At 37.6% G+C, this 118,622-nt stretch overlaps 21 protein-coding genes and 3 non-coding genes across 29 annotated transcripts; 15 read left to right on the forward strand and 9 right to left on the reverse strand.

The window, feature by feature from the left end:
- The first annotated feature begins 1,652 nt into the window (after positions 1-1,652).
- LOC140763622 (EPIDERMAL PATTERNING FACTOR-like protein 2) lies at positions 1,653-2,867 on the forward strand. The gene is made up of 3 exons (XM_073101899.1): positions 1,653-2,181; positions 2,258-2,292; positions 2,369-2,867. The coding sequence occupies exons 1-3, from the start codon at positions 2,097-2,099 to the stop codon at positions 2,603-2,605; spliced, it is 357 nt and encodes a 118-aa protein (XP_072958000.1). The 5' UTR covers positions 1,653-2,096; the 3' UTR covers positions 2,606-2,867.
- A 2,217-nt stretch (positions 2,868-5,084) lies between these two features.
- On the forward strand, positions 5,085-11,020 carry LOC140763056 (ergosterol biosynthetic protein 28). Of its 3 annotated transcripts, none has more exons than XM_073101087.1 (4): positions 5,085-5,231; positions 7,253-7,515; positions 9,176-9,382; positions 10,616-11,020. In XM_073101087.1, the coding sequence occupies exons 2-4, from the start codon at positions 7,401-7,403 to the stop codon at positions 10,684-10,686; spliced, it is 393 nt and encodes a 130-aa protein (XP_072957188.1). In that variant the 5' UTR covers positions 5,085-5,231; positions 7,253-7,400; the 3' UTR covers positions 10,687-11,020. The 3 variants fall into 3 exon arrangements, with proteins under 3 accessions (XP_072957188.1, XP_072957190.1, XP_072957189.1); XM_073101089.1 differs by lacking the exon at positions 5,085-5,231 and adding an exon at positions 6,157-6,252; XM_073101088.1 differs by lacking the exon at positions 5,085-5,231 and adding an exon at positions 7,027-7,151.
- A 640-nt stretch (positions 11,021-11,660) lies between these two features.
- On the forward strand, positions 11,661-14,496 carry LOC140763971 (cytochrome c oxidase subunit 6a, mitochondrial). Its single transcript, XM_073102370.1, has 4 exons — positions 11,661-11,840; positions 11,944-12,050; positions 12,153-12,195; positions 14,227-14,496. The coding sequence occupies exons 1-4, from the start codon at positions 11,738-11,740 to the stop codon at positions 14,265-14,267; spliced, it is 294 nt and encodes a 97-aa protein (XP_072958471.1). The 5' UTR covers positions 11,661-11,737; the 3' UTR covers positions 14,268-14,496.
- Positions 14,497-15,638: 1,142 nt separating this feature from the next.
- Positions 15,639-16,349, forward strand: LOC140762147 (agamous-like MADS-box protein AGL29). Its single transcript, XM_073099773.1, has one exon. The coding sequence runs from the start codon at positions 15,639-15,641 to the stop codon at positions 16,347-16,349; it is 711 nt and encodes a 236-aa protein (XP_072955874.1).
- Positions 16,350-17,864: 1,515 nt separating this feature from the next.
- LOC140763670 (uncharacterized) lies at positions 17,865-19,745 on the reverse strand. The gene is made up of 2 exons (XM_073101957.1): positions 18,944-19,745; positions 17,865-18,856 (listed from the first exon to the last, which is right to left on the reverse strand). Exons 1-2 carry the CDS (start codon positions 19,576-19,578, stop codon positions 18,193-18,195), a joined length of 1,299 nt encoding a protein of 432 aa, XP_072958058.1. The 5' UTR covers positions 19,579-19,745; the 3' UTR covers positions 17,865-18,192.
- Positions 19,746-26,343: 6,598 nt separating this feature from the next.
- LOC140762148 (agamous-like MADS-box protein AGL29) lies at positions 26,344-27,047 on the reverse strand. Its single transcript, XM_073099774.1, has one exon. It carries the CDS (start codon positions 26,947-26,949, stop codon positions 26,344-26,346), a length of 606 nt encoding a protein of 201 aa, XP_072955875.1. The 5' UTR covers positions 26,950-27,047.
- Positions 27,048-30,493: 3,446 nt separating this feature from the next.
- On the forward strand, positions 30,494-33,432 carry LOC140763124 (uncharacterized). Its single transcript, XM_073101186.1, has 3 exons — positions 30,494-30,750; positions 30,859-33,029; positions 33,128-33,432. Exons 1-3 carry the CDS (start codon positions 30,621-30,623, stop codon positions 33,200-33,202), a joined length of 2,376 nt encoding a protein of 791 aa, XP_072957287.1. The 5' UTR covers positions 30,494-30,620; the 3' UTR covers positions 33,203-33,432.
- A 1,943-nt stretch (positions 33,433-35,375) lies between these two features.
- LOC140764078 (small ribosomal subunit protein uS14z/uS14y/uS14x-like) lies at positions 35,376-38,199 on the forward strand. The gene is made up of 3 exons (XM_073102542.1): positions 35,376-35,553; positions 36,892-36,991; positions 37,990-38,199. Exons 1-3 carry the CDS (start codon positions 35,492-35,494, stop codon positions 37,996-37,998), a joined length of 171 nt encoding a protein of 56 aa, XP_072958643.1. The 5' UTR covers positions 35,376-35,491; the 3' UTR covers positions 37,999-38,199.
- Positions 38,200-40,174: 1,975 nt separating this feature from the next.
- Positions 40,175-44,598, forward strand: LOC140764047 (pyruvate kinase isozyme A, chloroplastic-like). The gene is made up of 7 exons (XM_073102498.1): positions 40,175-40,788; positions 41,018-41,105; positions 41,191-41,381; positions 42,060-42,178; positions 42,383-42,626; positions 43,442-43,676; positions 44,064-44,598. Exons 1-7 carry the CDS (start codon positions 40,333-40,335, stop codon positions 44,396-44,398), a joined length of 1,668 nt encoding a protein of 555 aa, XP_072958599.1. The 5' UTR covers positions 40,175-40,332; the 3' UTR covers positions 44,399-44,598.
- A 121-nt stretch (positions 44,599-44,719) lies between these two features.
- On the reverse strand, positions 44,720-48,072 carry LOC140762151 (amino acid permease 6-like). Its single transcript, XM_073099775.1, has 7 exons — positions 47,967-48,072; positions 47,655-47,888; positions 47,464-47,557; positions 47,169-47,383; positions 46,928-47,070; positions 45,644-45,871; positions 44,720-45,434 (listed from the first exon to the last, which is right to left on the reverse strand). The coding sequence occupies exons 1-7, from the start codon at positions 48,070-48,072 to the stop codon at positions 45,015-45,017; spliced, it is 1,440 nt and encodes a 479-aa protein (XP_072955876.1). The 3' UTR covers positions 44,720-45,014.
- Positions 48,073-49,122: 1,050 nt separating this feature from the next.
- Positions 49,123-49,196, forward strand: TRNAT-AGU (transfer RNA threonine (anticodon AGU)). The gene has a single exon. It is a non-coding gene; the product is annotated as a tRNA-Thr (tRNA).
- A 365-nt stretch (positions 49,197-49,561) lies between these two features.
- On the reverse strand, positions 49,562-51,940 carry LOC140763184 (tubulin alpha-1 chain-like). Of its 2 annotated transcripts, XM_073101265.1 has the most exons (5): positions 51,717-51,940; positions 51,018-51,252; positions 50,552-50,922; positions 50,004-50,462; positions 49,562-49,918 (listed from the first exon to the last, which is right to left on the reverse strand). In XM_073101265.1, exons 1-5 carry the CDS (start codon positions 51,807-51,809, stop codon positions 49,763-49,765), a joined length of 1,314 nt encoding a protein of 437 aa, XP_072957366.1. In that variant the 5' UTR covers positions 51,810-51,940; the 3' UTR covers positions 49,562-49,762. The 2 variants fall into 2 exon arrangements, with proteins under 2 accessions (XP_072957366.1, XP_072957365.1); XM_073101264.1 differs by having other exon boundaries at positions 49,562-50,462; positions 51,717-51,936.
- Positions 51,941-53,550: 1,610 nt separating this feature from the next.
- On the reverse strand, positions 53,551-57,203 carry LOC140762054 (receptor-like protein kinase 7). The gene is made up of 2 exons (XM_073099656.1): positions 54,451-57,203; positions 53,551-54,342 (listed from the first exon to the last, which is right to left on the reverse strand). The coding sequence occupies exons 1-2, from the start codon at positions 57,044-57,046 to the stop codon at positions 53,966-53,968; spliced, it is 2,973 nt and encodes a 990-aa protein (XP_072955757.1). The 5' UTR covers positions 57,047-57,203; the 3' UTR covers positions 53,551-53,965.
- A 6,751-nt stretch (positions 57,204-63,954) lies between these two features.
- LOC140762056 (malate dehydrogenase, glyoxysomal-like) lies at positions 63,955-67,387 on the forward strand. Its single transcript, XM_073099658.1, has 9 exons — positions 63,955-64,126; positions 64,369-64,584; positions 65,192-65,506; positions 65,707-65,796; positions 65,909-65,992; positions 66,548-66,583; positions 66,681-66,770; positions 66,862-66,956; positions 67,151-67,387. The coding sequence occupies exons 1-9, from the start codon at positions 64,055-64,057 to the stop codon at positions 67,221-67,223; spliced, it is 1,071 nt and encodes a 356-aa protein (XP_072955759.1). The 5' UTR covers positions 63,955-64,054; the 3' UTR covers positions 67,224-67,387.
- A 1,751-nt stretch (positions 67,388-69,138) lies between these two features.
- On the reverse strand, positions 69,139-73,522 carry LOC140762055 (uncharacterized). The gene is made up of 2 exons (XM_073099657.1): positions 70,891-73,522; positions 69,139-70,104 (listed from the first exon to the last, which is right to left on the reverse strand). Exons 1-2 carry the CDS (start codon positions 73,388-73,390, stop codon positions 69,647-69,649), a joined length of 2,958 nt encoding a protein of 985 aa, XP_072955758.1. The 5' UTR covers positions 73,391-73,522; the 3' UTR covers positions 69,139-69,646.
- Positions 73,523-74,349: 827 nt separating this feature from the next.
- On the reverse strand, positions 74,350-77,777 carry LOC140763437 (uncharacterized). The gene is made up of 6 exons (XM_073101630.1): positions 77,712-77,777; positions 76,892-76,963; positions 76,667-76,801; positions 75,918-75,987; positions 75,187-75,288; positions 74,350-75,097 (listed from the first exon to the last, which is right to left on the reverse strand). Coding segments are annotated over exons 2-6 (504 nt in total). The 5' UTR covers positions 76,894-76,963; positions 77,712-77,777; the 3' UTR covers positions 74,350-74,902.
- A 3,628-nt stretch (positions 77,778-81,405) lies between these two features.
- On the forward strand, positions 81,406-88,839 carry LOC140762817 (cyclin-T1-3-like). Its single transcript, XM_073100772.1, has 7 exons — positions 81,406-81,592; positions 83,569-83,839; positions 84,106-84,187; positions 85,155-85,289; positions 86,466-86,641; positions 86,722-86,873; positions 87,705-88,839. The coding sequence occupies exons 2-7, from the start codon at positions 83,604-83,606 to the stop codon at positions 88,721-88,723; spliced, it is 1,800 nt and encodes a 599-aa protein (XP_072956873.1). The 5' UTR covers positions 81,406-81,592; positions 83,569-83,603; the 3' UTR covers positions 88,724-88,839.
- A 769-nt stretch (positions 88,840-89,608) lies between these two features.
- LOC140763073 (ADP-ribosylation factor-like protein 2) lies at positions 89,609-94,292 on the forward strand. Its single transcript, XM_073101111.1, has 5 exons — positions 89,609-89,892; positions 89,974-90,084; positions 90,184-90,346; positions 92,555-92,635; positions 93,937-94,292. Exons 1-5 carry the CDS (start codon positions 89,663-89,665, stop codon positions 94,072-94,074), a joined length of 723 nt encoding a protein of 240 aa, XP_072957212.1. The 5' UTR covers positions 89,609-89,662; the 3' UTR covers positions 94,075-94,292.
- Positions 94,293-94,475: 183 nt separating this feature from the next.
- Positions 94,476-95,303, reverse strand: LOC140763074 (glycine-rich RNA-binding protein GRP2A-like). The gene is made up of 2 exons (XM_073101112.1): positions 95,100-95,303; positions 94,476-94,996 (listed from the first exon to the last, which is right to left on the reverse strand). The coding sequence occupies exons 1-2, from the start codon at positions 95,211-95,213 to the stop codon at positions 94,658-94,660; spliced, it is 453 nt and encodes a 150-aa protein (XP_072957213.1). The 5' UTR covers positions 95,214-95,303; the 3' UTR covers positions 94,476-94,657.
- Positions 95,304-97,364: 2,061 nt separating this feature from the next.
- On the reverse strand, positions 97,365-97,436 carry TRNAQ-CUG (transfer RNA glutamine (anticodon CUG)). Its single transcript has one exon. It is a non-coding gene; the product is annotated as a tRNA-Gln (tRNA).
- Positions 97,437-97,515: 79 nt separating this feature from the next.
- On the forward strand, positions 97,516-106,137 carry LOC140763850 (uncharacterized). Of its 3 annotated transcripts, none has more exons than XM_073102218.1 (17): positions 97,516-97,832; positions 97,907-98,068; positions 98,741-98,920; positions 99,088-99,145; positions 99,582-99,632; positions 99,840-99,922; positions 100,694-100,781; positions 101,937-101,981; positions 102,054-102,128; positions 102,253-102,321; positions 103,382-103,497; positions 104,316-104,428; positions 104,650-104,729; positions 104,974-105,094; positions 105,229-105,295; positions 105,431-105,601; positions 105,777-106,137. In XM_073102218.1, exons 1-16 carry the CDS (start codon positions 97,558-97,560, stop codon positions 105,561-105,563), a joined length of 1,716 nt encoding a protein of 571 aa, XP_072958319.1. In that variant the 5' UTR covers positions 97,516-97,557; the 3' UTR covers positions 105,564-105,601; positions 105,777-106,137. The 3 variants fall into 3 exon arrangements, with proteins under 3 accessions (XP_072958319.1, XP_072958320.1, XP_072958318.1); XM_073102219.1 differs by having other exon boundaries at positions 105,431-105,573; XM_073102217.1 differs by having other exon boundaries at positions 105,431-106,137.
- Positions 106,138-106,411: 274 nt separating this feature from the next.
- On the forward strand, positions 106,412-106,484 carry TRNAR-CCU (transfer RNA arginine (anticodon CCU)). Its single transcript has one exon. It is a non-coding gene; the product is annotated as a tRNA-Arg (tRNA).
- A 122-nt stretch (positions 106,485-106,606) lies between these two features.
- Positions 106,607-107,920, forward strand: LOC140763175 (uncharacterized). The gene has a single exon (XM_073101252.1). It carries the CDS (start codon positions 106,890-106,892, stop codon positions 107,649-107,651), a length of 762 nt encoding a protein of 253 aa, XP_072957353.1. The 5' UTR covers positions 106,607-106,889; the 3' UTR covers positions 107,652-107,920.
- Positions 107,921-108,189: 269 nt separating this feature from the next.
- Positions 108,190-113,754, forward strand: LOC140763475 (S-adenosyl-L-methionine-dependent tRNA 4-demethylwyosine synthase). Its single transcript, XM_073101678.1, has 8 exons — positions 108,190-109,181; positions 110,078-110,193; positions 110,795-110,970; positions 111,443-111,633; positions 111,728-111,814; positions 112,540-112,697; positions 112,781-112,991; positions 113,078-113,754. Exons 1-8 carry the CDS (start codon positions 108,303-108,305, stop codon positions 113,225-113,227), a joined length of 1,968 nt encoding a protein of 655 aa, XP_072957779.1. The 5' UTR covers positions 108,190-108,302; the 3' UTR covers positions 113,228-113,754.
- Positions 113,755-118,622: the final 4,868 nt, after the last annotated feature.

Here is a 118,622-nt window from a genome sequence, read left to right on the forward strand (position 1 = left end):
CTATCAAATAAATTTTTTCGTAATAACTATTTAGGGTTAAAGTCGATCATCGATCCTATAATTCTCTTTTGGTATTAAATTTGGAGTGATCTATTTCGGTAAAATAAAATTTTAGATGAGTTCTAAGTTACACAGAAACACTAATGGGCTCATAACACAAGTGGCTCAATTGCTTTGAGTCATATTTGTTGGTAACATGTAAGTTTTTGACTAAATTAGCCTCCCTCTAAATTTTATATCATGAATAAGATCCCATCTTAAATTTAATATTGTAAAGAAACTTATTTTATCATGTCAGTTAGATGCTGAACTAATTACTGTATATTTTAGAAAATGAATAGCTGGCTAGTGCTGCTTCTGTTATAACTACTTAAGAAAGAGTCGAACAGTTCAATGTTTTATTGAAGAAAAATATAATTCTATTTTTCCTACCTAAAATGTTGAATAATTTTAATGATTTATTGTTAAAAACATTGAATTGTTAAATGTATATAAGCATAACTTTATAATGAATAGTCCGTTTTAGGCATATGATAAGTTATTGCGAAGATGAAAATAAATATAATGATTTTGACCTGACTTAGTTAGACCTCATATGAGAAAAATATAGACAAAATTGTACAAGAATTTATGAGTTAGAATCACACCGGAAAAGAGTAGTATTTGTGGATGATTACACTAAGCAAGCATTCATTTATCATAGGCTTGCTTTTATATCAATATATTGTTTGGTAAAACCTTACATGGTGACTATCATGGTTAGGCAAAAAATTAAGGTTACTAAGCTTTCATTGTCATTTAATTAGGAGTGTAACTGAGCCTAGTTTTGATTAAGTTTGAATTGAAATTAATTTTGAGCCTGTATTTATGATTAAGTTTGAATTAAAATTATTTAAATTTGAGTTAATTTTATACTAATTTTGAGTTTAGTTGAGCTGAAGCCGAAACGCCTCTATCAATAAACTATTTCAACTCAAATTTTGAGATTGATCAAGCTTTAAATAAAATATAATTTAAAATTATAAGCTAACATAATTGAGCTTTATTAAGCTTATTTAATTGAGCCAACTCACGATTAAGCTTAGTTTAAAAAACAATTTCAAGCCTATTTTAAAAATCAAGCCTGACTCAACTTATTTTTAAACCTACTTATTATTTTGACAGCCCTACATTTAATAATTATTTAATAATTTAATAATTTAATTTTTGTAGTCCAGCGATCATTAGTTTTCCCTACAAAGACAACGGGTTAAGATAATTTTTCATCAAAACTACTAAACTTTTGTCTAATCTTTCTTGCCGTTAGGTTTCTTTCTTTTTAGATGATTTATAATGTCCAATATAAAAGGTGAAAATTTTGAGACGAGAGAAGCGAGACTATAGAATTATCGCAAAAGGAGTATTTTGAATTGAATTAAGTAACAATATATATATATATATATTTCTCACTATTATAATACATCATCTGCAGAGTGTAGTCGTGCGTTCAAATATTTATTCTTTCTCCCTCCCTCCCACACCGTGAGCAAGTAGAAGAAAGTGACAGGAGAAGAGTTTGCGTGTTAGAAACACAATCCCCATCACAAAGCATATGCCAATCCCTTTACAAAGGAGAGAGTAACAATCTCTAGTACCATATAGCAGCTGGTAAAGTGAAAGCACTTCGCTCTTAATCTCGTGTCCATTTCTGGGAAGAATCCCAACACCTGACCCTCTCCCTCCTTTGCTGTGGGTTTTTAGCCCTTTCCCTCTCCCTCTCCCTTTCCCTCTCCCTCTCTGTCTCCGTTCTTTGGAGCTCATCACTAGAGTTTCCTCTGTTTTGTAACTTTGCGTCTCTTTCTTGTCCTTTTGGTGCTTCCTCTGCCTCGCTTTGCACTCATCTTTATATAGTTATCAATGCGTACAACACCCATTTGAACTCCTATGCCGCTGAGTCAAGCTCTCATTTCATTTCCTCTTCTCTCTATCTCTCTCCGGAGTAAGTAGTAGCTACCAAACCATAGCAACTTGGGAAACAGAGCAGTCATCGATTTAATTCCTCCTCATCGTTTCCTTTCCCTTTCTCCATTCATTCATTCATTCAACCACTTCATCAAATGGGTCATCTTTTAAGAATCCATCTTCTTCAGCTGTCCCTACTTCTCCTCATGAGCTCCAAACAGCAGAACTGCTCGGCTGAAGGTAACATTTTCATTACATGCAGTTTACTATTTTTCTTTTCCTGAAGTTTACAAGGTTGGTATTTGTTTGAGTGCAGGTAGATCATTGTATAAACTCCTAGAGATTAGCAAGGTTAGATTCTTACACTTGTGAACCGTCTTCCTTGATATGTTTAAGCTTTTCTTACACTGTGCTGAGCTTAATGCAGGGGAGAGAAGAGAAGATTGGAGCCATGAGAGCAATAATTGGATCAAGGCCACCCATATGCGAGAGGAGATGCATCTCTTGTGGCCACTGTGAGCTAGTTCAGGTGCCAGTAGTCCCACAGGAGAAGAAGAGAGCTGGGCATTTCGTGACAACCATCACCTCCTTGTTCAATGACCACTCCAACTACAAGCCGTTAAGCTGGAAATGCAAGTGTGGAGACATCATCTTCAACCCATGACAAAGAGAATAAAATGCCCATTTGAGAACTGTGGATAGATAGTTCGAGGAAGCGAGATTCTTTTTAAATCTCTTCCCTGTTACTTCTGTTTGGATGTGGTAGAAACCACTTGAGTTCTAGTAAAGATTGCTATCCTTGTATATACTATTATCTTCTTGGAAAATCTAGTTAATTGTGTCATAAATAATCTATAGGAGATGGCAAAGTTGGCCTATTAGTTTGGAATTCGGCACAATGGCATCCCATCTCCATGAAAAGTCATGTCGACATAAAGCATGTATATATCCCATCAAATGAATGGTATGATCAATACCTTGCATTACAAGCAAATGCTAAAGAATTTTTTCACAGAAGGGATATGATATGACTTCAACCCATACGTAGCACTCGGAAATGGGGTCGTCCCAGAAAAGAAAAGTTGGTGCTTTCTTTTCTGAGTCTATTCGTCTGCATCTCTTCAAAAAGTATGTGCATTGATGAGCCAATTCATCCATGTCATTGAAAGAAAAGATATCAATCATCATAGGCTCTGTTCCACCGTACAGATGGACACCCACCCTATCCACCTTGAATTATAGTTTTTGCAGCTGAGGAGGGTTTGATCTCAGTTTCACTGGCAGTGAGATCTTTGGACAGGCTGTTCAAATAATGAAAGCAGCTCTAGTTCAGGATTGTGTTTGATGGATCGAAGAGCTGGATATATATACAGAGTTGGAGTATATAGGCTTAAATCTATTTCACTTTTACCTCTTTCAACTTTGCCGTAAAGCTACTTTACTCTCCTCTGTACTTATGATTAATATTAAACTAATAAGTTCTCACTTAAATGAGTTAAAATCTATCTCAAATCAAGCATATAAAAAGAAAAAAAAAAGGAGGGGTATTATTGTTTAAACAAAAACCCTTCTTCCCAAATATATTATTGTCTAATAAAAATAATGGGGGTGTTTCAGTAATTAGCTTCATATTAATTATAAGCATGATGCAAAATAAATTGATTATTGAAGTATAACCCAAGTCATTTCTCTTATTTATATTTGTTTAATTATTGAATATCTCTCACCCATTTGATGGTATTAATAAAAATAACCATCTTACCCATAATTTTCTCTCTTTATTTTTTTTAAATAAACACATAATTAATTAAGATGGTCTATATGTAAAAAAAAAAAAGCTAAATAAATAAAAGAATTTATGTAAAAATGGACAATATTTAAGTGGTCTAAGCCTAGATGCAATTATTTCTTCAGTATAATTGTCTACTTACTTAGGCTACTCTCAAAGGAAAAGGACTCTGGATAAACATTTTAGCATCATTATATAAATTGATAATTCCGAGGTGAGGAAAAAAAAATATAGGTGTTGATGAGATGTCATATTATTCCGATTATAGAATATTTTATGTTTGTTTACGAAATAACTATAAGCTTATTTTAGTATTACGAGATCTATATTATTATAGTAATTAAATAATAATTAATTTTAATACTAGTTTATTAATACATATTTTTCTCTTCTCTTAGCTTCCATCTATATTTATTAATAACATCTAATTATTCTTTTATTCTTAAAAAATATCACTTTAATCAACTAATGTTTAATTATTTTCTCACTCCCTTCTTTTCCTCTCTCTCCTCTCATTGATTCACTTTAATCAACCAATTACACATTAGTTTACCAACAGAGAAAATCTTAGAAATAATGAGATAGTGCTCAATTATATGCTTCAGGGAAGTTGGTTTTGCATCTTCTAAACATTCTAAGTTTTGATAATTATAGGTATAAAAAAGAATGAATATCAACTAATTTGAAATTATAAGTATATTTTTCTAAATGAGAACAAAACTTAGTATTCGATTTAACGATTTATATAGAAAATTTCATACCCCTGCAACACTTAGCAATTTACTCTATGATTTTTAATTTTTCACATAAATTGATGAGCCGAAAAGCAACTTATACTTAAAAATTACTATCATATTTAATGATTTTATTGACGTAATAAAACTCACATAATCTCGTATTTAAGTCTTAAGGTGAAAAAAGTTTGACATATATAAAATGGTTTAAGTAAAACTACTAAACATAAGTTATTAAGTTATTGGAGTTGATGAATTATATAAAAAATTCAAAAATAGGTAAGAAATGCTGTCTTAGGATTTTTTTTTTATATATAAATCTTTTTCCAATTTATGGATTTATTTTTAGAAGATGTTGAATATCTTATATGTAACTTCTCCTATAAAACTTATCAATTTTATTATAATTTTTAAAATTCTAAATAACTCATTAATATTAGAAGTTATTAGAAGTCGCTGTTTGAATCAGTAATTTTTAAGTTTGAAGAAAAATTGTACACCTAATATAAAATAGAAGTAGAGAAGTGAATGGTGTGATCAAAAGAACGGTAATGAGCCACGTGTATAATTCTTGAATAGCCACGTTGACATCCTGGCCAGCAACAGGACGAGGACATTTCCAAGGACTAAAAGCACTATATATACATTGAATACTGGTAGGTTGTCAACGGAGGACTCGCTGCAGGAGTCTTGACGTTGGTCGACTAGACGCCCATCAACTGTTCGACGAATTGTCTCACAAAAGAACACGACAACGAGGGCATCAGGTAGGTGGTTAATGTTGGTTGGCTCTCTCCCTCTCGCCTCTGTCTGGTTCGGTTTCTTTAACATCCGGGCCTCTCGCGTCGCAGTCTTCTCCAAAACCCAGAGTCCGTTCACTTTGTCCGTCTCTACTAATTGCTCTTATAGTTTGCTATGAAGCTTTCTTCTTTCGCATTCTCGAGTTGGTTCCAGCAAAACCTATGAGATTTTCCACATGTTTCGGCAAGTAATGTTAGGGATTTAAATGTTTAAAATTAGATCTCTAGAAAACATAAGATCTGCTAGAAATGATGCGTCGATGGAAGTTTTTTACTGGAAGAATGGATAGCTTTTAGATGCTAATGGGCGGCAGAAGCCATAGCAACTCATTTACAGATCGGAAATTTGGATGAAGCGAGTTTTACTAGATCTAAGTAAGAAGGGTGTTAGAAGAAGGATATTGTTGAGTTTTATGGAAGAAGTTGGTCAGGGGTAGTGCATTTAGGCTTTGAAATGGAAGTTTACCTGCTTGTATAAAATCGTTAGCTCGAGTTGGGGTCTCACAGAGAAGCGGTAAAAGTATGTTCATAATTTTATGAAGCTTAGCTAGATAGCAAAAGATATTTTATTTATTACAAGCTTGTAAATGTCTAATATGGGGCTTGAATACAAGACTAGAATGAAACTTCTTAGAGAGTTAGGACACAACTGTGACTCCTCAAATAATTTATTTAAGGATTTGAAATGACCTTATGCAGTATGGCTGACCTACAATAATTTTGTTTTATGGTGATGTCAATGACCAAACATTTGATATCCATATGACAGATAGTTACAATATGGATAGCTTTTTATAAGGAACAAAGTTATTATTATTGATTTTTTTTTTTGGTATATTCATTTGGAATTCTTCACTAACAAATTAGAAGGATCTTCTTAGGATTCTAATAGGCATGTTCTGGTGTGATAAGAATGAGAAAGGGAAAGATAACGCAAGCAGGATCCTCGCACGAGCTCAGATGTTGTGTTACTTGAGCATCTACAATGGTAATATGCTAGAGATTTTAATGTTCCATCACAACCCTTGATCTTGGGGTAAACATGTTATATGTCATAACAAGTAGATGTCAAACTATAACCTTCAAAGGCTGTGAAGTTAATTTAGCATCAAGACTCGGACAACTGTATTGCTTGCTCCTTTCTCGGTCATGTAGGTCTCGAATATTCTAGTGAAAATTTCTTATAGTTGAATTAAGAATCACGCTATTTCTTATATCTGAAGAAAGTGGTGGCTAGGATATGAAAGTGTTGGAGGTTCTACGGCTATAATCTACTCTTAGAAAGATAAAGCAATCTAACAGTTACGATAAAAGATAAGAATAAAAATAATAACTTGGCTAAACTCATATTCATTCCATTTAATGATTATTATCAACACATGTCTATTTTTAAATCCTTAACAGATAAAATCCACATACAGATTATTCGATTTATTTAAAATTCAAATAATAAGATAAACCTAAGTCGTGAATACTAAAGTTGTAGATCTGAATGTTGGTAATCTTATCCTGATTTGATATTATTCTGATGTTTATAGAATATTCTGCGAATCTAACTAAACCAAATAAGTAAATAAAATAATTAGACTCAATATTCTCATGATGTATTCGATTTGACCTGTATTGCATTAATATTTTGTTCATTTTCATTTAAGTTTTTTTTTTGGTTCATCAATTTATTTTTAGAAGTTGTTGAACCAAAAAAAATGACTTATATAACTTCTCCCATAATACATAATACTTATCAAGTTTCTTACAATTTTTAAATTCCATATTAAGTCATTGATATCAGAAGTCGCCAATTCGAGTCATAGATTTGTAGGTCACCTGGTCTCATAAAAAAATAGAGAAGTGGACTACTATTCTTATGGCGGGATCAAAAGAAGGGTAATGAGCCACACATATAATTCTTACATAGTCACGTGGACATCCTGGATGATGACATTTCCAAGGACCAATAACACTAAAAATGCGTTGAATACTGGCAGGTTGACAGGGGACCCACTGCAGACACTTGGCTAAGATAAAGGCGAGAGGGAGAAGAATTAAGTGCAAGTGGCCAAATAGATAGATCCAGGCCTATCGACTAGACGCTCATCAACTGTTCGACGAATTGTCTCGCAGAAGAACACGGCAATGAGGGCACTAGGTTGGTGGTTGCTGTTGGTTGGCTCTCTCCGTCTCGCCTCTGTCTGGTTCGGTTTTTTTAATATCTGGGCTCTTCGCGTCGCAGTCTTCTCCAAAACCCAGAGTCCGTTCACTTTCTCCGTCTTTAATAATTGCTCTTATACTTTGCTAGGAAGTTTTCTTCTGTCGCATTCTTGGGTTGATTGCAATCAAATCTATGAGATTTTCCAGATGTCGACATAGCAACGTCTTGATAAATCTGATCTTTTCTGTAAGTAATGTTGGGAGTTAAATGTTAAAACTGATTCTCTAGAAAGCATAAGATTTGCTAGAAATGACGCGTTGATGGAAGTTTTTTTGTGGAGAATTTGGTCTTTTAGATTGTGCATTATAGTTATTTTGTGTAATATGCTAATGGGCGTCAGAAGCCATAACTCATTTACAGATCAGAGGTTTGGAGAAGCGAATTTTCCTAGATCTAACTAAGAAGGGTGTGAGAAGAAGGATATTGTTGAGTTTTATGGAAGAAGTTGATCAAAGTGTAGCGCATTTAGGCTTTGAAATGGAAGTTTACATGCTTATATAAAATCGTTACAATGAGTTCATGATACTCTCGCGTTGGGGTCTCATAGAAAAGCGGTAAAAGTTTGTTCATAATTTTATGAAGCTTAGCTAGCAAAAGATCTTTTATTTATTACAAGCTTCTAAATGTCTAATATGGGGCTTGAATCCCATTTCAGCTTGAATACAAGACTAGAATGGAACTTCTTAGAGGAGTTAGAATAGAACTGTGACTCCTGCAATAATTTACCTAAGGATTTGAAAAATCCGGATAAAAAAGTTTCCGGGAAGATTGAAATGACCTTATGCATTATGGCTTACCCGCAATAAATTTGTTTTATGGTGATGTCAATGACCAAACATTTGATATCCATATGACAGATAGTTACAATATGGATACCTTTTATAAGGAACAAAAGTTATTATTGAATTTCTTTTTGAATTTTCATTTGGAATTCTTCACTAACAAATTAGAAGGATCTTCTTAGGATTCCAATAGGCATGTTCTGGTGTGATTAGAATGAGAAAGGGAAGATAACGCAAGCAGGATCCTCACACGAGCTCAGAGGTTGTGTTACTTGAGCATCTACAATAATAATATGCTAGAGATTTTAATGTTCCATCACAACCCTTGATGCTTGGGGTAAACATGTTATATGTCATAACAAGTAGATGTCAAATTATAACCTTCAAAGGCTGTGAAGTTAATTTAGCACCAAGACTCGGTCAACCGTATTGCTTGCTTCCTTCTCAATTCTCATTGATGTAGGTCTGAAGTTCAACTTGTGTGTTTTGTATCTGATATTCCTCAAGTATAAATGGTTATAACCCTCATGTTCTTTCGAATATTCTAGTGAGAATTTCTTCTAGTTGCATTAAGAATCACGCTACTTCTCATACCTTGAAATCTTCAATCAACCTGAACCTTCACATTTAAGCATATCTTTAATCACAAATTGTCCCTCTGCACTTCCTTGTTCCTATTGGTGGTGAGACCTTGTCTAGGGATTCCCTGTGACACATGCATAGTTGTGAGGTTTTTGTATTATTGGGATATGGAAGATTGGAATATACATGTTATTATTTTAACATATTAGTCATAAAACTCTAGCAAATCTTTGGAAGCCTATTACTATTTTAGGTTGGATAGCTGCTAATTGTCATGTCCTTCTTGTGTTCCCGACATATGTTCTAACTTTCTGCGTCTTGTTTGCTACTTGTAGTGACCGATGTTCATGGGCGGACCTTTGGAGTATGGACCCTCCTAACTTGTACTCTATGTTTCTTCTGCGCATTCAACCTCGAGAATAAACCTTTATATATAGTTACTTTTCTGTCATTCGTCTATGCCTTTGGTCACTTTCTTACTGAGTATTTGATATACCATACGATGGCTGCATCAAATCTGACAACCGTCAGCATCTTTGCAGGTACTTCACTTGCTTTTTATGCCTTTTTGTTTCACTTCTCTTTGTAAAAATTTATATTCATTTAAAGGAAAACTTATGTTCTACAATATAATAAAATTTTAAGATATTACTGTAAAAGATATATTCCACAAATTGATTTATATGTTTTGAGTTATCTATGTGTTTTGGCTTGTTGTATGGTTGCTTGGCTAAAATATAACTCAACAAAACAGTACATATAAGTTTGTTCAGCTTGGGTAGCATAAAAGGTTCCACTTCTGATGAGGAACAATTCTTTTTCAAGCTAATCAAAACAGGCTTCTTTTCAAGCTAAACAACTAAAACAAAGTGAGACACTTCGTTACTCTCCACTTTCTAGCAACTAAATATACCTTAAAGCAAATTAGGAAATAAAATATTGCCAAGACTATTACTTTTTAGATGTTTGTCTAGCTTCTGACATGTTCCTAGTTTTCTTTACCTTCATTCTTAGGACGATTTGGTCACTGATATCAATGTAAACAGAAGCTCTTCTGTCAACCTTTTAATTTTTTTTTGCTAGTACCGACTAATTTTGAACTCTCATATTGATCAGAAGTGAAGATACTATGTTATGTTGCTTGTTCTTATAGTAGTAATGAATTCTAACAGGCAGGTATCACAACCATGGTTGGTTTCTTTTCTAGAGGAACTTGTCTCATGTGACTTTATATACACTATTCTTGATTTCTTTATAATCTAAAATCTGTTTCCATTGAGTTTTCTATGAAGCAAGAGCTAACGCCTTGCAATTTATATTGGCCTAAGAGGAAAGATGCCCTTGGATAGTAGCAAGAGATCTATAATAAGAACTCAGATCGCGAAGTAAAATTTGATGCATAGAGTCTAATATGTCAGTAGGAAACATAATTTTGTCTTGAGATTTGTTTGAAGAAAAATAGTTAATGAAAATGCTTAAGGAGAAAGGATCTATACTCTATTGATATTCCTCTATGCAAGAGTACTGGAAAATATTTTATTTCTTATTTTGGTTTGTATTGGGAACTATCTTAGTGACTCTTGATCTTTGAGCTCCTTGCATTATTCGCAATGTTATTTCAGGTGGTCAAGATAATCTCCTCCGTATGAAATTAGAGCACAAATTGAGGATCGCTTACTCATTTCTTTATTCCTAACACAAGTGTTACTCTTTTTAAATTTAGAATAGATAATTGGCATTTAACTTGGCTCTTTCTTTCGTTCATGTTTCTTTAGGCACATCAATTCTATGGATGTTGTTGGAATGGAATGCTCATCAACCCCGAAGAACTGTTAAGACAGAATGAAATATGCCGATGCTCTAGTACTTTGCTGAACCGTGCCCTCTTTGTTCGAGAATCATCATCATCTTTGTTTCCAAAATGTAATTCTCTCGGAATTTTAGGCCAAACTTTTTTTTTTTTAAGGATTCCAAAATGTCCTTATGGAACATAGTTGTTTTATTTTAGATGACAACTCTCTTTTAGAATGCCACACCTAATCTCTGGCTTCGTGATATCTAAAGCTCTACTGATCGATTAACTCAATGTTGATTTGGTTAAATTGATATTCTCTTTTGTTCTTGTAATGTTAAAGAGAACTTTGCAAGGGAATTCTGAAATTCTATATCAAACCATGAGTTGGGCCGGATCTCCCTTTTTTTTAGCTATTACTACGGCATATCGCTCGAAGCCGATCATATTATTGAGCTGTTTCTCTAAGTCATCAAATCATCAGGCTCGAACTAAATTGGTGAGCCAAGCCACCAAATCACTAAAAAAAAATTTCCACAATAATTGTTTAGATTAGAATTGATCTTACGCTTTTAGTAGTAGGAGGTTCTATAGTTTTCTTTTTACACAGATATAATTGAAATTTTTTAAGAAACTTTTAAATAACTCCTTATAATCTTATTACTTTTTATCAACACAGTGTTATGATTTTGTAGCTTGATGCTTCCTTTTTTTTTTCTATATAAATTTATATGACACCCTCAATTAATTAAACCCAATCATTTCAAATAGAAAGGTATTAACCAAAGATTATTTTGTTAGAATACTAATTATAATTTCTAAAATATTTAAATTACGTTTGATATGTAAGAAAGGGTGATTAGGTCTAAGAACATGTTTATAATTTGTTGGGGGTGGGCTAGGTTTAAAATTCTCAAGAATATTTAGTATTAGTCTAAGAGGATTTAGTCAATTAGTAAATATTCCAACAAAAGGAAAACCAAAATAATCGTTCTTTCGATACCCCGGCTTATTATAATAGGTTAAATGAAAGGGACGACATAGCGCACAGATAGAGAGCAAAAGGGATCGTTGAATCGGACTGCAAGTTGAGGAAGAAGCGAAGATGGCGACGGCCATGGCGAGATCCGGACTCCGTTCGCTAGCCGCCGGTGCGAAGAACGTGACCAAGAGAAACTTCTCCGCCTCCGCTCGCCACGACGACGCCTGTTCGTTTCCACGATCCGCAATCTCCTTCTCGATTCGAGAGTTAGGGTTTCGGTTATCCGCTTCTAAACCTCACTTATTTCGATTCCTATCGTTTTGATCCAGATGAGGCCGCGAAGTGGGAGAAGATTACGTACGCCGGGATCGTGAGCTGCACTGCCCTCGCCGCATATAACCTGTCCAAGGGTCACCCTCACCATGAGGAACCTCCGGTAAGCTTGATCTCATCGGTTATCTTATTTGATTCCGTTGTTTTGATGTGGTTAATGGTGAATAATATTAGTTTTTTTCCCCTTCTTTTGTCTCCCTTGCAGCCGTACCCTTATTTGCACATCCGGAACAAGGAATTCCCATGGGGTGCGTTTTCCTATACTTATATTTTTTCTTTCCTCTTTTCGTATTGTTGGATCCGATGGTTGATGCTCAACTCTTTGTTATTAGTCGTCATTATGGGCTTACATTATTGAGAAATTTTTTAAAATCTAGGGATGTCTGGGGCCTCTGAGGACGTGAATTTCATGCAGTTATTGTCTTCTTTTTTTATGAATTCATCGGGTTTGTTATCATAGATATATAACCTGTGTGATAATTATACAGGAATCTTCAAGGTCTTGGATAGTGTGGCATGGTTTCCCCAAAGTGATTGTATTTGTGCCTCTCTAGTAGTTGGATAAGTAATTGGAAGATGTATTATTCGTTGTCTGACTTATCTTTTTCCAAAACTCTGTTTGGAAACCTCAAATTTGAGAGTTGAATGTAATTCATATCATTGTTTTCTTAAGTCCACCATTTTGAGTTTTATCTTGCTGCAAATTATGTTGATTTTAAGAGGTTTTTGGATGAATTTCTAAAAACATTAGATAATTTTATACTTTAAAGGTAGACCTTTCAGAGATAATTGTATTTGATAGAGCTTGTTTAATTGTATTGGTTTCAGAAGAACCAAATTTTATTTGAATATTCTACTGAGTTGGTGTTTTTTGTCTAAAAGTTATGCTTCAATAATTTTATTCAGCAGCAATTTCGTTGAGACTGTTTCACCTCTTAGTTTTGCAATATGATTACATTGTTATTTTTGCAGTCACCTTTAGATTATTTAGTACCGAAATGAAATATTACCATGTCATATATCAGTTTTCATATTGAAGTTGTATCTTTGTATAAATTGTGATATACCCCATTTCATATTGAAGTTGTATCTTTGTATAAATTGTGATATACCCCATTTGTGTTGTCTTATGATTTGGACTTGAAATGTGTAGTTTTTTTTTTATTTGCTTCACATGTACACATTCTTTCAAAGTTGAATCCTGTACACATTTGATATCATCACATGGCTAAGAAGTGTTATGGAGTGGGATATGGAGAGAGAGAAGTAGAAACTGTGTTGCATAAGCCTAGGAAGGTTGCAGATCATGAGATTTTAGGCTTGCATACTTTTCTTTTCACAAGATATCTCAAACATTAACAGTTTTGGAGATTCATGGCTGGATATGCATTGGACTGAACAGATTAAGCTTGATCAATAGCCTTAAGCCCTTAATGTCATAGTTGGTGTCTTTGTGTAAGTGGCCAAATTTTAGCAGATGCGAATATTGTCTTTTTTTCCCTTAGCAATGAAATCTCATGGTCATTGATAGTTTTTTTTTTAATAAGGAATCCCTAGACAATTACAATCATTTTGTTTTCTGGAAGTGTTGTCATTACATGGGCTTTTGATGGTTTTGGATGTTTGGTCATCCTTATATGAGACAAGTGTAGGGTAAAAGGAAAATGAGCATGCCGAACTACAATTTTGTTTCTCAAATTGACTCCTCCATATTGTAAACCTCTGAATAATACGTGATAAAATATATCAGTTTGCTAATCAAGAATTATTGCAAAGCTGCTCAATATATATTCTTTTTTCATAGCTGTTTAATTTGATTTCTTTTTTCTTTCATCTTGTTTTAGTATTGTTGTAGTGTAGGCATTCTCTTTTTCATACTCAGTAAACACATTAACTAAGATTCTTTCTGAGAAGAACTTGGAGTGGAAATCATATGCTAAATCATAAAATGGCAAAATGTTAATTCTTGTTTCTTCAGAGGTGAGCAGCTGTTGGGCGTTTACTTATGCTGTTTGTGTATATTTTGTTGTCTGGAAATTTCAGATGAGATCTAGCCATCCATGCCATGACAAATGCTTTTCTTTTAATCTTTTTGAAAGCCAATGATGAAGATTGGTTCTCATTGTTTTTTCTTTGTTTGATTGCTGAGACATACCGAATTTTGAGATTGAAGTTGTACCAGGATTTGTTATTAAGAAATCTTTTCTTGTGATGATTTGTATTACAATCTTGATTATTATGTTGGTCTAACAACTTTCTCTTTGAAATGTGGTGTACAGGTCCTGATGGCCTTTTCGAGGTGAAGGATTCTGAACATTAGCATCACTTCTCTAGCTTTCAATTTGTGCTTGAAAATTTCTGGTTAATCAGATGAACATTGTCATATGTGTTGGAAGTTATTCTGTCCAAACCAAATAAGTCTGTTGAACCTTGCTTCTGAAATACTCAGTGGCAGTCTGGTGTTAGTTCATTTCTTGTAACAAGTGTGAACATAAACAATCCAGTTCATGTTTATCTTCAATATGAAACTTAGTACCTTGTTTTTGAAATACTAGTAAATGCTATACTGCACCAGACACTGCATTTATTAATTTTTGTACATAACTCATCAGATTCAGACCTCACTCTAGAGTTGAGAGATTTGTTGATGATAGTAGTATCAATAATGTGGCATGCATTATGGCCTTTTGGATTGATGCAAGTCCTATGGCTTCTATGGACCAATCCCAGCTATTCCCAGGTGGTGTCTTTGTAATTATGTTTCTGTTGAAGGTTTCGTTGTTCTTTAATTAACAACTTTTGTGTTACTTCATGGACAAAGCTGACAAGCTCATGGGCGGATGTTATAAGACTGTTAATGATAAATGCGTATACCCTCAGTTACTGGGGCTAGATATAAAGCCCTGTTCTTTTCCCATTTATCCGGTCAATAGCTTTGTTCTGGATTTGTCCACTATAATGCAGGTTGAGCTTTAAACTACACATTTTGATACGATATAAAATGAGACAAAAGACACATCCCTCGAACCCTTTTCACCATTTGTGTCACCTACCAATTGCAATCAGCAATAAGTTCATTTTAAGAAATAGGTTGGTTTCAAAAGTATGACATTCTTTTCTCACTACCCTGCACTGTATTGGTCTACACCATGAATTACACCCATCCACTGCTACCAGAGGCAGTTCACACAGGGGTGAAAAGGTGTTTGATGCAAACTTACCGGAAATGGTTTCTCATTCATCTTACCTATGGATAATCAAAACCATTTGAGTACATATTAAGTAAATATTAACTTATATCCTAGTTATGTTGTCCGGCTACGGATATCGGTAACCACCGTTAATTAAAGGAATTGATACTAATAGATCATCTGAATTGGCAAAGATAGCAATACTTCATTATTTCCAACATGAATTTATGTACCTAGTATCTTGGCTCTGGGATAGTTCAGTGGTTCTTGTGTCTCATGAGGCAAATGCCACCTAGTTGCCAGTATTGATAGGACTTTTAGCACTTTCTTACCAATTATACTACAATAAGTTCAACATGTCTAGCAGAGTCTAATCTAGAAAGTTTCCGGCACTAAATTCCTATCCCTCCCACCCCCCACCACCCCTCCATATAATCCATGCCAACAGTCAAATTCTCTCAAAATAAACCCGAGCATTGCGCTTCTCTATCCTAAAGGTAATGTCGACGAAGAGGAGATCCTCCAAGGGCAAGCAAAGGATAGAGATGAAGAGGATCGAGAGCGATGACGCACGATATATATGCTTTGCAAAACGCCGCATGGGCCTCTTCGCCAAGGCGAGTGATCTCTCCACACTCTGCGGCCCGGACATTGCTGTCTTGGTGTTCTCCCCTGGAGGCAAGTGCTACTCATTCGGTAGCCCGGCAGTGCACCTCGTCGTCGACCGGTTCCTATCGGGTGGTCAACACCCTACCGGCTCCGGCACGGCCGGCCGTCGAGGGAACGAGGTGCAAAAGTTGAACCAAGAGTACATGGAGTTAAATAAGAAGCTAGAGGCTGCCAAGGCCAAAACGCCCACGATTCAGGCAAGGTTGAGATTGGCAGGGCAAACCCAGCAGTGCAAGTGGATTGAGAATGTGGAACGTCTTGGGCTGGCCGACCTTCGGCGGCTCAAGGAGTCATTTGAGGGGCTCGTGGTCCGAGCCAATGCTCGGCTTGATGAGCTCGTCAATGGTCAACGGACTTCCTCTTCGGCATCGGTCATAGCCTCCGACGCATTTTCCGGTGCCGGACCGGGAGGAGAGGTTATGACGCCTCCTCCAAATGTCGTGCTTAATGTTGACCCAACAAATATGATGAATCCATTCGAACCAATTCCGTTTCAGCCGAACGGGTTGTTCGATGTGAGCTTCGGCTCTGGCTTCCTTTGATTCTGGGGGGCTATACTTCATACTGGGCCTGCTAGTTTTTTGGATGCCGAATTGAAATTTTATTAGTTTCCCTGCCTTTGTGTTTTTGAGTTAGAGAGTCAGTGTGAGATTAGTGTTACTATTTTGGAGGTATCTCTGAGAGTTTATATATGTCTGTCTGGATTTCAATATGGTGTGACAAATGAATTGGAATCTCTATTCATTTGTTACTGTAGGGGTTTGATGAAAGCTTTTGTTTGTTCATCCTTCTTGGTGTGGTGTCATAGTCCAGTTAGCATTTTGTTTAGAATAATATGCATGTTAAGTTTCAAAATATAGAATAATATTACATACATTAACAACTGTGAATTTGGTCCATATATATATATATATGCATTAAAGTAGTAAGAATCCAACTACGAAGCATGACCTCATACATTTGACGTTGCTAAGGTTACTTCAAGATTATAAAGACAATGACTGTAAACTACTCTACCCTCTTGTTTACGAGATAAAAATAGACTGGATAAGATTAACCTGGATAAGGAACCACTCCTGATAGAAAGGGGGCATCCCTGAGTAAAGAGAGGGATTATGTCTAATTATACGAATGCTTCTCTGATGTGTGAAGTTGAAACAAGTTTCTGCTCATTTTACATACATCGCCAAGGCAGACGTGCAAGCCTCGTTGACAATTGTGTGAAGTTAAAACAAGTAATTGGTGCCAATAGGGAATAGAGAGTGGGTGCTTGCAAATTGTAATACAATTATAAATATACATTTGTAATGACTATAATATATTTTAATATATCATCAAATTGTAATATTTATAATAAAAATAATTTGATATGAGATGCTCAGTTGTGATAGTTTTATCTATATAATAAATTATGATAATATATGATTAATACAATAATATAATTGTTGTATAATAAACTTACATTTTCTATTTAATTCCTCCTATTTCTTATCATTCCTAAGAAAAAGTAGTTATCTGCATTAAAAAAACTAGAAAAAAAATTAATAGGAATAATTATTTGTATCTCTTATCTCAATTATCAAAACGAAATATTATTTTATTCTATATATTTATTCCAACACTTGTGATTCATTTTACAACCAACCAACTAACAAAAAGATTAGGTTAAAAGTTTTCTTTACCCGAGACAAGTCTAAATTTATCTCGATCTAATTTTCTTTAATCCTACAACAGGCCACGTGGATGGGACCCGTAAAAGCAGCAGCAAGCACACGTCCATTCTTTCCGGTTATAAATAATAGTCCCTCGCAACCTCAACTTCTGTCGAGTGACAAGTAGAAGGGGTGGGGTGGGTCCAAACACTTTTTCAGAACTACCACGATCATGGGTTTTGAAGTAAGTTAGCAAACTTTGTCTATTTGCCTTTATAATAGTTATGTTTGAATCTTTTAAAATGATTTGTTTCGTTCCTTCTAATTGGTGCAGTAGCTCTCTTTATCTAAATTAAAATAATAATAATAATAATAATAATAATAAAGTAGAAGGTGGTCATCACGAACACAAAACCAACCAGCTTTCACCACACTTTATAATATACATACAATACATACATATTTATCTCCGTCATTAATCACTCACTCACTGTCTCTCTCTCTGACTCTCTCTCCTAGACATCAAAAAGCACCTAGAAGACATAATAATTTACTATTCGCCCAACACAAACAAACAGCACCGAAAGACAAAAGGAGATGCAGAAGAAACTCCCTCGATTTGCCCTTTTCGACTCTCACCCCTCCACTTTCCCTGTACAGTTACGACCGAGGAATAAAAAGGGAAGGTAAAACGCACAAAAATCACACACACAGTAAGCTAAGCGGATTTGGATCACCGAAGAAGATCCGATTGCGAGAGCTCCTTCCGGAGCTTGCAAGAGAAGAGACGACAAGCGTCCATGCTGAGATCAACGGCAGCGGCGAGGGCCACGTAGGCGGCGGCGTCCTCCGTGCAGCCGACGTGCTGCACGCCGACCTCCACCGCCGGCCTACTACACCTGCCCTCGCCCTCCACCGCCGCAGACATTACGAAACCCCGATAACCCGCTAAGGGCCAGAACCCGTACCCGAAATCCCCGCTCCCGCGAGGGCTGCACCCGGGCGAGGCGATGCCCGTGAGGTCGATGGTGAACTTTCCGCCTTTGCTCGCGTCGATAGTCGACTCGGCGATGGAGACGCCGAGGAGATCGAAGCGGTATCCGAGGAAATCGCCGGATCCACCGCCGCGCTCCCGCCAGGCCTCGAGGCGGCCCCACGGCTTCCACGTGGCGTCTCCCGGGCGGAGGATCAGCCATGCGCCGGGGTTGGAGCGGCTCACGCGATCGGTTCCCGGCGAGGCGACGAAGGGGGTGACCATAGAGGCGAGAGCGACAGGGGAACCAGAGAGGTCGTGTACGGTCACGGACCAACCTTTGCGCTCTTTGCCGGGCCGTTCCCTCTCCGATCCGAACGAGCTCAGCCAGGTTCGAGATCCTTTCGACTCCAATTGCATCGATCTGGTGAAAATTCCGAAAATTTTGAGTCAGATTTGAAGAAAATGGGATCGGAATCGAAAGAATCGAGTCGATTCGAATTGCGCGGACCTGGACCGGATGTGGAGATCGCTAAGGTTGCGGCAGCTAAACTTGCAGGTGAACACGGGTTGGCGCATTGATCCCTTAATTTGGAAAACCTGAGGGCTGCACTCCGGCTCGCCGTCAAATTCGAAAACGAATCTCGGATCCGGCTCAGATCGGATGGTGAGGTGAAGCTGCGCAGAGGAACCGCCCTTGGCAGCGTCCTTCCCGACGTCGATCCACCCGGAGTGGAACACCATCGCCTTCGAGTCCGCCCCCTTCAGATTCAGCGGCAACTTTACCTTGCCTATAAGCCGGCCGGAGCTCACACCGCACGTGGTGCCTCGCCGGCCGGTGTAAATCGCCACCTTCAGCCGGGAAGATCTGCCGGAGAAGATCGACTTCCCAGCGATCCGGTCGAGGTCGGCCTTTGATAGGTTGAACGCCGCCGCAGGCGATGCCGTCGGAGACGGGGCCTGGTCCCCGGCGCCCGCCGGGAGGAGAGGCACCACCGCCGTCTTGCAGGGGAGCTTGTTAAGCCGTATCTTGCAGTAGCACGGCGTCGTCGAGGGGTGCACTCCGGCACCAGCCGGCCGCGCCGGCACAGGAATCTTAAGTGCTAAGTTTCCGACGAGGACCCGTGCGAATGGACACGGGTCCATCTTATCTCTCCTCTTCGCTTCTTCTTCTTCTTCTTCTTCTTCTTCTTCTTCTTCTTTGGGAGGGTGGTTAGGGCTTGAAAAGGGTGAGCGAAGATGATATAAGAATGGGAAGGAAGCGAAGCTGGAGCCGCACGTACGCCAACAAAGCAACGGAGAGCAAAAGATTTCTCTCTTACCTGCTTCTTTGCTAACAATATATATGAATGGATTAACAAGAGATAGAGACAATATAGAGAATTTATTTTTATTTATTTCAGTGTAATTTAATTGGGGGAGGAGAGGAGGAGTTGGAGTACAGCTGTGTACAGCCTGTAATGGACCAATCAAAGTTTGAATCTGAAGCGGACGGTATCCTATTTCTCGGTGACGCTGGACAACGATTTCAGATTTCCCCAGCAAAATACCCGTTTTGCTTTCAGTTTTGCCTATCTAGCGTCCATAATCGAAATTAATATTATTATTTCGTGGACGTATCTTATCTCGTCAGCCTCTGTCATACTACATTTAAAAAATTAAAAAATTAAAAAAAAAAGAAGATTTTTCCTCCATAATCCCTACTCAAGACTTTTGATTTTTTTTTTGAATTTTTTTTTGTTACATTTTGATTAGTTTTGATATATTACTCTCTTATTTGATTAATAAGTTCGTGTAAATTACTAAAATATATATCATTAGTTTTTCTTAAAAAATTAAGAATTTTTTTTCTTGTACTATGATATTGAATAACATTGGATTGCTTTATAATTATTTTAAGTAATTTCTATAAAACTATAATAGATTTTTCTAATTTCAACTGTGATTAGTGACATTTAACTGAACATTTTTTAAATTTATTGATCATAATACTTTGAAGAATGTAGTATTAATCACGTATTTTGAAAGTTTCCAGGGGTAACTATGTAAAACAAATATATATATCCTAGAGAAAAGGAAAGCTCCCGCCAGCCACAGAGGATGATCCGTATGTTAATTAGTAGAGTTCGAGGGCGTAAATGCAAAAGAAAACAAAAGACGAGCAACTTTACAGTACGATTGCTGTTGTCACGCATCCGAAGCAGCGGGACCCCCTCGGATTTCACACCCGTGGGACCCAAAGTGAATCGATGGCTCTCAATACGTCTTTACGAGGATCTTACGGTCCGTCGTCGATTGGACCGAAGCCTTTGGTCTTTGTTACTCCCATTCGTTCCAATCGAGGGGAGGCGAATGGGATATAGCGTTACGGGGCTGCTGTCATCCAGCTGATCCGTGGGGCCCAGCTGAGTCTGGGGCCAACTGGCCAATGCACGAGTGCGTTGGATTTGGGTCTCATTTTAGAGGTGGCAAGTGATCTTTTTCTTCTTCTTTTTTTTTTTCCCCTTAGCAAGCTTGGAATTATTTGCCGTGGGGAATTTATGAAAAACACCCAACTTTTGTTTTTATTATCAACAATACATTTTGCTTTCAATATCTTTAGAAACTCGCCGAATTAATTTTACCCTATTAATAAAAAATAAAATATCTTACATACCTCTATTTTAACGTTTTAAAATTTAGTTCCCTATTCATTTTTATTTTATTCAATAATATTACCATTATTTTACATAACACTAGCCGGCGCGCTGATTTTAAGGCATTTTAGATAAAAATATAATAGTTGAATAATAAATATTTTTATAGTAAAATATAAAAGATATGACACTTTGGAGACGACTTAGGTTGTAATCACAATGCAACTAACAATAAAATATTCTTTAAGTTTTCTTTTAATATAATTTTAGAGTTGACAGGCTAAATGATAGGATAACTGGGTCAGCCCTTGGCCTAATGCTTCAGGGGCATCTCTTAGAATGTTATCAATTACACAGTGACCAAGATATCCTAAGTGACAGAGTTTTTCTATACTTTCTTTTCATATGTATACTAGCAACCTACTTGTGATGCCAAGGAACCACATTGATTCAGTATTTATAACACTAGTGTTTGAATGGAGAATCTAATAACTATAATTCTATGTGGATCGGAAAAAAATTAAATTATTTATTTTTTATGAGGTAAACTGTAATTTTACTGTTTCTTATTTTCTTTATGCACATATATAATCGTGCAAACTAGTAAAAATGAACTCCATAAGAGATGTCAATTGATATCTGAATAATAATTGATATCTGGGTTTCAGATATGAAATAATTGATAGATGATTATTTATGCTTTTAGATTAGGAAAGAATATTATTCGCCTCGCTATCCAACATACTCTCAGTATCTAGTTTATGTCGATGGATGCAATATGTCTGAGGGGCTTTTAGACTATTGCCACTGAATATTTATGAACTGCATCTCTTTCAAACTTATCACTATGCTAATCTTTTATGAAATATTCATATAACTTATTTGATTATGTTAGTGGCAATGTGTTCTGAAAATATATATGGGATAATTCCCTTTTTACCCCTTAAACTATCACCTATTTTCATAATGACCCTATAAACTTTTTTTAGTACATTATGACCCCTTTAACTATCATAAATATCCAACTTTACCCCTTCCGTTAGGGTTCCGTTACCTATTTCCGTCCATAAGTTGTCACGTGACAAATAAATGGCCAGAAAACCTTTATATGCATGTGATAACTTAAAATAGGCTTTTATAATGACCAATAGATAGCCAATTAAAACCCTCTTCTTCTTCTCTAATGTTAGCTAAACCCGATTCCCCATTATTTTTATTCCAAAATCTGTTGCATCTCATCCTCTTCTCCAATCTTTCCAACTCCCCACCTCCCACCTCCATTAATATTTTTTTTTTCATTCTTCAAGCTCCAACCTCCTACCTCCACACCTTACACAATGAAGCTTCTCTCCTACCGGTATTATCAATCTCACCTTTATGGCACTTTCAAGCTCTCTAACTGATAACATTGATAGTCAAAGAAGGCACTTTCCAACTCCCCACCTCTATTAAATTTTTTTTTCGTTCTTCAAGCTCCAACCTCCCACTTCCTCCCACTATTTGTTGGGTGCGAGTTATGTGCAAGAGAGGAGAATAAAAAAAAAAATTTGGGGGCAAAAGGGTATTAACCTACTATATTGAGTAGAGGGGCAACTTGGTCAATTCACCGATTCTGTCAACGGTGTCAGGAAGTGGGATATTTCTAATAGTTCATGGGTTATAGTGTACCAAAAGAAAGTTTACAGGATCATTGTGGAAATGAATGGTAGTTCAGGGGTGAAAAGAGAATTATCCCTATATATATATATATATATATAGATTATATAAATATCTCGTTGTTTAATATTAGTTAGTAAGTGGCCATTGTTTAATTGGGTAGCACCAATAACTACTGTTTTATCCATTATGAAAGGAGATTTATTATTCCTGAGCTGTCCAAATTAACAACTCAACCTAACGTAATTCTATTAAAATCCCAACACATCCAACAACCAATATTTTCTTCTTTTTTTATCATGCTGTTGTCCAATGGAAGTTAGCTTATCTTATGGGCAAATAAACAATATGGGTTAAGTAACTTTAGTCATACACCAATGCCCATGATTGTGATGACATGAATTATTAAACGCATGGCAGTTGCCATTGGCCCTACAACAGTTGTTTATAATCTCCGTGATTAAAGCATGGAACAGTGGAAGTTTGTTAGGAGGCATGAAGGTAGGTAGATGATTATATGAAAAATAAAAGAAGGACGGCAATTTAATTATAGAATTTTCTAGAAATTTTGTCTATATTTAATGCACTCTAGAACTTATTATTATCAATCAAAAAATAAAATCAATTAAATTTATGAGACTCTAATATCAAAGTTTGGACGTCAAATACTCTTTATTAGTATCAATAGAAAGATTGTATCACTTTTAATTGACATATAAGAAAGATTAATTCCAAATAATGCATGGAAATTAATTTTAGAGAAATTTATCACAAAAGATAGCATTCTACCTTTTTGCCTTTATTTTTATTCACACCATGTCATAATATTTTTTACTCACCCCCTTTGTTATTATATAAGATGAGTTAAAAGTACTTGTAGATGCAAAATAATCTTAATACTCTTGAATAAGATTCCTTTTTACTTTAAGATAAAAATGAATGAAAACAAGATTTTTAAGTCAAATAAAGGGTACATTATTTACTTTAATTTTTTCCAAAGTAATAGAATATTTTTTATGTCATTATATGCTATTAAGGTAAAATTAATTAGGATTAAATATATTTATTTACCTCGTATACCTATGCTCACACTCTTTCTTAACTTTTATAAACTGAAAAAGACTATTATTACATATAAATTAACGAATACGTTTATATCTGCTTCTAATCAAGTGCAAAAGAAGGGATTAGTTTCGTTGTTTAAACAAAACCTCCTTCTCCCTAAAATAGATTATTATCTAACAAAAATAAAAAGAGTATTTTAATAATTTTAAATATTCTATTAATAGTGCCATTAGTTTTATATTATTCGTAAGTATAAAGAGTTAAAAGTGATATATAAATAAGCATAGAAGAAGTAGACTGATTTTATGCCCAAGAAGGAGGAGGACAAGAATAAATGTACCTCGTAAATTCAACTCACTGTAATTTTTAGCATTAAAAGCAAAATGTATGATCGAATGATAAATACTTATATGATAATGTATATATTAATAATAATAAAAGCAAAATGTATGAAATACTGGCTCCAAGAATTTCTAGCTCAGATGGTGAACCATTCCCCTATGGTAGGAAATTAAAAGATAGATACTTGGTAAGAAACAATGTGATACCTTATGGGAAAGGATGATCTAAGCTGGGATTCATACAGTATGAGATAAAAGAATTCAATGAAGTTACTTATTAAAACAGTGATTTGCTGAAACAAAATTCTATTCATGGATTTATCAACGGTTAGAATTTTCATTATATATATATATATATATATATATATATATATATATATATATTACTTAATTAATTAAGCAATAAATTTACTCCATAAACCTATAAGATTGTTGGAAATGTCTTCCTCACTCTCATATGTTACCGTTTTCATTCCATATTTTTTAGAAATCGCTGAACTTGTGAAGAGATAGAAAGTTTATTTTTAAAATTAAAGTTAATTTTGATTGAAAGATCATGTAAGAAAGAAAAAAAATATAATATAAAGATTTAGACAATTTCGGCAGTTAGATGAAGAGCGAAAAATTAGAGATAAGTATTGAATTTTCTATCTATTTATTATATTTCTAGAATGTAACTAATGTTGAATGTAACCTTGGTTAGTTTCTGAGTATTATACATAATGATAAGCATCTCCTCAAAAGAATTCCGATAATCAAAAGTAATTTTTACACTTTTGGAGGAGAATATTTGAGAAGGATTTATGACGACAAGTGAAGGATACAAAAATTTACTCTCATTGTGTTAATTGAATGTATTCTATGTTTAGCCCTATTGAAATTAGGAGTTTCCTATGGTAGAATTGATGCCCATAGACCATAGTGGGTATTGTTTTGTGTTATTGCGTTGGTTGCTGGTAGGATGTATTCCTTTTGAACAACTTATAGGTAAGATAGTGGATAAGATCATCATAATATTCATAATTATTTCGTAAATACTTACTCGCTATTTCTCCTTTCAATGGAAGTAGATTTAGTGATATAATTAGATTATTCAGTGAATGTATGTATCCAATATTTTCTTAAGAAGGTGAAAATTATAAGTATGATAATTGGTATACACTATGTGGAAGAACAACATACTAAGAACCGAATAAACCGATATAGATAATAGATATCTATATCATAATGTGTATCACATTTTAATAATTACAAATAGCTCAAGGTATATGAAATATCTTAAAATTTCTCAGGTTATTGTACTAATAATATACTTATGCAGATTCCCTCTATAAGTCTCTTATGGTGAAGGCCTGGGATGTGAGAAATATTTATATAGAGTGTAAGCAATTAACTGGACAAATATTAATGCTGATGTCTCCGACCTAATCTTGTGAGGATTAACAACAAAAATAAGACATTTGTTTAATTATGTTCTCTATTTGTTTATGTGATCAAGAGTAGACATGGCTTACATAAAACTAACTTCCAAAGTCAGCGAATACACTTTTGTTGATGCGAAAAGAGACAATTGCTTAATAGAAGTTCTCCCTTTGTTTATATTAAACATAGTCATTTGCACTTTAAATTAATAGAACTATATATCCCTGGCTATTGAGAGGTTGAGATCAACAAGATTTTAATCTTGTGAGGATTAACAAATCGTATTCTTGTCATAGATATAGAGTGGACAGGCAGAAAAATGTCAACTAAAATTTATAAAAACAGTCGGAACTTTATGAATTAATACCAACAAAAAAAAAATTCCTCTCTCTCTCTCTCAGTGTTTATATATATACTGTATATAACATAAATTGTTTCTAAATAATGATTGACATTGGAAACCTGAAGATAATATTTTCCCAGAGACATCTCTTGAGACTTGAGAGACATGTCCCTTGAGAATTTTAAAAATAGATGGAAAATGATAAATAGAGAACGAATTTAATAATCATTTTGCTTATGATTGCTCAAACAATAGTATTCCTTGCTATGGAAATACATATACATATATCTCATATATATATATTAGTAAACATGAGTAACAATAATGTCAACAATAATAATAAGAAGAAACAAATTTTATTATCTCAAAGCTTGAACTAGGTACTTTAATTTATTCATATGATCATAGCAAGTAACCCTATTTCCTTACTAACCAACTGGGGCTAGACTCAAGCCCTTTCAGTGCCATTTGAGGAAGACGGAAGCCAACCTTCCATGCCAACTCCAAACCCCATGGCGGACGTCGATGCACCACGACCATAGCGTACGAGCTCATGCATCCTTGCGTTAACCTTATCCCTGACAAAATATAGTGATTCCTTCAAAAGGTTGAGCTCCTCTAAGCCCAAAAGCTCCATCTTTTCGAGCAGTAACTTGCTTGTTTGGTACTGCGCCACTCGACGTAGCCGCTCTTCGAGCATCCCCTTCTTAGCCTTCTCGGCTTCCAAGCGGCTCGTAGTCTCCATGAAGCGTACGTTCAACTGTTGGACGGCGAACAGGTTCTGGCTCAGTAGCGGACTCGGGGCGGAGGAGTTGCTCGTCAGGAAGCGGTCCACGACCGGGTTCACGGCGGGGCTACCGAAGGAGTAAGGGTTGCCGGCGGGCGAGTAGACGACGAGTGCCACGTCGGCGCCGCAGAGAGTGGACAGCTCACTGGCCTTGGTGAAGAGTCCCACGCGGCGCTTTGAGAAGCAGACTTGGCGAGCCTCCTCGCTCTCTATTTTCTTCATCTCAATCCTTTTGCGGCCTCCGCCGCTCTTGCCCTTTCTTGCCATGGGTTGTCACCGGTGATTCGGAGAGGAGGAAGTGTGGTTTCGTATAAAAAGGGAGAAGGAAGAGCAAGGGAATTTAATGATATGGATTAGTATGTTGTAGCGAGATGTAATCCTCTGCGGAACAAGGGCACTGGTAATCCTTCCATATTTTGCTAGCATGATTAGATTCTTGCACCCTAGATAAACTCATGTGGGTTTAGGGTTTAGGTTCATATCGACTAGGAAACATTTCCTTTTCGAGAATTCTGATGCAATGAATGATTTTTCTCGTCTATTAGAGGATGAATGTAATTTATAAAATGTTGCTATATATGTTACTCTTGGGTCGGGGACGTCAAAATAATCGAGCCTACTCAATCTCGGCAAGATAAGGATCGATCAATCTTGGCTCGAAAATAAGGTGAGCCCAGTAGTCAAGCTTGATCTTCAAAATAGGTTTCGATAATTTTGAGCCAAACTTAATTATGAGCCGACTCGCATATATATAGATATATATAAGTAATATTTTATATATTATATTATACTTTTGTTATCTTCTAAAATTTTCTTAAAATTGATTTTATGGTCTTGTAGAGTTTAGTTCAATTCTTATTTTATCGTATCTTTTCCAAATATATAGAGATTTTTATTAATTTATAAATTTGTAATATTTATTTGCTGTAGTTGAATTATGTCTTATTTTAAGCTTAATTTAAGTTTGATCAAGCTTGAAATTATGCTTGAATTGATTAAGATTTGAAATTAATTATTGATTGGCTCGAGCTTAAAATTAGCTCGAATTAAAATAATTTTAATTCAAGCTTAGACACAAATTTATGCTTGAAATTATTTTCAATTCAAACTTAAACTAAGGTAGATTAGATCAAGCTCGACTCAATCACACCCTTATTTAGGGGAGTCTATTAACATTACGGAACCCATATTGACAAACTAAACCAAACATTAGATCAACACTAAGATGATGATATGCTTGTGGTCCAAATTGTATAAATTTCCTACAAATATAAAAATATAATTTAAATTTCCTAACCATTAAATTGAATAAATTAAATGTAAAAATATAAAAATACCATTAATCTAGTTTTCAAGTATTTTTTGTTAAGGATACTTTAATCTTTTGCTATTAAATTATTTAGACTTAACTTAAAAAATAATTGGGAGTATATATGTATAAATAATATATGTTTTGAGAAGAATACATATAACAAATAAGATACTTTGTTTACCCTTAAAAGGATCGGTTGCTTTAAAAATTGAGCGGCAAAGAATCCTACGACCAGGATCAATGACCATAGATTTCTTTTAAGGGTTAATTACGTTGACACCCTCTAAATTCTATTAGATTTTTACATAGATTTTCTAAAGTTTTTTAGGTTATAATATCACCCATAAACTTTGAAACTTTGGGGTAAAGTAAAACGGGTAACGACGGTGACAAAAAACGCGTAATGAATAACTATACCTATAATAAATTAACGACGTCATCAATTTAATCATAACCAGTAAAATAAAATAAAATAATTAAATTACAAATCACCCATCTCCTCCACCAAACCCACAGCCGTTCCTCCTCCCCAAACCACCCGCCCTCCTCGTCGACGCACATGGCCCTCTCGACGGCACAGTGACCGGGAGCCTTCACGAGCCGTAAGACGGCTAGCATGGCTCACAATATTAGGATTTTAGTTGGCAAATGTATACAAAATAATCTAAATGATTTTATACATGTACATGAGCATTTATACAAATTTTGAAAATATTTGGACTGAAGATTTTTAACATCCAGAGGAGACAAGTCACTACATTCAAACCGCATTCGCATTGTATTTGAACACATTCGGACCTCGTTTGAATGCGAGCTTAGACGTTCGCATATACAGAGAATGAGTTACAACCGTTCTAATGGGGGCACATACATTCGCATATACAGAGAAAAATTTACGGTCGTTCGAACGTGGACTCAGGCGTTCTCATATATAGAGAATGTGTGTCGGTCGTTTGAATGCAAGCTCAAGCATTCGCATATATAGAGATAGTATATTGGTCATCCAAATACACTCTACATGTGTTTACACATATCGAGATGGTGTATTGGTCATTCCAATGCACTCTGCATGCGTTCACAGTGCATTCGAACGCGCATAGGAAAATAAGTCAACGCATTCGAACGAACGCGAGCTGCGTTCAAACGCTCCTTCGTAACATGATAAGTTTGGATTTTCGTGAGACTGTGCTCTGACTTGAATTTGATTTTATCTTGTTAACCTATATAAGAGTTGAGATGCCCTCCTAAAGTAAGTTGGTAATTACTTTTGAAAATGAATTCTTGAAGTTACAATGCTTTTCCACCAACAAGTTTGTCTCTTTTTCAATACACCAAGTTTTCGTTTTAATAGTCATCTAGATGAATGATCAATCTCGAAGACTACTGAGATTGAAGATCAATTATAAAAAGCAGTGAATCATGGTATCTAGTGAGTAAGAGTAAGTAAAACAAAGTTGTGAGGATCGACGAGTTATTTTGTAAGTTAATCTTGTAACTGCTACAAGTTCATTGATTAATTTTGATTTGACTTTGGATCTGTGGTTTTTTTTCTCGTTTGGATTTTTCCATGTAAAAAATCTTGGTGTTCATCTTTGTTTTGCACTTTGATATTTATTCTACATATTTAGTTAAGCAAAAAGTTGGAATCATTGCCTAGGGTTTGGATACATAAGCATGTCTAAAATTTTTCACGTAGAAAGGCGAATCCTCCACCTTAGATCTCGCCCTCACTACCCTCACCCTTATCGTACTCGCCCTGACCCTCCCCACCCTCACACCCATCCTCACCGTCGTCACCCTCGCCTCACCATGGTCGCCTTCACCGCCCTCCTCCTCCATTTGATTTGATTCCTCCATCGTGCGTGAGCTCTCCCGCGCCACGTCGTCGTCCTCAGCCACCCTCACCTTCACTACCCGTTGCCACCTTTGCCCTCACCCACCTCGGTCGCTGCAAGCGGAAGCTCCTCTTTAAGGCTGCTCTGACACTACCCCTCGATATCCTAGTCGACTCACGCCCAATGCTCCCGACGATAAGGCGAGGAGAAGGGGGAGGAAGGGAGCATGATTAAATCTAATTTAATTAAAGAGTTAAATTAAAAATATATTTAAATCTCTATAACTTTAATTGAAATACATAACGAGGGTATCTATGTTATTTTGGGAAAATATGACTGCCACATAAGCTAAGTCGCCTAATTTTTTTTACGATACATTAACAAAAGTGTGACATTGAAATTTTCCTAAAATTTAGGAGGATACTGTGACCTAAAAAAGTTAGAGTGTCTCCGTGAAAACTGAGAATAGTATAGGGGAGTCAGCGTAATTAAACACTTTCTTTTATATAAAATTATCAAAGTGTTTAAAACTTTCGTTCAACAGTCTCAACGGTCAAATTATCAACGGTCGGATTTATCTCCGGTCCCCAACGGTCATTTTTCACTTTGTTGTAATTTAAAGTAGGAAATAGCCGTTACAGCCAAAGGGACAACCATAGCGATCCTTTCTTTTACTCCTCCGAAATTTCCTCAAACTCTTTCCATTCTCTACCCATCGGTGATTTGTTTCCATTTACTATCTCTCCAATTCAAACTTTGCTTTTAACTTGGTCTGAATTGCAAAAAAATCCATGGCAACTCGATCTCCTTCCCCAAATCCTACGAGGCCATCAACCCCATTAGAACCGAAAACCCCAAAAGCCATGAGCTCCATTAGAAAGAGCACAGTCTTTAACACTTCCAAGGCATCCAATCCTTCAGGTAAAGAACACTTCTTCTTTTGTAAATAACTCCCATTCTTTGTAAAGTTCTTGAATGCACAATACATGTTTGTAATATTTCCTCTTTGTATTGGTTTGCCATTCCTAGATTCTCCTCATAAGAATTCAGCTTCCAAGATTGGTGCGGTACCTCAGTCTTTGCGTTCGTCCTTAGAGCTGAAAGAGAACGAGAGGGATCCGAACGTCTCGAAGCAGGCTAGAGCGAGATCACCTGCAATGCCCGCTTCAAAGTGCGCAAAAAATTTCATGGCACCAACCGTCTCGGCGTCATTTAAGGCCATTGCTGCTTCCCCGAGAAGGAAGGTCCTTGGAGAATGGAACAAGCTCGTCAGGTCTTCTCTTACCTCAGTTTCTGATCCACTCGAGTCTCCTGTAATGGAAGAGATTGTCTCGAAGTCGGAAGTATGTCTCGCCTCTCGGGCACCCTCGAGTGCTCCAAAGGCATCCATGGTTTCATCCGAAGGAGTAGGAATGGAAGAGATTGGTCCGAAAACTGAGTTTGGTTTTCGTTATCAGGATAAGCCTAGTGGAACCGAATCAAGAAAGTTAAGTCTTGAATTCAAGAACCACGATTCTGTTGTTGATCATTCCTTTTCTTCTCCTTTAGCTATTGCTCCTCTAGATGCCGATCCATCTCTTCCTCCTTATGATCCTAAGATCAACTATCTCTCCCCAAGGCCACAATTTCTACATTATAGATCGAACCCTCGAATCGAGCAATATATCACTGGAGAAAGTGATATGCTTGAGATAAGAGATGGGAAGCGTCTCGAGGATAGTTTCTCCACGGAAAGTTGTGAGGACTCCCCTGGATACACCGAGGAAGGACCAACTTCCTCTTCACATAAGGATTCTGAGAAAGAATCACTTTGCTCCGTGGTGGAAGAAAGTATTCCTCAAACACTATCTCAATCACATCGTAGTCACACTAATTCTCGATTCTCTTTAAGATTCATATTTGCTTCTTTTTCACTTGTTCTATTCATAGTATTCCTCTGCATCCCCTTGCTGGATTCTCCTACAATCTCTTCCTCTTCCATATTAAAATCTGTAGCTCTCCATACTTTTCCAGAGCTGTATATTATAAAAGACTCCGTTGTTCTCAATCTGAATCTGAAGGAGCTGGCTAATAATAGGACGAAGCATTGGTCAATTAAATCCTTTGCCAACTACTATGCTAGTATGGTTTCCACTCAGAGAGAAGAATATGGTCCATATTATGTAGCAAACTTGACTGCTTCACTTGCAGATCAGGCTGTTGGGACAATCAGCTATACTGATGTAATGCCACACCAAGAATATATCAGTCGAGACAGTGAAGTGGAGCAAGCAGTCAAGGAAAATATAGAAGAGGGTTCTACCATAGGATATGAGATGGAAGATAGAAGTGAAGTGGAGGCCCCAAAAAGTGGAGAAATTGTCGAAGTGGAAGAAGAGCAAGCGAAGATACAAACAGAGGTAGAAATAGAAAAGGTAAAGGAAGATGGTGCAGTGCTTGAGTCGGGGAAAATTGACATGAAAGTTCAAGAAGAGGTGAATGAGCATGATAGCCTTCCGGCGGAGGATAAGATTAGCGATGATTGTTTTAAAGAAATGGCTGAAGAGGAGAGCTTGAGTCGCAATGAAGTACTTGTGGAAGCAACAAATGTGTATATGGAAATCTCACATGAGTTTGTATCAGAGCCTGAGAAAGTAGAGCAGCAAGAAGATGTCGGTGCATCTTATTCGCTTTCTGAGACCCAGCCTACTGGATTTGAAGAGGATCATATCGATGGCAGGGAGGAGAATCCTACCTTCGCTGGTCTCAAATTAGAAGGACTAATCAGTAACGGATTGGAGGGTAAAATCTTGACTCAGGTTGCAGCGGGAGCAGCTCTTGTTGCTATAGCTCTTGCGGCCATCCTAGTCTTTCTTTATAGGAAGCGAAAACAAACTTTTGTCATAAAAAATGAGAAAATGCTTGCCAAGAAGCTTATCTCCGGATTAGTTTTAGGTAGCAGTGAGAGCTATCTCCATCCTAGGGAATCTCATTATCAGAATTCTCCTATATATATTGAGATGATGGGTGATTCAGGTTCTTTAGCATTGAGCAGTAGCTTGAACAACAACAGCTTCTCCTCTTCTGGGAGCCAGAGGTCGAGGAAGGTCAAGGAGGAAGCTACTTTGAGCCATGAGAAAAGGCTGAGGAGGGAGTCTGCAGTATCCTCTTCCACTTCTTATGGAAGTTTCACCACTTATGAGAAGATCTCGGCTAAGAAAGTGAGTTTTAACCCTTGCTCTTTCTGCTTCTGGTGCGGCTGAGTTCAGTCCACATCAATCACTAACATTCAAATACTTCTTAACTATTTTTGTCTCAGGGAAATAGAGAAGGCGAGGCTATGACCCCAATTCGGCGATCAAGCAGAATAAGGAATTTAGTTACTTCACCCTAAAGAGGACAGCAGTGTGTGCTACTGCTCTAACTTCTTAGAATACATGTTCTTTTAGGCTCTTAACCATTTGGTAGTTTGACATCTGTATTTTGGTTTGACAGAGGATGTCTAGTTTGTGAAAAATCTGTATTGAATTTTAATGAACGAACAGCTTTGTGTTGTTCTTTTCTTAGCATAATATCTGTAAGAAGTTCTACCTACGTTTAGTTTTCTCTTGAAGCAGCAGTATGTTCAGAGAGTACACTTAGTATCGTCTTTATTCATGGAAAGATGTAAGCTGCAACTACCATGATTGTTGATTTAAGGATGCTTGATGATTGATGAGGCTTAGAAGCAGCACTACGTTCTTATTATCCTCGAGATCAATAACATGAAAATTAGAAAAGATTAACCACACAAAAAAGTTTATAATGATTAGAGATTTGTGATTGGATATAGATAGTATTAAATAAGTTAAATCCTTCTAGCCGACTAGAATCAGAGGGCTACTGCTCATAGATATTTTCAAGTAGAGTAACAAAATGTCATCGATGTTCTCATTCTCTCGCCCCTCCCTCACCAGATTCAGGCTTGGTAGCCACTCTTCCTCCCCTCGCCAACATCTCCATTAGTTTCTTACTCTGCCTTTTCTCTGCCTCCTACTCTATCGAAACTCCTTTCAACTCAGTGGTGCAGCCTCTAGCCTAGATGTCCCTCTCTTTGGTCACCGTTCCAACAATGATTTGGCCTCTATTGCCTTTCCAGGTGTTCTCTCTAGTCTCGTGTTCCATCGTCGTCTCCTCACAACTTTGGCCTGCAACCCTATCACTACCACTTCCACGTCCCACCTCGCTCTCTTGCTGGACCTTATTTGCTATGACTGCTAACCGATAGGAGATTTGCCATAGATTTAGGTGGTTAATTGCCCATTATCTTATGGTGATTCTACTGTCAAGTTTGGTCACCGATGTGTAGGTGCTTTTTATGGTGGCTTATCAAATTCTATTATGATATTGATTGGTATAGTTGGGCTGGCTAGTCTCTCTAAGTGTCGGATCTATTTTAATTAAGTAGAGTCATATGACACTTACCCTTTGATGAGATGGGCTCTGAATCTAAGTCTTTTGCAACTATCTTTTCCTTACATGTCCGCCTTGGTATGTTAAAAAAGAGGCTTGTTCTAGGACCGATGCCCCTATATCTTTAATCTTTATTTGCATGAGTACTTGTTTTAGTTACAAGTTGATATCAGTCTATTAAACAGTCAAGAATAGGGCATATTAGTCAAGAATAGGGCATATTATATGATTTTATTCTATCTCCCATTTTTTTCATTGGTGTACGTGTGGTAATTGCTATTTGTAACTTAATGAATTATGTGTTTATGGATGTTATTTTAAACAAAAAGAAAAGGAGAACCCTTCAAACTCCTTCTAACATAATTCTCACTCGTGATTAGATTCTTCACCGGTGCTTGAGGGAAAAAAACAACAAAGAAGTTATTTGTTTACCGTGTGTACTTTTCAATTCACTTGCTCCCTAGATTCTTGGTTCTTTGTTTGGGCTGAGAACAGGAAAGGAGAGTAACAGAAAATTAGGGGAGGGGAGAGAAATCAATAGTGTTTCAGAAAAAATAAAATAAAATCAATATAGAATGGAGGAGAATGACCACTTTTTTCTCTCCATTTTTTTCATTTATTTCTCTTGTTTGCTCTAGTAAACCAGAGGAGATAATAATAATGGTGTAGTCGAGCTTGGGTCTGCTTGACAGGAAGATTCAAAATTATTTTAAATCAAGCCTAAATCAAATTCGAACCAATCTTGAATAGTTTATATTTTGTAAAATCAAATCAGTTACCAAATTAAATCTTATATAATATATGTAATATAATTTTTATTTATTTATTTATAAATTGAGCCGTACTAAGCTGACTTGTGCTCTGCTTGGCTTGAAATTAAATTCGAGGCTCATTCAACTGATCGAATTTGACTTTTTTTTTAACGTAAGCTGAGCTTGATCAAACCTCATCGAGTCGAGCTCGAGCCGAACTCTTCTTTTTTTCTCTCCATCCCATAGTATTACTTTGGTCAATGGGCCGGCCCAAATGATAAGCTCTACCGAACCATATTGGGCTTAACTAAGCCGCCTAAGGGCGATGGTTCCACGAGGGTGTCTATATATAAGATGGCGCTTGAGGAAAAATTAGGGTTAGAGCTTTTGAGTCGTCTTTGAGTACGCTTTGCGATCTGCGCCGCCTCTTTGTCCTCGTCTGGAGCTAGGGTTTCCTCTACCGATCGTATCGGAGAAGAATGGGGCACACCAACGTGTGGAACTCCCATCCCAAGAGCTACGGGCCCGGATCCAGGACCTGGTAAAAGAACTCTACTGCTGAATTTTTTCTGGGAATTTGCTTTCCTTCGTCATCCTTTTGTTCTTATGGAATAGTAGATTGGATTATCACGTTAAGAAGGGGTTCTCTCGATTCTTCTTTTGTCTTGTTAGTTCTCTTTGTGATTCGATTGGTCAAAAGTCTGCACTGTTTGCAAGTCCATTGATCGTTAAATCAAGATCAATCACAGAAATTGCTTTGTAAAAGATTAATTTTTGATAACCTCGATACCTCACTGAAGTTAAAGGTATGTTAACGATTGGTTGGTCTTCCTTGGTTATTTAGCACATTAAAGATCAAGAGAGTTAAGGTCTGTTAAGGGATTGAGTATCTGTTTTTTGATGTCCTCTTTTATGCCTTTTCTCTGCTATGAAAATATTTAACAAAGTGTCCGTAAGAAATACTCGTTCATGGAATTAGGTCAATTCTAAAGAGAAGTGTTCTAATTTTTAATACCAGAAGAAACTAGCTAATACCTACTATTTAATTGTTTAGTTGAATACTAGTATAAGGAGTAATAACTAAATTTGATGCGACATAAAATTGATATAAAAATAAGGAAGAATAGTAAATTTGTATTGTGAATTAGTAATATTTGAAATTAAATGATGAAAATATCCTTGATTGGATGTAAAGTAGTAGTAGTAATTAATCGTTGTCTAATATAGGGCCAAATAATAATTTCATGATATTAGTAAATTGATTTTTTAAGTTGTATGAAATAAGATAAGAGAAGATGAATTATTATAGCAGAAGAACATAGGTTGTTGTCTAATTTCTACAACAAAATAAGGAGGTTTATTTTAGAGGAAGACTATTCATATTTCACAAGTGAATGGGGGCTCACTTTTTATGCCACACTATTTATCTAGCTTCCATACATAATGCATGCTGTGAGGTTTTAGCTCAGATGTCTGATAACTGAGGTCGGAACTCTTAGCTTTCTCTTATATTCATGTTTTTCAACTGTAAGTAGAAGGATGAAAACAACAACTTCTGAAACTGTGAATCAAGGAGTTGATGACTCATTTGATCTCTCTATGGAACTGATAAATTGACCAATTCCATAGTCTGATTCTAAAGGAAGTGTATAAGGGTTATATGAAATTTGCTAAATGTAACTCATTTGAGCTCAGTTTGGAAACTTTGATCAAATCATGATACATATATAAGGTATTCTTTACAGGGTGCTTTCTCAAGCAAGTATCTTGTTGTCTCCTTGATCACATTATTCATGTTGTACTGTTTTCATTTTTGGTATTTGATTTTGTATTTTATCGCCTGAATTCAGCTGATAATTTTCTTTGTTGTATCCTTCAGCCGTGTATGTGGCAACCCACATGCTTTGATTCGCAAGTATGGACTTATGTGTTGCAGGCAGTGCTTTCGCAGCAATGCGAAGGCAATTGGCTTCATTAAGGTATCATACCAGTTTTTTCTTGTTGTCAGTGTATGTTTTAATGGTTTACAAATGATTACTTTTCCTGATCCAGATTTCCAACATTATTGGGATTATGAAGACATAGTTGTTCTTTTTTCTTACCTTGTTCCCATTGTCTTTACTAGTGATTTTAGAGATTATACTAATGAAGTAGATAAAGGTAAATCGAATTGGAATAAAGAGGACAAATAAATTGTGAGGCAGATTTATGTTTCAGTGCACGATTTGCAAGTTAAAATTTTTATTCTGCATTTGTTCAAAAAAGAAATATTACTCCTAATTTTTTTTGTACAGTAATGACTGTAGGTTACCTTGATCAATTGATCCTATAATAGATATTAAAATGCTGAGCTACTTCACTTTTGTTGCTAGTTGAATTTCTGCAGCCCTTTTTCATCATAGGTGGCGATATCTTCTTTGATCAAAAATTGAAATCTAGGAACAAGATAATAGTACCTCATTCATATCCTGGAATAATGATCCAAATATTCCTCTGCCTCTTCCTGGCCTGAGACAGGCTCTAGCTAATCCTTCTCTCTATCTCTATGGTAGAAGTGGCCAAGTTCTTGGATTTTTTTTTTCTTTTCACACACTAGTCTGTGTTTTCTTCTTGTTGTAGTTCTTTACTTCTTCCTTATCTTTGTGGCTATTCCCTCTGTTTTGCTAAGTTATTGCTAAGAACTTGTAATTATGAAACATTAATTGCTTATAAACCTACTCCTATAAACAACTAGTGCTGGATGCACCAATATGTTATTGCTCACAGCAATTTATTCTAATCTCGCTCTTAGCATTGGTACTTCACCATTCCCATGATAGGACTGTATTACGCATGGACATAAACCTGCTTATTTGGGCAACTTTAAGCATTTTATATATGCCCACAACCTGGGTATATGATGCTATTATGGTTCTTTCATTCTTCCCTCTAATGCTGATATTTTGTTGTCTTATTGGTCTTTTCTTTGGCATTTCAGTACCGCTAAGAATAGCACATGCTGGAAAGAGCAAGATGAGAGGCAAGACAAGAGAAGGATGACTACTATGATGCCCTTTGAAGTTTTAAAATTTAGTGCAGGACGATTGTTTTAATATAATGAAATTTTTGGGAGTATTTTAAGTTTATTTTTTCCTTTATGCTTGTAGAATCTATGATGGTTTCAACAGGGCATCTGGCTTGCACGATTTATCTTCTGTTTTATTCTTTGCTGCTTAATGTTACTCTGCGGTAAGAGTAAATTCGATAGGAGTAAAATCATTGATGATAATTTAGTAGTTGACCGATCAAAAGTTGGTCTAGTTGGTTGTTCTCTCCTATTTATCGAGTTTGTAAATCAAATGCATAGGATCTGATCTACTGCAAGTTCCGTAGGGGAAGCTGATATCATGATATATTGCTGCTTGGTGTTGTAATTTAGGGGTGTATAGGCAGGAATTTGATCGAGCTGAGTGCGAGCTTGGTTTGAAATTAATTTCAGTCTTAAGTTAGCCTGTATCGGTTAATTTCAATTCTAGTCTATTTTGAAGCAAAATAAACCTTATTTTAAATCATAGTCCGAACCAAGCATAAATTTAATTTTGGGGGTGGTCTGTATTTAATATATATATATATATATATGTATAGTTGATGCTTATGGAGTCGATCGAGCTTGGCTTGTGTTCAAGCTCAGCTTAAAATTGAATTCAAGCCTGATTTAATTTTCAAGCTGAACTTAAAATTGAACTCAAGTCTGATTTAATTGATCAAGCTTTGTATGTTTTAGATACTTACTGAGCTGAGCGTCATGGGAGAAAGACTTGCTTTAGATGAGCTTGGTTTGAATTATAAAGTTCTGAGGGGTGGGGTGCTCGAAAACTATCCATCATGTTTGCCGAAAATCTCGGTCGAATATTGAAATCAAACTTGACGACTATTCTTTTGACACTACTCGGACGTTAATAAAGAAGCAAAATAATATTCTTTATTGGCACCCCTTAGATCGCACGAGATGTACCATCTCTCCTTCTCATATGTACTTTTTAAACTTTCTTTTAATGCACTTAGATTATTGAACATAGATGTTCTGTGAGGTATTTGATTCTAGTCCTGCTGCTATGTATTATATCGCAGATGCTGTTTATCTGTGGGTTTAGTGTTTGTGACTCTCTAATGATGTAGGCGAAGACGTATTTACTTGCTTCTTTCGTCTTGATAAGAGCGGAGCCGGAGCATCTTTAATGTTTGGTAATTAAATTGAGTCTTAGGATTTTTGTTATAAAAAAGACTTTTAAAAACTGGTAACGTTTGACGCAAAGTTTTAAAGAAAAAAAGAGATTAAAATGCCCCTCTATTTATAATAACATGAGGGTTGAGTGAGTGAGTTAATATAATAGTTTCACCTTTGTTAATTTCTTTTATTTGCCTTCAAGAATAAGAGACTTCTTATTTGTAAATTAAGAATTTCTTATTCATGGTTTCTAGTTAACGTCACCGAATCTAATATAACTAATATCATTGTCAATATTGCCGTAATATCATTAATACTATGGATACCAGCCCCCCTTATCATATTTTCTTATTCCAACTTAGAGTTACACCAGAGGAAATGACCTTCTATCCGAGTATTACGGTCAAATGTAAGAAACATAGCTCTTCTCTAAATTATAGATAAAAAAATTAAGTATTAATACTATCTATGAATTTTTTTTATTCTTTAACCAAATAAAATTTTATTCCCTACTTAAGTGTTTGGATTAAAAAAAAAAGGGAAAAAAGGAAGTTCACTCTCACCCTTTTTCTTTTCCTTGCTCTCTCCCTCGTTCTATTCTCTCACACTCTCGTCCCCCATCCTTCTCCTCTTCTTTCAATCACCACTCTTATTCTCCTCTTCCTCTCGTCTCTTTTCCTAAATTTTCTCCCAAATTCTTCTAAACTGTCCAAACAAGATAAATTAAATCAATCCAAAAGAAATGTTGTCACGTAGTATCCTTTATTAGATTCACTTTTATAATTCTTATATTTAAAATTTATTACGGAAAATATTTATCACTTACCCAAACACCAGGAAAGCAGGTCAGGGGAACAGCAACCTGGTAGAAGTCAAAGGGGGTGTGGAGGCGGGAAGATACTGTTCAAAGTTTGATGACCGTTAAAACCTAGCTGTTTCGTTTAATTCGTTGTTTCCTTCCCTCCTGTGATGCCCACCCACCCGCAGTTTCTCCGTACGCTATCGCACATGGAGTCCCAATTCCTATTGGAATCATCGACTCATAGGCGGAGATCCCAAACCCTCGCTGTATGAAAACCCTATCGACGCGAATCATTACTTCCTCCCAATCCAATGGCTCCGTCTCTACTCTCTTCGCTTACCCCCAACGGAGCCTTCTCCCCTCCCCGTCGCATCGGTTCGAACCCTCGGGTTAGGGTTCGAATCGGTGTTCGTTCGTCGTCTCTCCCGGCGGATCTGGCCCCGATTCCTTCCCGGTTCGCGTTCGATGCGGTGTCGGAGGCGGAGCTGAAGGAGAAGGGCTTCATGGGGCTGAGGAAGACGAAGCTGGTGTGCACGGTCGGTCCTGCGTGCTGCTCGGATTCGGATCTGGAGCGGCTTGCGCGCGGAGGGATGAGCGTGGCGCGGCTCAACATGTGCCATAACACGAGGGAGTGGCATCGCGGCGTGATCAGGGCCGTCAAGAAGTTGAATCAGGAGAAGGGGTTCTGCTTATCGCTCATGATGGACACGGAAGGGGGTCAGTTGATCATGGTCGACCATGGGAGTTCTTCGACTGTTAAAGCTGAGGTTTTGATTTTTCTCTCCACTTAAAGTTGCCAATTTGAGATTTTTTTGGTGCTGTAAACTCGAAGACGTGTATGGGAGTAGATCTGGTTCAATTCTTTTTGGCATTTGAAACTTCTGTTGGTATTCCTTTCTAGCATTGATAACAATATGTTCTTGTTTGGAAATTTCTCTGATTATATTGAATTTGTTGCAGCTCGATTGGTGCTTATTAATGTTTTGACACCTACAGGATGGTTCTGAATGGCTATTTACTACAAATAAGTTCGAAAATTCACCCCCATTTACAATTCAAATCAACTTTGAAGGGTTTTCTGAAGGTCAGAATATACATGAGTTGGTTGTTCGGAATTGGAGTGTCTGATGCTTCTTATCTTCATATGATTTTGAAATGCATATATGTAGGCATTATAGAGGGTGATGAACTTGTCATAGATGGTGGAATGGCGACCTTTGAAGTTGTGGAGAAGGTTGGTAATGACTTACGTTGTAAGTGCACCGATCCAGGTCTGCTTCTGCCTCGAGCCAAATTGTCATTCTGGAGGAATGGGGAACTTGTTAATAGGAATTTTGTGCTCCCGACCTTATCAACAAAGGTCAGGCTATGAATTCAGTTTGATGTCATATTTATCCTTACATCTCATGCTAAAGAAGTTTTTATTCAGTTAAATGCTCTGCTAGCACCTTTTGTTGCTATCTGTCAAACATTCAGAGTTAACATATGAAGGGCTTATGATATTGTTAGATGCATATTTTAACTAGAAACTTTCTGGTGTTACTGTAACCCCCAATGGACTTATTTTGCATGAGGCATGCGTTAGCCTTAATTCATGTTGTACACAGCATACTGCAACTCACACTGCCTGTTGCAATTGAAATTTATGTCAGGGTGGTTTTATATCTATATGACTCCATTGCCTGTTGCAACTGACAAGAAAATTTAGCTTTATTCTTTTCTGTTATCTTGCAATTACCTTGACAAAATGCATTAACTAATTTCTGGAATTTTACAAAAGGCTTCTAGTCAGGCTAGGCATCTGAAGTTATCATTATACATCAGTTATAAATAATTATTGTGAAAGTTGCTTATTGTGACATCACAAATTTTAATTATGGAGACTTCAAATTTTTCTACTTTCTCCTTAATTAGCTAATGAGGCTTTCTATGATGTCATTGTGAACATTCAGTTTATCCTTTTTCTCAACTGTATGATCTACTTTACAAAAGATTCTTGTCATGTTTCATTTTCAAAATAAATATATTTAACTTGTAGGACTGGGCTGACATTGAATTTGGAATAGGAGAGGGAGTTGATTGCATTGCTGTCTCACTTGTGAAAGATGATAAAGATATCAAGTATCTGAAGAACTATCTTTCCAGAAGATCATTAGAGTAAGCAAAGAAATAATTTAAAGTCATTTTTCTGCTTCTCTTATATTAGGGAAGGTTGATTTTTATTAAAGGCCTCTCTTTAATGGATTAAAGTACACACGCTGAAACACAAACATGATCTTACATCCATTCTCAGTTAAATAGGAGAATGCTAGTTCAATTATTCTTTTTATCTTTTTTATGAGACATCTGCTTATGGTATAGCTATGTTAAAGTGTTTGCTAAAATTGAGAGCTTGGAGTCTCTGAGGAATCTGAAAGACATTGTAGAGGCCTCGGATGGAATAATGGTGGCGCGTGGTGATCTTGGAGTTCAGATTCCTATTGAGCAGATCCCGGCCATCCAACAAGAGATTACTCATCTCTGTAGGCAGCTGAACAAGCCTGTTATAATTGCTTCTCATCTTCTTGAATCAATGGTTGAATATCCAACTCCAACGCGTGCTGAGGTACTTCATGTCTCACATATTTTTCTATGGCCAAAGATAATGTTGTTCCTAGATATAGGTCTAAACGCGGAAAAGCAAACTCTTACCTGATTCTCACTCTGCACCAATCTCTTGACCACCCTTGCTCTGATGGAGTCTGAGCTTTATATTTCCTTTCTACTTATTCTATCTGCTCCTCCCAGATCTTCATTTGAACTTGTTCAAAGTATTCAGACTAATCTATGGTGCACCATCGTTATTAATCCATAAAATTTAGTAATCCTTCTGATCATTATAACCATAATTTAATTTGGCCTTTCTTTCTGTATTTTGATTAGTATGCAACATCCAAAATCTAGATCAGCCAAAAGTGTGATCTTTGAGGTTCCTACAAATTATTCACCATAAATAACTTTATAGGGTAGGTTTATTTTCGTTTTCAGCAACAATTGCTACTGTTTCCAGAAAGGTCGCCGCTCTCCATCTTCTTCTGCCCTGCTGCAATTTCAGAGTTTAAATGAAAATAAAACTTTCTACAGATGGATGGTCTAGATTATAGAAATGAGAGATGAATATTTTGTTTTTTTAGTTTAGCAGAGCTTTTGGGTATTAAGATTAACAGGAAGGACTTTCACTACTTAGTATGGATGTGCATGCATGGATTTGCATTCCCTGCTAACACTCATCATACTAATTAACTTACTCACAAAAACAAAAGACCTCTCTTAAATTTTATCCGACTGTTTTCACCTCTTATTCCTCTGGTGCTAGCCATTTGTCTCTTATTGACCTTTCCCTCATTTTCCTTCAATGATGTTTCCTTGTCCTTTAACAAGGTTGCAGATGTTTCTGAAGCTGTACGGCAGTATACAGATGCTTTAATGTTGTCGGCTGAGTCAGCAATTGGATCACATGCAGAAAAGGCTCTATCTATCTTGCGCATGTCTAGTGGAAGAATGGAAATGTGGACACGTGAAGAAAATAGGCAAAGCGTTCTATCACAAGATCAATTGTCAGTCTCTTTGCCTGACCGGATTGCTGAGCAAATTTGTTTCTGTGCTGGAGAAATGGGTATGTAGTCTGTGTTCGAATTTTCCTCTTAATTAGTTCTATGTTGAGCATGAATTCATGGACTCTATGCAAGGATACTTTAGGTAAAATACCAAGTTAGATTTTCTTTCACTCCACATATTTGTGAATATGTTAGGATCATCATGATATGCTTATTGAAGTTGACAGGACTTGCATTATTAGCTTCCACATGATGCAAAAATTAATAGAATTTCTTGATTACTTCTGATATGGTATGACAGTTGCTATCAAATTTTTCATGACATCAGATGAACTCCGTAACTAAATGCTTGTGGCTTAATTTATTACTTATTTACCTCTCTCCCTATTCTTTTTTTCTTGCTTTTTTTCCTTAACTTGTGAATTGAGTTCATATTTTGTTTGCAGCTAACAACCTTTGTGTGGATGCCATTTTTGTGTTCACAAAGCATGGTCACATGGCGTCACTCCTTTCTCGCAATCGGCCGAACCCTCCAATTTTTGCATTCACAGATGATGCCAATGCTAGAAAGAATATGAATTTGTATTGGGGAGTCTTCCCACTTGAACTTCCACTATCAAATGATATCGGAGATAACATTAAGCAAACAATGAGCCTTATGAAGTCCAGGGGTACTTTAAAATCTGGAGATGTTGTCCTGGTGGTTTCTGACTCGGATTTGAACAGGCCATGTGCTGCACCATCTGTGTTTCAATCAATTCAGGTCAGGACTGTATCTTAGGATATCTTATATAGTTATTAAATAGCATAAATATTTACTCTATTAATTTGTATTTAAGGATTCTGAGTGCACTGAGATTGTTGTATTTTGTAGCACAATATACTGTTAAGTTTGTTCTTGATGCTTGTATTGCTCCTGAATCCAATATCTACGATTGTAAAGCTTCTGCACAATAATAGATCCTTGAATGACATTTTATCGATGTATCTATGCTCATTTTTCTTACTAGCTTCCGAGAATTAATAATTATCTCCTGTTGATTAATTAAAGTGTTAAGAGTTATTTGGAGTCAAATGAAAGGGGAGCCCTTTATTAAGAGGAGAGAGTTGGTGGGAAGGTGGAAGGTGGAAGGTGCTTCAAAGTATGGGCTTACCATAGTTTTCTTCAAATAGTTTGACAACTTATCCATTCACCGAGGTTGGATAAGTACATGGCGTAAATCTCCTTTACTTCCCCAGATATTAGGATATGAAGTAATTTTGCCGTCAATGTATACTGTTTGATCGACCTTACATTATTTGAAAACCTAATTACATGCTCAATCAAGAGATATCCAGTTATATCTCCATTTCTATCCGGAAAGCATTGCCTTGCCTTCTTCACCTCTGCTTAGGAGTTAAACATTGAATGGCCTATAGTTTGCAAGATCTTGAATTAGGCCCTGCATAGACCCAGAAACAGCAGCAACAGACACTACTACGCCAACACAGCTTAGGACATTCAACCATGTCCATCTCACAGAGAATTTGCGAATCTTAGCCTGTGCCATGTGCATCTCCATTGGAAAATACATCGTCAACGGCCAGAACGAGACAGCTCCGATCAAGCCAAGAACATCATTAAAGAACGGGAAGATCATCGCCACAAGTGCTGTCAAAATGACATACAGTGTTCTCCAGATCAAGCGAAAGAAACTGAATGGCAATTCTCCTATCAAAGGAATGTCAACGATTTGTTCAGCTGTCAGAAAAGAGTTATCAGGCCAACGTCTGCAGGCCCATCTCTCGGCAAAGTGGAAGATAGGTTGGCAGAACACCTGCAAGGTAATTTGACTATCATGTAGTGTGATATATATTGACAGGTTCTTGCATAAAAGTAATTTGACTGTTATGTACTCGGATCTTTGTTCCTTATGATTATTTAGGCAAAGTTCAGATAATCGTTGCTCTATCGGAGCTTTTTATTCACACACTTCTTGTTAAAGTTTTTACCTCCCATTACTTTTTATTGACAGATTAAGAGTACCTGGTAAGCTCCAATGAGATGGATAGCAATGCAGATGTTTCCGATGTCGATGAGCCAGAATGGTTCATAGAAGCCAAATCCAGTTAGAAAGTTACCAGGAGCTTTGTTTCCAAATGCAGCGTACCCTAAGACAGCACAGAGAAAGTAGAAAATTGTTGTGGTACTGACCCCTATCAAGGAGGCCTTCTTCATCACCTTGTTCTCTGGGGGACTTGATTTGAGAGTGTCCTGCAAAAATTTAGTTACTGTCTGCCTAATATAAACTGCAAGGATTCAGTAAGCTAATTTCTGTACATATATATATACATAATGCAAACAAAAAAAAAGTAGTACATGAGACTCCAGTCTACTTAGGCTCAAGAGTTGGATGGTATTGTTGACTTGAACCATCACCGCTTGTGTTCAGGCGCTGAGCCTCAATATATGTGTGACACTTATTATATGTCATACATAGAAAAGGATCATATAACATAAGCCCATCTAATCATTTGGAGCATTATTCATTGACTCCTATTAAGAGAACATTTTACTGTAGGCAAAAGTAAAGTATTGAATCATATCAGTATTTTTTCTAAATAAAACGATGATGTGATCAGTATATTTGTTGAAAAAAAATATATACTGAAACATATAGTATCTAGAAGTTAAAAAAGAAGGAAAAGATTGCTAAGACCTCGGCCCCGATCTCAGTGCATTAGGAAAGAAACCGAAGAAGATTGAGTAGCTGTTGCTTCAAAATTTCAATAGTGGTAGCAAACAAAGATCGAATAGATCTCGTCTGCTGCTGTTGCTGATATTCTTTAGTGGCAGGTCAAAGGGCAAAGTAGGGGATGAGCTCACAGTGCGGAAGTTCCAAATAAATGTTATGAGGTTATTTAGAGGTAGAAATTATTTATTTATACCAGATTAGATAGGATATATATAACCATAAGTTGGATTCAAATCAAAACTAGTTCAAAATCTAAACATATTTTGGATTGGATGATAGGCCAAACCTAAATCATCCAAGTTGGATTCGAGTCAAACATACACGACAAAATGTCAAACCATGCAAAATTTCCCACTATACTTCCTACAAAAATTAGAGAATATTTACTCTAGACATGGGAATAAAAGCGTGTTGATTCAATGACGCCTTGCAATAAATGGCATTTATCTTGTTACCTAAAATTCATACAAAAGTTTATATTCTTTCCAGAACATGAAACAATAACTTTATATTGTAGGAATCACTGCTCATACTTAATGTGAGGTTTTTATCATAAACGAAACCATAACTCTTACCTGAATCTCAATGAGAACATTGGAGTAAGTGTACGCAAAAGCTATGTTTCCAATGGACTGAAACATTCTCCACATCTTCTCACTGGCAGAAACATCCACTCCTACTGTAACTCCTGTGAGTGTTGTCCTCACATCTCCACCTTCTGCAATCCCACAAATCGAAGCATTTTGTAAGCTTAAAGATTGCAAATGTGCAGTGTCCAGATACAACTAGTTTCCATGGTCATCATGTTGTTATAACCTGCAATTTTTCCAATGGAGAGCCCAAGTCCAATGGTTGAATAGGTAATAGACATAAGAGCTGCCACAATGGATAGCCACCATATCTTGTGAAAGTTTGGCAACTGAGATAAGACTATCTCAATGCCTGCAAAGATGATCATATTGGCAGTGTTGGATTGTTCGCAAGCCGCCTCGTGGCCGTTGCGATGGAAGCAATGAGACCTTTTGATGGCCCTGATCACATTGAAAAGAAAAGGAACCCCAAAATAAAATATTAGGTAATAATTATATGAACTTATAACTTAGTTACTCACCCCATACTGATGGCTGTTGTTATGGTGTAGCCAACGGTGCATCCAACCAGATTCACATACTGGGCTAATGAACAAAATCTATGTTTGCCAACACCTGAAGGAAGGAATTGAAATCAAAAGTAGAAGACAATATGCACACAAAAAGAAAAGAAAAATAACAATGCATAGAAGAACAATTGTTCTTTATGTACCTAAGTATGCTTTTACAGCATCCCCATAGGTATAATTCCTCTTGCCATGCACTGGATCAGGAGATCTGTAACAATCTGCAAGAAGACTGGAGCAAAACCAAGTGATGATAGAGAAAGCTATGAGAACTGCAGGACCAAACAACCATCCCAGTTGAGCAAAGGCCCAAGCCAGCGTAAGCACTCCAGATCCAATCACAGCAGTTATGATGTGAGCACTCGCAGTGAACAGTGTCCCTATATATATACACATTCAATCTATCAAAGTTATCAACCTCATAGTAATATAGAAGAAGAAGAAGAAGAATGTAAGACCTGTTCGCTTATCGCGGCCATCATCGTCGACGTCGATCTGAGGCTCGCAGCCTTGGGGTATCTCTAGGGCTGCCTGTCTGTTATCCTCCGGCCTCTCTGCTGCCATTTTCTTTTCTCCGAGATGGTGATGTGTGTATGGCAATGTGTCTATATAATAATTCCAGAGTTAGGTTCAACGTAGATTTTGTTGGCATTTACTTGTTTCCTGTAAAGTGGAATACGGATAAGAGAGAAGCAGTCGACCGTCGTAAATTAGTACAAGGAATCTAGCACCAACCATCGCCAATCCATGCATTGGTATAAATGTAGTGCTTGAGAGTTGATGTTTTTGGTTGGCATTAGTTTAAGTCAACTCACGTTATCTACAAAATAAATTCCTTTGAGTAAAATAAGATACCCTATGGACCTAATTTGAGCATTATTTTTTCAAAAAGGAAAGCAGCAAATCTTTCCTTTAATTCATTGCCACAGTTACCAAAAAAAATTCCAAAATATGTACAAACTGGGCTGAGAAGCCAAGCCCCCATCCAAGTACATGCCATTCAATATATTCATCGCTAGTAAGAAATCAGAACGTGAAAGATCCTCCAATCCTCTCAATTAGAGTAGCATATATTACTTGGATATATTATATAATTCTTCTATATGCCCTATAAGAGAAGTAAAGGTCATAGAGTCCGCTAGACTAGATAAAGAATGGGAAAAATAATGCCATGCTTACAAACATTCAAGAAAACAAAATAGAAGATAACTGTGTCAATTTATTAACTTTTGGTAGTATCAAAAGATGGGATGATGCCTGTTACACCTAAAGTGTTTATAGAATATTTATAAAGCTTTCGCGGGATAATATCACTCAATCAGACGCATACATGATATGATACATATACTTCGTCTCATTTCAAGAAGGCAAAGTCAAGTTGGAACTAATAATCTTGAATTTGAAGACTGTAGCTACATAAATAGCAGTATGTAAGGCCTGCTATAATTGGAAATTGATCTATATTACTACATATATTTGGTGCTAAGATTGGGCCTACTGATGACTTCGATTTAGTTTTAGAAATTTAATAATAAAGTCGTAAATGAGTGTTTTAGAAATTCTTAGGGCGTTCACTGTACCATTATTGTCATAATTTATTTTCAATCTCAACTAGCTTTCGTAGCTCAGTTGGTTAGAGCACCCGTTTAGTAAGCGGGAGGTCTTGAGTTCAACTCTCAACGAAAGCATTATCTGACCAAATATAAGTAAGTTTTTCGTTCGCAGACTTTTCTTTGGCGTTCAAGTAAATTAATAATAATTATTATAAAAATATTAAATGCAAAAGAATAGAAGAGAAGAAATAAATATGAATAAACTGATGATATTAAAAAAAAATGATTGTTTACTTAGTATTTTAGTATTCATTAAATTAGAATAAGGTTTTTCTTGTTCTAACTTGCAGAACTTTCGTTGCCTCTACCGTTCGCTAGATGTTTTGTTGTAATTAATCTTAGTAAAATATTACCATTTCTTTAAGTTCCAATAAGAAAATAGGCTAATGAATTACAAGCAACGATAAGATCGTCGTTTCAATAAGCAAGTAGCTCAGATATGAAAGATAAGAAATTCGCTAGACCTCAGCTAATTCATGTGTCAACCACGGGGCAGACAATTTCTTATAAAAGATACAGTAGATTACCCAAATTGAAGGATTAAAACATCAGAGAATGATTCAAAAGCTCAAAAGACAAAACACAAATCGGAAGTCAAACAACACAAACACAAGCATAAACCTAAAGAACTGGAACCTCGTTCAACTGACAGAGTAGTAGTTCATCGTCCAACGAACAGCTCTCTCAGTACTCATCACCTTCATCGCCATCTTCGCCCTCAGCAGACTCTGCACCAACTTCCTCATAATCCTTCTCAAGCGCAGCAAGATCCTCTCGGGCCTCTGAGAACTCACCTTCTTCCATACCCTCACCAACATACCAGTGAACAAAGGCACGCTTGGCATACATGAGATCGAACTTGTGGTCAATTCGGGAGAACACCTCAGCTACGCTAGTGGAGTTGGAGATCATGCAGACGGCTCGCTGCACCTTGGCAAGATCACCACCGGGCACTACGGTTGGAGGCTGGTAGTTGATGCCACACTTGAAGCCAGTCGGGCACCAGTCGACAAACTGAATGGTGCGCTTGGTCTTGATGGTGCCAACCGCAGCGTTGACGTCCTTGGGCACAACATCCCCACGGTACATGAGGCAGCAGGCCATGTACTTGCCATGGCGGGGATCACATTTTGCCATCATGGAAGAAGGCTCGAAAGCACTGTTTGTGATCTCCGCGACAGAGAGCTGCTCGTGGTAGGCCTTCTCTGCAGAGATGACCGGAGCATAGGAGGAAAGCATGAAGTGAATCCTAGGATAGGGGACAAGGTTGGTTTGGAATTCGGTGACATCAACGTTCAGGGCACCGTCAAACCTCAAAGAGGCAGTCAGAGATGAGATAACCTGCATTAGCCAACCAACATCATTTATAGAACTATCGAAGTTGCAAAACATTGTAGGCTTGAGTCATTAACTAGGAAGTAGCACCCGACCTGAGAAACAAGACGGTTGAGGTTAGTGTAGGTTGGCCGCTCGATATCGAGAGAACGCCTACAGATATCGTAGATGGCCTCATTGTCAAGAAGTATGGAGACATCAGTGTGCTCTAGAAGCGAGTGGGTGGACAGGACACTGTTGTAGGGCTCGACGACTGAGGTGGAGACCTGAGGCGACGGGTAGACAGTGAAGCCGAGCTTCGACTTCTTGCCATAGTCCACTGACAGACGCTCGAGGAGGAGAGATCCAAGGCCTGATCCAGTTCCTCCACCAACGGCATTAAAAACAAGGAAGCCTTGCAGGCCAGTGCAGTTATCAGCGAGCTTCCGGATCCTATCAAGACAGAGATCAACGATCTCTTTGCCAACTGCAATAACACAACATTAAAAATATGCACAATCAGATGAGATTATTAAATCTGCGGCCAAGATAAAGTATCAGAGAAGAGGAAAGGGAAATTACTGGTGTAGTGACCACGGGCGAAGTTATTGGCAGCATCCTCCTTGCCGCTGATGAGCTGCTCTGGGTGGAAGAGTTGACGATATGTTCCAGTTCTCACCTCATCAATCACAGTGGGTTCTAGATCAACAAAAACGGCACGAGGGACGTGCTTTCCAGCACCAGTCTCACTGAAGAAGGTGTTGAATGCATCGTCACCTCCTCCTACGGTCTTATCACTTGGCATTTGGCCATCAGGCTGTAAAGAATATAATCGTTACTTAAATAGCAACACCAAAATCAGATATTCTAATTAAAATGGATACGGAGAATAAGTAGAATTAAGATCCAATAATGCGGTTGAATCAACTCGATCAGGTGGATCTACCTCTTGATAAGTAGAAATAAAATCGAATATAAGTAACGAACCATAGGGCAGTAACATTTGGATTCTCCAGATCCAGCACTCTAAAGGCTTACAAAATTCTAAAATATGAAGAACAATTGGATCTGTGAGTAGCAGATCCAGTGGTCAAGACGCTTTCAAAGCCCCAATCTCAACGTGAAAAGTAAAACACCACGAGATCTAGAGATCTATTCATGATAGAATACCGCGCATTGGATAGATCTACTAACTTTACAAGGAAATAACCCGGATCTGACAATAAACTGATCAGATCACGAAAAACAACATCAAAATGAGATGTAGAGAAGAAATCGAACCTGGATGCCGTGCTCGAGGCAGTAAAGTTCCCAGCACGCATTGCCGACCTGGATACCGGCCTGGCCGATGTGGATCGAGATACACTCTCTCATCTTGTCAGCAAAAAGAGGAAGAGAACGAAGGTAGGAGACGAAGGTGATCAAGATAGGAAGGAAAGCGTTTACTAAGACGCTTTCCGATGCCTTGGCCCTTGGGTCGTCGCCTCGGTTGTTCTCTTTTATAGAGAGGTGGGCAGGGTGGAAGGGTAAGGGTTAGGGTTTTCATTTTTAGCCAGGGGAGTTAACCGTGATTAAACCGTTGGCCTGTCACTGTAACGTAACCATGGTTAACGTGTTACAATTGGAGGGAGTTTTGCCGCCCAATTTCGATTTTCTGATTTTAAGAAAGCTCGCCTCTCCACAGTCGAATGACTAAATTGCCCTTGCGGCTGTAGTCCTATAGGGACATCTGGTTGAGGGTTTATCCGTAATAAAACACATTTTATTCTTAAACTCTTCGCCAAACTAGTGTTAACCCGTCCGAAGGTGAGATGAGAAAACTTACAAAGTATCCTCCACCTCTCATCTCTCTTTTCTCTATTTTTTCCTCTAAATTTTTCTAAACATAATAATTTAAATTTAATTCAAAAGAAAAGAAAAAAAATACCACGTAAGTTCTTTTTTTCCTAATTTATCCCTCAACATGAACCCATAACACGGTAGAGGTAGCGTTAGCCTCCTCTCTGAACAAATGCATATGGCATTGTCTCTTTGAGCACGAGTGCGCGACACGACAGCCAATCTATGTACCCGACAACCTGACGTGCAATTGAAATGTAGTGCTAAGGCCGGCCCAATTCCATGATGACTTTTCGAATGCTATGCTCTGTCCTCATTAGATGCAACCAGCGATGTTTAAGAGGAGGAGAAAGATATAACAATGCTTGTTTAATAGATCTCATTTGGGTTACCTAACCCGTTTAACCTGACCCATTTGCCACTCGTACGCTAGGCCAGGAGTTGCACATAAGGATTCGGCCCAACTAAGCCCAAGTACAAGCCTGAACTGCAGAGGAGGCTATTGTCAGCCCTTTTTAATTTGATATGATGCAGTTTAACGTTGAGTTTCATTGGATGTGAAAGAAGATTTGTTTTCGTCGGTCTTAATCTCAGAATTTGTATCTATACCCAGACAATCAGTGTATATATTCGGAAAACTAAATGGATACTAATTTGATTATACAACTATCAATTTCATACCTAATACTTCTAATACACAAGACACTTAGACGTCATACATATATGTTTTAAATAATAAATCAAACAACTGGGCAACTCTCCTACTTAAGAAGCAATAGCAGGCCAAAGTCACTGACCTATGTGCAAAAATATATCATATGCATCCTTCTATGTGTTTTCAGTTGTAAGAAGGTTCTTTTTTATTCAATTATGAACTCTTGAACAATAAAATCGGAGCAAACTCATACTGCGACCAATTATTAATTTAATGAACTTTTTAAAAAAAAATATTATACATACTATTCATGCGGAAATTAAATCCTTGACCTGGTGGGTAATAAAGACAAGTATTTGAACAGTTGAACTAGACTACTTCCGAGAAAGATACTCCCCGACGTTGGTCCCAGCAAGGCCTGGGCCAGAAATTGCGGACGAATGGCTACAAAGCTAGATCTATATCTTTCTGACGCTAATCTAATCAATTGATAAGTAAGCCAAGAATTGGACCATATATGTCGGATCCTACGGGTGTTTGTGATTCGTAATAAAAGTCGAAGAAAAGGTTAGACGCCTCAATTCTCGGACAAATGTTTTGTCTTGTCTACACAATCTGAGATTAAGTTGAATTGTGAGAAAAACTCGCATTAGTAGGCATTTCCAGCTCAAATTAATACATCAGATCCGGAGTTGGAATCCAAAGTTCTAACTCAAAAAAGCTCCGAATATGAATATTTGGGATGTGGAACATTCTAATAGAACATGCATGGAACATAACTGCGCATATATAAAAGCTCATGTGTTATCCATTCCTAGAATATAAGGTGATGCACGCTGTAGGGAATAATAACAAGTATCCTTCCGTGATTCCATCTGATACTATCCCACCTATACGAGGGGATCAAGTATGTCGAAAAGGCAAAGCCGCAGAGATACTCTGCTAATATACAGACTACCAAACCAAAACCAAGACGGCCAATTGGCGCCAGTATTCAGAAGAGGCACTATTCCATCTCTCCAATCAAATTTGGCACTCATGGCATTAGCTTCACCTCAACCTTCTCATCCTCGCCGTCAGCAACCGCAAATGGCCGGCCGGTCGCGGCCTCCTCCAGCATCTGCACCACCGTCCTCATCGACGGCCTCATCGCGGGCAACCTTGCGGTGCACAAAACCGCAACTCTCAGCACTTTCACCGCCTCCTCCAGTGCCCACTGCTTTGTTATCCTCCTGTCTATCAACCCCATTACCCTCTCCTTGCTATCTATCATCCGTGATATCCAGTATACGATATCCTTATTCTCGCCGTATTCGGCCTCTATTGGCTTCCTTCCTGTCACTAGCTCCATCAATACAACTCCGAAGCTGTACACATCGCTCTTCTCGGTCACCTTATATGTGTACGCATACTCTGTATCACCAAAATAGTTTATCAATTAGCGATGCTAGAAAGGAAATTTTTTTAAAAAAAAAACAAATCGAGATAAGGAAATTAAGGAAATATTATTGGTAACCGTACCTGGAGCGATATAGCCGTGGGTGCCGGCGATGACGTGGGTGGAGGAATCTCTAGGAGCAGAGTGGAGGATCTTAGCGAGGCCGAAGTCGGCGATCCGCGGTTTGAAGTACTCATCGAGGAGTATGTTGCTGGATTTCACATCTCGATGCAGGATGGGGCGGTCGCAGCCGTGGTGGAGGTACTCCAATCCTTTCGCCGATCCCACCGCTATCTCGTACCTCGTATCCCAATCCAAGGCCCCAAGCTTGTCGCCGGCGGTCGTGTGCAGCCTTTCCCAGAGGTTGCCGTTGGGGAGGTGCTCGTAGACGAGGAGGCTCGAGTCCTCGCTCGTGATGCTGCAGTAGAGCTTGACCACGTTGACGTGGCGGATCGAGCTCAGCGTCCCCACCTCCGCGTCGAACTCCCGGCACCGCATCGAGGACAGCCGTCGCGGCGCCGCCGTCGCCAGCATCGCCGACGTTGCCGACCCGGCGCCGGCCCCGGCCCACGTAGGGGCCGGAGAGTTCCAGATGTGCTTGACGGCGACGACCTTACCACTGGCAAGATGGACGCGGTACACTTTCCCCGAGGCGCCGGAGCCGATGATGTTCTCTTGCTTGATGGACTTGAGGATCTCGTCCTCGTCGAAGGTTAGGATCCGGAAGGACTTGAGATCCCAGGAGTCGCTCTTCTTAGGAGCGGATCGATCCCTCGCGTCGTCGTAGGATCGGCGCCTCTTTAGATAGACAAGGAAGGCGAGAGAGGCGAGGAGGAGGGTGGCGCCGACGATGAGGCAGGTGAGGACTACCCGGAGCTTGTCCGACGACCCGCCGTCTGACGGAGAACATCGCCGGAGGAAGCGCGCGTTGCCGTTGATGCAGAGGTCCGGATTGCCGGAGAAGCTCGCTGAGTAGGCGTCGATGGAGAGAGCCGCCGGGACCTCGCCGGCGAGGCTATTGTCCGAAAGGTTAAGGAAACTTAGTTTTAAAGAGGCGAGGCTCGCCGGGATCTCGCCGGAGAGGTCGTTACCGGAAAGATCGAGAGAATTCAGCCTAGATAGCCGACCGAGGCTCACCGGAATAACTCCGGAGAGGTTGTTTTTCGCGAGGTTGATAGTGTTGAGGGAATCGCAATCTCCGATGGAGTAGGGAATCGCGCCGGAGATCGAATTACCCTCGAGATCGATACTGACGACACTCTTCAAGGCGCCAATCGTCGCTGGGATACTGCCAGAGAGCTCATTGAACGACGCATCGATTGACACGAGGGAAACGGCTTGAGAAATCTCCGTCGGCAACTCACCGGAGAAATGGTTGTTAGCAAGGAACAGCTGGTACAGCGACTTCGCCTCGCCGATGCCGGCACCGACCGGGCCCGTGAACCCGTTCACGGCGAGATCGATGATGTTGACATTAGGCAAGCTCCATATCCCGGCGGGAACCACGCCGGAGAGCGAGTTATTGCTCACTCGAAGCCGCTTCAGCGTCGAACACTTCGCGTAGCTTGCCGGGATCTCTCCGGAGAATTTATTCTCGAGCACCAGCAGCTTCTTCATCGTCCCCTTATTACACATATCCGGCGGGATCGGCCCGGTCAAGAAGTTCGTCGACACGTCGATGAAGTTGAACTCCGACCAGCTCCCGATCTTCTCCGGCAACTTCCCGGATAGCCGGTTCGAGTAAAGCGAGAGGTTTACGAGGTATCTGAAATCGCCGAACTCCGCCGGGATCTCGCCGGAGAAATCGTTATAGAACAATTGAAGCGATACCAACTTCTTGAGAAATCGGAGCTCAGAGAGATCGCCTTTCAAGGAGTTCATCGAAGCATCGAAGTAGGCGAGCTCGGAGAGGTTCCCGAAACCGGTCGGTAATTTCCCGGTGAACGAATTGTTGTAGAACTCGAGCTGGGTCAACTTCGTCAGTTTCGATATCTCGGGCGGTATCTGACCGCTGAGAAAGTTATCCGAGAACTCCAAATCTCGGAGCTTGGTAAGATTAGCGATGGAGGACGGGATCTCGCCTTCGAGGTTAGTAACCGAAAGGTAAAGCCAGTATAACTTAGTGAGCTTCATGAGCACCTTCGGGAACGGGCTCCGCTCGTATCCGTTGTCGCCGAGGCTTAGGATCAGCAGCTCGGTGAGGTTACTGAGCGAATCCCACGGAAAGGGGCCGGTGAAGTAGTTACTCGAGATGTTCAACACTTGGAGGTTTCTAAGAGGGGAGAGGTCGGGGACGGCCCCGGAGAAGCTGTTGAAGGCGAGGTCGAGATAGAGGAGGGAGGTGCAGTTCCGGATGTCGGCGGTGAGAGGACTGGAGAGGAGATTGGATCCGAGGGAGAGCTTGGTGAGGGAGGGGAGCTGGCAGAGGGAGTCGAAGGGGATGTTATTTCCCGAAATGCCCCTGTCGTAGAGGTCGATCTCGGAGACGGAGCCATTGGAGTCGCAGAGGACACCGGAGAAGTTGCACGGGGAGTTTTCGGAAAACCAGGAACCGAAGCCTTGAGAAGAGTTGGTGATACCGAGAGAGTTCCTGAGATCGAGAAGGATCTGGACCTCGGAACTCGTGCTACCTTCGATTAATCCCGAGAACAAGCAGAGGAGGAGAAAGAGGAGGTGCATTTTTTTTTTCTTCTTATTTTTCTGCTTTCCTATTCTTTTCTTTGCTAAAATTTGAAGGATACTTCGACAAACTGCAGCATATGAGCTTGGATTAGAGCATTAGAAGGAGAAGTAAAAGACTTTGAGGTTTGTTCCTTTGTCTCGTGCATCTCGGTGGGGCCTAAGATCGCCAGCCCACTTTGTGAGGATGGGGGGTCTAAATGTTAGGTTGGATAGTTGTCAGCTAGTGGGGAGATGAACCGGGCTATGTGATCACAGATAGCCGCCGGGTTTGACTTTCATCTCGGGGCCGTGACGACTCTATTTAAAGTGACGGTGGACTCACACGTGGATTCGGGCTCGTGCGTAATAGGACCTAAGCTTCTGGGAAATTTCTTTTTGGACTAATTGAAGTAAGTTAGTGAGATTAGTACGACTAATTGGAGTAAATTTTGACTAATAAGCTTACAAATTATCTCAGGAGAGGATTGTTAACATTGATATGTTGGACTAATTATTTGTCGCACCTGTAGGTGCAGCATCGTCTTTAAATTTTCAACTGACAAATATGTTGTGGTTAAAATAAAAATATCTGAAACATCTTATAGGGTGCAATCATGCTTCCGTTTCAAATTAATTTCAAACCGGACCTAAATACTCTCTCTCTCTCTTTCTTAAAGTTTTTAAAGCCCTAAATTTATTATTATTTGCTAGGGTTAATATTATAAAAACTATTTTTTATTATAAATTTTATAACTTTAAACTCAATATTATAAATCTATAAATTAAATGTAATTAAATTACAAAATATTCCGGATGCAACTAGTTTCTAGAATGCAAGTCATTTAAGATCCAACTTCGCATATAAGACAAAAATGCTTCAAAATTCAAACCCCCCCTCTCTCTCAATCGTCTTCTTAGTTTTTTTTTTCCCCTCTCTTTTTCTTGTACATGGTGTCTATCCTTATCCTCTCTCTCTCTCTCTCTCTCTCTCTCTCTCTCTCTCTCTCTCTCTCTCTCTCTCTCTCTCTCTCTCTCTCTCTCTCTCTCCAGTAGACCTTCTAGTTTCATATATGTCATTATCTTGGCTTTGCAATTTTGATCACTGAGTGCTTATATTATTGACAGGCACTGTACCGCATGTCGTTGAAAACTGTGACCTTCTAGATGTTCATAAATTGGGGGATTTTGTTTCGGCAAAATACAAAATATATACCGCGTTTATTATTAATATTTGAGTCCACAATATTAATTTTGGATAATATTTACTACTATTCGTCCATTTATTGCATCGTAATTCTCAATAGGGTCAATTGGAAGAAACCATATAATTGGCAATTCATTTAAAATACTCCATGTAGGGCTCATGAGAGTGCTGCTGCATCCCACATTTTGTTTCATCCAACTCTCTACATTTGACAGTAAAGTTTATGTTAAAGATTTGAATCATTTGCATTCGAAATTAGACTGGTTATATTTTTCGATTATAACCTATTCTTTTTTTGTAGAACTCCTTGAACCATTTCTTAAAATTGTAAATAAAGTTATTATAGATACATATATGATGACTTATTTGACATTCGTTATCTTTTCATATATTACATTTTTACCTTTGTTATTTGACATCCGAATCTTTGTTCGCAATAGATGAAGTATCTACAAATCCACTCTGAACACTGAGGCTATTTAACACTGCTCTTCACTCTCTTTTAAGGCATCACTTGTCCGGAGATTGAGCTAGATCTCTTCCTCTCAGCAATATCTTGTAAAAAGTAACCCCAGTCTCTTGGACGATGACGCCTATCACTAATAATTGTTTGTTCATGATTTCAAATATTTGGTTTGCAATATCACCATATATGCAGAGAGACTACTAAGTTTGCAATCTGGTTAGTAAATAAGAATGAAACTATAATATTTGATCCCCGGTGTATACTTATAGTTGCTAACATGAATAACTCCTTCTGTAATCGTGATCGTTGATTAATGAATCGTCTCTTTTTTCATTAAAAAAACATAATAAAGGATAATGAAGGTTTCTTTATCTTATATTTATACTCATTTTCTTATGTTCTCAAGCTCTCATTGATAATAATTGATGTTCTCAAACATCATACCTAAAATAAGACCATAAAAGGAGAGGCAAAACATCAAATTTACATAAGATTGCATCCCACAAATGGTGGCTTAGTGGAAGACCACTTATACTAATTGCTATGTAAAGAGAATGAATGAAATCAGCAATCACTTTGATCCACTAATTAATTCTAACATTTCATAGCAAATGACAAGTAAGAACACCATAGGGGGCTAAAAACAATCTCACAGCTCCTGGTATTGAGCCACTTGTTTTCCCTAACAAGCTCATCGAAATGTGTCCTAATACTAATCCAATGAGCATTACTCGGTCACTTATCCTGTCATCACCTCTTAAGACAGAGATTTATATAATTTTTGTCCCCCAAAGTTAAGATTTGATCACAAATTTTAGATTCACCATAGCATTTGCTCATTAAATTAATGTCAATTGCATCCACTCTTGATGGGTCCTACAAAATCTTGAGGCATTTCCTGGGAGAAGGAGACCATTAGAGAGTGGATCGCCAAAAGCTAAGCAGGCCAACTCCTCTCAATTATTTTTTCTTTCCAAGTAATGGAGATGTCAGAAAAGTAGTGTGGTTTTATAGGTTTGTTGTCTTCTATTTTGTGGGAGAAAGAAATATGGGGATCAATGTGCACTATCTTGTTCCCTTTTGGGGTTTTAATATTGGATTAGTGGGGTTTAATATTGGATTAGTACATTCATGCTACCCTTTTTGGTAAAAATCCACTTTCTAGCTTGATTTTCTCAACTTTTTAAAACCTCACACCTCCTGATGATGATGATGACGATTAAAAAATAGCAAATGATCTTGCCCAAAAAGAAGTATCTCAGAGAATTTAGAAATTTTAGATGTAATTAATTCTGGTGAAAATATAGTTTATCATCGCGTGGTTAGGCTTAAGTCACTTCACCCTTCTATACCTCGGATTATGTTACTTTATGATCTTATGATTATACCTAAACCGAAAGTATTAATTTTTTTATTATATTTTATCAAAACTGATAGTTAAATATGGAGATATTCATTAGAGATAAAGTTATACTGTCCAACATATCTAAAATAATACTGATCAAATTTCAAATAATAAAACTATGATAAAAATTTATATATCTGTTCTGTGTATTGAAATATTTATTTAATCCTCTACGACTTGTATCTAATGAGTATTTTTAAATTTGACATATAAAACTATTAAGTAAATTTAGGTATAACCAGATGGAGTAAAAAAAAGTTCCCTTAATCCTTGTAGCAACTACAGAGGATACGAGAGATGAGATACAGCATTTGCAGCCATGATTAAGAAGTAATTAATCCTAATATTCTTCATTAACTTTGTCGCGGTTGACCAGATGCCTAACAAAGTGTGCGTTACCACTGCTTTTAATTCACATGCTTTCACTAATTCAGTACTTAGGTGATTAATTAAATTTTATATTAGATAGTAACAAAATCATTAAGAACACTATCAGTAACGCTGTTTACTTTTGCTTTAAGACCGTCAAAAGGTGATTTCATCTTTGTTTGCTTTTTGGTAGAAGCTAATCATCTTTTAAAAAGCCTCCCATTATGAGTCTATGATAGGTTAGGCCACCTCAGCAGCATGTCACAAAACAAATTGGATTGTGGATTGGTCGTTGGAGAAGTCAAAGGGCCAAAGATGATATTTAATTCATGTAAAATGACGTTCAACAGTGTTGATTCATGTCAATCGCCGTTTTAAATGAATTTTAAGTGCAAGGATTTAACAATTAAGTTATCTCACTTTAAAATTAATCTATAATTTAATTTAGAAAATTTTATTAAAAACATCATACGTTTTGGTTTTATTATAGGATTATTTATTATTCAATCTTTTCATTTTGCTTTTAATACCTAAAAAATTAGTATACTATTAATTTTTTTAACGATCGGTTATCAACTTATCATTAATTATATTAATTGTATATATATAATAAATTTTAAGAGTGATATTTTTCAAGTTGTTGTTTGGGTTAAAATGGTGTTTTAATAATAAGTTATCTTAATTATCTTATTTTAAATTTGAAGGGCTTTTCTTTTAGAATTATTTCTTTAAGGACTTAACCTAAAGATAGGGCTTACTAAGGAGATGGAGAAGAGAGACGAGGCTTGCTGGAGGAGGAAAACACACGAGCTGATGGCTCAGAAAAAAAGGGATCGGAGCGAACACCTAAGCGACAAAGGTTACTAAGGAGTTTAGGATTATGGCTTGAGCCTTACGAATTATTATTTATTTATCAACCAAGCTTGGGCTAGGCAGGCTCAGCTCAAAATTAAAATTGAGCCTTAAATTTAGATTTAGTTTCAGCTCAATTCAAGTTGAGTTTAGCCCAAACTTCAGTCGAGCTAAACTCGAGCCGCTCAATTATTTTCACACTCCACTTCTAAGTTGCTAATTTCATGAATGCCTCAAGTTCTTCTGAGTTGGATTAAGACTCTAATATCTCTAATTAGCTAACTTTGACCCTAAGCCTAGCCTCCGCCGAACCCAATAACTCTTTAAACCGTGCGAAATTCTATTTTAGAAGCTCGGACTTGACTGCTAAGGCTGGGAGAATATGCGGGCCAGGCTGGATTCATAGCTATGGACGAGAAGAGCTTTACAGAAAAAGAGATATATAAGAGTACTATAATATATATGATATAAAATTGGTGAATGAATTGAAAAGATCTTAGTGTAATAACATATACTATAACAACAACAAAACGTTCACTGTAGTTCTAATTGAGGATTCTAGTTAGTACCATCATAGCTTTTATGGGTCCAAGGTTAAAAGATTAAAAAAAAAGCCAAAAATCGTCAGTGTTTTGGAAAGAAAATATTAGTTGTAAAATAATGATGGTAGAAAAAGAAAATTGAAGAAGAAAGAAAGCTATATTAGAAAATAGAAACCAAGAAAGCCAGGGCCCAACCTGGACCTATACAGTTATACTAATCAGTCTGTAGATTTGGGTTCTGGGCCGGGCTTCAAGTTCAGGTTTTGGGATTCGAGTTTCGGGCTGGGCCGAGTAGGGACAGACTAAGCCCATCCCAATTGAATTGACCTCAGTTCTAGACCCAGTTCAGGCTTGGGCTGGGTCATGACCGGTGGACTTCAAGTGGGTTTCGGGCTATCGAGCCCGATAAGCAGCCCTAGTCTTAGGGCGAAGATAAACCCGTTAGAAATCAGATAATTGGGGTATTGGTTCAAATGGTGGATCACTAGGTTAGGCTGCTTGTTTATCTAAGATTATTTTAAGTATTAAAATAATAAATTTATAGTTCTAAAAAATGAGCAACCTAATCGGTTTGTAGAAATCCGTCCGAATTGCATCGTTCAATCCATTGCATTTATAATGTCTTATAACTCACTCTAATGTCGTCTAGCGTTGGGTTGGACCCATCTCATGTATACGTGCCACAAGACAGATAGGAAAAATGAACTAGAAAATATAAAAAATGACTTAAAATATTCGTGCGGAACAAGGGCAATGACAAAGGCACAGATCTACTTAGATGGAATGTCGTGACACGAGGTAAGTCTAAGGGTAGTCTCGGAGTTCACAGATTAAATGCAATTAGGCATGCTTTATTAGGTAAGCATGTTTGATCCATCTTGAATAATGGCCAAGCACTGTGAATTGAAATTATGGACGGCAAATACAGGAAGCTTGACCGATGGAAGCCCAAAGCCTAGTCTCGTTCCTTATGGCTCCGATGGTCCCTTCATAAAATAGTCCTGTGAGCTTTGGGCCTTGGTCACCACGTGGTATGCAACCTAGGTTCATTGATCCCTCCTTGTTCTAGGAGGACCTAAAGGTGGCTGACTTAGTCTTTGGATCTCGTTGGGACATGATGAGGCGAAGCAGTTAGGGAGTTCTAGATGTGGCAGCCAGTATTTTAGCACTCTAGTTGGAGGACGGAACCAGCTCGGATTCTTGGATCTAGTGGCCTCACCCAGTGGGAGTGAAATATATTAAAAAAATATAAAATAATAACTTACTCCTTTTTTTTTAGTTTAAGTCAAAGTCTAAAGTGTATTTCCGAACTTATCCCCATTACAAAATTTAATTTATCTGCACCAATTAGTTCTTTTCGCCGGGACTAACGTTGGAGGTAATTTTTCTATCGAAGCTGTTAATACATTTTTTTTCCCATCATTTTGTTCACGTATTATCTCTCTTTGAATATTTGTAAAATCTAAAAAAAATAGCATAACATAAAAAACATTTTCATAATTTTTTTAATTACTTGTCGTAAAAGGAAATAAATATTTTATTTTTTCATATTAAATTTGACGGTCGACAGCTATATATATATATATAAACAAATGAAAAGTCATAAAAGCACTCAAAGTTTGATCTCATAAAATATAGTAATATTTACACTAATTTTAATCTTTCAGAATTACCACTAATTCTCTTTTTAATATTACAATTATGGTTAATTTTTTATATAACCTTCCTAACGGGTTATTATTATTATAAAGTTAATAAACAAATAAAAATATTTCTTTTTTAGTTTGGAGTGTAAAAAATATTTTTGTCTCATATTTTATATACTCCGTCTGAGTATTATATGAATATCTTTTAAACTATTTCTAAAAATTTAAGCGTCTCTAGTACCTCTTGTTAGCCGAGGGGGAGAAGAGGACAACGAAGGGATTGGAAGAGAAACGAGAAGTAATACAGAGACGCTCGTCTCCCGATCATGACGTCTCCAAAACCCGAGAGCCACAACAGCTGGATAAGGAACCCAACGCCGCATGCTTCCCAATCTCTTTGAATCAAATCCGTTCTTACGCCATTACTTATATATATAGGTGTGTGTGTGTGTGTGTGTGTGTGTGTATCGTCACTAGTTCACTACATCACAACTCTCTTACCTCCATCCTTCTATCTCTCTTGATCCCGATCTCTTAGAAGGATGCAACCTGGCTCCGAGGCTTCGCAGCGCGTTGCGAGGATCGCTGCTCATCTGCATCCTCTGAGTTCCCAGGTTTCCTCTCGTTCTTTCCTTATATCTGGTGGTTCTTTTCCCTCAAATTTCTTGATGTTCCAATCATTTGGTCTTCTGGGTATTGCTGGTTTTGCTCTTTACATGCCGTATGTGATGGAAAAATGGCATCTTGGTGGAATTTACGGCAAATATGGACGACGATTCCTAAACTACTATTTGGATTCATTATTTGTGTTCTCGTTTCTCCCGTTGGCTGATTCGTTTGGTTTGTGTATTTGAAGATGGGGGAGATTTCCATGCTGAGGCGCTCTGATTGTCGTGCAAAAGGAGGGGCGCCTGGATTTAAAGTAGCAATATTGGGTGCTGCAGGTGGAATTGGTCAGCCCCTTGCTATGTTGATGAAGATGAATCCATTGGTATCAGTACTGCATCTCTATGATGTCGTCAACGCCCCTGGTGTCACTGCCGATATAAGTCACATGGACACTGGTGCTGTGGTAATGTATTTGATTAATATGATCTTCCGTTTTATTTATTTTAGTGATAGTTCTAAGAATGGGACGTATAAGGATAACTTACGTTTTGGACATCATGCATCTCCTTGTATTGTGATGTTATATACTTTCTTCGTTGATTTACTTCAGATCAAGTGAAGTGATATATGTGATGCCTCTTTAATATTTTTTTGATATCCTGTTGTTATTATAAGGCACAAATGGTGGTAACATGTCTGCTACCAAATTTGTTAGATGAAAGCACATAATTTTGTCCCTCTCAGACCCACTGGCTTTCTTTTGGCTGATTTTCCTCAGACTTTTTGATGCTTAGATTAAGAAAGGATCTGGTAAATCAATAATCTTATGCCATTTGTTGTGTTATTTATCTTACATCCAAACTGTGATTGTAATGGATGAAACCTTGGGTAATGGTGCTTTTAATGTTCTAATTGCTGTCCTTTTAACTTTTAGATTTATACGAAGTTAATAAACAAAATTTTTTTAGAACATAGACAGTATTAAGTGAATCAAATACTCCTCTGTGATAATACGTTATATATACAAGTTGTTCTTGAAGTAGTTAAATGCAGTAATGTTGTTTATCCAGGTACGTGGCTTTTTGGCCCAGCCACAATTGGACAATGCACTTACTGGGATGGACCTTGTGATAATTCCTGCTGGTGTCCCTCGAAAACCTGGAATGACAAGGGATGATTTGTTTAAAATCAATGCTGGCATTGTTCGGACTCTTTGTGAGGGGGTTGCTAGGTGCTGCCCTAATGCAATTGTGAACTTGATCAGTAATCCTGTGAACTCTACTGTTCCTATTGCTGCAGAAGTTTTTAAGAAAGCTGGAACATATGATCCTAAGCGTCTCCTGGGAGTGACAACTCTTGATGTAGTGCGGGCCAATACTTTTGTGGTATACAGATTAACAAAACTTGCCAAGTTTCTAATATATAGTGTAGAAAATTTTCTAATAATTGGTTTCAACTACTACTATTTCTTTGGTCTTTATGTTCTTTTGTCATTGCTGCTCTACAAGATTTCATGAGTTTGGCATGTTTACGTCTTTGTTCCACTTAATCCATGGTTCCTCTTAATTGTATATTCTGTTCAAAGGCGGAAGTGCTTGGCGTTGACCCCAGAGAGGTTAATGTTCCTGTGGTTGGTGGACATTCAGGAGTTACAATATTACCTCTTCTTTCACAGGTGAGAAAGGCCCTGCTATTTCATTTTTTGATCAAGGAGAATTAGTCTAACATGCATCTGTGTGTTGGATTCTTTTTAACGGTTACCTTATTAGTGCTTTTAATTTATCCAGGTGAACCCTCCAGCTTCATTCACGTCACAAGAGATGGCTTATCTAACTGATCGCATACAGAATGGGGGGACAGAAGTTGTTGAGGTATAACGTTGCTCAGTTTTGAGCTACATTATTTTCCAAACTCTTTGGAGTTTGTAGGACATTGAATGCTTAAGTATGTGTCCTTTGAAAGAATTATGTCACCAAAACTATCGACCATATGATTTGCATTTTGAACTCGTTCAGTTGAATTTTCTCTATTTAAAAATTGACTATTATGGGACATTACCAATATATTTTAAGGAATTAAAATGGATGTAAGAAGTGCCAGCAGCACTCTTACACATACGATGTAATGATCTTTCAATTTATTGCAAGCAAGATGAGCAAAGTTTAAAACAGTTAACATACTTTAATTTTACCACTAACAGTCATCTGAAGAATTCATTTGGTGTGTGTGCATAATCTATTTAATGTTTGCTGGCAGTTATGAGAATTACTAGCTAAGGTTCATTATCCTTTTGCTTTGTTTGACCTCAGTGAACTTTTTGATGTAAAACATTCTTGTTGTTGTGTCCAAAATTCCATCTGATAAAAATGTGTTAACTTTACAAGATAACAGCATTTTGAAACTGCATTAATCGCTTAATGATGCAGGCAAAAGCTGGAGCGGGATCTGCAACTTTGTCAATGGTTGGTTTTGTTTACTTCCTACCCTGTTTCCTTTCCTATTTATCAGTGCTAATTATTAGCTAAATGCTTGTGGACTGACAAAAAACACTTAACGAAGGCATTTGCCGCTGCTAAATTTGCTGATGCATGTTTGCGGGGATTGAGAGGTGATGCTGGTATAGTGGAGTGCTCTTATGTGGCATCTCAGGTTCTTTTTCTACCAAAACTTATATCCTCTTCCCTTCTGTGAAGTTAATGATATAATCTATTTACAACTTTTTTCTTTTACATGGTTATAGGTGACAGAACTACCCTTTTTTGCATCGAAAGTACGGTTAACACGTTCTGGAGCTGAGGAGATCTTTCCTCTTGGACCATTGAATGAGTTTGAGAGGTCTGTAGCTCAATTTAGCTTCTCTATTGTTGATGTATTCGCACTTTATTTACCTTATTGTTGTTTGGTAAGTTTGTAGTCCTAAACAATATATACTTAATTTTTCAAAAATTGACGTTGACAATATCCAATTGTCTTATGGTGAACTTGAACCAGAATAACCTATATGGCTCCACACTCCTTTATTATGGCAGGGCTGGCTTGGAGAAGGCGAAGAAAGAACTAGCGGAGAGCATTCAAAAGGGTATTTCCTTCATTAAGAAGTAAGAAGGAAGAAAGATGCCTATCCTCTGGTTTTATTATCCATACAAATGAAAACCTATCATATAGAAAAGTTTGCTACTGTTGTAATTTCTGCTACATAAGTTTTCGCGGTACATGCAATCTTTTCTTAATTAATTAACTTTGAGCAACGCGGAGTTGTTACCTAATGCTTGTTGTTCATGTTTATAACCTCAAAACTCCATCAGTATAGTTTTGGTGGCAATTCCCCATTCAGTTCAAGAGTTCTTAGAGTAGATGCTCTTTTGCAATCAAATTGATGCTATTTCTCTTCTTCTTTTTCCCCATTAGACTTTAGGGGATAATAGTTATTTAATTAATTTAGAAATAAAGAAGAGCTAGTGATTCCTTTCTTAGTTGTAGGATATATATATATATATAAGTAGTTATATGAGGGCCATGACATATTGTATGATAGAGGGTGGTTGCCTTTCTAGGGCTAGTGTTATAATTTTTCTTACTAGTAGTTTTACGGGTCCTTGCCAGTGTCCTTTTATATGCTACTGACATATAATATATGGTAAAATAATGATTATTGATTAAGCAATATAGGCAATTATGAACTTGCCAAATGGGTCATTCTGTTCTCTATCTTGTAATGCTTTTTACATGGACAATGTCACAGCAATACAACTGAGAACCAACAGCTTAATCTACCAAGTATACACTTACTAGTCTATATCAATCTTTTTCACTTATATATATACATATATATACATATTAGTTACATATAGACACCTAAAATATACCTCATTTTCACAAGAATCCTTTATTTTATCACTTTACATGTCTGGTAATGTTAACGGAGAACATCACACGACTATCCTACCTTTTATATTTTCTTTTTCTCTAAAATAAGAGTAAAAAACCCCCTAGAAGATCTAAAACTGATCATATGATATATATTTTTTGGAAGAAAATTTTGAATATTGGAAGATTAATAGCCAAGTACGATTTGTAATGAAGTTGGATACATAAGATACGCAAACTGATATTACCAAGTGCAAAGAATCCACTCCCCTGGATGCACGTAGGAAGGAGGCAGAAGACATTTGAATCTTTTAGAAGAGAGGGTCAGCTCCACATGGTTGGTGGTGGTCTCTGCGTAGGCGTGTGGCAACGTTAAACTATTAACATTGTTTTAATCTCTGCTTCCTAGGCACGATTAAATTTTTTAACAGCCATTGATTTCCGAGGCAGTGAGCAACAAGTTGGCTTCCTGAAGGGAGCCAGTTGGGGGCCAGATGAGTTTAGAGATCACAATTCTTGAGATACTAATTACACAGGACAAAAGAAAAAATAATAATAAGTAGGATGCTTCTTACGAGATGATGATACTAGTAGGCAGTAGCTCCTGCAGAAGTGTTTGATTTCTGATATGATTCAGCACTGGCCATGATTAAAAATACAATTGGTTGCTCTATTAAACTAAAGGGGATAGATACACAGGGAGCCCATTTTTAATATGGACCTTCTTATTTATTTTTTTCATGACACGTTGAATCTATTAACTATGTAAAACTTTTTGAATATTTTTTCTATTAATTATTTATAATATCTCTTGTTAAAAAGAATATCGGGTGATAGGTCATATAGCAATTTTAATCTTTTAGGAATTATTTTACTGTTATATTTAGGAAAAACATAATTATTTAATTATTTTATTAATTTTGATAAAAATAAATAAAAGATATTAAATAGTCGAGAGAATCAAAACATACAGCTACTGTTTGGTACAATTGATCCAATTAAAATTGGGGCCGTTCACATCCTTATCCTTCTATCATTAGTCCTCGAGAAAGGACCTCTATTACTGTATACTATCTTCATTTCCTTTTTCGTGATGACTAGGACTGGGATTCGGTCATTTGGATCATGTGGTATATCCACCTAAATATCATAAGCACTAAATAAAAGAAGTTGAATTAGTATTCGACTATTTGTAACATTATCACATGGATGTTTCCAGATCAATTGAAAGCTGGTAGAAGTACTGACATATTATGATACAGTGGCCACAGCAGTGAATGAGTTTGACTCCACAACAGAGAAATAAGGACATCAAAAGATGAAATTTTTCACACTCAAAAGTAGGAGAATAGGAAACTACGCCTGCTCTACTCTTCGTTGCTCTCTGTACTTCAGCTTATTCATCTTAATTAATTAAGCAACTATAAGCCACAAAGTTTTCAGCACAACAAAGCTGGCTCTTGTGAGATCCTCCCCTGCCTTTTTTTTTTCTTTTTAATAGCCCACAGAAATGGAACATCTTGAGACATGTCTTGATGAAAGTTTGATTACTGCAATGACTTCAGATGTTAAGGTGATCGCTTGAAGAGAGAGCAAAGAAAAGGTCAAACAAAGCCCCACAAATTCATATTCACACATATAACTCATTTAACCAAAGTCTATGTCCTAAAAGCACTCGATGGAGATTGTGGGGCTGGTTGTTGCTGCACTTCGCTTTTCCTTAAGGGTGTCTCAGTGGAAATAACTATTGGTGGCAGTGATCCAGATGCAACAATGTTTGAGTTACCTACTTGCTTAGGAGTTCGATTCGAGGGCTCGGTGAGGATTTGAACAACTTCTCTCATGGTAGGGCGCTCGGCGCTCTGCTCCTGAACGCAGAGCATAGCAACATAGAAAACATGCATCACTTCATGTAGGGGAACAGTCGATAGCCTTGGATCCAAGATTTTCGTCACTTCTTCCTTGTTTGAATCCGTCATCTTTCTTACCCATTGGACAATGTCAACACCATCCCCGAATTCACCGACGGGCTTCCGTCCACTGACAAGCTCAAGAAGCACGACGCCGAAGCTGTAAACGTCGCTCTTCTCGTCCACCTTTAAGGTGTATGCATATTCTGAAGCCCCAGATAAGAGTCAAAATAGATCACAAAGAAGAACCAGGAAGCAACTGAAATCATCCTAAACATCTCATGAACTAAGATAATATACATAACTTCTTTTATAAAAAAAAATTTAAACTAGTGTGAAAAATCAGAGACAGAGGGAGATATGAAATGTTCCTGCTTAACTTTCAACTACAATTTAACCACTGTCATAAACATATAGAATCTAGGGGCAATTACACTTCGCAGCATGATTTTCTTCTTATGGTTATTACGTTGTACAGCTTCATTGTCATTTTCAATGCCTACTTTAAAAACTAATATACAATGGTTAGAAAGATTGGATTGAAAGTAAAACATCCCATCAGACTCGAGATGGAACCTCTAAATAGACAAATATCCTTCATCAGGGGAGCGATTTAAGTAGGGCGTGAAAATCATTTTCTTTCCATGGTTGTATAAAACCTAGGTTATGATTAAGCTTCTATAAGACCACCAACAGGGAGGTTCTAACAGATCAAAAAGACAAAATAAGACTCAAAGAAAGACAGATTTATGATGTAGACTGTGTAGAGTACAGAAGATAACAAACTAGTAATTTGTATTGCTAATATTTAGACCTAAGACTTTAAGTGCGGGTAAAGGTTCACAAACAATGTAGAGAACAAATAACTAAGAATGGAGAAGAAATGATCAATTCATAGAAACTAAAATAGTGTGACCATTTCAATATTTGACTATCCACGAGTGAAATCTGTATCTTTAAGTTTGAGATATTCCAAAGAATCGAAAGGTTACCTGGAGCAATGTACCCATAAGAGCCAGCAATGGCAGACATGCATTCAGAAGTGCCCGAGTCCTGCAAGAACTTGGCCAACCCAAAATCCGCAACATGGGCTTCAAAATTTGAGTCCAAGAGTATGTTGTTCGATTTCACATCACGGTGGAGGATCAAAGGTGAGCAATCATGGTGGAGATAACAGAGTCCCTTTGCCGCATCCACCGCAATTTTATACCTAATCTCCCATTGCAAATGCCCTCCTTTCTTCCCATGAAGGACCTCTCCAAGACTACCATTAGGCATGTACTCATAAACAAGAAGATTAGTCTCATGGTTGGAGCAAAAACCTAGCAACCTCACAATGTGGCGGTGCCTGATTCTTCCAAGAGTCTGTATCTCTGCAGAGAAGCCATGGTCGTGTGACGAGCCCCTGCTCATCACTGGAAGTCGCTTGACCGCCACCTGCTCACCATTGGGCATGAGGCCTTTGTATACAATTCCAGCTCCCCCTTTGCCAATGACGTCTTCTTCCTTCAAGCAATTCAATACATCGTCGGAAGTGAAGTCCAGACGCTGGAAAGCGGTGAACTTCCATGCCCGGGCTTCACTGGCCTTCTTCAAAGATCGAGCTTTAAGGATGGCTGCAATTGCAAAAGCAATGGAACAGAGGAGAAGGCCAATTACTAGCAAAAGCTTAAAGTTATTTGAGAGGGAGCCACGGCCATGAGCTTGGTGGCCGCCACTGTTGGATATATCAGGCCGGCACCGCCCAAGGTAGGGTCCGCAGAGGCCAGGGTTGCCGATGAATGATGTGGCGTTGAAGTAGCTAAATTGGCCGGTGCCCGGGACTAGGCCAGAGAGGTTGTTATAGGAGAAGTCGACGGCCGTCAAGCTCTGCATTGTTGCGAATGACAGCGGGATTTGTCCCTCGAGATGGTTTCGCGACAGATTGAGGTAGTTCAAGATCCGCAGTTTAGTGATCTCCGAGGAGATCTCGCCAGACAAATTGTTCCGGCTGAGATCGACGTAGCTCAACAACTTGCACTTGCTGATCTCTGGCGTGATGAAACCGGAGAAGTTATTTCCGCTGAAATCAATCTTAGACAACTGCTGCAATTTACCAATCTCCATCGGGATCTCACCGGAGAAAAGGTTATCGTCAAGCAAAAGCTTCTGGACGCCGGAAAAATTCCCGATCGAGCTCGGAAGAGCTCCGCTGAGCCTATTATTGGACAAAATTATTTGGCCAAGGCTCGGCGATCCTAAGGACTCTGGGAATTTGCCGGTGAGGAGGTTATCTTGTAGCTCTACCTGCAGTAGCTTCGGCAAGTTCAGTAATCCAGTGGGAATGGAACCATTGAGGTAGTTATCGCCGAGACGGATTCGATTCAGAGACTGGCATTGACCGAGCGAGTTCGGAATCGATCCGAAGAGAAAATTTGCGAGTGCAATTAGGGTTTGGAGCTTGTTTCCGGTGCACAAGTCCGGTGGGATCTCGCCGGTGATCTTATTCGACGAGAGATCAAGAATCTGGAGCCGGCCATTCTTGCCGAGGCCTCTTGGAATGCTTCCGGTAAAGTTGTTCTCCCATAGCTGGAGCACTTCCAACTCCGGGAGATCTCCAACAAACTCAGGTATGTTACCGTAGAGCTTGTTCCGGAAGAGATTGAGGAGAGTTAGGTTCTTGAGCTTAGAGAAGCTCGCCGGGATTTTGCCGGAGAGCGCGTTGTTGGAGAGATCAAGAGACTTGAGGCTCCGGAGCTCGCCGATCTCCGGCGGGATCTCGCCAAAGAAGCCGTTCACTTGTAAAAATAGCGAGTCGAGGTTCTCTAACCTTCCGATATCCGTCGGTATCTCGCCGGAGAGTCCACAATCGGCGGCATCGAGCCGGACGAGGTTCGCTAGCTTCCCGATCTCAGGCGGAAGCCCGCCGGAGAAATTGTTGAAGTATCCAATATAGAGCTCGCGGAGGGCGGTGAGGTTACCAATATCGGATGGTATCGGACCACCGAGCTCGTTGCCTGATATGGCGAGGTACTCCAAGTGCCTCCATCTGCCGTACTCCGGCGGGATCTGGCCGGAGAAGAAGTTGCCGCCGAGGTGAAGATGGACTAGATTGGGGATTCCGGCGAGTCCGGCGGGGAGAGGTCCGGTGAGGTTGTTGTTGTAGAGATCGAGAACCCGAAGGTTCTTGAGATCGAAGAGGGAAGAGGGGAAGGAGCCATTGAAGGCGTTGTTGGAAAGGTTGAGGTAACGTAGACGGGGGAGAAGGGAGAGGGAGGAGGGGATGGAGCCGGAAAGGTTGAGGTTAGAGAGGTCGAGGGAGACGACAAAGCCACGGAGGCAGGAGAGGTGGAGGTAGGTGGTGCAGTGGGAGGTGGAGGAGGAGTTCCAGGAGCTGAGGGAGGAGGAGGGGTCGGAGATGCTGGATTTGGCGGCGAGGAGGGCGGCAGATTCCGGCGATGTGGCGGCGACGGAGAGGTGGAAGAGAAGAGGCAGGAAGAGGAGGAACCGCATTTTAATCTCTCCACCGTGACGCGAGAGAGAGAAAGAGAGAGTGAGAGTGAGAGAGAGAGAGAGAGAGAGAGAGAGAGAGAGAGAGAGAGAGAGAGAGGGTGAGAGTGTCCTCTTTCTCTCGTTCTGGTTTGACAAGGGAGATAAGGGTATGATATTTTATTCTTTATATGATAATTATTTGATATGTATAATAGCGCTTTTGGGTTTTGGCGCTCTTTTTGCAGTGGCGGTACTACTACTTTTGGGAACTAGTAAAGTAAACGATCTTTCTTTTCTCGCACTAACGAACTTTTACAGATTCAAAGTTCTCACTCATTATATTTAAGTAAGGCTGTGTTTGTGAATTAAGTAAGGTGATTTTTCAGGGATTAAATATATATTTTATCTTCTTGTATTAATGTTTAAAATTATTTTACTCCTCTATATTTTAAATTTTAGTTTTAATATTTATTATCAAAATATAAATATTAATTTTTCTATCAAATTTAATTAATTAATTAATTAGCGATAATATCTCAACGACTTATCTTGTCTAGGAAATATAATAAAATATTTTAAATATAAATTAATTTTGAACATAAGTACATTAAAAATATATTTAACTCTTTCTTTTTTTTAGACTTAATTTTTGACCAAACTAACTGTTTTTTATATTTTATTTATCCAAATATACTAAACTTTAAATTTCATAAAAAATAAATCTGAGGCATTATTATAGTCTTTTACCTCAAGATAAAAATATCAAAATATTTATTTTATAAAACATTAAACTATTTAATATTTTATATTTAAAAAATGCTAAAAGGTTAAACATTTTATGAGAAGAAACCTTGAAAAAATCTTCATGCTATATAGATTACATAGGAAGGTAGTTGTGTAAGTTTTGAATGCACAGTGAAGTTTCAAAAGAATTAGTAGATGTATAATATTCTCTTCTCTGCTTTAGTTATTAACATACTTAAAGGCATACATTTTTGGATTTACACTCATGATTCCATTTTTCTTCTTCTTCTTCTTCTTCGTACTCCTAGTTACGGGGATTAACTCTACTATTAAATTATTGCGTGATATGCGCATGCATTATTGGCAAGCAGAAGCTTCTAGTTTATGGTACAGGTTTGTTTTTTAACACCTCAACTACTGGCTTAATAGTTCATCGGGCAGCCGGGAGTTTGGGGGAGGTGGGGACCAAGACGGTCTCCGTCACCGAATGCTTAGCTTTAAGAATGCAATGTTAGAAAGATAAATATGATTGAGTTTGATATAGTAACCTCTCACCTTTAAACAACGGGACTTTTATGTCCTAATCCCCACGATTATGCCTGATATCACATGAAGAGAATGATTGGACCTAAATATTGCCTCTAATGCGGGCTACCTCATGCAAAACTGTCCTCCTATCTCTACACTCTTATGAAATTTAGATGAAAATGGTATAATCTAGTTGATTTAACTAAACGAGGAATAGTTTTGAGATTTGAAATAAATTTGAAGAAACTGAGAGTTTTAAAATTAATTGAATTTCATAGATAAATTTGAGGATGCCAAACAGGTTGAGATGATGTGTCCAACGGTCCGATTCTTCTCGTACACTGGACTTGGGATGCCAAACCCATTAACCACCAGATGGACGCCGCTCCCAGTGACCACTGGTCCAGACTCCGTAACCACCGACAGGGAAAGTATCGTCCTTGTAATTGCCACCATCTTTTAACAGCTACGTGGTTTTGATAAGGGCCATTTGTAAGAAATATTATCAAATTGAGTCATAGATTCCCAACTAGTGGAGAGTGTACCTCTGTCTCTTTCTCTTTCTCTTTCTCTCTTCTCCATCCATCACCTTTTTCTTTTATTTTTTGATTGCTTGAAGCATCGTAAAGGTAAAGTAGATCATATATCTAGAACAAAAATAGGTTTTAGCAAGGACCATCATTCACCAACTAACTCTTGGTAGGTACTCCTATTTTTTAACTAGAAAAGTTATAAAATCGATTCTAACTCTAAATAATTACTGTAGATAAAAACTATCCGATGATTTGATTGCTTAGTTTAATACCTTAGCTCGTCTCAATTGATAGCTCGGCGGTGCGAACAACTCATAAATACAAAGATTTAGAGCAAATGTTTCAACGACATTATTTCAGAGCACTAATTCGAAGATATATGTTTTATCTAACCCATATTTAATATTTGAACAATTTAATAATTAAAAAAATAATATAGTAGTAGAAGGATCTAGGGTTCTCTGATGAACATCCCACCAGGAAACAAATCCTTCTCAATAGTCACTTACCTATATCTTATCACAAACATATGATAGTCCCATCACAACAAAGACATGCATGATGCTGCTAATTTTCCAAAACGGGGTACATTTGCATGTCCTATGTGAGCTGCCAGACACATTCCTGATTCAAATCGTAAGCAGTTTTAAGGGCAAGGAGGCATGCAACAATCATGCTGTTGCACCTGGCAATAATAGGGTTTCAACAAGAGCAGAAGCGATAATAGCTGTTGCATGCCATACCTGCTGCTGAGAAAGGACCAGACACTCCAAGAAAATGGCATGCACCAAATTGTAGAAGGAAACAAGCCTGCTGTGCATTAGAAAAATACAGTCAGAAGAGCCAAGCAGTTAAAAAGAGATTTGATTCTGAGTGCAGAAAAGGTATGCTGTGATGATGCAATAATGAAAGTTAGCCAGCAAAATTATGTGCAGCTCCATGGCACGAGGACACAGAATACACCCCCAAGTACCAAAACATATTACACCAATCACCATAAGTTGTTATATCCTATTTTGTTATAGAAGAAGAAGAAGAAGAAGAAGAAGAAGAAGAAGAAGAAGAAGAAGAAGGAGATTGTAAACCATTATTACCTGAGTTGTTTAACTCCAAGGCTATGAACATAAAATGATTGAGATACCAAAAACCTCCAATGTCATTACTTCTATTATCTGGTGACCACCACCTAGGCACCTAACATGGACACACTGTGGACCACATTAATACACAGGAATTTCTCACAGAACACGAGGACCTAGGCATTTGAAAACCATATCCCACGCCACGTATCTTGATGTAGAATGGCCTATATCCTAACCAAAGGAAGCAAACATTTATTGTACAACTAAAAGTTCTTCAAATGCGAAGGAATTTTGCTTGTGATATCCCCAAAGTAGTTCGTTTATCTGCCAACTTGGAAAGTATGCAAATAACATGGATATGCCAAAGAGATCGATCTTTTGATTCAGTTTAAAAAAAAAAGAACGTTTACTTGCTCAGCAGTTTATGGTCTCTGTAGGCATTAAGAGGTGTCATTGTGTCAATTGCGTACTGGGACATGGGATCGAGTGACTTAGAAGGCACTCTTTTGAGACCATCAATATAGATAGCTATATATATAGCCAGCCTGTTGATACACCACAAGAATCAAAAGAGAAAAGAAAAGAAAAAATGAGAGAACTAAATGAAGCATCGGGATCTAGGAATCTCTTCTTACATTATGTGCGTTGGACGCTGCAAGCAATGCAGCCGTGATTCTTGAGCAACCGTTCCAAGTGAATTATCCTTCCTGTAATATTGAAAAAAATACGGGGTTGCAAATGCAAAATTTAGTAATTTTTAATTTAACACCCTAATATAATTGAATTTACTTATCATAATATTGCATAAACATGGGGTTGTAAATGCAAAATTACTTAATTATCATTTTACACCCTCTAATATAATTAATTCTCATCTTACAATATAGCATAAATACGAGGTTGCAAATGCAAATTTCCTTAATTTTCATTTTACACCCTACATATAATTGAATTATCATTTTAATAATATTACATAAATAGTGGGTTGTAATGCAAATTTTCTTAATTTTTCTTTAACACCCTACATATAATTGAATTCTTATTTTAAAGATATTGTATAAATACGGGATTGTAAATGCAAATTTCCATAATTTATTTACAGTAATATTTATATACACGGGGTTAAAAAAATTTCAGTAGTATTAATAAATACAGGGTTCTCCATGCAAATTTTCTAAAATTTTCATTTAGCACCCCCACATATAATTGAGCAATCCTTTCAATAATAATGCATCATGGTTCATTTGACACCTATATATAATTGAATTTTTGCTTGCATAAATATGGGTTCTGATTGCAAACACCCTAAAGTTTTCATTTACTGCCCTATACATTATATAGTCCGATATCCGGATAAAACAAAGATAGAAGAAAATAATTATATTAATTCTTTAAAAAAACCTACAAAATAACAATAAATTAAATTTTAAAAAGAAAAAAAAATGATATGATTACCCAAAAATGTCGTCAAATTGACACGATAAACTGAACTGTATCTGTTGACAAAATGCTCGGAGAAAACCTGAAGCTTATACCTTGGATGGATCATGGATGAGAACCTAAAGTTGGAAGAACTAAATATAAAGCAATGCCTGCCCCAGATAATGTTGAACTAAGATAATTGCATATGGTGCAAGAAACTAAGAAATCCTAGAAACAGTAGAGGAGGATGATCTTCTACTCGGTAGCAGTTAGGAAAAGGAATATTTTAAGAGAATACTCCTCACTAAAGAATATGCTCTACGGATAAAAGTGTTGGGCCAGTTGAGAGGGCGAAATCAAATGTTGGGCATTAAATTTCAATCAAAGGAAAAGAGCCTTTGGTTGTTGGTTCTGGCGAACAGCCAGCATGTGTAAACTGCAATTATCTCCAACAAGCAAGGAAAAAAAGAAGAAGTTACTTAGGTAGGGGTGTAAACGAGCTGAGCCTGAGCCTGAGCGAGCCGGCTCTAGCTCAGGCTTGGCTCGAAATTAGTTTCGAGCCTCACAATGTTGCTCAGGCTCGGCTCAGCTCAACCCGAGCCAAGCTCGAGCTGAGCCTAACCGAGCTCGAGCCGAGCCCGAGCAAAGCTCGAGCTCGATTAGAGGATAAGGCGGTGGCGACGTGGGCGGTTGCGACGTGGGCGGTGGCGACGTGGGCGGCGGCTTGTCGAAGGAGTCGGAGACGAATGGAGGAGGCCGACGACGGAGGAGGAGGCCGACGACGGAGGAAGGTGTGGCGCCGTGGTGGTGGTTTGCCGTCGTTGCCGATGGAGACCGACGGGAAGGGAAGAATGAAGGTGATCGGGTGGATGAAGGTGAGAGTGAAGGTGAGGGTGGGGGAATTGATGATGGGGAAGGTGATGTGAAGGGAAATGTGAAGTAATTAATGAGGGTGGGTAGGTGAGGGTGGGGTAAGTGAGGATGATGAATGTTGAGGTATGTTACGGGTGAGAATGAGTTAGTGAAGGACACGTGGCAATATTTCCTTATGCCACGTGTCCTTAGTTATAGGGACTCAGGCTATCGAGCCTATCGAGCCGAGCCTGAGCGAGTCGGCTCCAGCTCAGGCTCGGCTCGATATTAATTTCGAGCCTATTATAATGGCTCGGGCTCGGCTCAGCTCTGATCGAGCCGAGCCGGACTCGAGCTTCACCCGAGCCGAGCCCGAGCTGCTCGTCAAGCCTGACAGCCCTATACTTAGGCTCTTATTCGCTTGTAATATAGAAAGTCTTATTCTAAAATAAGCCTCCTTATTCTAAGATAGTAATTAAATAAAAATTAAATTTTTTTGATATACTAATTTATTTTCTCTCCTTTTATATCATACAATTTTTAAAAATTAATTTAATAATAATAAAATATTATTTTATACATAGATTAGATAACACTTAATTACTACTACTTTATATTCAATCAAGGATGTTTTCAATTTAAAAATGTCACTAATTCTTAATACAAATTTACTATTATGTATTACTTTAATATATCACATCTAATATAATTGTTACTATTTATACTAGTATTCAACTAAACAAAAAATAGTTTATATTAGTATTAACTTTCTTTTTTCTAGTACGAAAAATTAAAATATTTTTTCTAGAATTGATTTTATTCCACAAATGACCGGAGCCTAGTTTTCTAAGGGATCGCTGCCACCAGATAGAGAGGTGTCTTCTACTGATGTCCTCAAGTATATTCAAGGTATAAGCTTCTCAAAGATTTGAAGGCAAGAATGAACAAATATTAAAAAAATAATAAAAAAAATGCCTCATGTAGCAAGAAACGTCAAACAAAATAACATGTCTTCTCTCATGGTTTGGCACTTTGAGCATCTAAATTAGCATCATATCCCCTTCCATGTTAATGACCTAGAGGAGTAGCCAAAGATATAGAATCAACTCATCTGATCATCCATAATGCTCGTGGCATTGCTAGTTATACAAGTGCTAAAATAAATTCCAAAAAACATCATGCATTACTAATCCCCATGCCCAGGATAATGGCAGCCACAGTGTCAGCACAACAGTATTCACCACCACCTATTGTCCCAATGGCAGCATCAATCGGATTAAAATCACGCCAAAACGTATCAAAAAGGCACTTTGGCATTCAGTTACTAAAGCATACTAAGTTATCCACCAGCATAGCAAACAACAACAGATGATAGAACAGGGAAAGACTAGAAGGGAGTTTTTTTTACCAGCATTGCAATTCAAGGACCTTCTCCATTGCCGCCAGAGCATTTCTTTCCTCCTAAGACCATTTACAAGGGGCCCAAATAAAGATTGCAATGCCCAGATGCCAAAGATGTTCCTTCTATCTCATGAATAGTAACTTAGTAAGCACTTATCTCATGTATACTTTTCAAGAACAACATTTCCAGGTCTTGACTCTAGAGGAAGGCTTGAAATTTGAAGTGCAATAAGAGCAACAGAACTATTAGAACTGAAATTGTGGCAGAGCAAGAAGTTTTCCTGAACATTATATATCATTTTCTTTTTATAAAACTACTTCAAAAGAAAAGAGAAAAAAAAGTTTAAGTTACAAATCACCCCCCTCTTATGGTCATTGTGGCAGAGCTAGTAATTTTGGCCATCTGACAAAAGTATTAAACAAAAAAGAAAAAATATATACTGAGTGATATTTAATTATTTATGTAACCTCAAAGATGTTTAGATTTTTTATATGTGGTGGCAATTTAATAATTAAAGCAAAACACTCCCATAAAAGAGTTCTAACTATCAAAATGTACTTTTCATATAACCTCTTATTATGTTTTTAAATAGTTTTAAAACTCTCTTATTTATCTAAATAATTTAAAAAATTTATTTCGATATACTGCATAGAGAACAAGAGTTTTGCCGGTCATGAATTATGTACATCAAATGATTATATCAATAGAGCCATATGATGTAATTAGGGGTGAAAATCGATCGGATACGAATTGGATAGTGTTCAACCCATATTCGGATCCATATTTTTAGTTCGGATACGGTACTAACTAAACGGATACAGATAATTTTCAGATAAAGGATTGAATCTTAAACGGATATTAATTGAATTAAAAAAATATAAATTTATTTAGATATAATTAACATAAAATTATAAAGAGTTTTATGACAAATAAATTTTTTGTATGTCAAATATATAAAATTAGAAAAATTAATCTCTATAAATAATATATAATATGTTATTAGTAATAATATTAATATTTACTATTTAAATAAGTAAATTAAAAACTAATAAGTAAATTAAAAACGGTAAATTATTCAAAATAATATGGGGGTAAATGGATATCCAATATCCGTATTCGAATCCGAAAATATATTCGACCCGTATCTGAATCCGTATCCGAATTTTTTTTAAAAACTCGTATCCGAATCCGTATCTGAATCGGATAGGAATTTTCTATCCGAATCCGTATCTGAATCGGATAGAAATTTTCTATCAGAATCTGATTCGGATTGGATCGGATAGAGGGTCGGATCGGAGTTAATCCGACCCGTTTCACCCCCTAGATGTAATCCGACACTGCACACGATGAACTTTTTCTTATCGGACCATCCTACTGTATCCGCAACCGATTACCTCAAAGCACGTGGGGCGCGAGTGCTACTCATTGGTCGTGAGATGAGGATATAGGAGTCCCCGCACCATTCGGAGAGAGGTGGCGAGGCCTATTTGGGCTTTAGCTCACATTTTTACCGAGCAGTAATCACTTTCGCTAGGGTTTCTGGTTTCGTTTCAGCGCTCGCTCTTCGATCCGGTCGTCAGTAGAAATTCTATTTCGTCGAGAAGGTTTCGATCCGAAGGCGCTCGCCCGAGATTAGGGTTCTGTTCTCATTCGAAACGAGGTAAGTTTGTTTTTCTCCTTCTTTCCTAGTTTTAGCGTCGCGCTAGATCAGTCGCTGCTTTTTATATGTCGCCCGCATCAAGAGATATTTGATTTTTTTTATATTTTGCATATGTTCTTTTCGAAATAATCGCTTGTAATGGTGCTAGTTCAAGTGCATGTGAAAGATTTTCCTGTTGTTGAGATTCTTTGAGAGTTTGTTCTTCACCAGAAATGTTGAAAAGGAACTCTATTTTACAATTATGGCAGCATTTGTTGTTATTAATGAGCAAATTACTATGATCTTAACTGTCGGGAGCACCAACGTTGCTTCTCTTTTTCCTAATCCACCGGCATCTGAAGACCTTCGATTACTTCTGCATTGGTTTCTGCCTAAAAGATATTATTTATTTTGGTGCTAACGCAAGGGCCTGTTGATAATTCTCTTTTCATTGTTTGTGAAGTTGTTTGCGTGACATATAGAGATAATTGGGAACAAGCAAAAGAAACTATATTCGACAGGTCTGGTAGCATTGGTGATAACTTATGAGCAATCACCATGATCTCACTGATGGGGAAAACAATCAGTTCTTTTTTACTTCACTGGGATCTAGTAGGACCTTCAATTCCTTAACCTTCGTATCTTTTATCAGTTTAACCGAGAAAATTGTTCACTTTGGTGCTTGTAAAAGGGCAAATAGGAATTTCCTCTCTTGTTCTTCCTAAATTTATTCGCATGCCATACAAATCAATCAGGAATAAGCTATTGCTGGACAGAAATTCTATTCATCAAGTCTGGCAGCATTTATGATCATTTATGAAAGAAGATCATGATCTCAACTGTGAGGATAAACTTCATATGCATTTTTTTAGTTAATATGACCTTAGTAAATATACCTCTAAATTCAAAAAAGCTATTTATCTCTTCCTCATCTAGACTATTCTCATGCCTAGAAGATTTTCTTGAGGGGGTTGCTTCTCGATTGCATGGCTCTCGACTGCAAAGAAGGCTTATTATTTTACCTGCAGGCTAGTCTTATACTCCCACTGGCAACTCCCTATTTTGCCTCTAGAAAGTAATTTCTGGAAGGTTAGTATGAGGTCGAAAGATGATCATAAAAATGCTGCTTCTTTTAAAAGCCTTCTTATTTTTAGTTCCACTTGGTCTCCGATTTTTCTGTAGATCAAGTCAGATTTAAGTTTTTTGACCTGGACAATTAATGTGTCAGTTGATTATCTTATAATCAATCATGCTGTCATGCTCCATGTAAACTATAGATGTATTAGGCTTGGTTGGATATTTGGTTGCTCTAGTGATGTGTGGTTTGGGTTCCAATCCTTTAGTAACTATTAACTAGTGGTTGTCTCATGAAAGCTTAGAAGTAATATTCTGCATCTACATATGAAATCTGCTTCTGAAACTCGCCCATAAACCTGCTAGTTGTTAGACCTTTGTTATGCTGATTTTCTATAATTTGTGCTGCTTCCCCTTGCTTGCACTGTCACCTGGTTCATTCTCTCTTAGGCGTATAGCTTCCAGTCATTTTCAAATTTTGTGAATTTCATATTAAGGGTTGATGCTGTGAACCTCAGCTTTGGAATTTGCATCACAGAGAATTTTTTTCCGAGCAGAAATATAAGGCTACATTCATCCCACCTCAGGCCATGCTTGTTGGGACTCATGGATGGGACACCCCTTTTGTAATCCGTGTATATGGCTGTTTTGGAACTAGAATCGCATTGCTATATCATTTAGCAGACAAGTTCTTGCCCTTCTTCTACTTTGGGCATTATATATAGAAATATGAATTTTCAATAATTGCGGGACAATTAACTGTACTTTGATAAATTATAGCACTATTGCTTGCTTTAAACTAAAGTAGCTGCAGTTTTTATCTGCACAATTTTACTATTGACTGTGTATACACCTTCAGGAACTTGCTGCTGCATTTGCTATCATATTGACACAGTCGATTTGCTTTTGTTTTTTCTGAAAAGATTTTGATTAGATATATTTGGAGGACAAGATCTGCATGGCAAGTATACTACCTGGGGGCCCGTCGCACCATGGGACGGCAGAAAGTAGTTTACACAAGTTTTCACATGACAGCCATGACAGAAGTTGTCCTGGTCCTTCTTGGTATCTTAGTCGAAAGGAAATTGAAGAAAATTCTCCATCTAGGAGAGACGGCATCGATTTGAAGAAAGAGACATACCTTCGCAAGTCTTACTGCACATATTTGCAAGATTTGGGCATGAAACTTAAAGTGTAAGTTTTCTGTATTCTTTTACTTTTGCAGTTGCTGCTGTCGTTAGCTGTTTAGCTTCTTCCGAGATTTATGTGTGTATTTTATATGAAGTTGGTTACCTAGTTGATTCCTTTTCTCTGAAATTTATGAAGCATATGTTCAGAAGCCCTCTGGTTTTAAAGTCTGAAATTCAAAATAGAATTGCATAAAATGTTGTTTGGTTTTGTTTTTATACATAGATACTGCTATTCACAATGGAGATAACATACAGGTTCTTTTGATGCAGGCCTCAAGTGACTATTGCTACTGCTATTGTATTTTGTCATCGTTTTTTCCTTCGCCAGTCCCACATAAAAAATGATAGACGGGTAAGTTCGATACTATTATATGTTGCTGCCTTCTTGATGCAAATGTTCTCTCTCTTTGCTTTTCACAGTATTAAATTAGAAGGCTTCAATATACTATACATGAAATCTGACCTGTTGGTCCTTGTATCTGTATATGAAAGTCTGTGTTTCATGAAAATGATATATTTAAAGAGAGAAAACCTTCATGGAGAACCTCAAAAGGAAAATCAATCTAAATTTTAAATATAAGAAATATATTTTACATCAGTTATTTTACTTTCTGATTACCATTTATCCAATCTACTCGAGAAAACCTTCATGTGATGGCCTCTTCAGTAATGGGATGGGGGCGCGTATACCTCTGTCCATATCTTGTCCTCTTCAGTACTGCAATGGCTGGTCTGTAGGAGCCTTATGTGCAACAACTTGAGAGCAGAAAAGAGAGATAACTTTTGATACTTAAATGGAGTGGATTTACTGTTACAGGCGGAAAATTTTCGTAATGCCTACATCAAGAATTGACATTAGTAGTAGATTTCTGGTTTTCTAGAATTTTGATAGATGTGAGGTTTGCGAGTTAGATCTAACTAAGAAAGTGCTATTTGTATTATCAAATATGGGACTAATTCCAATCACCCAAGAGGCATATACACAAACTAATCATCCCTTTGTGCTATTAGTGGAACTTCCAGTTGCTGTCATTTATCTCTGAAAACCCATATTGTATATAACTATATATATGTATGTCCATATATATCTCTGTTGGTATGTCCATATCTTATATCATATTCGCTGGCTGTTAGCCTTCAAATATGTCTGCTTTGTGAAAAGCAATACTGAAAAATAAAAGTTAAAAACATAACTATTCAATTTTACATAACGAGTTCTAACAGACATATAATACGACAAAGCCAAATATAAGGTTGTTGCACCTTCTTTTGGCCTTTTAGTTGCTGTTTCTTAACTTGCCATTTTGATATTCCTGCAGACTATTGCTACTGTTTGCATGTTTCTAGCTGGAAAGGTTGAAGAAACACCTCGACCGTTAAAGGATGTTATTCTTGTTTCGTATGAGATTATACATAAGAAGGACCCTACTGCTGCCCAGAGAATCAAACAGAAGGTAACGTATCAGTTGGTTTTTGTAACATCTGTTGGTATATCTTTTAGTTTCTGAATACTGCAATTTGCAGTTTTGTTCTTCTTCTTTGTTACTCCCACTAGACTATGCTTCGTCCAAGAGTTAATTAGTTGCAGCACATTACTTAGCATGATTGTCAGGCTTGCTACTGCTAGCATGGATGCAAGTTGCATAAACAACCTCTCCATAATTGGAATTCATCTGTCCCCGTATAAATAGGAGCCTTGTGCGTGAAAACACCCATTAATAGTTAGATGTCCCTCTTGGAGGATATAAGTTTTGTTTGTTGCCCTCCTTTTTGGCACTTAAACCTTTAGCGTTTACTTCAGGATTATCTTTTTCCCTATAAATTAGGAGCACTATTTTAGATTAGAAAATAAACATCAAATTGTCCCTATTCCAAATTAGAAATATTATTCAAATTATACCACACAAAAGCCTAATTACAGTTTTACCCTTAATTTGACTCAAGTGAGTTTAAAATTTCTCCGTCCTCTCTCCTACTACCCACTTATCTCATTTCACAAACAAAAACTAACGTAAATTTTCATGCCTATTTGCGCGTAATTTTCCCACCTATTTCCTTTCTCCAACTAATATATTTCATTACATACTTAGAAGTATGTAATGTGTACTTATAATAAATAAGAATATTTTAGTTTAAATTTATATGTCAAAACAAGGGCATTTTAGTTAATTTTCACTTTTTTATTTGTATTGTATATTCACTTTAAGTCACTTCAAATATAATTATTACACTATTATTTTAGATTACAAATGAACATAGGAATAACTATTCTTAGCACAAAGGTCACATTTTAGTAGTAAGATATTGAAATAATTATTCTCGATTGAGTCTTGTTCCCAAAGAAAAAGGAGCCTAGATTTTGAAAGAAACTTAAATATGTGATGGGATAAATTTGGTGAAATTTGTATGCACAGTCTAGGAAAGTTGGAACATTATGGACAATATAACTGTAGCTCTTCTTATTTTCTTAAAAATCCAACTTTGAATGTTGATACCTCTTTTTGGTTATGAATTCTCTGGAATGTATTATATGTGAACACTATTCTAGTAAATCTCCAAGTTGCAACTTGACTTGGTGCATAATAGGCTACTATGTGTTGGTTATAATGGTAATTACTGTCTCTATGCAGGAAGTATACGAACAGCAGAAGGAGCTTATTTTACTTGGTGAACGGTTGGTACTTGCAACTCTTGGTTTCGACCTAAATGTATATCATCCTTATAAACCTCTGGTTGAAGCAATAAAAAAGTTTAAGGTTGCTCAGAATGCGCTTGCACAAGTTGCTTGGAATTTTGTCAATGATGGGTATGCTGAAGTGATTATTATCCTCCTTTGCAATTTAACTATTTAATGTATATTCATTACACATTAAAAGGGGTGTGCAGGCTACGTACTTCGCTTTGCCTGCAATTTAAGCCCCACCATATTGCAGCCGGTGCCGTCTTCCTGGCTGCAAAATTTCTGAAAGTGAAGCTTCCATCTGATGGTGAGAGAGTTTGGTGGCAAGAATTTGATGTCAATCCACGACAATTGGAAGGTTGGTGTGTTGGATGTGGAAGTCCATCGCATATACTTGCTCGATTATGCCTTTCAATTTGAATTTAGATATGGGCCTTGAGATGATATTAAGCTTGCAACATTGAGGTTGTAGGATATTTCCCAATTTTCCAAGTATAGCTATCTGGAAAGTTTTGATGTCATACATTTTGTAGGTGTTTTATTTTTACTTCCCTAGTTACAAAATACATGCAAGGATTTTATGTGAAGATAAAAGAGGTTAGGTATTTGATTGTGAGACTTGAGCCATATCATATATTTCATATGCAAGTCTTGAGAAATATGCAGAGACCTCAAGTTGTTGTTTGGATGTTTAAGATGTACTTATGCACCTAAGTTGGTGGGTTTATTTCTGGTGTGGTTTGTTAGCGGGAATGTAGGCACACACGTATAAGATATGAAATGAATTGGGAGAACTACAAACCTACAGGACTTTATTCGCTGGATTATGTTGGTGTTTTCTGATTGTTTTCTTTTAGTTGCAAATAGGTGCTTCTTTTTATCCACTGATGCCATTCGGATGTACTTGTTTCTTGGGTCCAATATGTCCCGTTTCTAACTTTCTATAGAATCTTATGGTGTAAATGTTGCTGTATTTTTGTAATACAACCACCAAGAGAAAAAGAGCCTTACCGACACCAACAACAGAAATCACCCCCTTAATTTTGCTGTTGCACACACAAAAGGATTATACTTTTTATTCTCTTAAGGTTGTTATTTATTCCAAAATTTGTTGATTTGTATTTTGCATCATTTACCATTGCTGTTGTATCTTGATCATGATGTTAACTTGGGAATGTGTTGCTTTCAGAGGTCAGCAATCAAATGTTGGAATTGTATGAACAAAACCGTGTGGCACCTCCATCCCATGGAAATGAAACTGAAGGGAGCTCTGCAAGTGGGGCCAATCAACGCCCACCTGCTAAAGCTCCAGGTGCTGCTGAAGACCCTCCTACAGAAAATGGATATCCTCATGCAACAAAACCTTCTAGTTCACAGCTCTCTGTCACGACAAGCTCATTGTCTCACCCTCTGCACGTGCCACCACACCCCAATAAGCAAAATGTGGCACACAGAAATTTGCCAAGCGAAGGTAATGACCAGATGAGCAATAAACTTGGAGAAGCTAAGTGTGATATTGGTATGAAGGATCATGGACATCATGAACAAGGGAGCACCACAGGATCTCTAGAATACAGATCCACTTTTGAGTCTGAATCTTTAGAAGAACAGCCCTCAGCACCTGCATTTGGTGGAGCTAATGATACTAAAGAGTGGACTTCTGGCTGCACTGAAGGCCCCAAAGGTCACTCCCCAATGGTTGATGCTATTAGGAAGATTGACAAGGACAAGGTGAAAGCTGCTTTAGAAAAACGGAGAAAATCCAGAGGTGATGTTGCTAGAAAAGTTGATGTTACAGATGAAGATGACCTTATTGAGAGAGAGCTGGAACATGGCGTTGAATTGGCTGTGGAGGATGAAAGGATTAAGCAGGAGAGGAGGCAGACCTGGTCTAAGGCGATTCATGAGGAACCCCAAAAGAACCGCCATGCAATAGAAAATGCAAACCTTGGAACTGATAAAGCGATAGAGAACACTGAAGAAGGGGAACTATCAATGGATAGTCCAGAATTCCAGTCCCCAGAGCACTCCAGTCGCAGGAGAAAGGCAGTGAGCCCAGCTGAACAGTTTGGTGGCAAGGACAGGTATGGTGCCCAACATTATCATGAACCTTCATCAAAGCAGCGAGACGGCCCAGAAGATGCACTATTTTTGGGAAGATTAGCTGAGAGGGAACATAAAAGGCTCAGACAGGAAAATCAGGTTTGATGACAGGTTATTATGCTGAGAGAGATATAGAAAGTGCTTAATGTTCGGACTGGCTTATATCTTTATAGACAAGTCATTGAGTGTATACAGCTTTGTGTTCTCTTGCCAAAACTTGGTTTCAACTTCATCCGTTACAGTTTTGCACTTCGGACTCAAGACTTTATAACCAGCTTTGTACTGCTGAGCAATCGAACTCTGCTATGCAAATCTCCGTGCTTATAATTTGAGGTTGTAAAGACAAACTTCCTGGATTTTGTTTTCTGGGAAGATGTTTTATGAGGGATAATATTTTTTTTGAAATACTTGGATTCTTTCCTCAAATATCTAATGTTTTACATGTTCTCCAATAATAAAGATAAAAATTGTTAGCAAACTCAATCTAATTTTGCTTTGTTGTATTCTTTATATGTTTGATTTTGGGTTAGAGTGTCGCAGGTTCTATCCTATTTCTAGTGTTCATTATATGAACAATTGAACTGTCTTCTCTTTCTAGGTATTATATTTTGCCGTCAGCTAAGTTTGAATTGCTTTATGACTGGCTGGTTGTTAGTTTGTAACAATTGAAGTCAGAAACATGTAGAAATTGAAAATTAGGGTTTTGCATGAGGCTTTCCATCACTCTTTGGAAGGCATTATAAACCCACTATCTTTGAGCTCCTTCTGGAAGCTAGCTTCAGATTCGATTATATGAATAACGTATTTTAGTCAATATATTTTATATACACGTTTAATTTCTTTTCTAAAAATTTGTTATTTTTAATTGTGTAGAAAATGAGAAATAAAAGTTTTGACAAGCAGAAATAATTTTTGTCATTTTTGACATCCTATTCGTCCTCAATTTTTCAGTCGTCTAGATCTGAGAATCGAAAGACATTTGTTCTCGTTTTTGTTTTCCGTTCCCTTTTTGAAATCAAATGAGATCAGAGTGACTACTTTCGTATGTCAGGTCCCACTTACCAGAGTAGCCTCTATTTCCCGTCCCTATTCCTCCCTTCCTCGCTTCATTTCTCTGAGTTCGTCGTCTCTTCCATAGTTATAACCTTAACCACTACTCAAGTATTATCCAATCCATCGTTCGAAATCTGCTCCTCAGATCCCTTTCCCATGGGTCTCCTTAGCATCATACGAAAGATCAAACGCAAAGAGAAGGAGATGCGAATTCTCATGGTGTAAGCTCCCTTCTCTCTCTCTCTCTCTCTCTCTCTCTCTCTCTCTCTCTCTCTGTGATTCTTTCTTTTATTGGAATCCAGGGGCCTAGACAACTCTGGTAAGACGACCATCGTGCTCAAGATCAACGGCGAGGATACCAGCGTCATAAGCCCCACCCTTGGTTTCAACATCAAGACCATCAAGTACCAGAAGTAAGCAAGAGTTTGTTTAGATCTTCCTCTTTATCTCTCACTTGCGGTGATGTTTGAGAATTGGGTGGGATTTGATTGCTGCATTGCGATGTTAATTAGGTATTCTCTCAACATTTGGGATGTTGGGGGTCAGAAGACCATCAGATCCTACTGGAGAAATTACTTCGAACAGACCGATGGCTTGGTGTGGGTCGTCGACAGCTCCGATGTCAGGAGGTTGGACGATTGCAGGGCGGAGCTCCACAATCTGTTGAAAGAAGAGGTATCTGACTCGATTCTTCTTATGAGTATAACCATTCAGAATTTTGAAGGAAAAATAGATGCGTTCCAATATTTTGACCTAGAAAGTTGTGTTGTTCATAATTTCCTTAGGTCTTATACAAATAAAAGATGCCATCGGGTCATCTTGCAATAGCTCGTTCTAAGAAGTTGGCCAAGCTGTTCCTTACACTGGACTTCTTCTTTTTTAATAGAACGTATGGGTTCGTACCTTTTGTAGCTCTTATTTATAGGTGATATGGGGTTAACCATTCTGAATGTTACGTCCTGGTTTAAATTTTCTAGTGTGAGAAATTCTTTTGGCAAAACGACATCTGATTTTTCTTTTTGAAGTTGCATCACCGCCAATACTATTTCATGCTATGCTCTTTGTACTTATGTGGGAATCAATAGCTTGTCGGCCTAATATTGAAAATTGCATCCACATAGAGTACTCTGGTTTGTTGCTGGAGCCTGGAAGATTTCCAAACTTTTATCCGGATGGAACAATGTCTAACTAGTAAATCCGGAAACAAAAGAAAACCAATTTGCTTTCAAGATACAGTTTCCTATCATGAATTAGTAGGCTATAGTTGAAGCTTGTGGATGGTGTTAACAGCAGCACGGCTTGTTCTGACAAAATACAAAGTCCTTGAATATTTTACTTGGAAAATATAAGTGCTATACCTTGTAAATAACTCCATATCACCATTATTGACTATCACACATTATGATGATAGAAATAATCTATTATATCCATGTATGTTCTAATGGAGAAGTTTGAACTTGGGATTCATCAACATATAATGCTCAATTTCTTCGTGTATTTGAAGGTCTCTATCCAAAAGTTGATGTGCTAGACCAATATAGGGTAAAGACATTGTCACTGTGATATAGCTTTGATATAGATTGACAAATAGCTAATCACTATAATACCAAAAAGACGTTAATGTGCATTGTTGCACACAATAGTAAAGTATTGCATACCTTATGACCTTTAGTTTGATTCTTATATGATCATACTTGAGACGATTTAGCGGAATTATGTCATTCCAAAACTACTCCTTTTGGTGGTGTTATGCTTATTTAGGAATGAAGGATCTCCATCAACAATGATTTTCATTTATCATATATATTGGCCATATGACTTAAAAACTATTTTGCTTAATTTCTATATCATCTTGTCTCATAATTACCCTTTAGTTATTTTTTAATATGACCATCTATGGCAAATTTGATTTCCCAAGTGGTAATAAAATCAACAATGGCCGTGCCGATTGGGACTTATTGTGCCGGCGGCATACCAGTACATGGCACGAGGGCTGTTACACGGCACCCTCTCCTAGTAGCTATATGCTCGTCATTGAGCTTCTATTGCCACCGACCTTGCCCCTGTTGTCGCCCGTCGTGCCGGAGAGCTCCGTCGATGAAGGTGGATCCGGATTCGAATTTGCATCTTAAGTCTTTATTCACCTGCCAACCCACCCGAGGTCTTCTTCCTCCTTGAGCTAGGGTTGGGGCATTCTAGTGTAGAATGCGATGCGACGACGTCTTCATTGATAGAGCTCTCCGGCAGCGAATGATGGGTGACGATGGCGGCGAGCAACGATGACGGGTCGAAGAGTGAAGGTGAGTAGTCTCCCTCTTATTTTTTTCTCCTCCTCTCTTGTGGCACTGCCAGTAAGTGCCGCGGCACGTGTGCGCCCTGCCGTGCCAGCAAGTGGTCGGCACAGGCCATGCCTGTGACTCGGCCATCCATAAATAATATAAAAATATTTAAAAAAAGAACAATTGATTTGCCATCTTGACATAGAAAAATACAGTTTTGGTGTGTGTCAAGAGAGGTCTACATAATGCAGTTAGTTATGCAAAGGAGTGCTTATTCTATGGAAGCATTTATATATGGGAAGGAAAATAAGATAGAATAGATTTCAAACAAATAGGTTATATACTTATATATCATAAATGCAGAGGAAAAGATGTTTATGGAATTACCAAAGTAATGGAATAAAGAAAGAACAGAAAAATGAAGACAGGTTTTAAGCTCCATTGTCTTGTTCATTTGGTGAAAGGAGGGGTATGCGTTTAAGTTAATTGTTTAATGCCAAGTTTGACCAGCAATTTATGAAAAGTTCTTGCTATTATGAATTTTATATTCATTCTGTTTTGCTGGTTAAGTTTATTTGAGGTTCACTTGCCTTGGCTTTTGCAGAGATTATCAGGAGCATCTTTGTTAGTATTTGCAAATAAGCAAGATATTCAGGGCGCTCTCAAACCAGAAGAAATTGTTAAAGTAAGTGAAGGTTGATGTTCACTTTTATACTACTGTTATCTCTGGTTAAATTTCAGGGAGTATTAGAATGTGAGATACATAAATCTAATGAAATGCTGATCTGTTTCCACAGTATTATGTTAATGGCATCTTATTGAATCATATATTTTACCTCAGTGTTATCGAACTGTTATAATCTTTATTTACCTGTAATACGTTCTAGTTTTAATCAGAAATAGGGAAGATGAAATTGCAAGTCTACATACCTGTGACATCTTCTCTACTGGAGATATATTAAATTATGTTTGTGAACATTTCCATAACATGAGGTTCCCAAAGTTTTCAGCTTGTACCTCCTGACAAATACTGTGTAAGACTACTACAGAAGCTATATAACTTGCCTATTCGACAGAGTTTTTCACGTGTGATGTTACTCTGACATTGATTACTTACATTACACAAAGGATGACTGTAAGTGAGAGAGGTGCATTATGTTCACGTAGTTCTAGGCTGGGTCTACATTGAATGTACCATCTCGAATACTATACATTGGCAGGAGATAAGTGATATTATGATTGTTGTAAATTATTTATATATGTTTGAGTAAGAATTCCTATGAGTTTTTAATTGAGCCTTCTCATAAATTTATTTATCTAAATAATCCACAGCTGAAATTTAATACCAAAAGAGAGCTAACGTGTTAGATACAATCTCATAGTCCTAACAAGAAAATTGCTGAACTTATTAGCATTTATATGAGTTGTATATCATTGAACATTTCAAAGCTTTATTCTGAATATTCTCATCAGGTGTTTATTCCAGTATATAGGATGAGAAGACTATTTCTTGATTATGTTTTTTTCTTTTAATTAGATAAACGACAGATAAACTGAAAGCTTTATCATATCTCGGATAAACTAGAGGAAAAAAATATTAGATCTTATATTTGCAGCTAATGTGTCAAAATTAGACCTTTTAAATAATAAGTTTTGGTGGACTATTTAGCTAAATAAGTTTCTATGGAGAACTAGTTTGGTCTAAGAAAGTGCCAACGATGTAGTGTCCTTGAATCTTATTTTGCTTTTGCATTGTCCATTGTAGTCAGCACTGGCTAATGTACTTCTGTTTCTCATGAGCTGGACCGAAATAAAGTATACTAGGTATCCTTTTGTAGCACATATATGCTAGTTTGCGAAAAGCGTTTATTTCCCCTTTGTTTATACTTTGTAATGCCTTACAAATAAAACCAAATGCTTTTGCTGACTCGTGTTTGAATCTGCTCTACGATCTGAAACAAGGAACTTATATGTCTTCCTCTTCAGGTTCTTAATTTGGATGCCATGGATAAGACCAGGCACTGGGAGATTGTGGGCTGCAGTGCTTACACTGGGGAAGGACTGCTTGAAGGGTTTGACTGGCTGGTTCAAGACATTGCCTCTCGGATTTACATGCTAGACTGATGACATTTGTGTAACCACTGCGTGGAATTTAGTAGCTGTCTACCAAATTACCTTCGTGTCAATTAGTCTTAATGAAAACACTCTACCTGAGGTTTTTATTTTTTTTTTCAATTTTGATTCTGGAAATTGCTGCATTTTGGACGCAATAGGTGCAGGGGAGAAATAAATGAATCTTGGTGGGAATAAAAGCAAAGAATAAAAAGTCATATTCCCCTGAACAGAGTGTGTCAACCAAAACTTAATGACAGATCTAACCATACTATAAAGTCGATTCCAATTTAGAATCTCGATGCACCAATGACCCTAATAATGTGTACTTTAAGCCCTTTCACCATCCGCCAAGATATCAACCATACCATAAACAACGCGAAGGAACAACGATCAATCACCAGAATACCAAATACCAAACAAGAGATCTTATAATCCCATTTATCCATTGATTTCAGTACCACATCCTTCTCAGAAGGAACAACACGGACGAAAGTAAACAAGAACAAAAGATAGAGCCCCACCTAAACCATAAAAAACTCTAAGATACTCTCCCTAATCGAAACCCAACTTCTCTACTACTAGTACTACCAACTCAGTTCCTCCAGTTGCCGTCCGAAGTCCCCTTCGAGTAGCGAGATCCACCATCATACCCCCCTCCTCCTCCTCCTCCTCCTCCATAGCCGCGGTCCCGTCCGCCGCCTTCACGGCGGCCACCGCCGTAACCTCCCCCGTAGCCTCCGCCGCCTTCACGGCGGAAACCGCCTCCACCTCCACCGCCGCCCCCACGTGACTGGGCCTCGTTGACGGTGATGCTCCTCCCGTCGAGGTTCTTCCCGTTCATCCCCTCGATCGCGTCCCTCATCGCCTGCTCGTTCGCAAAAGTCACGAACCCGAACCCCCTCGACCTCCCGGTCTCTCGATCGTTGATGATCTGCATCAAGATAAAACCTCAGCAGTCCGATCTATGTCTGGATCTGAGATCCAGATCAAAAGACAACAGATAAAAGGAAAGACACCAGAGATCGACATCTTACCTTGGAGTCGACGACCTCGCCGAAGGCCCTGAAGGCCTCCTCGAGGGAGCGGTCGTCGGTGGCCCAAGCAAGGCCGCCGACGAAGCAGCGGTACTCGACGTCAGTGGCGGCCATCGTAGGAGAGATGAAAGAGAAGAAACCCTAGATCGAACGAGAAAGAGGGGAAGAAAATCTACCACCTCTATGAGAGCACAAGTTGAAAAGGGTGCCCTGACCCTACATTTATAGATCGGTGTTGGAGGTAAGCTCACCCAATACTGTTCTGGTCACCGATATTTCTAATTCGTAGACGCTATTTTTTGCCCTTATCTTTTACGGTCTTCAATCGTGCGGTAGACCGTGATGGTATTGGTTATCACGAACGGTTGGAATTGTCGCACTAATTGCCGGATAATTATTTACGGAAAAAGGTCGTGGTGGGTCACAAATCACGGGATGTGGAGCAGAAAATATCTTACCGACTAAATTACTATTGTAGCCCTTAACTTATTCTTTACTCTTGTTGTTTCTTTTTAACTGACACATGTCAGTTGTGAAGTTTTCTGATAAGCAATTTAAAAGGTTTCTTTTTAAAATGATAAAGAAGCTGTCAAAGCTGCCTGGTATTATTATTAATACACATACAACCTCAGAGACTTCTAAAAGAAAATTTAAATTTAATATATTCTGATTCAAGTTATAAACTAGTTGATCCAACTCATTTATGATTATAATCCATAAATTATCACTCAAAAAATTAATTTATAATATGAATTAACTTGTTTATTATTTAAAACAATTTATACTACTCGGATTAAACCTCCATCAACTAACTGTACTAACAATTGACCGGCTGTGCCACGAGTTTCAAAAAGCTGAGATATTAGTTTGAACTTTGAAGAGATCAAATCAAACACTTAACCAAAGTCGACCTATGAAAAATAATTAATCGATATATATATAATTTTACCTGCTGCATAGAATATATAGAAGATACAGTGACAGAGATACCAACCAAATGTAGGATCAGTCCCACTCAGAAATATACAGTAATTGGTCAAAACAGGCGATAGCAGAAAAGAGGGATAAAAGGTTGCATTAAATCAGCTGTCTTTCCGTGAAGAGCAGAGGTCTAATTGCTATTATATGTCCAATCTATAATTAGCAAATCATGAGTAACTAATAAATAAAACATGAGCATGATGTATTATCCCCCATTATTGTGGTTTTTATCAACTAAAGTGATACCCAATCTAAATTGCTGATTAATCTACTATTATGTATAACAGAACATAATTTTAGTCTTCAGGCGTGATTATGGCTTCAGTTAGAATTTTTACACTTAAAATTATTATAAAATAGTCATAATTATCCTACATCATATGTTATTATATTTAATAATATTATAATATAACTATATTATATGAACTATATATACCGTTGATGAAATATTTACGTGCTCATCTAAAATATAATTGTTTCACATTGCTATGATATATAGAGAGATTCTTCTACTAAGATATTAATTTGGTTTATAGTACATATTTAGTTTTAATACTTATCCGTCCTCTTATGTGAGTCATGTGGGATCCATGTTGTCGATGGGAATTCTTGGGGTCATCCCCCTCCTTTAGTCTACTTGATGAAACTTAAAAGAGACAAGGGAAGATGGACTCCCAACAGGCTTCTTCACATTCAAATTCTTTAACAGAGATAAGGTAGTTCAAGTGCCTACTGGTTGGACATTTTAAGACCTTGTTCTTAAAATTATCTCATGGCAGCCAAACTTTCCAACTTTTGAGAAAGGAAATACCACTTCTTTTATCTAGGTACAGTTAGTTTGTGGGTCTGTTCTTTGATTGTTGGCTATTCAACATTTATGTGAATATTGCTGTGGATTTTGGTTGGCCTCCGAAGGGTGACGCCTGCACTTAGGCTAAAGTACGATTTAGATTTACTCAAATTTGTATCAAGCTGTTGATGCACCCAGCAATAAGTTTTTCTAGCTTGTTGCTTATCATAAATTTTTTACTATTTTATTTCAAATGTAGTCATATTGGCTACCATTTGACTACCTATCCTCTTGTTCTGGTTTCTAAATATGCTCAACCTCCTCTATTTTGGGGGAGGGCGGCACCTCTTCAGACTTTGGTCATGGAAATGACTATCATTTTGGTCCCTAGTAGCAATATTCTCAGAAATAGCTTAATTCTAGATCTTTTGAAAAGAGAGAGAGAGAAAAAACACATACATTAACAACACAACTTAGAAAAATAAAACAAAATAAGGTCCCACCGAGATTTGAACTCGGGTTACTGGATTCAGAGTCCAATGTCCTGACCACTAGACCATGGGACCAACTTGTTTAGTAGGTGATACAATTCTAAATAATGTGTAACAATCAAAACTTAAAACATACATCCAGTTCGGTCTTCCACTCTCCAGTGCAGAGAAGTAGAGAATTGAGAAAAATCTTTCAATGTCGCCGGTGGCACGAGCGCTCGCATTCCAGCGTCGCTTCTCCTCCTCCTCCTCCCTCACTTCTGAGAAGAAGAAATGGGATGCGGTGGTCATCGGTGGAGGCCACAACGGCCTCACCGCTGCTGCCTACCTCGCCCGCTCCGGCCTCTCTGTAGCCGTCCTCGAGAAGCGCCACGTCATCGGTGGCGCTGCCGTCACCGAGGAGATTGTCCCTGGTTTCCGCTTCTCCCGATGTAGCTATCTCCAAAGCCTCCTCCGGCCTTCCATCATTAAGTATTCTCTCTCTCACTTTCATCGGTTTCCCTCTCCATTTTTGTTTCTTCAATCGCTTCTTGGTTCTTGTTTAGGGAGCTCGAGTTGGAGAGGCACGGGCTTAAGCTCTTCCGGAGGAATCCCTCATCCTTCACCCCGTGTCTTGATGGAAGGTATCTCCTACTTGGGCCGGACGCGGAGTTGAATCACTCGGAGATCGCCAAGTTCTCCAAGAAGGACGCGATGACGTATCCGATGTGAGTGGGAAACTTTATGTTTAGGGTATAAATCCAGCGGGATAGTGATCGATCCTTCAGTCACTCTACAGTCTTTCTCTTGTAAGTCGTAACAGTAATAGGCCAAGAAAATGCTTCATCCTGTGATTGAATGAAAATAATGCAACAAATTCTACTGCAAAATAATAATTTTTGGGTGCATAGTGATATTCAGAGCCAAAAGAATTAAAGATAAAAATCTGCAGGAAATTCTTTTATAAAATGACTTAACTAAGCGAATGAAAGAGGTGGCGGAGTTGCAACTCCTTCCAGTGGATTATCTTTTAATCTGTTGAAGGTAATCGCTTCAGATAAAAGAAATACTTATTACTAAATTGAAGGAAAGGTTTTCCTAATTGTAAGTGAATTGGAGTATCTCGTAAACTTTTGAAGTTAACCAATTGGAGAAAAGGAACATCTACTATCAAATTGATGAAAGGTTCTGCAAATTGTTAATCGCTGCAATAAAAAGAAATATATACCACCAAATTGATCGAAAGGTTCTGCAAATTGTAAGTGAATTGGGATGGTAGTCTCTTCTTTTAACTAGTATCAATGAAACTTTGAAGCCTACAAATATGAAATTTCACGTACTCTAATCTTTACGATTTAGATTTGGAATAATGTTTATTTTGTGATGTTTACTTTGTGTAGATATGAAAAGCAGCTGGAAAAGTTCTGCAAATTCATGGATTTTCTTCTAGATTCACCAACACCAGAAACAAGGCATGGTGTCCCATCTCTATCTGGTCAGCTGAAGGATAAATTACAGAAATCAGCATTTTGGAGTCGTTGTCTCCAACATGTTTATGCATTGGGACAGAAGGACATGTTGTAAGTAGTTTTCATTATCTCCAGCATTCGTAGTTGTTATCTCCAACACGTACACATAGGATCTATGATGCTTGGAATATCATTAACACTTAAAACATTTGGACAATTTCTTTTGTTGTTTAGTATGCTTCCTGTGTTTTAATGCTGCATTGTAATGCTCTTGGCAGGGATTTCATGGACCTCTTACTTTCACCAGCATCAAAGGTTTTGAATAACTGGTTTGAGGTAATTACTACGTTCCATAATTAACAAGAAATTAGTACTGAAATTCTGGTATCTGTTAAAGTTTTATGTTTTCGAGTAGATGCTTCTTTTATATGATTTGTCTAGATATGTATTTGCATAACTGAGCTGTTCACCTTTTTCCAGTTCCAAGAAGGCTGGAAAATATCAATGTTTTCCTTTTCCAAATTGTCATGTGTTTCTCAAATATTATATTGTATCCGTGAACTCATTCCTGTGCCATCGACCATAGTAGATGATGCTTGTGATTATCTAGTTATTAATTCATACGTAAATGTTCTATGCCTGGATGAATGTCTTAGAGTTACAAGTTTTTTGAGAACCTTTTTAAGATGAATGAATATAGTAAAGCTATCATTGGCAGATTATCAAATGAAATGATATGACAATTCAACCAATACCATATACCTGTTTGCAGACGGAGGTGCTGAAGGCAACACTTGCAACCGATGCTGTGATTGGTTCTATGGTATGAACTGCTTGGTACATTTATTTATATTTGAGCACAAAATTGGCCACATCTGTATTCTCCTTGAATCTTTTATTAAACAAGATAATCTTTCTTCTAGAGTCTGCGAGTTCTTTCTAATTTATAAAATTAAGCATTTCTTTGTTTCACCTTTTCTCAATAATGCATTAATTTGCAATTGATTTGTTTCATGTATTTCTTCTGTAGGCAACTGTCCACACTCCAGGCTCTGGATATGTTTTACTACATCATGTAATGGGGGAAACAGCTGGTGAACGTGGTGTTTGGTCGTATGCTTCTAACTTGCTCTGACCTATGTGAAGCTTATTTTTCAACTTCTTCGTGAAAATGCATAGCTTTCAAGCACTTTTTGGAGATATAAAATTTGTTGACATTTAAGTTTATGTTTCACTGTACGTAAATTGTGATTAAATGGCTTGATGTAATGTAATTAAGAATATATGCTACTTATTTATTAAGTACCCAAATTTATAGATACATTTAAAATGCTAGGTGGTAGTAAGTACTAACAGGGAAACCATGTATATCAGTTTTCACATGCAACATATTAAAGCACAAACATGCAGAAAGGATATGTGTGAAGACAAAATAGTGCACTTGCAAAGTAGCCAACTATAATATTAGTATTTGGTAACCCGTGGCACTGTATTCGTAAGTTACTGCAGCTGAAGTGAAGCAAGACTTTTCAAGTGTATTTAATTGAGAAACTAAGAAGTGGGTATTGGATTGATCGTCTAATTGATGACCTGTCCTCTATAAAAGTTAACACAAATAAAACCATTAGTATATCAAGTTCATCTAGTTAGTTCCATGGTCTTTAGCATTTTTTTATGTATCTTTGAACCAGTTCATGTGTTGCACAGTTGCTCATGTAGAGATAATGAAGTGGCTCACAAATTCTTATTGACTGGTGACTGCATACTTGGCATTTTCTAAAATTGCTGGTCACACATTTTGGTAGAGAGAAATGCACATGCATAACAATAGTCATCATCTTACCTTCTAAGTGAACATGTCTTGAAGGAAATAACATGCTGCAGGTATGTTGAAGGTGGAATGGGCTCGGTGTCCTTGGCAATAAGTAAGGCAGCCTGTGAAGCAGGAGTGCACATTTTGACGAATGCAGAGGTGTGCTTCCCTGATCCATGATATCCTTTACCTTCATAGCCTACTGAAGCAACCTTTTCCCCTAAAAAAAATTATTTTCATCCTTTGCTTCTTATTTAAGTCATAATATTAAGTTTATTATGGGATACTGCATAGATTTGTTAACAATTGCTTGTTCTCTGTTCTTTCGTTAGTAAAATTTGTAAATGTTATGATCATGAATGGCCATACCAGTCATGTGCTAATATAGAGACAATTTTTTTTTTAAAAATTTTTCTATTTCTATCAATCTTTATCAAATTAATTTTACTAATTTTTTTAACAAACATGATATGACATGTAGAACCTATTTTTTTAATTTTTATATTTTCATCAATCATCATCAATTAACTTTTGTCATTTGTTATTCTTTAATTTCTATCATTATTATTTAACAACCATGGAATGACAACTCATGTGTCATTTTTTAAAATTAAAATAATAATTCATGTCTAATTTTTTTTTGTCATTTTCTAATTTCAATCAAATCATGTATTATCATGTTTTGTCATCTAATCTTATTTCTTTTTTGTCTTTTTTTTATTTTCATCTATTAAATATTTCTAAAACTCTCATATTAAACACAATTGTATTTAACACTTTTCTTTCTCAACTCCTCCAACCACAACCCTTCTTATTTTATCTTTCTTTCTTTTTATTTTCTTAATAATTTCCTACTTCAATGATCTTATTTAATGGTGGCACCGCTATCGTTGCCAAAAATATCTCTAAATATCTTAAAATTTTTATTAAAAATATTATAAATGTGTACCACTGGCACGGAGCTTCTCGGCACGTGCCACCTACACGACCATCGTTGGTTATGATGCTTGTTATGTGTTATACAGTATAGTCATTCCAAAAATATAGTTTCTCTAGCATGCAGCTCAAGATGAGAATGCTTGAAAAGAATTTCAACCTTTTATGATTGGTTTTAACTTGACATGAATCTTGTAGAGTTTGGTATCAATTTTCGGACTAAAGCAAAATCCAACAACAGAGGAACTTACTAGAAAAAAAACATGATTTCTCTTTTGGAGTCTTCTAGTTTCTTCGTGGTGTCTTCAACAATATTTTGAGTGGCAGTACACTCTCTCACAACCTCCACTAATCAATTATTCCACCTTTGTTGTTTAGGTTGCACAATTAATTGTCAATGAGAAAACTGGAGCAGTAACGGGGGTAAATACTTTCCTTTTAGATCCTCATGAATGCATATGTTCCATTTTCTGTAACCTTTATACGATTGCTCAGGTGGCGCTGGCTGATGGAACACAGGTGCACTCATCAGTTGTTTTGTCAAACGCTACACCGTATCGAACTTTTGTGGTAATTTACATGCGTTTGGGTTGTTATCTTTTATCATGTGAAAGAAATAACTAAATAAGTGATTTTAGACAGTATTACAATGTGAATAACAATTTTCTATGCTTTATGTCTTGTTCTCATGTAGGAACTAGTGCCTGCTAACCTTCTTCCAGAAGATTTCCTTGGTGCCATTAAGAACTTGGATTACAGCTCAGTAAGATTTTTTTAGTATTTACTGACACAAGTGATTTCTGGCATATATGTGGGCCTGATTAATAATATTCCTCAATTTTCTTGTTTCGCAAACAGGCTGCAGATTCTAAAATATTTAATGTAGATCTTATCTTCATATATATATATATATATATATATATATATATAGAGAGAGAGAGAGAGAGAGAGAGAGAGAGAGAGAGAGAGAGAGAGAGAGAGAGAGAGAGAGAGAGAGAGGGTGTCCTAATGCACGAGGTTCCCACCTATGTGGGGTAGGAGAGTAGATGTACACAATCTGTCTTACTCTTGCTACTGAAGAAGTTGTTTCCAAAACTTAAAACCATGACTTCTTGGAAGCAAGGGGCAACCCTGACTGTCACACCAAGTAATGCCCTCTAGATTTTTGTCCTTGGTATACTATGTATAACATGAATCTATATCAACAATGCCAACGGAACTTTGACTATAGGTGAATATTGTACTCAGCTAAATCTCAACTAGTTGTAGTGCTTCCTTATTGATAGTTTTCCGTACTTCCAAAAGGAGATAATAAATGTAACAACTTTTGATCATCAATAATTACATAATACATCTACTTAAGAGAAAGCAAGTTGGACAATGCAATGGTTAGTGCTCATAAGATATGTTGATGTTTATAAAACTGCAGTGAAAGAGAAGCCTATTTATATGTCAATATGTCATCCAAGAAAAGAGGCTGTTTAGGCCTTGTACCTTGAAATGTGGCACAATTTGAACTTTTTTATTACCTTTGCAGAGTTATTGGTCTGTGCTATTACTTTGACTGCCTTTAGGAGTGAAAAATCATGTCCCTTCTATTATGTATTAGTTAAGGCTGATTCACATACTAAATTCAAGATACATGAATAACTTTGGAGCAACATTACTTTCTTCTGGATTGGATGGCTACCTCTTACATATCAATTTGGAACTTGCCGTTCCAAACTCTTGCTGGTCAGATTATGTTGCATCGCTTATTATGTAGACAAGTGAATTTTGTAATTACCTCAACTTATGCCAGGCTGCTGTTTTCTGACATACAGGGAACAACAAAACTTAACCTGGCCGTTGATAGGTTGCCTCAGTTTCACTGTTGCAAAGGTAACCAGCTTGAGGCAGGTCCTCAACATGTCGGCACAATTCACATAGGATCCGAAAGGTACTCTATTAAATTGGTTTTACTATTCTCTGATTTAGACTGGTTTAATGATATTCTGTGTAATTCCTGGCACAATTTTTCAATTTATTTAATAAAGTTTTTTTCCTTTATGTTTTATCGCTAAGTCTACATATCTAGTGAAAGAAGTATCTGTCTATGTATCTACAAATTATAGTAGCATTTTGCACTGATTGCTTATTGATTAAAGCTCAACTGCAAAATGCCCATTAGAGGAGAAGAATCCTATCTGTAATATGCAAAATGATTATTTAGCTTATTGTAAGGAAAGAACATATCGCCTAACAAGAGAATCTCCAGAATCGTGTAATTACTGATCCTATCTTGCTGATGTTCATGTAGACTTTTCCCATGTCTAGGGTAGTCCCCAGAGAAATGCTCTTTGATTAGATGATCCTGAACTGACCAAGAATCTAGGAGGTTGTTTAATTCTATTATCCAAATAACCTTATAGATTTCATTGCAAGTAGCTCTCATCTTATTTCACTTTGCCTGGAAATCAGCACCAATTTCCTCAGGTTGACAGCTGAACTTTAACATCTGTCTATTATTTTGAGTTCTCTAAATTTAGCTGATGATTGAAATTATATTCTAATAACTTTACATGTAAAGGGGTGCATGTTCAATTAAACATTTTGTCAATCTTTCATCTAGTTCAAGCTATCCAGAACTTGTTTTCTTTGTTTCCTTCTAAGTTGCTTACATGAAGTAATTCTTATACAGCTCTGAAGAAACTTGTTGCCCATCTTTTCCTTTGTCTTCTGGATTTTGGATTAATTTTCTTGCATTGTTTTTTCAAGCATGGAGGAAATTGATATAGCAAACAAAGATGCCTTAATTGGTTTGCCATCTAGAAGACCTCTTATTGAAATGACAATTCCCTCTGTCTTGGATAAGACCATTTCTCCACCAGGTATGACGAGTTTTTGACTACTGCATTCAAAGTAAGGTGAAATCAAGAGGTGATTAGAATAGACTTTTATCCAGTTCTATTGCTTGCAAAAAAAAAATCTTGTTATCACTATAATCTTGATTAGATTGAGAAAACTACTCAGGTTGTGATCGAAGAACCTTTTTCTATTCGACCCATTTTTATGGAATTGGACTACTTAGCTTTCTCTCTTGTTCTTTTAGGTCAGCATGTGATTAATCTTTTTGTTCAATACACACCCTACAAACTTCTGGAAGGCAGCTGGCAAGATCCTACAGTCAGAGTGAGTTGGTTTTTGTACCGATGTACCTTTAGTTGATTCATTTCTTTGAGCTCTCCCATGTTTGAAAACCACAATTGAGATCATAAGTTTATTTTTGCATGTTGAAATTTTGGACCATTATATAGAATAGTGTCAGCTGAATCTCATGTGTTGTGATGGGAAGAAACTTTAAATTGTCCTTCTCCATGTCATCTTTTTGAGGTTTGAAGAACATATTAACCATTTGAAGAGGAATAATTCTCAGGAATCATTTGCTCAAAGATGTTTCTCACTGATTGATGAGTATGCGCCTGGATTCAGTTCATCAATTATCAATTATGATATGTTGGCACCACCTGATCTTGAAAAGGAGTTTGGGCTAACTGGTAAAGTCTCACCATATTTATTTAATGCGTAGGCCTTTTAGATGGTGCTGAGAATGTAATGTTATTTCTGCATGTATATAATGGTTACTTTTCAAACTTGCATTGCCAACTATGTAACTGTACACATTAAACAGGTGGCAATATCTTTCATGGTGCGATGGGCTTGGATTCTCTTTTCTTAATGCGACCAGTCAAGGGATGGTATGTTTGGAAGTTTACTTAACCATGTTAATCTAAAAAAATGTTTGTCTTTATTGTATACTCTTTCGGAAATCTCAATATGGTTATCTATCCCACCTTGATTTCTATTCATAAGGATTCGATTTGCAACTTCAGGTCAGATTACAGAACACCCTTGAAGGGGCTTTATCTTTGCGGTAGTGGTGCACACCCTGGAGGTGGTGTAATGGGTGCTGCTGGGCGTAATGCTGCTTCTGTCGTTATTCAAGATACAAAGAAGTCTAATTGAAACATTCGATGTAATTTGCTCATGGATAATGACAAAATGTACATGAGGGGATCTTTTGATCTTTGCTTGTGCTCTTCTTGCTGGGCATATTTACCCTTTTCTTCTTCCTGTTTTCTCCACGATGGATTGCTTTGCAATTTTTTTCCTTCTATCCTAAAAGTCAACAACACTTTTAGCTATTAACTCTGATTTGTTCTCTTTGGTGATTGACAGAAGATAGCAAATCCTTATTGTGCGCGAGAATCTCTACCACAAGTGAGTTATGCAGGATTTATTCCCGGTGACTGTCTTCAGGCGTTTGAGCCGCAGAATTGTGGCCGCTTCTGGGAAAGAAATGTCTACCGGTTACCATTGAAGGCTATAAAATAGTTGGACAAGGTTTCTGTTGACAAGATGGCAACCACAAAAACTCATCAGAATCTGACGGTCAGGCATTTGCACTCTTATCTTTGAAATGGGAGCCAGATGTATTCAGATTGCTTATCTTCATTTTTTTCTACATATAATGTTATTGTCTACATTTCTGCTTACTGCCTTTTCTATTAGTTAAACGGATGGAGTACTTTAGACCTCAGCATTGGCTCATACGACAGTATGATACCTATATTTGGCTTTTTGTCTAAATAAGAACCCCAAAATTTCAGTGTGCAACAATAAGAAAGAAAGAAAGAAAGAAAAAAACAGAGACTGCTGCTCGAAAACAGAACAGAAAAATATGGTTCAAGAAAGTCTGCATGCCTTAAAATTATTGAATGGTAAAGTATTATGAAGTGAAAAATTAATGAAAATGATAAATAATTTAAAAGGTTACCTGGGAAAGATTCTATATTCTGCTAAATTCCTATCAGGCGCCTGTAGCTCAGTGGATAGAGCGTCTGTTTCCTAAGCAGAAAGTCGTAGGTTCGACCCCTACCTGGCGCGATTCTCTTTTTAGTTTTTGCCCTGATAAAGGAGGAGGGCTAAGCTATTCTTTTGTTACGTTGCCATAATGAACTTCTCTCTGCAACAGTTTAAACTTTTCCAGAGGGCATGAAAGGAGACCATCAGCAAAAATGCTCCGAGTCCCAGGGTCGCACGCTCTCTATTTCCTACAACCAATTGGAGGAGGTCGGTTTGGTTTTACCCTCTTTTAAGAAAGCGCATCCACATTCATTCCTGGATAACTACTATTAATAGCGGTAATATAATTACGTACCATTGGGAGTTTTAATCCTGATCACAATTCTTCTTTAAAAAAGTTTACCTCCACTCTACCGAGCGTTGCCCTAATTTTCTCTTCGTTGACGGCCATTCTCTTCTCCTCTGAGAGAGAGAGAGAGAGAGAGAATGGTGGACTCCGACGACGACATGGATCTCCTCTCCACCCTCCGCGAAGAAGAAGACAACAACATCCTAATACAAGATCCGAAACCAAAGGAAGGGGACGAATTGAAGACTAACCACTACCACCTCCAATCCATCAACACAGCACTACTCTTAAGGCAGCTCCCTTCCCAAGGCCTATCCTTCCAGCTCTGGCCCGCCGCCTCCACCCTCGTCTCCCTCCTCGACCACAACCCCTCCAAGCTCTCATTCCCTGATCCATCCACCCTTGCCGCCGCCAAGCTCCGAATCCTCGAGCTCGGCTCCGGCACCGGTCTCGTCGGCATCGCCGCCGCCGCCGTCCTCGGCGCCCGCGTCACCCTCACCGACCTCCCCCACGTGCTCCCCAACCTCCGCTTCAACGCCCAATCCAACGCCTCCGCTATCGCCTCCAACGGCGGGGAGATCGAAGTCCGGCAGCTGAGGTGGGGAGAGGAGGAGGACATGGACGGTCTCAATGCGTTCGATGTCGTGATGGCGTCAGATGTGGTGTACTACGATCACCTCTTCGAGCCGCTGCTGAGGACGGTGGAGGTGTTCGTGAAGGGCGAGGTGGGGTTCGTGATGGCCCATCTGAGGAGGTGGAAGAAGCGGGACGCGGTGTTCTTTCGCAAGGCGAGGAAGTTGTTCGATGTTGTCGTGCTGCACAACGACGCTCCGTTGCCGGGGAGTCGAATTGGAGTCGTCGTCTACCGTTTCACTGCGAAGAAGGCGAAGAAGAGATAGCGATGTTTTAAATGTTAAATCTTTTCTAGATAAGGTGAAGATTTGACAAGAAATGGGAGTTTTTCGAGTGTTATCTGGATGAACTCTTTCGTTTACTACCATCGTTCAATCAAATGCAGATTAAAATGACCAAAAAAGAGAGAAAAAATCGGATCATTAGCACGACAAGTAGGTGGAATTCAATTGATTTGAAATTTTATTTTCACAAATCCCCATCTGCAACAATTAATAGTCGTGTGAGATTTCAGTTGTTTCAGTGAATTTAAATGGATTCTAATATATATAATGAAAATTTGATTATTTGAAGGTGTTCTCTTTTTTATCTTTTTGAATGATAGGTACTCTACTTTTTGGTAAATATACTTAGTTTCTTTAATACTAAAACTAATATGTGAAGACAAAAATATATTTACAGAAAGTTTATCAAATATCTTATGTAGAAAATAAGATGTTATTTTTTTTTTAAAAAATTATGTTAAAATTTTAAAAGTTCTCGGTCGCAATTATGTAAAAATCCCGAAGTTATTCCATTCAAACTTCCATTGCGTTACAATGCACTAATCCGCTGCACAGTGCCAAACCGCAAGCCCACCGCCTATCCCGAGCTAAAACCCTTGTCTCAGCCGGGAAAGGCTGCCAACAGCTCCCACAATGACCATCACGTCCTCCTCCTCTCTCCCCTCTCGCCTCGCCCTCCTCGCCTTCCTCTCCTTCTCCTCCGCCTTCTGCCTCTGGAAGTCTCTTCGCCTCCGTTCCCTACGCCACCGCCTCTCTTCCTCCTCTTCCTCCTTAAACCCTAATTCCACCCCTAACCCCAATCTTAAGCTCTTCTTCGCCTCCCACACTGGCACCTCCCAAACCCTAGCCCGCCGACTCGCCGACCGCCTCCTCTCCAACGGCGTCTCCGTCGACCTCGTCGACCCCAAGAGCTACGAGCCGGAGGAACTCCCCAAGGAAACCCTAGTTCTCATCGTTGCGTCTACCTGGGAGGACGGGAAGCCTCCCCCCAATGCGGAGTTCCTCGCCCGGTGGCTCGCCGAGAGTGTCGACGACTTCCGGGTCGGATCGCTTCTCCTCTCTCGGTGCCGATTCGCTGTGTTCGGCGTCGGATCTGGATCCTATGGCCCGCAATACAATGCCGCCGCAAAGGACTTTTCACGGTGGATGAGATCCCTCGGTGCGACGGAGATGCTTCCGGTTTGTGAGGGGGATGTGGATCTCGGCGATGTGGATGTGGCATTCGATTCCTGGGGTGGAAAGGTTATTGGATTGCTTAAGGGAGGTGGGGGAGTAGATGGTGGGGCTTTTGAATCGATGGTGGAAAGCGATGGGCTTGATGTATTGGAAGAGGATTTGGAGTCAGAGGAAGAGGAGGAGGTGGTGGAGGCGTTGGAATCAAATGATGTTGATATGGAGGATATTGCTGGGAAAGCTCCTTCGAAGAAATCTTCGGGGGCTGTGGTGAATGGGGGAAAGAATGGTTTGAGAGAAATGGTGACCCCGATCATTAGAACAAGCTTAGAAAAGCAGGTGAATGCTGGTTTCGATCAAAATATACTTTTTTTATGCTATTATTGCTTCGTTTTGGAAGTGGATACTCTCTTGTAGGTGGTCCAAGAGGTTCGATAATGTCCATGAAATTGCATAAAGAAAAGAACCTTAAATATGTTCTTATGCTTATAGCTCTAAAAGATTATTTGCATAGAATACAGAAGCTTAAACCGACAAGTCTAGTGTAGAATGAAGCCTTGTATTTGTACTTCAATCTCCAAATGTGTATTTAGACTGCTCTCTCTTCTACCCCCACCCCCCAATTGATCTTTGAATTTTATTTGGTTGCTGTTAATCCCTTCGTTTCACCATCTCACTTTTAGTGCTCTGATCTGTGTGTGGATCATAATAAGGAGAGGAAATTGTATAACATAAAGAAGACAGTAGGTTATAGGAGAGGAGAAGTGGAAAAAGAAAATGTGATGAGATATCTGAATAGGATTTTTCGATTATCTGACTCTTTTCTATATGGGAGGTAAGCCAGACAGACGGTAAGGAAGACTGCTGTCAGGTAGCACACGGGGAAAGTACTACAGTGATTGACAAATGTTATATTGCAATAGAACGGTTGTGCTGTTTTATACTTCTCATTTGTTTGTGAAACATCTTTTTGTTGAGCTTCCAAAATTTGGATGTCTATGCCAAAGGTATAGTGATGCCTTTTTTTTTTGTTTGAATATGGATATTAGATTTATGAAAATGAAGATTTATTCTTATCTACTTTGGTTTACTTGGGTTTTATGATTTTTAGTCCTTGCTTACTGTTCATTCTGCCCTTTTTTTCTTTTTCACTTATCACCCATCTCTAGATTAACATTTTTTGCCTTGCTTTGATCAAGGAAACAATTATGATAATCTCCATTTACACCATGCAGGGTTATAAAATTATCGGTTCACATAGTGGAGTGAAGCTTTGTCGATGGACCAAATCACAACTCCGAGGCCGTGGGGGCTGTTACAAACATTCATTTTATGGTATAGAGAGTCACAGGTGATGGCTACTAGAGTGCTATTTCTTGTCTCTCTATGTTTAGATGATGTCTTGTAGGTAATACATGGAAGACTCAGGATCAATCAAGGACAGGTTTAGGATATTCAATGCTTAAAAGGTTGAGTTTATATTATTAAACTTTCAATATAGTTTAAAGGTGCTGACAAGGAGAAGCACTTTGGTTTATAAACTCCAACAAATATAGTAAATAACTCAAATGGCTCATTTGGCAGATAGATTCATACAGCGCATGTGCTAGAGCAGAGATAAATCAGTATTCATGGGCACTATCTAATCAAGAATATAATGATTGGATTTTTAGCTTTACATGTTTTTCCTGTCGGCAGAAAAAATCAAAGACTGATAGAAGCTATTTATTTTTGAAAATTAGGGCCTGCTGTTTGTAAGGGAGATTGTCTCCGAAGTCTAATCCTTTTGCTAGGTAGTAGCTGTACAGCTAGCAAGTTTATAAATTTATATAGATAATAATTCTGACACAAAGTGGATCAAATGTGATCCGGTACTTGTTTCATAATTTCTTTCTATTGTTTTCTTTCACTAAATGTATCCCTTATATTTTCTTTAGTCTTTGCTGAAACAGGTGTATGGAAGCAACACCAAGTTTGGCTTGTGCAAATAAATGTGTATTTTGTTGGAGACATCACACAAACCCCGTTGGAAAGAGTTGGCAGTGGAAGATGGATGATCCTCTTGACATTGTGAATGCTGCAATTGAGCAGCATACAAAAATGATTAAGCAGATGAAAGGAGTACCAGGTGTCTATTCATATATGTCCTCATTTTGGAATGGCCACATACAGATACAGCTGATTTTTTCTTTGCACTTGATTTTTACTATTCACATGCTATGTTTGCTAATAGCTTGGCTGATCAGTTCATCAATAAATTGAAAGTACCTCAAGTTATAGTGGTTTAGACATTTTTAGTATTGGAATGCATATTTTCTTTTTTGCACATCGGCTATATTTTGATCGCCCTTTCAGTCTTAAATCATAGGCACCTCAACTTTTAGGAAATTTCATGTGATGAAGATTGTTTGACTAATCTATGTCCTCTGTCAAGTTAGTCATAATCCCTTTTCCATCATACTATTTGGCAATCTTTTGCTATTATATTCTAGCATGTAAGGATTGGCACTTGGCAAGCAATCATCTTCCTAAGGCAGCAGCTGCCACTTTCCAGCACAAATACAAATTAGGTGTGATCTTCTGTCTACTTCTTCCATTAGGTGTAAAGCAAGAGCTGCTAGCAGAAGGTCTCTCACCTAGACATTGTGCTCTGTCTCTTGTTGGTGAACCAATCATGTATCCAGAGATAAACACACTTATTGATGAGCTGCATCAGAGGCATATCTCAACATTTCTTGTTACAAATGCTCAATTTCCTGATAGGATAAAAATGCTGAAACCTGTTACCCAGGTTATCTTCTGCCTTACGTATCAATTAATTGATTTTGGTGTGATTGTAGTTGACAGTAGGGAAATAATATATAAGTTTCTTTCAATTATTGCAGCTATATGTCAGTGTAGATGCTGCTACAAAAGAGAGTCTGAAGGCAGTAGATAGGCCGCTGTTTGGGGACTTTTGGGAGCGTTTTGTTGTGAGTAGTACTTAATAGATTGGATTTATGTTCTGATTTTTCCATCTGTATCTGTTAATGCAGCTTTTTATAGTGTGATAAACATGCATCTCTATTTTATTCCTACTATACATGCCTTCGGAATAGCAACTATTCATAAGACCAAAAGAAAATGCCATGAAGAGCTAACCACGATCACCTTTGTTTATCTTCCATTTATGTAATACAAACATTTTTTTTTTCACTTAAATATACCTAGTTGGATTGTGAAGATCTCTTTCACAAATTAGTATCTCATTGTGCTCTCCTAATATATACTGAGAAAATTTCCAATCTATGATCCACTTGAGCTAAGTGTCTCACTAGAATCGGTTCTAGTTCTTGTCCCTGTTTGTGTTCGCAAGGTTTAAGAAGCCTAGTCAACAATATTAATCTACTTAAATTGCAATATATTTTTAAAAACATGTATTTTTAACTTTTACGTGCTAATGGCCTCCATGACAGAGGATTATGGTACCTTTACATGAGTTAAATACGCAAAACTCTTGTCTTCTGGAAAAGATAAATGGCTGATCTGCAACTTTGTATACTTTCCATCATAAGCTTCTAGCTCCCGTTTCTTCTGACAATTCACTAAAGCATATTAAAAAGAACCTTCATTTTCTTTAGTGAACTAATTTTCTTGTACCCTTGTGTCATTGATGTATAATGTATCATGTGATATGTGTTCTTCCAATTCTTTGTAGGATTCACTGAAAGCATTGCATTATAAAGAGCAGCGGACAGTTTATCGGCTGACTTTGGTTAAAGGGTGGAATGCAGAGGAGATAGATGCATATACTAGCTTGTTGAGCCTTGGAAAACCTGATTTCATTGAGATCAAGGGTGTCACATACTGTGGCTCGTCAGTGCCTTCTCTCTTTTTCTCCCGTGAAAGTTATCTATTAGCCTATGGATTTTGATCTTTTGTGCCACTTGACATTTCAGGTCTGCCACTTCAAAGTTGACAATGGAAAATGTCCCATGGCATTCTGATGTTAAAACTTTTTCAGAGGCTTTGGCCACGAAAAGCAACGGTGATTATGAAGTTGCTTGTGAACATGTCCATTCTTGCTGTGTCCTTCTAGCAAAAGTTTCTAAATTCAAAGTTGATGGTAAATGGTACACATGGATAAACTATGAGCGATTCCAGGAACTGGTAATTTTCACCTTAATATAAAAGTCTAGTTTATGTTGTCTTTATCTTCCATAATGACTTTAATCACTATACATTATTTGATGCAGGTGGCTTCTGGAAAGTCCTTTAGGAGCGAAGACTACATGGCTATTACACCTTCTTGGGCTGTCTATGGAGCTGAGGAAGGTGGGTTTGATCCAGATCAATCTCGTTTCAAGAAGGAGAGGCGCCACGGAGCTGCAAGCATTCGGAGCTAATGGAAGTATTTTGACAGGGCGTGTCGGTGGATAGAGGCTATTGTCGCTAATTTTTTTTTTCGCAGAAGTTCAGAGCCAGACCCATCACCCCGGGTGCGCATTACATTACATATTTATTTCTACTACAAGGGGTTCTTTTTGTAGACTAGCTGTGTTATTATATATTTCTTCACGAACAGTTGGGATGTTCAAACTCAATTCTTTGGGGCATCTTGACCCTCTGAAGAGGATATACTCAATTTAGTTAAATTAGAAAAGGGGTCAAAAGAGTAGTTCTGGACAAAAATTTCTTTAATCCAGTATAAGAACATAGCTGAGTTGGCAAAGCACAATGTACTGTCCATGTTTCATTGGCTAGTAAAATATGTTGAACCGACCACGTCCTCCGTATCTTTAGGAAAAAGCCTATAGTGATACAGCGAAACTGGACTTTATCTTTTCTTGTGGGCATGTACACTGCCTTATAGGCGTTATGTTCTTTTCATTTTGCAAGTAGGATGAGGTTTGTCTGCCATTTGATTACTCCACAATTGGTGTATCTTCTTAAGTATGAGTTGATTCAACTAACCAAATCTAATTTGGTTTGATTTTATGTGTGTGTGTTTCTTTTTTTCGCATGTATACCGTTATAAACCCTTTATTTATGTGTATACCCTTCCAGAGTTGATATTTATATTATACCTCTGAAAAACTCTCGTGTAATTCTTAAGGTGAATACACCTTAGAACCTCATACCATGAAAGCTTTAGTTAGTTAACCAAATAGTTAAATTTCGCTCCATTTAACAGTGAGGATACAAGAATACTCTCTATTCTCTTTCTTTGCACATATGTATATATATGTTAAAAAGAAAATCTTTGATTTTATCCGGTCATATTCGACAAGATCTTACCTAATATGCAGTTGAATTCTGGATGAAACGACCACCTAACAACCTTATCTGCCCTCACCCAAAACTTTTAGAAAGCCAATTCCGGCACTGCCACTCTACCCGCAACCCAGTGTGATCAATTGGGTCCTGTTACGTACGGCGCATCACGTGCCACACGTACTGCATATTAGCTGGCAGCCAGCTACTGTTGTCTATACTTATGCCGACGCGATTTGCTTGGATTTGCTTGTTATCTTTCGCAGCTATTATGCCACATAGATTGCACCTAAGAATGTCCCAATCACGTCACTTTGACAGATACATCGCCAAATGTCTCAAGTTATCGGCAAAAGGAAAATTGGTAGAATTGTCCCAATCGCGTGCTTCTTTTTTTTTCCAAATGATGATAGACAGACGCTCTATATCTGAATCTTGTTTCATGATCACGCTAAGACTGTAGTTTAACCCCCCCTCCCCTCCCCTCCTTTTGAGCCTGGTCTTGGACTGTCACAACTTCCCTACTCATTATTTACTATGGAAGTTATGTTCTGATAACTGTAGGTAAGCCCATTTCTCTCAAAAACAATTTACTCTCCATATTCTTTTTTAATAGATTAAGGAAAATATATAAGGCTACTGAGTCGTATAATCTTGTGTTTTTGATGCTGAATTGTGGAGTTTGGAGTTCATCGTTTTGACTTAGTGGGGCCCTAATGGCCGACCATTTCCGTTTCTGCTCTCTTATCAGTTGACTGCTTCTAGACGAAGTTAGTCAACGAACATATCCAAATATATCCTCACCAACCACTCTCTTACTTATAAGCACACATTTGCTCCTCCCTTAACAAAAGGAATATTAAAAAAAAAAAACGCACATCTGTTTCCCAAGGCTAATAAGATCACACAGAGTCATATCATTGGCAAAATTGAGAAGAAACCCAAAGCAAACAAACCTTTATAAGATCTAAATGTTGCAGAGGAGGAGAGGAACAGAAGGAACACACAATGGCTTACATAAATTATAGTAAAAGAGTAGGCATTCTAGAGAAGAGAAGAGAAGAGAAGAGAAGAGAAGAGAAGATGGATAGGATGATTCAGGTGCTCTTACGAGGTTGTTGGTTTTTTCTTCTTGTTCTGCTCCTGGGTTTCACTTCTTGATGGCTTTGCTCAGCAACCACGACCTCCTTATCCTTCGCCTTAGCTGCTACGGCGGTGGAAGACGCTTCTACTCCCTTTCGCTCCTCCTCTTCCTCTTCTCCAAGACCCAACTTTCCCTTCTTCTTGGCTCCCTCCTCCTCATCATCTTCTTCTTCTTCTTCTTCATCACCATCTCCTTCTTCTTCTTCCTCTGCTACAACCTTCCGAGGCCGGCCGCGCTTTCGCGGGACGGGTGGCGACGTGGGCTGCTCCGATGCTTCGCCTGTCGATGGAGTCGATCTTTTCTTGGGTTTCTTCTTCCCCATATACGATAAAAACTTGGATCTTGATTTCTCTTTCTTCTTCTTTTTCTCTTCTCCTCGACAAAGATCGGAGCTTTTTCTATATATCTTTCACGAAACCGACCAAATCTAGACCATTGGAGCACTCACATCAAGGATTTAATCGAGATCGATATCCATTGATCGATCTCTTCCTCAAAGACGAGGGGAGAAGGGAGAGGGGGGAGGCGGGCACGAGGAGGGGAGGAGGAAAGCGTGGTGGACGCACCACAGGGGATTATTATAGGCTGGCTGAGAGGAATCCCTTGGAAACTTCCCGACTGCTTGCTCTCTGCGCTGCGCTGCTCTGCTCCACTCTCTTAGATAAAATTCTAGAGTAATAGAATAAGAGTACGGCGACTGCTCCACTCTTGTTAATAGATTTTTTTTTTTTTTTTTTTTTGAGGAAAAAGAGATAATTTTTTGAGAAATTTAGCGAAAACATCAGGACACATATTGCTTTCTATCTACTATCCTATCATATTTTCAAACAGCACCTTATACTTCATCATTTTCTATTTACATCCTTTCTCTAAGGATGATTTTGTCGGACTCCTCTTTTTTACTTGTCGTTTTCATGCGACACTCTAAATCCGATCATTTTTAAATTAAAAAAAAGGTATCAACTAATAAATATTCTCTAATTTTAAAATTATTTAACTTAATATTTCGGTAGAGTAGGATAGGGTAATAAAGTGGAGAAGGGTGGAATGGCTTAAAAAGGGATTGGTTAGTCATTAGTGTGTGTCCAGGTTACAAATTCTTTAATAATATTTTAGTAATTTAATCAGTAGAGTTACATAAATCATATACTATACTAGGATTAATGCTAGTAGCTCAAAATAACAGCATGAAGAGTCTATTTACAAAAATTCTCAAAAACAATATGTTAATCTAAGCATAATAAAAATATAGATTATCATTCAACGTCTATAATCCGACCCATATATTTTGCTTTAATGTACAACAACTAAGTACCTAAAAATACTCTTCATTTGACAAAAAATTATTCAAAGTTATTAAGATTATTATGTATTTATAGTAACTCATTATGATTAAGAAAATTAACAGCAGTATATATTTTGGCATTAAAAACAAAATCTACTGTTTATTCGGAGGAGTCGTCTACTCTACATCTGTGTTGGTGCTGAGCTCGTTTCTTTTTTCACGTCTTCTGTGCACTGCCATCGTCTTTGCTTCCCAGCTTATTATAGCAATAAATTATTGTCGGTAACTTTCTTTCCCTTTTCTGGGGGAGAAGTGGGCACTTTTAATTCATGGAAAGCGATCGATAATCCGTAATTTTGTGAGATGAGCGTCGCATAAAAAGAGACGTATACTCTCCTTTAGTTTTTATTGGTGATTATGTAGTAATATATTGCACGTTACTCTCTTCTTCTTCTTCTTTTTTCTTTTATCTCAATCAATCATGTTGCATATTGGTTTAGTGGCTGCAATTTTGAAAGGATCTCTTGTTTTACTTCTGGTAGTCAAAGGAGGCTGTGGGCTATTCATTGGATTGGTTGGACAAGGAATCAATTCATTCGTCATACAATAAGCAGTTAAGAGTCATATAAATAACTAATAAGATAAGTGCCAAATATCTAATTTCGAATCCATGAACCTTTCGGCAGATTGATGGACCCTCACCCACTTTGTTACCAGATAAAGAAATAACAAGGAAAAAGGAAAAAAAAAAACTTAGTTGAATTAACTTGACATCAAAGTAAAATAATTAGTATACAAAAGCTTCTACTTTTTTGGGCCCTTTAAAATATCTTGGCTTAAAATATCTACTTTATACCTCTTAATAATGCAGATTAGATATTTCTATAATTTTAAATAAATTTCTGTAAGAATTTATATTTGGTTATTAAATTATGAATAAGTATAGTTAATAAGATTATTTTAAAATAAAGCAAATTAATTGTTTAAAGGAACGTGCAACCTTTGTTAGTCATGTGGCTTACTTTATCTAAGATTTAATTAAAATATAAATAAATATATAGTATACAGTTTTTAAAGTGGTTTGGTGCATTAACCAAGTGTACTACTGGTTAGAGAATATTTAAACTAATTTTTCATAATAGCTAATAAGATAAATGCCAATTTGGAAAAAAGAAAAGAAAAAGTCATATTAAGATGAGTTCGTAGGTCAAGCTCTTTTTTCAATAGATGATTGATTGCTCCAGCAGGGGGGAAATCAAATCAAAGTTGACTGTTGATACCACCAACTTCAATAGGAGATCATAAAATCCAGGCTAAATCACGGTACCCAAAGTCACACGTAAAGGGAGGAGATTAAAAGATGCTTGCATACTCGTCTTCACTTCCATGATAAGTAGAAGAGGATAGCCAGGCAAACACAATCCCATAAATCTTGGATAGTATTATAGAATATCTATGATTAATTATGGAGTTTTTGACCGAAATAGTACTCTCTTAAACTTTTTTCTTTTTACTAAAATGGACCGCAATTAAATTTGATACTAAAAGGAGTTTATTTCGTCGTTGTTGTTGTCAGTAAAATGCTAAGATGTTTAACATTTATATATGTTAATTAACGAAGTAAGATGCTAAATTAGTGATAGATTCAATAATTTATTTAAAGATTTTTAGACTATGTTTGTTTTAAATTATTTTTTTTTTGTTGTCAGACATGAAACGTTAAATTGATCAGTGATAGATATCATAAGAAGACGTTAAACTTATTATCGTTTTCTCTTATGTGTTTTACTAATAGCTATAATAAATCATACTATCTTTTGTATTAATTCTGAGGTGTGATCTATTTTGATATTATAAAATTTTGAAGAGAGCTGATTTGATAAACAAACTCATGATTATGTTCCATAGAAGAAAATAAAATTTATGATTGTGATGATGATACATACAAGTGATAGCAATAGTGTCTTCTAGTGATGATAATGATGATACGTTTGAGCCAGAAAATCCTTTGGATATTTTTGTAGTTTGTTTTTTAAATGCTAACAATAAGCATAATAACTTAGAGGTGGCCAGAGTAAAAATTTAATATTTACTTATG

The sequence above is a fragment of the Typha angustifolia genome, chromosome 7, assembly GCF_048772165.1.
Source record: "Typha angustifolia cultivar Huaian chromosome 7, ASM4877216v1, whole genome shotgun sequence".
NCBI classification, from domain to species: Eukaryota; Viridiplantae; Streptophyta; class Magnoliopsida; order Poales; family Typhaceae; genus Typha; species Typha angustifolia.

Bases quoted from the DNA above. Each gene is read 5' to 3' on its own strand.
- LOC140763622 (XM_073101899.1), top strand. From the start codon at position 2,097: ATGGGTCATCTTTTAAGAATCCATCTTCTTCAGCTGTCCCTACTTCTC. The intron at 2,182-2,257 runs GTAACATTTTCA...GTTTGAGTGCAG, and splicing joins GCAGAACTGCTCGGCTGAAG to GTAGATCATTGTATAAACTC. The intron at 2,293-2,368 runs GTTAGATTCTTA...AGCTTAATGCAG, and splicing joins AACTCCTAGAGATTAGCAAG to GGGAGAGAAGAGAAGATTGG.
- LOC140763437 (XM_073101630.1), bottom strand. The intron at 75,988-76,666 runs GTAAACGTTCTT...TCTAATGCACAG, and splicing joins GACCATAAACTGCTGAGCAA to CAGGCTTGTTTCCTTCTACA. The intron at 75,098-75,186 runs GTACACTCTCCA...AGCTGTTAAAAG, and splicing joins AGAAAGAGAAAGAGACAGAG to ATGGTGGCAATTACAAGGAC.
- LOC140763073 (XM_073101111.1), top strand. From the start codon at position 89,663: ATGTCAGGTCCCACTTACCAGAGTAGCCTCTATTTCCCGTCCCTATTC. The intron at 89,893-89,973 runs GTAAGCTCCCTT...ATTGGAATCCAG, and splicing joins GAGATGCGAATTCTCATGGT to GGGCCTAGACAACTCTGGTA. The intron at 90,085-90,183 runs GTAAGCAAGAGT...GATGTTAATTAG, and splicing joins AAGACCATCAAGTACCAGAA to GTATTCTCTCAACATTTGGG.
- LOC140763175 (XM_073101252.1), top strand. From the start codon at position 106,890: ATGGTGGACTCCGACGACGACATGGATCTCCTCTCCACCCTCCGCGAA.
- LOC140762147 (XM_073099773.1), top strand. From the start codon at position 15,639: ATGTCGACGAAGAGGAGATCCTCCAAGGGCAAGCAAAGGATAGAGATG.
- LOC140762055 (XM_073099657.1), bottom strand. From the start codon at position 73,390: ATGCGGTTCCTCCTCTTCCTGCCTCTTCTCTTCCACCTCTCCGTCGCC. The intron at 70,105-70,890 runs GTAACCTTTCGA...CTGGGGCTTCAG, and splicing joins TTATGGGTACATTGCTCCAG to AATATGCATACACCTTAAAG.
- LOC140763124 (XM_073101186.1), top strand. From the start codon at position 30,621: ATGGCAACTCGATCTCCTTCCCCAAATCCTACGAGGCCATCAACCCCA. The intron at 30,751-30,858 runs GTAAAGAACACT...TGCCATTCCTAG, and splicing joins CAAGGCATCCAATCCTTCAG to ATTCTCCTCATAAGAATTCA. The intron at 33,030-33,127 runs GTGAGTTTTAAC...TTTTTGTCTCAG, and splicing joins AGAAGATCTCGGCTAAGAAA to GGAAATAGAGAAGGCGAGGC.
- LOC140762148 (XM_073099774.1), bottom strand. From the start codon at position 26,949: ATGGCAAGAAAGGGCAAGAGCGGCGGAGGCCGCAAAAGGATTGAGATG.
- LOC140763056 (XM_073101087.1), top strand. From the start codon at position 7,401: ATGAGGGCACTAGGTTGGTGGTTGCTGTTGGTTGGCTCTCTCCGTCTC. The intron at 7,516-9,175 runs GTCCGTTCACTT...TGCTACTTGTAG, and splicing joins AGTCTTCTCCAAAACCCAGA to TGACCGATGTTCATGGGCGG. The intron at 9,383-10,615 runs GTACTTCACTTG...ATGTTTCTTTAG, and splicing joins AACCGTCAGCATCTTTGCAG to GCACATCAATTCTATGGATG.
- LOC140762151 (XM_073099775.1), bottom strand. From the start codon at position 48,072: ATGGCAGCAGAGAGGCCGGAGGATAACAGACAGGCAGCCCTAGAGATA. The intron at 45,872-46,927 runs GTAAGAGTTATG...AAATTTTTGCAG, and splicing joins ATGTTCTCATTGAGATTCAG to GACACTCTCAAATCAAGTCC. The intron at 45,435-45,643 runs GTACTCTTAATC...ATTACCTTGCAG, and splicing joins ATCTCATTGGAGCTTACCAG to GTGTTCTGCCAACCTATCTT.
- LOC140763475 (XM_073101678.1), top strand. From the start codon at position 108,303: ATGACCATCACGTCCTCCTCCTCTCTCCCCTCTCGCCTCGCCCTCCTC. The intron at 110,194-110,794 runs GTGATGGCTACT...TTGCTGAAACAG, and splicing joins TATGGTATAGAGAGTCACAG to GTGTATGGAAGCAACACCAA. The intron at 111,815-112,539 runs GTGAGTAGTACT...AATTCTTTGTAG, and splicing joins ACTTTTGGGAGCGTTTTGTT to GATTCACTGAAAGCATTGCA.
- LOC140762817 (XM_073100772.1), top strand. From the start codon at position 83,604: ATGGCAAGTATACTACCTGGGGGCCCGTCGCACCATGGGACGGCAGAA. The intron at 86,642-86,721 runs GTATGCTGAAGT...AGGGGTGTGCAG, and splicing joins TGGAATTTTGTCAATGATGG to GCTACGTACTTCGCTTTGCC. The intron at 86,874-87,704 runs GTTGGTGTGTTG...TGTTGCTTTCAG, and splicing joins CAATCCACGACAATTGGAAG to AGGTCAGCAATCAAATGTTG.
- LOC140763670 (XM_073101957.1), bottom strand. From the start codon at position 19,578: ATGGACCCGTGTCCATTCGCACGGGTCCTCGTCGGAAACTTAGCACTT. The intron at 18,857-18,943 runs GTCCGCGCAATT...AATTTTCACCAG, and splicing joins GATCTCCACATCCGGTCCAG to ATCGATGCAATTGGAGTCGA.
- LOC140764047 (XM_073102498.1), top strand. From the start codon at position 40,333: ATGGCTCCGTCTCTACTCTCTTCGCTTACCCCCAACGGAGCCTTCTCC. The intron at 40,789-41,017 runs GTTTTGATTTTT...TGACACCTACAG, and splicing joins CTTCGACTGTTAAAGCTGAG to GATGGTTCTGAATGGCTATT. The intron at 41,382-42,059 runs GTCAGGCTATGA...TTTAACTTGTAG, and splicing joins TCCCGACCTTATCAACAAAG to GACTGGGCTGACATTGAATT.
- LOC140763184 (XM_073101264.1), bottom strand. From the start codon at position 51,809: ATGAGAGAGTGTATCTCGATCCACATCGGCCAGGCCGGTATCCAGGTC. The intron at 51,253-51,716 runs GTTCGATTTCTT...TATTCTTTACAG, and splicing joins GCCTCGAGCACGGCATCCAG to CCTGATGGCCAAATGCCAAG. The intron at 50,923-51,017 runs GTAATTTCCCTT...GTGTTATTGCAG, and splicing joins CGCCCGTGGTCACTACACCA to TTGGCAAAGAGATCGTTGAT.
- LOC140764078 (XM_073102542.1), top strand. From the start codon at position 35,492: ATGGGGCACACCAACGTGTGGAACTCCCATCCCAAGAGCTACGGGCCC. The intron at 35,554-36,891 runs GTAAAAGAACTC...TGTATCCTTCAG, and splicing joins GGGCCCGGATCCAGGACCTG to CCGTGTATGTGGCAACCCAC.
- LOC140763074 (XM_073101112.1), bottom strand. From the start codon at position 95,213: ATGGCCGCCACTGACGTCGAGTACCGCTGCTTCGTCGGCGGCCTTGCT. The intron at 94,997-95,099 runs GTAAGATGTCGA...ATCTTGATGCAG, and splicing joins GCGAGGTCGTCGACTCCAAG to ATCATCAACGATCGAGAGAC.
- LOC140763971 (XM_073102370.1), top strand. From the start codon at position 11,738: ATGGCGACGGCCATGGCGAGATCCGGACTCCGTTCGCTAGCCGCCGGT. The intron at 11,841-11,943 runs GTTCGTTTCCAC...GTTTTGATCCAG, and splicing joins CGCTCGCCACGACGACGCCT to ATGAGGCCGCGAAGTGGGAG. The intron at 12,196-14,226 runs GTGCGTTTTCCT...TGTGGTGTACAG, and splicing joins GAACAAGGAATTCCCATGGG to GTCCTGATGGCCTTTTCGAG.
- LOC140762056 (XM_073099658.1), top strand. From the start codon at position 64,055: ATGCAACCTGGCTCCGAGGCTTCGCAGCGCGTTGCGAGGATCGCTGCT. The intron at 65,797-65,908 runs GTGAGAAAGGCC...TAATTTATCCAG, and splicing joins TATTACCTCTTCTTTCACAG to GTGAACCCTCCAGCTTCATT. The intron at 65,993-66,547 runs GTATAACGTTGC...TTAATGATGCAG, and splicing joins GGGGGACAGAAGTTGTTGAG to GCAAAAGCTGGAGCGGGATC.
- LOC140763850 (XM_073102217.1), top strand. From the start codon at position 97,558: ATGTCGCCGGTGGCACGAGCGCTCGCATTCCAGCGTCGCTTCTCCTCC. The intron at 98,069-98,740 runs GTGAGTGGGAAA...TACTTTGTGTAG, and splicing joins GACGCGATGACGTATCCGAT to ATATGAAAAGCAGCTGGAAA. The intron at 98,921-99,087 runs GTAAGTAGTTTT...TGCTCTTGGCAG, and splicing joins TTGGGACAGAAGGACATGTT to GGATTTCATGGACCTCTTAC.
- LOC140762054 (XM_073099656.1), bottom strand. From the start codon at position 57,046: ATGCACCTCCTCTTTCTCCTCCTCTGCTTGTTCTCGGGATTAATCGAA. The intron at 54,343-54,450 runs GTACGGTTACCA...TTGGTGATACAG, and splicing joins CCACGGCTATATCGCTCCAG to AGTATGCGTACACATATAAG.